Source organism: Salmo trutta, chromosome 35 (assembly GCF_901001165.1).
Source record: "Salmo trutta chromosome 35, fSalTru1.1, whole genome shotgun sequence".
NCBI classification, from domain to species: Eukaryota; Metazoa; Chordata; class Actinopteri; order Salmoniformes; family Salmonidae; genus Salmo; species Salmo trutta.
Genome location: NC_042991.1, coordinates 7,027,129 through 7,171,307, shown reverse-complemented (window position 1 = coordinate 7,171,307; position 144,179 = coordinate 7,027,129). Strand labels below are relative to the sequence as shown.

At 42.6% G+C, this 144,179-nt stretch overlaps 4 protein-coding genes, 1 long non-coding RNA gene and 1 pseudogene across 7 annotated transcripts; 3 read left to right on the top strand and 3 right to left on the bottom strand.

The window, feature by feature from the left end:
- The first annotated feature begins 5,406 nt into the window (after positions 1–5,406).
- LOC115174525 (thyroxine 5-deiodinase-like) lies at positions 5,407–6,866 on the top strand (annotated as a pseudogene).
- Positions 6,867–42,296: 35,430 nt separating this feature from the next.
- Positions 42,297–75,649, bottom strand: LOC115174524 (serine/threonine-protein phosphatase 2A 56 kDa regulatory subunit gamma isoform). 3 transcript variants are annotated; one of them, XM_029733134.1, is made up of 16 exons: positions 75,486–75,649; positions 74,979–75,038; positions 70,696–70,861; positions 52,673–52,872; positions 50,150–50,260; positions 49,938–50,030; positions 49,704–49,834; positions 49,467–49,526; positions 49,266–49,374; positions 49,040–49,093; positions 48,656–48,826; positions 48,427–48,554; positions 48,156–48,257; positions 47,998–48,070; positions 47,537–47,647; positions 42,297–45,276 (listed from the first exon to the last, which is right to left on the bottom strand). In XM_029733134.1, the coding sequence occupies exons 1-16, from the start codon at positions 75,510–75,512 to the stop codon at positions 45,142–45,144; spliced, it is 1,731 nt and encodes a 576-aa protein (XP_029588994.1). In that variant the 5' UTR covers positions 75,513–75,649; the 3' UTR covers positions 42,297–45,141. The 3 variants fall into 3 exon arrangements, with proteins under 3 accessions (XP_029588994.1, XP_029588995.1, XP_029588996.1); XM_029733135.1 differs by having other exon boundaries at positions 70,696–70,858; XM_029733136.1 differs by lacking the exons at positions 70,696–70,861; positions 74,979–75,038; positions 75,486–75,649 and adding an exon at positions 62,783–62,999.
- A 680-nt stretch (positions 75,650–76,329) lies between these two features.
- On the bottom strand, positions 76,330–87,265 carry LOC115174522 (heat shock protein HSP 90-alpha). Its single transcript, XM_029733132.1, has 11 exons — positions 87,099–87,265; positions 84,236–84,385; positions 83,578–83,947; positions 83,283–83,416; positions 82,640–82,969; positions 82,279–82,444; positions 81,986–82,176; positions 77,964–78,111; positions 77,598–77,866; positions 77,047–77,380; positions 76,330–76,804 (listed from the first exon to the last, which is right to left on the bottom strand). Exons 2-11 carry the CDS (start codon positions 84,383–84,385, stop codon positions 76,695–76,697), a joined length of 2,202 nt encoding a protein of 733 aa, XP_029588992.1. The 5' UTR covers positions 87,099–87,265; the 3' UTR covers positions 76,330–76,694.
- A 386-nt stretch (positions 87,266–87,651) lies between these two features.
- LOC115174523 (heat shock protein HSP 90-alpha 1-like) lies at positions 87,652–93,691 on the bottom strand. The gene is made up of 11 exons (XM_029733133.1): positions 93,425–93,691; positions 91,345–91,494; positions 90,771–91,137; positions 90,471–90,604; positions 89,982–90,290; positions 89,693–89,858; positions 89,380–89,570; positions 89,116–89,263; positions 88,738–89,006; positions 88,301–88,634; positions 87,652–88,053 (listed from the first exon to the last, which is right to left on the bottom strand). The coding sequence occupies exons 2-11, from the start codon at positions 91,492–91,494 to the stop codon at positions 87,944–87,946; spliced, it is 2,178 nt and encodes a 725-aa protein (XP_029588993.1). The 5' UTR covers positions 93,425–93,691; the 3' UTR covers positions 87,652–87,943.
- A 1,315-nt stretch (positions 93,692–95,006) lies between these two features.
- Positions 95,007–116,097, top strand: LOC115174521 (WD repeat-containing protein 20). The gene is made up of 4 exons (XM_029733131.1): positions 95,007–95,321; positions 111,395–111,577; positions 111,805–113,262; positions 113,644–116,097. The coding sequence occupies exons 1-4, from the start codon at positions 95,073–95,075 to the stop codon at positions 113,695–113,697; spliced, it is 1,944 nt and encodes a 647-aa protein (XP_029588991.1). The 5' UTR covers positions 95,007–95,072; the 3' UTR covers positions 113,698–116,097.
- Positions 116,098–122,142: 6,045 nt separating this feature from the next.
- On the top strand, positions 122,143–137,615 carry LOC115174520 (uncharacterized). Its single transcript, XR_003871791.1, has 2 exons — positions 122,143–122,655; positions 135,832–137,615. It is a non-coding gene; the product is annotated as an uncharacterized LOC115174520 (long non-coding RNA).
- Positions 137,616–144,179: the final 6,564 nt, after the last annotated feature.

Genomic DNA, 144,179 nt, shown 5'->3' with positions numbered 1-144,179 from the left:
CCCTTCTGAAAAAACCTACACTCGATCCCTCCCATGTCAACAACTACAGACCAGTATCCCTTCTTTCTTTTCTCTCCAAAACTCTTGAACGTGCCATCCTTGGCCAGCTCTCCTGCTATCTCTCTCAGAATGACCTTCTTGATCCTAATCAGTCAGGTTTCAAGACTGGGCATTCAACTGAGACTGCTCTTCTCTGTGTCACGGAGGCTCTCCGCACTGCTAAAGCTAACTCTCTCTCCTCTGCTCTCATCCTTCTAGACCTATCTGCTGCCTTTGATACTGTGAACCATCAGATCCTCCTCTCCACCCTCTCCGAGTTGGGCATCTCCGGCGCGGCCCACGCTTGGATTGCGTCCTACCTGACAGGTCGCTCCTACCAGGTGGCGTGGCGAGAATCTGTCTCCGCACCACGCGCTCTCACCACTGGTGTCCCCCAGGGCTCTGTTCTAGGCCCTCTCCTATTCTCGCTATACACCAAGTCACTTGGCTCTGTCATATCCTCACATGGTCTCTCCTATCATTGCTATGCAGACGACACACAATTAATCTTCTCCTTTCCCCTTTCTGATAACCAGGCGGCGAATCGCATCTCTGCATGTCTGGCAGACATATCAGTGTGGATGACGGATCACCACCTCAAGCTGAACCTCGGCAAGACGGAGCTGCTCTTCCTCCCGGGGAAGGACTGCCCATTCCATGATCTCGCCATCACGGTTGACAACTCCCTTGTGTCCTCCTCCCAGAGTGCTAAGAACCTTGGCGTGATCCTGGACAACACCCTGTCGTTCTCCACTAACATCAAGGCGGTGACCCGATCCTGTAGGTTCATGCTCTACAACATTTGCAGAGTACGACCCTGCCTCACACAGGAAGCGACGCAGGTCCTAATCCAGGCACTTGTCATCTCCCGTCTGGATTACTGCAACTCGCTGTTGGCTGGGCTCCCTGCCTGTGCCATTAAACCCCTACAACTCATCCAGAACGCCGCAGCCCGTCTGGTGTTCAACCTTCCCAAGTTCTCTCACGTCAACCCGCTCCTCCGCTCTCTTTAAGGAATATCTGGGATAGGATAAAGTAATCCTTCTAACCCCCCCCCTTAAAATATTTAGATGCACTATTGTAAAGTGGTTGTTCCACTGGATATCATAAGGTGAATGCACCAATTTGTAAGTCGCTCTGGATAAGAGCGTCTGCTAAATGACTTAAATGTAAAATGTAATGTAAATGTTTAACAACCATTGTGATTAGCAATAAAGCATGTTATCCTGCTTTATTCCATTTTACATCGACACGAATCAGCACATTCTTGCCTATTTGGATTAGTTATTTCACCACAATATAAGTGAGTCTGAATCAGTTCATGGAAATAAAAAGGTCAAAGTATTTTTAAATGTAGGCCTATAGGTTTCCTAAATTATTTGGTCCATTTATTTAACATATTTTGTGACTAGACACGTATGATTGATTAGTTCCTCAGTGCAATAACTGGATTATGGTGTTATTATGATGGATTGTGGTGTTCTTTCTGGCGCCTCGTGACTGCCGTAGCATCACTCAAGTGTGTGCTGTACATTGATACTAGTGAAGAGTAGCTAGCTAGATTCTAATCCAGTGGTTAGTACGGTAGTATGGGGCCCCTTGGGGTAAGACACCCCCCTGCAATTAACACAAAAAACATGAGATGTCCCCCCAAAAAATAATAAATTTAACAGTTCCTCTGGCTGCCACTACAAATTTCCTCTGTTTCAAAAAACATTCTGAATTCATTCCATCAAAACAATTTTGAGGTAAATTGATCAAAGTTTTGGTAATTTACAAAAAGTTGTAGATATAATCCAATGAAGTCAGATCCGTAATTTTCTTTCAATTAAATATACATGTAGGGAAGCCTTAAGACAAAGCCACTTGTTTAGAGAATTGTTTTGTATTGTTTTTGAGTAAAGTAGTAATATGTTAGGTTAGTATCAGTGGAGGCTGCTGAGGGGAGGAAATTCATAATAATGGCTGGAATGGAGTTAATGGAATGGTATCAAACACATGGTTTCATGTGTTTGATACCACTCCATTGACTCCATTCTAGCAATTATTATGAGCCGTCCTCCCCTCAGCTGCCTTCACTGGTTAGGCTGTTGGGGGCAGCCTAACCACTGGTTAGGCTGTTGGGATACAATGATGGTTGATCATTTGTTTCTAGCTGTAGGATATGCACTGGCTAGCCCAATTAGCTAACTAGCAACCTCACTAGCAGAAAGTCTGAGGTCAAATAAATGCTAGCCAACTAGTTAGCATAAGCTAACATCTGCTAGCATAGCTAGCTAGCCCCCAGTTAGCTAGCTAGAAACCTCACTAGTAGAAAGTCTGAGGTAAAATAAATGATTGCCTTTTTGATCCTTTGCACCCCATTATTTCTATTTCTACTTTGCACTTTCTTCCACTACAAATCTACCATTCCAGTGTTTTACTTGCTATATTGTATTTACTTTGCCACCATGGCCTTTTTTGCCTTTACTTCCGTTATCTCACCTCATTTTCTCACATTGTATATAGACTTATTTTTCTACTGTATTATTGACTGTATGTTTGTTTTACTCCATGTGTAACTCTGTGTTGTTGTGTGTCGAACTGCTTTGCTTTATCTTGGCCAGGTCGCAATTGTAAACGAGAACTTGTTCTCAACTTGCCTACCTGGTTAAATAAAGGTGAAATAAAAAAATAAATAAAAAATTGCCAGCGAGTTAGCATAAGATAATGTTTGCTAGCATAGCTAGCTATCCCCCAGTAAGCAGGATTAGGTTTTGGGGTCTGAGTTAGAATAAGGGTTAGAGTCAGAATAGGGGTTGGGTTTAGAATAGGGGTTAGGGTTAGGTTAGGGTCAAAATAGGGGTTACGGTTTAGGGTTAGGTTAGTGTACGAATAGGATTTTTATTATATATATATATATTTTTTTTTTATTGAATGTTTAAAACATACAATATACTTGCAGTGAAGCCGCTCAACAACTACATCACATTAGTCATCTAACAGACTCCCATCCAGAGCGACACACAGAAGCAGCCAGGTTCAATGCCTTGCTCAAGGGCACGTCGACAGATCTCCCACAAGGTCAAAAAACAGGGACCTGAACCAGCGATCCATCAGCCACCGGCCCAAGCTCCCAACTGCCAGCCCTCCAAGATCCCCCCCACAGTTCCCCAAGAGCTGCCCCTCAACCATCCGAGAATCCCGCCCCATAGCCCCCCCCTCAGAAAAAATTACATATTTTTTTAAATAACTACACCCCCCAAGAGACCCCCCCAATGCACCAACGACCAACAAAATGAACAGAAGACAAGAAAAGCGAAAGACAAAGGAAAACAACAACTGAATATGTTTAGGTTTAGAATAGGGTTAGGGTTAGATTAGGGGTCAGTTCTCCACGTTCCTAAAATACTTTTCTTGTTTTTCTTTTCAGAAGAGAGTTTACAAGAAAATATCTGATTGGGGTGGCTATGGCGATGAGGTACTTTGTTGTGCCCTGAATGCTATTGAAAATGTGTGTGTGTGTGTGTGTGTGTGTGTGTTTAATTAATATTTAATCAGTTATATTCTAATAAATGTGTCCAAAACTGTATAAACATTACAAACTATTGAAAACCTTTTGCTCTTGAATTTCATTTTAAAGACTGCTGGGATTTAAAATCTTGCCTTATTCAAATGATGAGTTTAGATGAACTGTACATAATGTGTGTAAGGAAAAGGTCAAAGTAAAAAGAGAATGTATGTGCAAGTGAGGTAAAAATAGGGAACCCCTATGGCACAATCCTCTATTGGGGGTAAATTGACGCCAATAGAGGAGTGGAGGTGGGGTGTTGGCATCTTCTTACCCTGGTAGTTGATCAAAATGCCCCTTTCCTAAAAAAAAAAAAATGTTATTAAACCAAAAAACTGTTAGATGTAGCCATGTACTTTCCTTTATAGTTTGTTACCCTAAGCATGGCCATCATCCACATCCATTGTCAGCAATTAGACGTTACTCTAACTTCATCTGATCTGACTGAGTTCTACTAAGAAGCCACAGACGGCGTGGATGGCTAGACACCGCGATGACAACGTGCTGCCTGCCTGCTACCGACTCTCCCATTTAACCACCTCCTCTGTCCGCTGACCTCAATAAAGCCATTAACTGTCTCAACCTTCAGTCTCTTGACCGTCGACAACTCATGATTAATTATGTTGTTGTTTTAAGTTGCTTGTTTCCTGTTGTTGCTGGTTACTGCTTAGCTTTACAGCGCTTGGGGATGTTTTTATGTAATGAATAGCTAGCTTTATATAAGTTAAATACAATATTTATTATTGTTATTATTAATAATAATAGTAGTATTATTATCCTTTCCCTTGTCTGTAACACCACCTGTCATACCGGATATCATTTCATAACTCAGTTTTATAGGGGTGAGTAATCTATAGCATTGCTCTGAGAAGGAATCAGGTACATAACAGTCGCATTGGGAAAATTGAGAGAGGGGAGGATACTGACCTCAGACGACCGAGGCTTTTTTTGGAGGTGCGCACTGCACATCATTGGTATGCGAGAGCGCCGTCTAGTGTGAAAAGATTGTGTGAACGTAAAACCCCTTGTCTGAAATACACAAAGAAGAAAAAGCGTTCAAGCCTTTTCGTGTTCTTTCAATTCACCCAGGTTCGCGACACAAGTAATCAAAGGGCATAGATACATGTAATGATTGGGCATACATTTAAATGAATCAACAAAAATAATGATTTGCTCTAGACCTATTTCATTCCTATAAGTTTATATTCATTTTGTCCCCGATTCAACAGCATGAACATGGAATATGTATTTCTTCTCAAACTGATCACAACAGTCTAATTTGTTTTAATCACAAAAATGACAGATTCCGTCTTTATCATCGTGTTTGATTTGAAGAGGTGGGTATGTGTTTTTAACCCTAAATGTGTGAGTTTTGATCACATGTATGTCAAGTTTAAATTCACCATAGGCTAATGTTCATTTGACGTCACTTTCTGACCCACAAAGGGGTGTTGTTGTAAATCATGCTATTTCTTCATTTGGAGTTCATTTACCGGTAACCACAATGATTCACCCCAAAAGAAGTGCCAGTTATCGACGTGACAGGTTTGAGTCTGCAAAAAAAAACGAACCCATGGCCGTGATCCCCTCTCTCTCGCTCTCCCTCTCTCTCTCTCACACACACACACTCTCTCTCTCTATCTCTATGTCTCTCTCCCTTCCTCTATCCATCCCTCTCTCTCTCAGTTGACGGGAGGTAATCCCCGCCATGTGAGAGGGCGGCACGAGCTGTGGAGGTGGGTTGTTTTTCATTCAAATCCCGCTGCACCTATAAAAAGCACAACTCTGTGAGACAGAGGCTGAAAACAGATGGGAAAAGGTGACTGATACGATTGTCTCTATCTCCCTGCTTACATTGCCGGCCAGACATCATCGGCAGGGCGAGATGCAGAAGTCTGCAGGTGTCCTGACGGTGCTGGCCCTGAAACACACAGCTCTATGTTTGGTTCTGCTGCCCCGGTTCCTCCTGGCAGCGCTGATGCTGTGTCTCCTGGACGTCCTGTGCATCAGGAGGAAAGTGCTGCTGAAGATGGAGGGCAGCAGCCCCGAAGACCCGCCTGTCTGCGTCTCCGACTCCAACAAGATGTTCACCCTGGAGTCGCTCCGGGCCGTGTGGTACGGACAGAAATTAGACTTTTTCAAATCGGCGCACATTGGACTTATCGCGCCCAACACCGAGGTTGTGCAGCTGCAGGAGCGGCGCAGGGTCCGGGTCCTAGACTATGTGAAAGGGAGGAGACCTCTCATCCTCAACTTCGGCAGTTGCTCCTGACCACCGTTCATGACGCGCCTGGCTGCGTTTCAGCGCGTCGCGAGCCAGTATGCGGACATCGCCGACTCCCTGCTTGTATATATCGAGGAGGCGCATCCCTCGGACGGCTGGGTGAGCTCCGACGCGCCATACCAGATCCCCAAGCACTGCTGTCTGGAGGACAGACTGAAAGCCGCTCAGCTGATGCACTCGGAGGTTCCCTGCTGCAATGTGGTGGTGGATACTATGGACAACTCGTCCAACGCGGCTTACGGAGCCTATTTTGAGAGACTTTATATCCTGAGGGATGAGCGGGTCGTGTATCAGGGGGGCAGGGGACCGGAGGGCTACCGGATATCAGAGCTGAGGAACTGGCTCGAGCAATACCGGAATGATTTGGAGAATTCCAGCAGAACAGTGGTGGTCCACGTTTAACTTAAAGATAACCATTAGACGCGTGAAGTGTCCACACAGTGAAGAAGTATTCAGATGCTGCTACAAACTCTTGACACACTGCACATATGACTAGGCCTATACATGTTGTTTTGGTTCAGAAGCATTATAGCATTATTACACATATTAGTAATGTTTATTATGATGTAAAACGCACGATAGGCTTAGTTGTTCAGTTGTGCTCGTCTTGACACTAATTATTTGTTTGGTTGTTTGTTTTTGTAAGGAGCTGTCTTTGATTTGAACCTGTGCAAAAGTTTTACTTATTTCAGTTTGACCTTCATTTGATTATGATCACTTTATTTTTATACTATATGGTCTCTACCGTGTGTGTGTGTGTGCGTGTGCGTGCGCGTGCGTGCGTGAGTCTAAATGGCTAATACCTTTTACTCTAGTGTTGTTGTGAAGTTCGGTTTTTAAAGGGTTTTAAACCAGAAAACTGATACTGATGTTATTTGATACTAGAGTACTTGGCGACTAGCAATGTCTTCAACGAACAAATTGCCAAACGTTCTGTAAATTGTTTATATTTTATTGAACAAATATTTGTAATAAATGTTAGAACACATTGATCTTATGACTCCTGAAAGCATTTTACTGGCAAGTAGGTCTAGGCCTATTTGTTCATTATCATACGCTGATGTTACGTCATCCTTATCTTTTCAATGCAAATGTTCCACTTCACGTACATGTTCAGAGAGAGAGAAAGACTAATAGCTCTGATGTGTCTCTGGTTATCATTGATTAGGTGGCAATGATTAAATAGGTGTATATTAATCATTCAATTCCTTTTTAATTCAACCAAATCAAAAAATCAGTTCAATTCAAGTGAAAATTGTTGATGTTTTGTGTTTTAATTTATTCAATTTAGTTTAGCTTTATTTTACCAGGTTAGTCTCATTGATATTAAAAATCTTGAGAGAGACCTGACTAAAATAGCAGCACACAAAGTTTTAGACCCATCTACAACATAAAACACAGAGCAGTACAGTTTAAAACATTTTGCAGAGGAGCTCTTAGTCGTGCAATTTTACATCAAACTAATATGTTTGGTCCAGTACTTCTCAAGTGAAAAAATATGCATGTAAACGAGTTGTCTATTGTTGAATGACAACAAACATTTCATTGAAGAATCCCTACTGTTGACCAATGACCATCGAAGGGGCAAAGACTTCGTGTGCACGACCACCCGAAAAAAAACCTTGCCGAAGACCAAAACATCACAAAATGTCTTCATAATATATGCACAAACTGTTCCAAACTGTTTCGGATGGGAAGCATGAGGCTGCCAATAAGGCACAAATTATTTGGGGAGGTGTGATGCATCTAGGGGTCAAAACATTGACAGCCCTCGACTTCATTGTCCCTAGCTTTAAACCAATTTAAGGAGGCGAGCTCCTGCAATTTAATGTCTCTTAATAGCTCATTCAAAGAGGAAGGGCAAGAGAATGCTTTTTTGCCCAGCTCTGCACGGTGATTTTGTGACAAATTGTTCATCATATCTAGTTCATGTCCCGAATTCAAGTGAAATTGATCCTTGGCACCACCTCATTTGTATCCAGATTGTGAACACCAAGTATACACAGCTACAGTATATTGATTTGATGAAGTAAACCATTGTGTAGTATTATATGTCATGTTGATGAATGATTGGGAATCCCCTATAATGGAAGACACTTAATGCTGTGTTTTTGTTTAGCCCCAAGGTGATCTCTTTCTCACAGACACACACACACACACACACACACACACACACACACACACACACACACACACACACACACACACACACACACACACACACACACACACACACACACACACACACACGGATCAGCGACTGAATGATTGGGAATCCCCTATAATGGAGGACACTTAATGCTGTGTTTTTGTTTAGCCCCAAGGTGATCTCTTTCTCTCACATACACACACACACACACACACACACACACACACACACACACACACACACGGATGAGCGACGCGATTAAGATCCAAGGGGCCTGCGCCATCCTTGATTTAATGTTATCAACTCTGTTAGTAGCCACTTAATCTCTATCTGTATTAGCTCTCTCTCTCTGTGTATGTGTTGCTGTGATGCAAAGTCCCTCTTCAATACAGACCATAGTAAGGCCTCGGGCTAGATTAATCAACTAGGAGGCTTTTATATATATACTGCTCAAAAAAATAAAGGGAACACTTAAACAACACATCCTAGATCTGAATGAAATAAATAATCTTATGAAATACTTTTTTCTTTACATAGTTGAATGTGCTGACAACAAAATCACACAAAAATCATCAATTGGAAATCCACTTTATCAACCCATGGAGGTCTGGATTTGGAGTCACACTCAAAATTAAAGTGGAAAACCACACTACAGGCTGATCCAACTTTGATGAAATGTCCTTAAAACAAGTCAAAATGAGGCTCAGTAGTGTGTGTGGCCTCCACGTGTCTGTATGACCTCCCTACAATGCCTGGGCATGCTCCTGATGAGGTGGCAGATAGTCTCCTGAGGGATCTCCTCCCAGACCTGGACTAAAGCATCCGCCAACTCCTGGACAGTCTGTGGTGCAACGTGGCGTTGGTGGATGGAGCGAGACATGATGTCCCAGATGTGCTCAATTGGATTCAGGTCTGGGGAACGGGCGGGCCAGTCCATAGCATCAATGCCTTCCTCTTGCAGGAACTGCTGACACACTCCAGCCACATGAGGTCTAGCATTGTCTTGCATTAGGAGGAACCCAGGGCCAACCGCACCAGCATATGGTCTCACAAGGGGTCTGAGGATCTCATCTCGATACCTAATGGCAGTCAGGCTACCTCTGGCGAGCACATGGAGGGCTGTGCAGCCCCCCAAAGAAATGCCACCCCACGCCATGACTGACCCACCGCCAAACCGGTCATGCTGGAGGATGTTGCAGGCAGCAGAACGTTCTCCACGGCGTCTCCAGACCCTGTCACGTCTGTCACGTGCTCAGTGTGAACCTGCTTTCATCTGTGAAGAGCACAGGGCGCCAGTGGCGAATTTGTCAATCTTGGTGTTCTCTGGCAAATGCCAAACGTCCTGTAAGCACGGCTGTAAGCACAACCCCCACCTGTGGACGTTGGGCCCTCATACCACCCTCATGGAGTCTGTTTCTGACCGTTTGAGCAGACACATGCACATTTGTGGCCTGCTGGAGGTCATTTTGCAGGGCTCTTGCAGTGCTCCTCCTGCTCCTCCTTGCACAAAGGCAGAGGTAGCGGTCCTGCTGCTGGGTTGTTGCCCTCCTACGGCCTCCTCCACGTCTACTAATGTACTGGCCTGTCTCCTGGTAGCGCCTCCATGCTCTGGACACTACGCTGACAGACACAGCAAACCTTCTTGCCACAGCTCGCATTGATGTGCCATCCTGGATGAGCTGCACTACCCGAGCCACTTGTGTGAGTTGTAGACTCCGTCTCATGCTACCACTAGAGTGAAAGCACCGCCAGCATTCAAAAGTGACCAAAACATCAGCCAGGAAGCATTGGAACTGAGAAGTGGTCTGTGGTTACCACCTGCAGAACCACTCCTTTATTGGGGGTGTCTTGCTAATTGCCTATAATTTCCACCTGTTGTCTATTCCATTTGCACAACAGCATGTGACATTTATTGTCAATCAGTGTTGCTTCCTAAGTGGACAGTTTGATTTCACAGAAGTGTGATTGACTTGGAGTTACATTGTGTTGTTTAAGTGTTCCCTTTATTTTTTTGAGCAGTGTATATTTTCATATATATATATATATATATATATATATATATACATACATATATATATATACACATACATATATATTTATACACATACATATATATATACACATATATATATATACACATACATACATATATATACACATATATGTATGTATGTATGTATGTATGTATGTATGTATGTATGTATGTATGTATGTATGTATGTATGTATGTATGTATGTATGTATGTATGTATGTGTATATATATATATATGTATATATATATATATATATATACACACATACATACATACATACATACATACATACATACATACATACATACACACACACACACACACACACACACACACACACACACACACACACACACACACACACACACACACACACACACACACACACACACACACACACACACACACACACGTGCTCCTTCATCCCCATAATCACCTGTACAACACACTCCATCTCCACACCATTCACACAGTGTTTATATTCACCTAATGTTCTTTGTATGTATACCTTATTTGACCTGAACCTTGACCCCCATGGCCAGACCTCATCCTATACTCCTGGGGCTTGTTAACCCTTTCAAAAGGAGACTCTGCTTGACCCATGCAGTTGTAACAACAGAGCTGCGCTTTGTGTTGCCGTGAAGACATCTCAACCAATCAAAGAGAGACGTACCAACAGTAACTGTCATTAAGGAATTCAGAAGAACAGTGGGCTTCTTGGCCCTGGATCTGCCAATACAGACAGAACCAGAAATGACAAAACCAGGAACAACAATACCAGGAACAACAATACCAGGAACAGACAAAAGGAAATGAAATGAATGTCACGATGTGCGCAACTGGTTGAGGGTAAGTCAGGTGCAGGAGAGCAGATAATGAGAGCAGATAATAAAAAACAGCGATAATGCCCAAAGTACACAAACGGTCCAATAAACAAAACACACGGGTCAAACACATACCCGGCGCAAACCAGCGTGAGGCGAACCACACGTAACAAACAATTCCACACACAGACATGGGGGGAACAGAGGGTAACATACATTTAGCCAGATGAGGGAATGTGAACAAGGTATGCGGAAAACCAAGACAAAACAAATGGAAAATGAAAGGTGGAGCGGCGATGGCTAGAAGACCGGTGACATTCACCACCGAACGGCACCCGAACAAGGAGAGGGACCGACTTCGGCGGAAGTCATGACCATGAAAGGATAGAGTGTCCACCCACTCTGCCAGGAATAGGTGAAAACGCGCTTTCCTTATGTTATAAAATGCATTTTATCTGCTAGGATAATGAGGAAGCATTGTAAACACTACCCTATAACTACCAGCTATACTGATGAGGTAACGTTTTATTTAATTTAAAAACGGTATTTCCAAACTGGGGTACGCGCAATGCTGCTGGGGGTACGCCAAATAAAAATGTGATTCACATTTTTAAAAACAGTACATTTATATTTTCCAACGGGGCTATACATTTGGGTGAGTTTTTTTTCCTTGCCTGAGTAGCCTTGTTTCACTGCCAAAAATGAAATTAAACCATTTAGTTTAAGGAAGCCTAGTCAAATAATTAACATCCAATCACATTAACCGTTACTCTCTCGCAGGAACCCTTCACTCTTGCGCAGACATTTAGAAACTAAACATGACAATTTGAAAAATAAGCCACAGGAGTTTTTTGAGCGAGAATAAAGACGACTTTTGAGTATTAAGACATGTATAAAAGCAACAGATACCATAAATAAGAAGGGGCTAGAAGCGTCTTATATGGGGAGCTACTGAGTGTCTAGGATAGGCAAGCCCCATACTATTGTGGGGGACTTAATTCTTCCTGCTGCTGCAGATATGGCTGGGACAATGCTGGGGGAAAAGACCAAAATAACTATACAGACAATGCCTTCATCAAACAACATTGTTTCACGACGCGTCAGTGACATGGCAGGAGATGTTTTGAAACAATTACTGCTTCGCATACTGTAAAAATAATGCCAGTACGAACTCGAACCCAGGCGCAGAGAAACACAGCAAGCAGAGGGAAGGGTAAATCCAGAACTTTTACTTGGAGTCTTAACAGAAACAAGGCAACCACACAAGAGCATACTAATAAAACATGAGACCTAAGCACAGATACAGGCCAACTGAGGAACCTAAATAACAAGGCAACCAGGTGAACAGAGAAGGTAATAAAACCCAGGTGAATCCAATAAATAATAATCAAGGTAACCTGGAAACTAGAAAACAGGGTAAGGGTGCCCTCCAGCAGTAACCTAAGGAAACAACAATCAAATAACACAGAAACTGCAACACATACAAGCCAGTGAATTATATGCGTTCTGGCTCGGAATGTCCCGAGCCAGAACCCAGGATTGCTCCTCAGGACCGTAACCTCCCCAGTATACAAGATACTGAGTCCCACGCCAGAACTGGTGACTGGAGAAGATGCGTCGCACAGTGTAGGCTGGCTGTCCCACTGTCATGCGAGGCGGAGGTGGAGGCCGAGTGGCCGGAACCAGAGGACTGAACACCACAGACTTGAGTCTGGAGATGTGGAAGGTGAGATAAACCTTCATGGACCTGGGAAGATGAAGAAGATAGGCCACTGGATTAATGCGCAGTAGAACCTTGAATGGCCCAACGTACTGGGGTGCCAACTTCCTTGATTCCACGTGCAGAAGCAGATCCCTAGTAGACAACCAGATCATCTGGCCTGGATGCAGGAGAGGACTCGAACGGCAATGATGTTTGGCTTGTTGTTGAACTCGAGCTGAGGACCTCAGGAGCGCTGACCAAGCCCTCTTCCAGGTTCAGCGGCAACGAGAGATGAGACATTGAGCGGTTGGAACCTCCATTTCAATCTCCTGATATGAAAACAGAGGAGACTGGTACCTGTACAAAACCTGGAATGGTGACGGGCTGGTGGAGGAACACTGGAGAGTGTTGTGTGCGTTCTCCACCCAGGGAAGATGTTGACTCCAAGTGGAGAGGTTGGCGGACACGCAGCACCGTAAGGCAGTCTCCAGATCCTGGTTCACCCGCTCCGTTTGACCTTTGGACTGAGGGTGATAGCCCGAGGACAAACTGGCTGACCGGAGATGATGTCCAGAGGAAGTGCATGAAGGCGGAAAACATGCTGAATAACTAGCTGAGCAGTCTCACGGGCAGATGGAAGTTTAGGCAGTGGAATGCAATGTGCCACCTTGTGGTCCACAGGTGGTCCACAATGACCAGGATGACAGTGTGGCCCTCTGAGGACCCCGTGATGAAATCCATAGAGAGATGAGACCAGGGTCGAGAAGGTGTTGGCAGTGGATGAAGAATCCCCAGAGGTTGCTGACGAGGAGCCTTGTTCCAGGCACATGTCGGACAGGCAGCCACAAAGGTCCGAGTGTCCGCCTCCGCCGACGGCCACCAAAACCTCCTCCTCAGAAACTGCTGCCCTCTCTGATGAGAGGTGAGACGTGACGAGTGAGCTCACTGAAGTACCTTCTTCATCCAATGAGCTAAATGACTACCGCCCTGTAGCACTCACTTCCGTCATCATGAAGTGCTTTGAGAGACTAGTCAAGGACCATATCACCTCCACCCTACCTGACACCCTAGACCCACTCCAATTTGCTTACCGACCCAATAGGTCCACAGATGACGCAATCGCCATCCCACTGCACACTGCCCTAACCCATCTGGACAAGAGGAATACCTATGTAAGAATGCTGTTCATCGATTACAGCTCAGCATTTAACACCATAGTACCCTCCAAACTCGTCATTAAGCTCAAGACCCTGGGTCTCGACCCCGCCCTGTGCAACTGGGTCCTGGACTTCCTGACGGGCCGCCCCCAGGTGTTGAGGGTAGGTAACAACATCTCCACCCCGCTGATCCTCAACACTGGGTCCCCACAAGGGTGCGTTCTCAGCCCTCTTCTGTACTCCCTGTTCACCCACGACTGCGTGGCCATGCACGCATCCAACTCAATCATCAAGTTTGCAGACAACACTACAGTGGTAGGCTTGATTACCAATAACGACGAGACGGCCTACAGGGAGGAGGTGAGGGCCCTTGGAGTGTGATGTCAGGAAAATAACCTCGCACTCAATGTCAACAAAACAAAAGAGATGATCGTGGACTTCAGGAAACAGCAGAGGGAGCAGCCCCCTATCTACATTGACGGGACAGTAGTGGAGAGGGTGGAGAGTTTTAAGTTCCTCGGCGTACACATCACGGACAAACTGAAATGGTCCACCCACACAGACAGCGTGTTGAGGAAGGCTCAGCAGCGCCTCTTCAACCTCAGGAGGCTGAAGAAATTCGGCTTGTCACCAAAAACACTCACAAACTTTTACAGATGCACAATCGAGAGCATCCTGTCGGGCTGTATCACCGCCTGGTACGGCAGCTGCTCCGCCCATAACCGGAAGGCTCTCCAGAGGGTAGTGAGGTCTGCACAACGCATCACCGGGTGCAAACTACCTGCCCTCCAGGACACCTACACCACCCGATGTCACAGGAAGGCCAAAAAGATCATCAAGGACAGCAACCACCCAAGCCACTGCCTGTTCACCCCGCTAACATCCAGAAGTCGAGGTCAGTACAGGTGCATCAAAGCTGGAACCGAGAGACGGAAAAACAGCTTCTATCTCAAGGCCATCAGACTGTTAAACAGCCATCACTAACATTGAGTGGCTGCTGCCAACATACTGACTCAACTCAAGCCACTTTAATAATGGGAAAATTGATGTAATCAATGTATCACTTGCCACTTTATATTATTTATATTAGATCATGTTTACATAACCTACATTATTCATCTCATATGTATATACTGTACGCCATACCATCTACTGCATCTTGCCATCTTGATGTAATTAGATGTATCACTAGCCACTTTAAACAATGCCACTTTATATAATGTTTTCGTAACCTACATTACTCATCTCATATGTATATACTGTACTCTATACCATCTACTGCATCTTGCCATCCTGATGTAATGTATCACTAGCCACCTTAAACAATGCTGCTTTATATGTTTTCATACCCTACAATACTCATCTCATATGTATATACTGTACTCCATACCATCTACTACATCTTGCCTAAGCCGTTCGGCCATCACTCATTTATATATTTTTATGTACATATTCGTATTCATTCCATTACACTTGTGTGTACAAGGTAGTTGTTGTGGAATTGGTAGATTACTTGTTAGATATTACTGCATGGTTGGAACTAGAAGCACAAGCATTTCGCTACACTTGCATTAACACCTGCTAACCATGTGTATGTGACAAATACATTTGATTTGATTTGGACCATGCCTCAAGAGGAACAAAAAGTCTGTTTGATGGACAGCCATCAGGAACTGCCTCCCTACCTTGCGTCTCCCTCACTACAGTCTCTATAACCTAGGACACCGGTGTGAGGATAAGCACCCTGGGATGATAGATCCAAGCGGCCGATCCTCACTGGAGCTGGGGAACTGGCGAGAAAGGGCATCCGGCTTCATGTTCTTAGACCCCGGACGGTAAGATAACGTGAGTCTTAACCGAGTGAAGAAAAGAGCCCAACGAGCCTGTTGGGGACTGAGGCGCTTAGTCTCCTGGATGTAGGTCAGGTTCTTGTGGTCAGTCCAAACCGTAAAGGGATGTTCCGAACCCTCCAACCAGTGCCGCCACTCCTCCAAAGCCAGTTTGACCGCAAGAAGATCCCGATTGCCGATATCATAGTTCCTCTCTGCTGGAGTGAGACGCCAGGAGAAGAAGACACAGGGATGAAGCTTTTGGTCTTTAGCCGAGCGCTGAGACAGAAACGCACCCACGCCAACGTCAGAGGCATCCACCTCTACCATGAAGGGAAGAGAAGGATCCGCATGAACTGGAATGGGTGCAGAAGAAAACCGACGTTTCAGGTCCTGGAACGCCTTCTCAGCAGCAGGGGTCCAGCTTACATGCCCAGCCGAGCCCTTGGTGAGCGCTGTCAATGGCGCAGCCACCAAACTAAGGTCTCTCACAAATCTCCGGTAGAAATGAGCAAAACCCCAAAAACCGCTGGACTTGCTTGACTGTCCTGGGCCGCGACCAGTTGACCACTACTTCTACCTTTTGGGAGTCCATCCGTACACAGCCCTGAGACACCCCAGGAAAGAGATCTGAGGAATGTGAAACTCACACTTTTCAGCCTTCACGAACAAGTGGTGAGAGAGGTCTTTGAAGAACCTGGCGAACATATTGAATGTGTTCAACCATGGACCTGGAGAAGATGAGGATGTCATCCAGGTACACAACACGAACTGGTGAAGAAAGTCACGCAGCACATCATTAACCAGGGCCTGGAAAATGGCTGGAGCATTTGTAAGTCCAAACGGCATGACACAGTACTCATAATATCTATTTGGGGTGTTGAATACTGTCTTCCACTCATCTCCTGGTCTGATGCGCACCAGATTGTACGCGTTCCGTAAATCCAATTTTGAGAAAACCGTAGCTCCCTGGAGTCTCTCAAAGGCTGACGACATAAGAGGATAGCGGTTCTTGATGGTAATGTTATTTAAACCCCGGTAATCGATACAGGGACATAATCCACCATCCCTCTTTCCAACAAAGAAAAAACCTGCTCCTGCAGGTGAAGTGGACGGCCGAATAAAACCTGCCGCCAGCGCCTCCATAATATAACTGTTCATGGCTGCAGTCTCTGGACCTGAGAGAGAATACAGCCCTCCACTCGGAGGAGTGGTGCCGGGCAGAAGGTTGATGGCACAATCGTAGAACCTGTGAGGAGGCAGTTCGCTGGCCCTTCATTTGCTGAAGACATGACCCAGATCCCAGTAATCCCGAGGTACGCGGGAAAGATCAGGCTTGTCATCCCCAGCCAGGGGAACAGGAGAATCGGAAGCCTCCAGATGAGCAGGGCCGGAAAGGTGTGGAGAGAGTTGCTGGCAGGTGGACTGGCATGAAGGATTCCATCCGAGAACTCTTCCCAAGGGCCAATCAATTTCAGGATTATGGATAGAAAGCCACGGATGTCCAAGAACAAGGGGAAGCTCAGGAGAGTCCACCAAATGTAACTGGATAAACTCCACATGATAATCCAGAACTTGTAGCTGAATAAGGCATGGTGAGTTGCTTCACCTTCCCAGACCCTAAGGGTTGACCATCCAGCGCAGTGACCAACAATAGAATGTCCAGCTTAGTGAGAGGCAGCCCCTATTGGCAAGCTAATATGCGATCCAGAAAACAGCCGATAGCCCCAGAGTTTATGAAAGCAGGAATGTCCAACTGCCCAAGTCAATGGAGCAATCAGCTACGCTCCAACGGCACTGCTGAAGCGCAATGAGTCTTTGAGCAGCGTCAAATGGACTTTGGTGGTCAAGATGTGTTGGTATCTATACTAATGGTGCAAAAGCCATGACAGGGAGACATAGTGGAGTGGTAATGCGTGTGCAAGCAGTAGCTCCCAACGCCACTTGGGTACAATGCAGCATCCACCGAGAGGCTCTTGCTGCCAAGGGAATGCCTGATAGCTTGAAAGATGTTTTGGACACTACAATGAAAATGGTTAACTTTGTTCTAGCAAGGCCCCTGAACTCTAATGTATTTTCTGCATTATGCAATGATATGGGTAGCGGCCATGTGAAGCTTTTAGAACATACTGTGTGCTGGTTATCAAGGGGCAAAGTATTGACAGATTTTTTTTCATATAGAGACGAGCTTAAACTTTTCCTTACCGTCCATCATTTTCACTTGTCTGACCGCTTGCATGATAACGAGTTTCTATCTGGGTGATGGGTATGTTATTTTTTGCCTGAACGATCTGAATCTAGGATTACACGGACTCTCCGCAACTATATTCAAAGTGCGGGACAAAATTGAGGAAATGATTAAGAAGTTGGAGCTCCTTTCTGTCTGCAATAACAAGGACAACACACAGGTCTTTCCATCGTATGATTTTTTTGTGTGCAAATGAACTCAAGCTTACGGACAATGTCAAATGTGATATAGCGAAGCAGGTACAGTGGGGGAAAAAAGTATTTGATCCCCTGCTGATTTTGTACATTTGCCCACTTACAAAGAAATGATCAGTCTATAATTTTAATAGTAGGTTTATATGAACAGTGAGAGACAGAATAACAACAAAAAAATCCAGAAAAACGCATGTCAAAAACGTTTAATGAGGGAAATAAGTATTTGACCCCTCTGCAAAACATGACTTAGTACTTGGTGGCAAAACCCTTGTTGGCAATCACAGAGGTCAGACATTTCTTATAGTTGGCCACCAGGTTTGCACACATCTCAGGAGGGATTTTGTCCCACTCCTCTTTGCAGATCTTCTCCAAGTCATTAAGGTTTCGAGGCTGACGTTTGGCAACTCGAACCTTCAGATCCCTCCACAGATTTTCTATGGGATTAAGGTCTGGAGACTGGCTAGGCCACTCCAGGACCTTAATGTGCTTCTTCTTGAGCCACTCCTTTGTTGCCTTGGCTGTGTGTTTTGGGTCATTGTCATGCTGGAATATCCATCCACGACCCATTTTCAATGCCCTAGCTGAGGGAAGGAGGTTCTCACCCAAGATTTGACAGTACATGGCCCCGTCAAATGATGCGGTGAAGTTGTCCTGTCCCCTTAGCAAAAAAACACCCCCAAAGCATAATGTTTCCACCTCCATGTTTGACGGTGGAGATGGTGTTCTTGGGCTCATAGGCAGCATTCCTCCTCCTCCAAACACGGCGAGTTGAGTTGAAGCCAAAGAGCTCCATTTTGGTCTCATCTGACCACAACACTTTCACTAGTTGTCCTCTGAATCATTCAGATGTTCATTGGCAAACTTCAGACGGGCATGTATATGTATTCTTGAGCAGGGGGACCTTGCGGGCGCTGCAGGATTTCAGTCCTTCACGGCATAGTGTGTTACCAATTGTTTTCTTGGTGACAATGGTCCCAGCTGCCATGAGATCATTGACAAGATCCTCCCGTGTAGTTCTGCGCTGATACCTCACCGTTCTCATGATCATTGCAACCACACGAGGTGAGATCTTGCATGGAGCCCCAGGGCGAGGGATATTGACAGTTCTTTTGTGTTTCTTCCATTTGCGAATAATCGCACCAACTGTTGTCACCTTCTCACCAAGCTGCTTGGCGATGGTCTTGTAGCCCATTCCAGCCTTGTGTAGGTCTACAATCTTGTCTCTGACATCCTTGGAGAGCTCTTTGGTCTTGGCCATGTTGGAGAGTTTGGAATCTGATTGATTGATTGCTTCTGTGGACATGTATCTTTTTTACAGGTAACAAGCTGCGGTTAGGAGCACTCCCTTTAAGTGTGCTCCTAATCTCAGCTCGTTACCTGTATAAAAGACACCTGGGAGCCAGAAATCTTTCTGATTGAGAGGGGGTCAAATACTTATTTCCCTCATTAAAATGCAAATCAATTTATAACATTTTTGACATGCGTTTTTCTGGATATTTTTGTTGTTATTCTGTCTCTCACTGTTCAAATAAACCTACCATTAAAATTATAGACTGATCCTTTTTTTATCAGTGGGCAAACATACAAAATCAGCAGGGGATCAAATACTTTTTTCCCTCACTGTACATTCCCGAAACAGACGACACAAGCAACTGGATTCGTTATCCCTTTCATGTCCTGCCTCCAGTCCACTTACCGATATCTGAACAAGACAGCCTCATCGAAATTGTTCTGTGAAAATGTAATTTAACCTGTTATGGCTAGGGGGCAGTATTTTCACGGCGGATAAAAAACGTACCCGATTTAATCTGATTATTACTCCTGCCCAGAAACTAGAATATGCATATAATTATTAGCTTTGGATAGAAAACACTCCAAAGTTTCTAAAACTGTTTGAATGGTGTCTGTGAGTATAACAGAACTCATTTGGCAGGCCAAAATCTGAGAAGATTCCGTACAGGAAGTACCCTGTCTGACCATTTCTTGCCCTTCTTGATTATCTCTATCCATTACAGGGGATCTCTGCTGTTACGTGACACTTCCTACGGCTCCCATGGGCTCTCAGAAGGCGGCAAAAAGCTGAATCGTGGCTTTGCAGGCTCTGGCTGAAAAAAAGTAGCGCGTTTGGATAGTGGCCAGTCACAGTACTATGAAACTCAGGCTCGTGCACGAGGGGATCCCATGCTTTTATTTTCTCTCTCTTTGTACGTATACACGCTTTCCCGGTCGGAATATTATCGCTTTTTTACGAGAAAAATGGCATAAAAATTGATTTTAAACAGCGGTTGACATGCTTCGAAGTACGGTAATGGAATATTTAGACATTTGGATATAACAATGGATTATTTGGGACCAAACCAACATTTGTTATTTAAGTAGCAGTCCTGGGAGTGCATTCTGACGAAGAACACCAAAGGTAATCAAACTTTTCTAATAGTAAATCGGAGTTTGGTCAGGGCTAAACTTGGTGGGTGTCTAAATAGCTAGCCGTGATGGCTGGGCTATCTACTCAGAATATTGCAAAATGTGCTTTCACCGAAAAACTATTTTAAAATCGGACATATCGAGTGCATAGAGGAGTTCTGTATCTATAATTCTTAAAATAATTGTTATGTTTTTTGTGAACGTTTATCGTGAGTAATTTAGTAAATTCACTGGAGGTTTGCGGGGGGTATGCTAGTTCTGAACGTCACATGCTAATGTGAAAAGCTGGTTTTTGATATAAATATGAACTTGATTGAACAAAACATGCATGTATTGTTTAACATAATGTCCTAGGTGTGTCATCTGATGAAGATCATCAAAGGTTAGTGCTGCATTTAGCTGTGGTTTTGTTTTTTGTGACATTATATGCTAGCTTGAAAAATGGGTGTCTGATTATTTCTGGCTGGGTACTCTGCTGACATAATCTAATGTTTTGCTTTCGCTGTAAAGCCTTTTTGAAATCGGACAGTGTGGTTAGATTAACGAGAGTCTTGTCTTTAAAATGCTGTAAAATAGTCATATGTTTGAAAAATTGAAGTTTTCGTATTTTTGAGGAATTTGTAATTCGCGCCACGTCCTATCATTGGATATTGGAGCAGGTGTTCCGCTAGCGGAACGTCTAGATGTAAGAGGCCACTGCCAGATTTCTGGATAGGGCTGCGCTCAGAGTTTCTTGCCTTGGCAAATCACGTTGTTAAGACACTGATGCATTTTGCAACCACGTACCTATGTGAGAGTGGATTCTCAGCCCTCACTAGCATGAAAATTAAATACAGGCACAGAAAATGCTTTAACCTGTTATAGATAGGGGGCAGTATTTTCACGGCCGGATAAAAAACGTACCCGATTTAATCTGTTTATTACTCCTGCCCAGAAACTAGAATATGCATATAATTGTTTGATTTGGATAGAAAACACCCTCAAGTTTCTAAAACTGTTTGAATGGTGTCTGTGAGTATAACAGAACTCATATGGCAGGCCAAAACCTGAGAAGATTCCAAACAGGAAGTGCCCTCTCTGACCATTTCTTGGCCTTCTTTAGCCTCTTTATTGAAAACAGAGGATCTCTGCTGTAACGTGACACTTTCTAAGGCTCCCATAGGCTCTCAGAAGGCGCCAGAACGTTGAATGATGACTCAGCAGTCCCTGGCTGAAAAACAGTAGCGCATTTGGATAGTGGTCGATCTGAGAACAATGAGACGGGCGCGCGCATGCACGTGAAGAGTCCATTTTACATTTTCAGTCTTTGAACGAAAACGACGTCTCCCGGTCGGAATATTATCGCTATTTTACGAGAAAAATCGCATAAAAATTGATTTTAAACAGCGTTTGACATGCTTCGAAGTACGGTAATGGAATATTTTGAATTTTTTTGTCACGATATGCGCCAGCGCGTCACCCTTCATTATCCTTCGGATAGTGTCTTGAACGCATGAACAAAACGGCGCTATTTGGATATAACTATGGATTATTTGGAACCAAACCAACATTTGTTGTTGAAGTAGAAGTCCTGGGAGTGCATTCTGACGAAGAACAGCAAAGGTAATCCAATTTTTCTTATAGTAAATCTGAGTTTGGTGAGTGCCAAACTTGGTGGGTGTCTAAATAGCTAGCCTGTGATGGCCGGGCTATCTACTCAGAATATTTCAAAATGTGCTTTCACCGAAAAGCTATTTTAAAATCGGACACCGCGATTACATAAAGGAGTTCTGTATCTATAATTCTTAAAATAATTGTTATGTTTTTTGTGAACGTTTATCGTGAATAATTTAGTAAATTCACCGGAAGTTTGCGGTGGGAATGCTAGTTCTGAACGTCACATGCTAATGTAAAAGCTGTTTTTTTTATATAAATATGAAATTGATTGAACAAAACATGCATGTATTGTATAACATAATGTCCTAGGAGTGTCATCTGATGAAGATCATCAAAGGTTAGTGCTGCATTTAGCTGTGGTTTTGGTTTTTGTGACATTATATGCTAGCTTGAAAAATGGGGGTCTGATTATTTGTGGCTGGATACTCTCCTGACATAATCTAATGTTTTGCTTTCGTTGTAAAGCCTTTTTGAAATCGGACAGTGTGGTTAGATAAAGGAGAGTTGTCTTTAAAATGGTGTAAAATAGTCATATGTTTGAAAAATGGAAGTTTTCGGATTTTCGAGGAATTTGTAATTCGCGCCACGCCCTATCATTGGATATTGGAGCAGTGTTCCGCTAGCAGAACATCTAGATGTAAGAGGTTTTAAGGCTGACACTCTCTCCAATACAACCGAACATTGCAGAGTTATGTGCATCCTTTCAAGCATACCCTTCTCATTAACCTGTGGGGAATTATTCACAATTTTTGATGAACAAATAAGGTTTTATATGTAAGATGGCTAAATAAAGAGCAAAATTATTGATATTATTAATTATTATTATTTGTGCCCTGGTCCTATAAAAGCTCTTTGTCACTTCGCACGAGCCGAATGGTGACAAAAAACTCACACTCATTCTTATGTTTAATAAATCTATCGTATAGTGTGTTTGTGGCAGGCTTACAATGATGGCAAATAACAACATTTGAGACTGTGCTGACCCTGGTGCTAGAGGGGGTACGCAGCTGGAGGTTGAGTGTTTGAAGGGGTACGGGACGATAAAAAGTTTGGGAACCACTGGGTTAAGTCATACAGTCAAAACATGAAAACTGTAGTGCAATGCGTACTGGCGGCAGAGAAGTCAGGCGCAGGAGAGCGAAAACTGATTTACAACGGTGTCGTTTTAATATCCATAAACCACCGTCAACAGAACAATACAATAAATGGGTCAAACAAAATCCGGTAAATACCAGCATACCGTGCAAAAGCACTACAAGAAACAATTACCGACAAGGACATGAGGGGGAACAGAGGGTTAAATACATAACATGTAATTGATGGGATTGGAGCCAGGTGTGATGGAAGACAAGACAAAACCAATGGAAAATGAAAAGTGGATCAGCGATGGCTAGAAGGTCGGTGACTTCGATCCGCCGAACGTCGCCCGAACAAGGAGAGGGACCAACTTCGGCGGAAGTCGTGACAAAAACAATAGCAGTACTTTGGTTGTTTATTAGTTTATCAATCATGCAGTACTTTTGCTGGTTCTTAAAAAAACAAGGAATAATGTCAAACAAAAAAAGCTATGATTAGGTGTATTGATATTAAACAAATATTACATTTATATGAAATTCTATTGATAGAGGGGAACATTTTATTGATAAAAAATCATTCATTTGATAGAAAATGATTCTACATCGTGGACCAGAGTACTATAACAGAGCAGAGACTAAGGAAGACAGTTAATACATGAGGAACCACAGTAGGCTGCATCCCTTTAATAAACTCTGAGCAGATTTCCAGGCTGTTGGGTTCACTCTTTTTCTCTGGTGCCATGGAGAACATGTCTGTCTGCCTGCTGTACTATACCCAACAGACAGAGACCTTCAAACTATTTAGGTATGAGTTAGATGCGCCCAGTGTTGCTGTTTTATTTAGCTCGTGATTACCCCATAATATGTGTCCACACACAGCATCAAAAGTTATGGTCATTGGTTATGGTAAACGTATAAACTCACTTGATGAACATTACATTTAGGTGACTGGTTTACGGGGTTTTCCAGAGAATCCTTTTTAGTGGAGCCCACTGAAAATCTGGCGTGAACCATACAAATACTGTGCACACACACACACACGCACACATGCACACACACACATTAATTCAGATCAAAACATCTAAATCAGATCGTTGACGTCGTAAAATGTGTTTAAAACCTTCGTCACTGCTCCTCCTGCTGAACAGTGGCTCCTTTGACATATCTGTCTCTGAGTTCCTAGAAAACCACATTCCCATGGTCTTAGCTGAGAGGGTGAACTAAAATCAACTCCCTTCATCTCTCCCAACCCCCCCCAACCGCTTACTAAGCCAATCAATGGAGAGGATTCTGGTGCAAAAGGGCCACTGCGCAGTGTGCATCATGCAGGTGGTTGTTACACATAACCACCTGCATGATATAAAGCCATTTGAGTTTGAGAAACAGTGCTCTGTACCTGTATATGCAAATCTTTGTCATTTGGAGAAGCAGGGGATATAAAATGTTCCCCACACCCTGAACCATCAGAGGCAGTGACAGCGTCACCATCTGTGGGTAGAACAGAACCAGGTGACTGGAGTCATAAGAGAGTGTTGGTCACAGATCTGGGGCATCTCAGGGCACGCCAGGCAGTGAGCACGGGACATCTGTGCTGGAATGAGCACAAACCAACTGAGTACAAACCAACTGATTTAAACCCTTTTTCCCCAAAAAATATTACATCACAATCAATTTTATTGTGTGTGTGTGTGTGTGTGTGTGTGTGTGTGTATGTGTGTGTCATGCTTAATGTGTAATTCTCCGGCCCCCATGCGGACCACTGTGAAATTACACTGACATTGTGTGAGTGGTCTGTACATTGCTTGTCATTTCCGACATAAATTGGATCTTATGAAATGGCCTCACATGGAACATGCTCCAATTAAGTGACGCACAGTGGAGGTTTGCTGAATTGTGTAACTCAGAGTTAGTGATTCTTAAGCTCGTTTTTAAGATTACATACTGTATATCTATTTATTTATTATTTGATCAGCTTCAATGTTGCAGATAGATTTTGAGTTCTATCAAACTAATTGTTTGGATCATTTTATTACATACAGTACCAGGGAAATGTTTGGACACACCTACTCATTCATGGGATTTTCTTTATTTTAACTAGTTTCTACACTGCAGAATAACAGTGAAGACGTCAAAACTACGAAATAACACATATGGACTCATGTAGTAACCTAAAAAGTGTTAAACAAATCAAAATATATTTTCTATTTTAGATTCTTCAAAGTAGCCACCCTTTGCCTTGATGACAGCATTGCACACTCTTGGCATTGTCTCAACCAGCTTCACTTGTAATGATTTCCAACAGTCTTGAAGGAGTTCCCACATATGGTGAGCACTTGTTGGCTGCTTTTCCTTCACTCTGCTGTCCAACTCATCCCAAACCATCTCAATTGGGATGAAGTCGGGTGATTGTGGAAGCCAGGTCATCTGATGCAGCACTATATCACTCTCCTTCTTGGTCAAATAGGCCTTACACAGCCTGGAGGTGTGTTGGGTCATTGTCCTGTTGAAAAACAAATGATAGTCCCACTAAGCGCAAACCAGATGGGATGACGTACCGCTGCAGAATGCTGTAGTATCCATGCTGGTTAAGTGTGCCTTGAATTCTAAATAAATCACAGACAGTGTCACCAGCAAAGCACCCCCACACCATCACACCTCCTCCTCCATACTTCACGGTGGGAACCACACATGCGGAGATCATCCATTCACCTACTCTGCGTCTCACAAAGACACGGCGGTTGGAACCAAAAATCACAAATTTGGACTCATCAGACCAAAGGAGGTATTTCCACCAGTCTAATGTCCATTGCTCATGTTTCTTGGCCTAAGCAAGTCTCTTCTTATTATTGGTGTCCTTTTATAGTGGTTTCTTTGCAGCAATTCGACCATGAAGGCCTGATTCACGCAGTCTCCTCTGAACAGTTGATGTTGAGATGTGTCTGTTACTTGAACTCTGTGAAGCATTTATTTGGACTGTAATTTCTGAGGCTGGTAACTCTAATGAACTTATCCTCTGCAGCAGAGGTAACTCTGGGTCTTCCTTTCCTGTGGCGGTCCTCATTATGGTTTTTGCGACTGCACTTGAAGAAACTTTTAACGTTCTTGAAATTTTCCGGATTGACTGACCTTCATGTCTTAAAGTAATGATAGACTGTCATTTCTCTTTGCTTATTTGAGCTGTTCTTAATATGGACTTGGTCTTTTACCAAATATGGGTATCTTCCGTATACCATCCCTACCTTGTCACAACACAACTGATTGCGTGAAATGCATTAAGAAGGAAAGAAATTCCACAAATAAACTTTTAATAAGACACACCTGTTAACTGAAATGCATTCCAGGTGACAACCTCATGAAGCTGGTTGAGAGAATGCCAAGAGTATGCAAAGCTGTCATCAAGGCAAAGGGTGGCTACTTTGAAGAATCTCAAATATAAAATATTTTTAGATTTGTTTAACACTTTTTTGGTTACTACATGATCCATATATGTTATTTCATAGTGTTGATGTCATCACTGTTATTCTACAACGTAGAATAGAGTAAAAATAAAGAAAAACCCTGGAATGAGTAGGTGTGTCCAAAATTTTGACTGGTACTGTACAGTGGTTGCTCAACTAAAGGTTTTGAGATTTTGCTGCAGGATTTAGAGGTAATGTATGGTTTAGTACGTTACCCTGTGTCACTGCTTCATTGCTCCAGACCAGCGCAAGGGGGAGTTAGAGCACTGATTATGCTTTTGGGTCCCAAGGCACTAATGTGTCTCTAACTAACTGGGTCTGGGGTTTCTGGGATAAAGGTGTTGATGTGAGCCGTGACCAGCCTTTCAAAGCACTTCATGGCTACAGACATGAGTGCTACGGGTCGGTAGTCATTTAGGCAGCTTACCTTAGTGTTCTTGGGCACAGGGACACTTACATTTACATTTTAGTCATTTAGCAGACGCTCTTATCCAGAGCGACTTACAGTAGTGAATGCATACATTTCATACATTATTTATTTATTTAATTTTCCCCCGTACTGGCCCCCCGTGGGAATCGAACCCACAACCCTGGCGTTGCAAACACCATGCTCTACCAACTGAGCCACCATGCTGAGCCACCACACTATGGTGGTCTGCTTGAAACATGTTGGTATTACAGACTCAGACAGGGAGAGGTTAAAAATGTCAGTGTAGACACTTGCCAGTTGGTCGGAGTAAACGTCCTGGTAGTCCGTCTGGCTCTGCGGCCTTGTGAATGTTGACCTGTTTAAAGGTCTTAGTCATATCGGCTGCGGAGAGCGTGATCACACAGTCTTCCAGAACAGCTGATGCTCTCAAGCATGATTCAGTGTTATTTGCCTTTATGCGAGCATAGAAGTAGTTTAGCTCGTCTGGTAGGCTCGTGTCACTGGCCAGCTCGCGGCTGTGCTTCCCTTTGAAGTCTGTAATAGTTTGCAAGCCCTGTCACATCCGACGAGCGTCGAAGCCGGTGTAGTACACTTCGATCTTAGTCCTGTATTGATGCTTTGCCTGTTTGATGGTTTTTCAGGGAGGATAGCGGGATTTCCTATAAGCTTCCTGGTTAGATTCCCACTCCTTGAAAGCGGCAGCTCTATCCTTTAGCTCAGTGCGGATGTTGCCTGTAATACATGGCTTCTGGTTGGGGTATGTACGTACAGTCATTGTGGAGATGACATCATCGATGCACTTACTGATGAAGCCAGTGACTGATGTAGTATACTCAGGCAGCACAAGGAGCTCCACCATTACTGGAAAGCATTGGAGTCAACATGGGCCAGCATCCCTGTAGAAACCATGCCCCAACAAATTGAGGATGTTCTGAGGGCAAAAGGGGTAGAACTCAATATTAGAAAGATGTTCCTAATATTTTGTACACTCAGTGTATTCCTATAAATACATATGGCTGCTGTATAAGTAAGTAACTGTCCAGTGTTTCCAGATTTAAATGAAATATATTTAATTACAACGTGTGAGTATACCGGTCATTCACAATATTAATGCGAGTAGACCGCTGACTGACCAGCTCATCCTCCCCAGGAGGAAGACATTATCTTCTCTGAAAAAATAGCAAGCATTTTTGAAACGCTGTTTGAGATACAATTTTGAGTTGGGTTTTTTTAAGTGTTTTTTTTTTCTTCTCCAATTTATGCTTTGGTTGCAAACACCAGTATAGGATGAGTCAACAACATTATTTGTGTATGAGTTAACAGGATATGAACTTTTAAAAGTGAGAATTTCACTGGTCAGTTACTTGAATACATGCTATGTATCATAATGGTAACACGTATGTGCATGTTACAGAACAGGACAGAACATGAGTATACATGACATGTTCAGAACTTGTTGCTCATCCACTCCGCTTGTGGCACAAAGGTATGTACTATATGGCATTCAAACTAATCAGTCAGAACCAGTACATACACACACACACAGACACACATGGCAGACAGACTATGGAGGAGAGAGAGAGAGCGAGAGAGCAAGAAAGGAGCAGATTTCTGGTGGGATGACATTTCCCTCGATAATCTGTTGATCTTTTATGATAATATTTCATTTGATCAAACACTCCTCTCCTCCAGGGTGACTTAAAGAGAGATGAAAGCCTGGGTGGAAGACACATGGACAGGAGAGGTGGCTATAAGTGTTGTTCCAGCCAGTCCCTCAGACTCTGTCTGTAAAACACAGGACCAGTTCTCTGATTGGATACAGGAGCTTATGCTGTTATGAAAGCCGTAAAGCACCTTTAAGTGGATATCTATTCTCTAACCAATCTGGTGAATATAGAATGGTGCGAAAAATATGTCTAAGACAGTTAATGTAAGACACAAGTTGAAGTTTAGGTAATTACACACATGATAATTACACCACAGTCTAAAGTGGATGTAATCTAATAATAGCCTATTAGAGAACTGTCAGGGGATGGTATGAATGTCGCGATGGAGAGATGGAGAACAGAAGAAAAGAAGGAAGCGAAAAGAAGATGAGACGATGTCGTCAGTTTTTTGGGTTATGTAGCATCCAATCACTCGTCAGGTCACCTCAGCGTGGAATCTGTATCCCGGATTGCCATGGCGACGCGGTTGCTATGAGATCAATCCATCTTTAGATCACACAGTGGCTTGTGGATGCCTTTCCTCTCCTCTCCTCTCCACTCAAAACGGACTCAGTTACATGCAGTTAAAACTCTACCTCCAAGCTTTTACACTCTGGCTTGTCACTGAAACAGAATGATATCACTTATTACATGTACAATATATATATATATATATATATATATATATATGTATTTCTAAAGGAAGAATAATCTATAGCCTTAATGGTAATGCTCATGCAGGAAAGAGAAAGAAGGAATGACTGACTGATTCTCCATAAGCATTTATCTTAATGAAGCATCATTTTAGAGTGTGTTAAATCTAACATGGACTGTTATAGATCTCCTAACCACTGTTTCTCCCCTCATCCTCTGGTTCATAATGAGTGAGGTCAGTGACTAACTTCAATATAGAATAGGGCCTACGCTCCACAGTTTCCAGGTAAAAACAATTGGTAGGACTTGTCTTTACAACAGCATCAGTCATACCAAAATAAACAGTGTCAGACTGCGATGCGTAGCTAGTTATGATTAGCAGTCATCTACTACACAACCAAGACCTATCTGTCTGGCCATCTGCAAGTGCCCATTGAGAATAGCATTCCACCCAACACAGACTGTCCCCCTCCCCCGTTTCCTTCCCTCTCTTCCCCCTTCCTTGCGTATCCCAGGGACTCTCCTGCGAATCATGGTGTCCCCGTATGACGCTTGGCCCAGTACCTCTGACGTAGGGTGGTGTTAGAGCCCTGGCTAGCTGTCAACATACAGTACAATCAGTTGAAGTCGGAAGTTTACATACACCTTAGCCAAATACATTTAAACTCAGTTTTTCACAATTCCTAACATTTAATCCTAGTAAAAATTCCCTGTCTTAGGTCAGTCAGTCACCACTTTATTTTAAGAATGTAAAATGTCAGAATAATAGTAGCGAGAATGATTTATTTCAGCTTTTATTTCTTTCACCACATTGCCAGTGGGTCAGAAGTTTACATACACTCAATTAATATTTGGTAGCATTGCCTTTAAATTGTTTAACTTGAGTCAAACATTTTGGGTAGCCTTCCACAAGCTTCCCACAATATGTTGGGTGAATTTTGGCCCATTCCTCCTGACAGAGCTGGTGTAACTGAGTCAGGTTTGTAGGCCTCCTTGCTCACACTTTTTCAGTTCTGCCCACAAATTTTCTATAGGATTGAGGTCAGGGCTTTGTGATGGCCACTCCAATACCTTAACTTTGTTGTCCTTAAGCCATTTTGCCACAACTTTGGAAGTATGCTTGGGGTCATTGTCCATTTGGAAGACCCATTTGCGACCAAGCTTTAACTTCCTGACTGATGTCTTAAGATGTTGCTTCAATATATCCACATAATTTTCCCTCCTCATGATCCCATCCATTTTGTGAAATGCACCAATCCCTCCTGCAGCAAAGCACCCCCACAACATGATGCTGCCACCCCTGTGCTTCACGGTTGGGATGGTGTTCTTCGAGCTTGCAAGCCTCCCCCTTTTTCCTCCAAACATAACAATGGTCATTATGGCCAAATAGTTATATTTTTGTTTCATCAGACCAGAAGACATTTCTCCAAAAAGTACGATCTTTGTCCCCATGTGCAGTTGCAAACCGTAGTCTGGCTTTTTTATGGCGGTTTTGGAGCACTGGCTTCTTCCTTGCTGAGCGGCCTTTCAGGTTATGACGATATAGGACTTGTTTTACTGTGGATAAATATACTTTTGTACCTGTTTCCTCCAGCATCTTCACAAGGTCCTTTGCTGCTGTTCTGGGATTGATTTGCACTTTTCGCACCAAAGTACATTCATCTCTAGGAGACCGAACGCGTCTCCTTCCTGAGCAGTATGACGGCTGTATGGTCCGATGGTGTTTATACTTGGGTACTATTGTTTGTACAGATGAATGTGGTACCTTCAGGCATTTGGAAATTGCTCCCAAGGATGAACCAGACTTGTGGAGGTCTACAATTTTTTTTCTGAGGTCTTGACTGATTTGTTTTGATTTTAAATTGATGTCAAGCAAAAAGGCACTGAGTTTGAAGGTAGGCCTTGATAAACATCCACAGGTACACCTCCAATTGACTCAAATGTTGTCAATTAGCCTATCAGAAGCTTCTAAAGCCATGACATAATGTTTTGGAATATTCTAAGCTGTTTAAAGGCACAGTCAACTTAGTGTATGTTGACTTCTGACCCACTGAAATTGTGATACAGTGAATTATAATTGTCTGTAAACAATTGTTGGAAAAATTACTTGTGTCATGCACAAAGTAGATGTCCTAACCGACTTGCCAGTTTGTTAACAAGAAATGTGTGGAGTGGTTGAAAAACTAGTTTTAATGACTCCAACCTAAGTGTATGTAAAGTTCCAACTTCAACTGTAATACCACCAATCAGCTTGTGTGTGTCTGTGGACGTGTTTAACTATTTTTGTGTGTGCGCGTGCGTGCGCGCGCGTGTGTGTGTGTATGCGTGCATGTGTGAGAGACCAACTGGGGACATTTTGTTAGTCCCCACAAGGTCAAATGCTATTTCTAGGGGGGTATGCTCAAGGTTAGATTTAATGTTAGGGTTAGAATTAGGGTTAGGAACAAGGGTTACTTTTAGGGTTAGGAGCTAGGGTTAGGTTTAGGGTTTAGGTTAGGTTATGGGGTTAGGGTAAATAGGATTTTGAATGGGACTGAATTATGTGTGTCCACAAGGCTAGTTATACAAGACTGTGTGTGTGTGTGTGTGTGTGTGTGTGTGTGTGTGTGTGTGTGTGTGTGTGTGTGTGTGTGTGTGAGAGAGAGAGAGAGAGGGTGTAGGAGGGAGGTGGGGTTGAGAGAGTTTGATTGTCAAGGCTTTGTGCTACGCGTGGGCCTGGCCTCGAGATAGTCTCATGTTACATGAACGTTGCAGCCTCTGGCCTCGTACGACCGACCCTATGTTGTACTAGGAGATATAAATCACAGCCACAGCTGTTGGCAGGGTCTACAATACAATACAATACAATACAGTACAATACAATACAATTCAATATAATACAATTCAATATAATACAATACAATACAATTCAAAATAATGTTATTGTTCACTTGTCACAATTGAAAATTGGTCTTCACATAATGGAAATTGGACACACAATGAAAATTTAAAGCACACACACACACACACGTTTAAGAAGACCTCAGGGTTAGGGTCATGAGTCAAAGGTCAGGGTCAGACACAGAAAGTTCCTCTGGTCCTGGTTATCAACCAAACTCTGGAGGGAAATGGGGAGCACACAAACTGTTTGACTTTTTCAGTAAAGTGACTGAAGTCTACGTAGCTTAATGCAGCCTGTACCATCCCACCTGAATCTGAAGAAGGTTGTTGTCAGAAGTTGGATTGTGAGTGGAATACGGAGGCATAGGATCCATGTCTTCAAGACATTATGCAGGAACTCTGAGTCTCTGGTCGGCTTTTCTCTTTAGAGTTTAAGCCACAGGGAAGTGATAACGCGTCACAACAGAATCAATCTGTGGATATCACAAAATCAATCTGAAACTCACGGTCTCTGTTCCAATAGCCCGCCATGGACCCTAAACTTCTCCTGTCTGGTGTTAATGACATCCAGTGCCTTCAAAAAGTATACATACCCCTTGATTTATTCCACATTTTGTTGTGTTACAGCCTGAACTAAACATTTATTCAATATTTTTTTTCTCACCCATCTACACACCCCTTCATTTTATTTTATTTATTTATTTTATTTAACCTTTATTTAGCCAAGCAAGTCAGTTAAGAACAAATTCTTATTTACAATGATGACCTACTTAATGACAAAATGTTTTTAGAAATGTTAGCAAATGTATTGAAAATCAAATAAATAAATATCTCATATACATAAGTATTCACACCCCTGAGTGAATACATGTTAGAATCACCTTTGGCAGCGACTACAGCTGTGAGTCTTTCTGGGTAAGTCTCTAAGAATTTAGCACACCCGGATTGTACAATATTTGTACGTTATTCTTTTAAAATTTCTCCAAGCCCTGTCAAGTTGGTTATTGATCATTGCTAGACAGCCATTTTCAGGTCTTGCCATAGATTTTCAAGCCGATTCAATAAGTCAAAACTGTAACTAGGCCACTCAGGAACATTGAAGCAACTCCAGTGTATATTTGGCCTTGTGTTTTAGGTTATTGTCCTGCTGAAAGGTGAATTTGTCTCCCAGCGTCTGTTGGAAAGCAGACTGAACCAGGTTTTCCTCTCGGATTTCGCCTGTGCTTATCTGTATTCCGTTTCTTTTTATTAAAAAAATAACTCCCTTGTCCTTACCGATAACATACCCATAACATGATGCACCCACCACCATGCTTGAAAATATGAAGAGTGTTACTCAGTGATGTGTTGTTAGATTTTCCCCAAACATAACTCTTTGTATTCAGGACATAAAGTTCATTTCTTTGCCATATTTTTTGCAGTTTTACTTTAGTGCCTTATTGCAAACAGGATGCATGTTTTGGAATATTTGTATTCTGTACAGGCTTTCTTCTTTTCATTCGGTCATTTAGTTAGTATTGTGGAGAAACTACAATGTTGTTGATCCATCCTCAGTATTCTTTTATCGCAGCCATTAAACCCGGTGATACAACATCTCAATTGAATCCATTTTAAATTCAGGCTGTAACACAACAACACAAAACAAGTCAAGGAGTGTGAAAACTTTCTGAAGGAACTGTAACCATGGCTCACAGCTGAACATCTGAACCTGTTGCCAGAGGTTACACCCCTGATGTCATGTGGCCACTCAATCTTTTGACTGCATCCCCTCAGGAGAAATTGAAAGAGAGAGATGGAGAGATGGCTTGTTGCAATATTAATCCGGAGAATATGTTCTGTTCTGTACAACACGGAAGAAACACCCTGGGATTGACAGATTATTGCAAGTCTGAGGCATCTTGGATTTCATCTGCATTTAATAAATTGATAAATGAACTGACAGAGGGGAGACAAAAATGAATTGCATTGATACTGTACTTCTAAGAACAATGAATGATTCAAAGTAGTTTCACTATGAGCCTGGCAAAATGGTAATTTATCCATTATTTATCCATTAACCTTTATTTAACACATCAAAGACATTCATTATGGAAGATCTGTCAAGTTCATTGTCTGCTCAAACAGCTTAACAATGAAGCTGGTTTTTCAGTTAATTTCAATGTTCTGATGGTATTTCATAAAACATGTATTTGTTGATTCATCATTATAGTGCAGAATTTAATTTAAATTGAACTAAAAATTAAATTAATCTACAGTATGTTACAAGTGTTTTTGATTATTTTTATGTTGAAACTGAGAGTTTAGAAAATTCTACCAATAGTGTGATCATCTTGATCAATTGGATGGTAAAAACTGTGATAAAATGCCTTACTTACTTAATACGTATAGGCTCATAGGGACCATAGGCAATCAATCAACTCCTCTCCATCGCTCCCCGTTCTGGGCTGTCTTCTCAATCTCGTTCCACCCCAATGCCGGATCTTTTGGTGTCTGAAATAAAATGTCATTGTATCAAATTGATAATTAGTTCATCATCATACTGGAAATATCATGTATTTGTCAATGCACCTTAGAGATGTTGCACTTGGCTGTTACAAATACTCACCAGTCTACGTGTAATTCTTCTTACTGAAAAGTACAAATGCTCGATCCAAGCAGACACACACCGGATTCTTCGAATCAACTTATCATAGTCTTTAATCAAGGCTTTGAGTAATATAATCAGGTGTGTTACAGCTTGGCTGGAACAAAAGTCTGGACCCAGACACACACACTGGCAGAGTAAGATTGCCCACTCATGTTCCTGACAGTCAGAGTGTGGTTTTGGCTACCTGTGGTTTTCCAGTGTGGTCTGAATGTATCTTTGGCCCTTATACAGTACAGCAGCAGGGGCAGCAAGACACACACTTACCTGTCCCTCAGACTCTCACACAGAGAGGGTGTTGTTGTTGTTCCCATTTGACTCTGGTAGACAATAGCATAGTCCCTGGGTGTGGGTGTGTGTTATAAAAACATTATCTGAAGATGGCAATTACTCACTACAGGAACAATAAGTCTTGAGGAGAGAGTCTCATTCTGGTCCATGATCATTTTTTTGCAGTGTGTAAAATAGTAACTTTTTTTCTTGTCACAAGCAAACTAATTTTGGCAGGTAAAATTTATTGGAACTCACATTTCACAATCTGACATAAGGGTAGGCAACCTTTCATGCGTTACATTAGAAATGTGCTATTTTTCATGTTTTTTCATCCATTTTAACCCCATTGAGCTTTTTTAGGAGCCAAATTAATGGCTCATTTTGGTGAGTGGAGCCAAAAGATCTGGCTCAACAAAAATACCTGGAATGCCCATCACTCATTATCCCAGTCAGCTCTGATCAGTAAACATTTTCAAGTAAACATTTTGTGTGTGTGTGTGTGCATGTGTGTTCTGCTACTGAGGGTGACAGCGGCAGAGTGTCCTGGTGTAACTCTGTCATATCCTGACAGACAGCGGTCCCAGCGTCCCTGTTGATTGGATTACGGCTGAGGATACCAACACAGCTTTATCCACTTCACAAACACACACACAAAATGCACTGCCTGTCCCGCCTTATCAGTTCAACTCAGATCACGGCATCTCCCCTCCTCTCACCTCGCCTAACCTCAGACAAACTCAAGTTTTATACACACTCCCCCCACCCTCCTGGCTTCCACTCCAGCACAAAATACAGCTCTTGGAACAAATCTTTAAGACAGTTCCTGGGCAAGAGTTCAGCAAGAAAATATCCACCATTCACAGAAGACCTCTCTGCTCCTAGAAGACATGAGTTCGTGGAAGTCACATCTTCTCTTATTAAGAAACAAGAGATTTCCAAACAAAGACAACAAAGTCTCTAATAACTGTACTTTGTCAAAGTTGTATGCCTTATTACTTTGTAATTACAATGTACAAAGTCAACATCCAATGGGTATTACAGAGCAGTTTTAGACAATGAGCCTGTTCTAATACTATAGACATGGTTCTCCCTTCCTTTCTTGGATAGTTAGAGAACACAATTAGATAGCCAAGATGCCACGACATGAATTAACCAGTCAGCTCTGATCAGTAAACATTTCCAAGTAATCACTTCCAAGACTGTGAGGAGGGAAAGATGCCTTCTATTATTTTCAAGAACTAGTCTAGAACATTGTCGAGCCGATTTATATTGTTATGACTAGAGTGAACTCTGAGTGAGTTCAAACGAAGTACATAGAGCACCATCGTAACACTTAACAGCAGGTTTATAAACCAATGAACTGTGCTGGCCTCTCAGAGACCCCAACCCCATGGACCCCAACCCCATGGACTCTCTGCTTTCCATCTATTGTCCTTTCTCTGTGTGGCCTTCACAATGACCTCATTCGCGGCGTGTTAATAGCAATGTAACCCTCCCTTCAGGACAGAACAAAACATCCCCAACTCCATATCTGTTCCTGGTAAAAACCTGTCAGGAGTAACTACACCCACTTTAACATACTGAATTGATACCGTAGCTCACCGAAATGTTTGTTTCTGTTTAACCCTGCTGAAGAAAACACCATAGACCAGCATAGGCTTTCTCTGTTTTGGACACTAGTGACCAGCCTTCACTGTGTCTTCGCTGTGTTTTTGCTGGTGACCAGCCTTCACTGTGTTTTGGACACTGGTCACCAGCATACGCTCGTGTATGCTCGCCACCAGCAAAACCAGCATCGAAGTGCTTAATTATTTAGGACAATACATTACATACAGCCTTACTTTAAAGGCCTTGTTTTTCCATAATACAGTGGCCACATCTGGCCTGCAACTCACATTATAATAAGAAATCATTTAGAGTGCTTATATTTGTCCTATTTTATGTACAAGGGTGCATTATACACATGTGTGAATTGAAAATGTGTTTTTTTGCGTATCCCTTCTCTCCCTGAGGCATCCTCGGAGAGTGAGGTCACGGCCAGGGTCAGCCATTATCAACTGGGACCCAGGAGCAATTAGGGTTAAGTGTCTTGCTCAAGGGCACATCAACAGATTTTTCACCTTGTCGGCTCAGGGATTTCAGTTACTGGCCCAACACGGAGTGGGGATGTCCAACAGCTGGAACTTTTATTCACCCACAATCTGCATTCAGAATGAGTGCCAGGGTTAGACTTCCTAAACCATCTAAACTGGAACAACCATTTCAGTAACAGATGCAATAAGTCCAACTAACAGATTGGATTAGTTTAATCGCTACATATTCGTCGCCAGACCCACTGGCTCCAGGTCATCTATAAGACTATGCTAGGTAAAGCTCCACCTTATCTCAGTTCACTGGTCACAATAACAACACTCACCCGTAGCACACGTTCCAGCAGGTATATCTCACTGATCATCCCCAAAGCCAACACCTCATTTGGCCGCCTTTCATTCCAGTTCTCTGCTGCCAGTGACTGGAACGAATTGCAAAAATCGCTGAAGTTGGAGACTTTTATTTCCCTCACCAACTTTAAACATCAGCTATCTGAGCAGCTAACCGATCACTGCAGCTGTACATTGCCCATCTGTACATTGCCCACCCTATCTACCTCATCCCCTTACTGTTTTCATTTGATTTACTTTTCTGCTCTTTTGCACACCAGTATCTCTACATGCACATCTTCATATGCTCATTTATCACTCCAGTGTTAATCTGCTAAATTGTAATTATTTGCTCCTATGGCCTATTTATTGCCTACCTCCTCATGCCTTTTGCATGAGGATTTAGAGGATTTAGACTTTCTTTTTCTACTGTATCATTGACTTGTTTATTGTGTTATTGGCTTGTTTGTTTACTCCATGTGTAACTCTGTGTCTATGTCACACTGCTTTGCTTTATCTTGGCCAGGTCGCAGTTGTAAATGAGAACTTGTTCTCAACTCGCCTACCTGGTTAAATAAAGGTGAAATAAAAATAATAAATAAATAAAAATGCATGGTATTTATCTTTGTGTATGATAAGATTAATGAATCAATCAATGTACATGCAAAAATAAACAAAACAGACGTTGAAACAAACAATTGTAAAAATCAAACAGCAATAGAGCATGCTGGGAAATATTATGGGTGTGGTTTTGCCAGACCATCTTGACCAGCTAGACCATGCTGGACCAGCATGGTCTAGCATAACAAGCATCACCAGCATGAGCTAGTCACCAGCATCACTAGCTTGAACAGCTGGTCGGCCGGCTAGACCCGCTTGAAATTTAGGTGGGTCTATACCGGGGGTTTCAGCAGGAAATGCATGTATTTGTTAAAGGCGTAGTTCATTGAAATAGGCTACTGAAGTCTCAGTCTGAATAACCCTTTGAAGCCTATTTCCGAATTTACAGCCTCTTTTATTCAATACGGAGACAAAGGAGACTTTGAAGCTATGATAAGGTGTGACTGACTTCAGAGGCTTCAGCAGACATCTTGTGTAATGGTTATCTACATGTAGACTGGACCAAAAGCCAGTCTCGAGGTTGCTATCCTGTTGTGGCCTCGGACAGGGTGAGAGAGGGACGTTAGCTCGACTCCACCCACTCTGTTGAAGCTCATATTAAGTCGATGCTGCCGCTCACTCTCTCTCATTCACTCCCCCTCGCTCCCTCTTTCTTTTCATTGTTTTCTTCAGGGTCAATTAAAAGTGTTTCATGAAGTGGAGGCTACATATATAACCCCTCAGCTGAGACACACACAGGACCTTGTTCCTGCACCAGTAAGGATGATTTTTATTAAAGCAAGAGAGCAACACAGGTAGCAAATCCTAAACTAGATATGCCCCCCTTAAGCCACTCATTTACACTCTCCCTCTCCGGGTAGATCAATTCACACCCCTGTCAGTGTCATAACTGTTCACATCTCGAAGACGTGCATGTTGATTATGGCAGCCCTTCACACCTCTCTGATTCAGAGGGGTTGGGTTAAATGTAGAAGACACATTTCAGTTCAATGTATTCAGTTGTACAACTGACTACGTATCCCCCTTTCCCACACTTTATCGCCTTCTCATTCTTTCCTTTTCCATCCCTCTCTTCCTCCCCCTTTCCTTCCGTCTGTGTGCCCATCTCTCACCCTCCCTGCTCCATGCCACACCACTCCAGTCAGTGTGCTGACCACAGAGAGAGCTGTTTTGGTGGTGGATGACTTAGTGAATGGATCGCATGGTCCCATGATGACTGAGGGAACATACAGAAAGTAAGTAAGGGAAAACAAACACATCCCTCTCTAAGAAGCAGCACAGCTGAAGACAGAGAATTAAACAAGAGGGAGTCACATCACTGCCGTTCCAGACCTACAGGGCAGTGTGAGTCAGTTTCCTGATTCTCAGTAGCTGGCCCCCTCCGTCCCCCTTCCCTATCTCATTCATCCACAGACTGCTGGAGAGGGGTGCTGAGTCATGGAGATGCGGGGGAGGAACACACACACACACACACGGAGCAATTGCAACGAAAGTAATGCTCACTGTCGAATGCTCTTCCTAAAATATGATTGGACGCAATCACAATGGAGTCGACGCTTAAAAGTTCCAAGCCATGTTTCCATGGCAATAGGAGCCGACACCATCCCGTCGTGACAAAATGTCTTTGTATACAGAGACCTGGGGTAGCGCCGCAGCCGTAAGATCTAACACTGGAGGTAGAGGGAGGTATACAGGAGAACAGGCACATAACTAGTTCATGATCCTTTCTGAAAATCTCTGGTAGCCTAAACAAAACGCTACAGCTGTCGGCAAAAACATTCAGCGTCTTAAACGACCTCGTCTGAGAGACAGAGATGAAGAAAGATAGAGAGAGTGAGGGAGGAAAGAGGGAGGGTAACCACAGGGGGGGATGGAGAGAGAGAGCGAGAGAGAGAGAACCATTAGACAGTTTATTTACTTATTTTCTACATCTCAGATTCCTCAGAGAACATATGTTTTGGGATAAATGGGAAGCAATGTGTCGATGATTAAGCTAATTATTTGTTCATAATAAACACCTCCAATAAGGGTCAAAACGGGGGACACTGTTCACTTAGGTAAATGAATGATTATGACACAGATGAATAGTTCTTAGAAGTTGACCACCGATTCCTTTTTCCCTGCTAACCTAAAACGATTTGTTCGCCTATGCCTAATGTTGTTCTTACTGGGAGTGATCCACACTGTCTATAGACGACAGCTCTACACACACACACACACACACACACGAGTCATCACCTCCACAATACCGAGGCCAGAAAACAAAAATGACTGTACGTCAATCATAACCATCACAATTATTATTATCCTCCTGATAATGATCATGGGTTTGAGTGAGCATAATAATTATAGACATGATTCCCGAGTGGCTGAGTGTGTTGGTCTGTTGGATGGTGTGGGAACAGAGCAGGGCTCAGCAGGTGTGCTAGACAGTGTGCGTAGGGGTAGCATCCGCCACACGACAGTCAGCCCTGTCTGCTCTCTAAAGGGCTGGGGAACTGCATGACCCTAGAACAACTAATTAAGTCAGGAGCTGGCACCGTGTAGCCAATTGTCTCCCTGCACCACTACTGAGAGTGCACAGGGACAACACAGCACAGAAATAGCGTACACTTACCTCATCTATGAGGTTATATTGGTCGATAACAGCTAAGAGGTAGAGGTTTTGTCTCAAGGTTATGAAATGGTGTTCTGAAGTTCTGGTCACATATCCACACTAGCCCAAACGCTAAGGAGGCAGACCTGTAGGCAAAAGGTCGCCGGTACAAATCCTGGGCTGGGTGACAAATGTCCATTGTTCACTGTATATCAAATACACAATAAGTGGTATGCTATGGACAATGGAAGGCAGCCTGTTTGACCACATCATACATAATCACCCAATGTGAGTGACCTCTTTAATCTGGACTAATCTCAACAGTATTTGGTTGTACCCAGGTCTGATTCAGTTGTGTAGCCCCCAGACTTTGACTAAGCCCTCTAACAGTCAATAGGTCATCCCATTACGCAACAGGCTAACTGAAATTAGTCTAGTATGTCAAAACAATAACAAGGTCCTCCCTGTCTGCTCCACTGAATCAGTTTTATGCAACTGGCCCCTTGTCTAGTACACCAAATGGCAGACTAGCAAATCGCTTCAGAATGTCCCTGGTTCAGTGAGTTCACTATGATCTAAAGCTTATTTGATTTCCGGAGCTGTGTTAAAGTGACTGTTTTAAACCACAAGATGGTAGCAGAGGGTTAAAGTAGGAATCTCTAGTCTAGCAGCTTGGCTCCGTTTCAATGCTAGGAAAATGCTTGCTTGGTTCCGGAAATTGTAGGTGGTGTAACAAATGTTTTTTAAAAAGTGAGAATAATTGCCTACATTACAATATCCTCGTACCAGTATAGAATACACGCCCAAGCATTTGATTATAAGACACTAAGGGTGTCAAATACTAATAACTGTTGCTGCCATGCTATGTTGTCATCTTAGGTCTCTATGTAGTGTTGTCTCACTTGTCATGAGAGCCAATAAAAACAGGTCTGGTGTTTGACTTGTACATTTTCTCTGAGGGTTGATGTGCTGTGGTATAGAGATGTATTAAAAAGGTCATCTCCAGATTCTGAGTGATGGAGATTTGAGACTGAAACCTTGATAAGTGATCTGTCCACAGATATAGAACTAAATAAGAGGGATAGGAGACGCAATCCGTCAAGGAGTCGTCTCCCGTGGCCATCCTTTCTGATCTCGTCTTGTGGGCTTCCAAGGCTAGTCAAGGAGTAGTCTCCCGTGGCCATCCTTTCTGATCTCGTCTCGTGGGCTTCCAAGGCTAGTCAAGGAGTAGTCTCCCGTGGCCATCCTTTCTGATCTCGTCTTGTGGGCTTCCAAGGCTAGTCAAGGAGTAGTCTCCCGTGGCCATCCTTTCTGATCTCGTCTTGTGGGCTTCCAAGGCTAGTCAAGGAGTAGTCTCCCGTGGCCATCCTTTCTGATCTCGTCTTGTGGGCTTCCAAGGCTAGTCAAGGAGGAATGAGGCAAATCATGAAAGCACTCAATGGCTGTTCTTGGATGAAAATATAAAAAACACATTCTTTATTGACCATATGTTGATGTACACAGCTGTTTTTTTTTATAAAAGCGCTCGCAAAATGCTAATGTAGGATCTCTTCACATTTTTTAAATGCTGTAACAAACGAAATGTTTAATTACAAATCGATAAAAAAATATTATAATTCAAATTCTTAACTGCTCTAAATGCAAAATAGTCACGTATTGTAGTATGTGCCACATCCCAACTGTCTGCAGTAGCTAATAGCCTTTGTTTCCTGTATGTACACAGGAGCATCTACCATTTAATAATACACAGAACATCAAATAAAAGTACATTATATGTACAATAGTAGATTAAGCCATTTAGTACAGGATGTCTACTAAAAGGACACTTGCAATATTATTATTTTGAAATAGAAAAAATGTGCTTATGTAAAATAAAGAGGGCTCCAAAGAAACTATAATATTAAAGCCATTTGATGAAGAACAACAGTCACCAAAGTGAAGTCCTCTGTTCTCAGGACATTGGAACATACAGGGTTGGGATCCATTCTACTTTGTCAATTCAGGAAGTCAACTGAAGAGCCAATTCTCCTCTTTGAGAAGCAATGAATTGGAATTTAAGTTTACTTCCTTAAATTTATGAAATTGTAAGTGAATTGACCACAACCCTGCAGCCATCCAGTTGTTTGTGCCATCTATAAAGCACTCTAGACTTCCTTCTAGTAATTGTACAGCAAAATAGTTGGGAGTGGAAGGGGATGGCATAAATTGGTGAATGTTATTCCTTAAAAAAAGAAACGAAAAAGAAACCGCAAAACGTGATCATGTAGTAACTGTAGTATATTTACAATTTGCACATTCAATTTTTTGCAGGCAAAGGAATAGACCTTGCAAGCATCCCGAAGCAGTGTCTCACACACACATACACAGCAGCACCACCTGGATGGTGAGCTTCTCTACAGGGATACAGCCAGTCCTTGTCTGTCTGGGGGGGCAAACAATGGTACTGCAACAGACACATCAATACTCTTGGTAGCGTCTCAAATGGCACACTACTTCCTATATAGTGCAGTACTTTTGATCAAGGTCTATTGGGCTCTAGGGGAACAAGTATCCATTTGGGACAGATCCTAAATGGAACGAGGAATAAGAGGTTAATTGGGAAGCATCCTTCTATACACGTTATTTATCAGGCACACAGAGGGACTGACAGAACCGACCAGACCACACAGCATGACTGACTCATTTTGGATATTTTTATTATTCAAGTTCTAAAAATCAGGAAGTCCTTCCATGTTAAGTTGTTGGGGCTACTCCACTCCTCTCTAGCTTGACCACCATCATCTGCTTTGTAGAATTAACAAGGCATGCAACTGAAGCTAAACAGCTCATATGCGTTTTACACTCGACATGGATGTAAATAAACACGGAATACTCTGGGGCAGTGTGTGTTTCGACACGTCTCTCTGGTCTGTTGGGAAGCTAATGATGAATTTAACGTTACTCTTCTTTCTCAGTTTAGCCGATGTCCCCCATGTACAATAAAGGCACTATGAAAAGAAAGGCTTGTGTTCAAATTCGACTCGGTTTCTCCGGAAAGAATGGTCTTTATATGACTGAACTAGCCTACTACTTGCTAACACATAACAGCAACGACAGAAAGGAAGGGGTTTTGGTTATGAAGAGTAGAAAAATCAGCGATGAGTATTCCTCTGTGTGTAGCCCAGTTCAGTTCCTCTTGTCCCACTCACACAAACTCAAAATGGGAGTCTGTAAACACTGAACTACAAAATTAGACCTTGGAGTTTTCACATCAATAACATGACAGAAGTTGGATAACAATGATCAATATTAATGAGGAATGAAAGACTGATGGGGATTGTGAAGTGCACAGACAGGGTCTATGTCTTTTGTTTTTACATGGACAGTAAACTCCAATGGATCCAGAAAACCATTGACCATTGTGTGAACAACCCAAACACACTGCAACCTGGGTCAATTTATTGCCTACAATATCATTCAGATAAAAAAAGAAAGTGAAGTTGGCACCAAACTATGTTTGTACAGACCAGCAGATGTCCAGTGGAGGACAGAAGAGCCCCTTCCTGTCCCTCAGCCTCAACCTTCCTCAGGCCAGCACATTTAAATCCCCACAACTTCATTACAACAACGTCTGTTGACCAACAGACAGTCCGCCGACTGTCCCCCCTTGCATCCCCTCCTATCAAATCATAGCAGAACAAAGAAAAATGCACACAGAGAGAGAAGGGTAAAGCTCATGGCAAAAGCAGCTGTAATGGGGCTCTGAGGAAGAAGTACAGAGTTTTCCTTTCTATGCTCAAGTAGAGAGAGATGGGAAGAAAATAAAGTGGTCCTCAACCAAGCTGCTTTTTCCTCCGCCCATTACGTACAGATTGTGCCTATAATACATGTCTGTTCGCCAGTCCAATTGCCAAAGCACATGACATCATTAATAAGAGAAAAAGAACAGAAACAAACCAACAAATAAAAACAAGAAAATAAAACCTGAGAGAAATTACCAAAAGGGGGCACCACTTTTACAAGACAGCGAGAGCAGGACAGAGGGATAGGGAAGTGGGGCGAGGGAAACAATGTCATGTTTGGTCATGCCATAACGTCCTGTGCCGTTGACATCTGTTGCGCAGGGCTGGAGTGGACTGGGCTGGGGATCAATTGTCATAGTTGGACTGGGCTAAGTAGAGTTGTGCTGATTTGGTTTGAGCTCCAGATTTTTTCAGCCAGGTCATTCTGTTCTCTTCTGTGCTGGTCCGTCCGTCGTGTCCTTCCATCCGTATCGGACTGTCAGTGTGAATCGGACTGTACTGCGTGTGGTTTCTAGTGGCCGTCGTGTGGTGTGACCATGTTCTCAGCCCTCCGGTGCGTCTCCAGGGCATTGACGGTGGAAATGTCTTGAGGCAGCTCAGACTTCCTCCTGACCAGCGGACGCTCCTTACGCTCATTCCTCTGGAGCTATCAGGGACAGGCAGGAACAGAGAGAGAACAGTTAAGCATAGTCCAGTCATACCAAAAGCTACAAAATAGTAAGAAATTGCCAAGCGCTCCCATTTTTGGGTGTTAAGTTACTGAATGTATCCTTGTGTCTCCTGCCCCCATTGAAAACAAATTATCTCCAGCAGTTTATCGTTAGAGACGGTGCCTGGTGTAATCAAAGCATTGGACTGGTCACACACCCATACTGGTTCCTCTGCACCAAGAGACAAGGGAACGGCTACACAGAGAGTGAGTTCACCACCTCAAAACGAACGTTCTCTAGTCCTTAACTTCTCTAGGCTAGGGGGCGGTATTTTCACGTCCGGATGAAAAGCGTATCCAAAGTAAACTGCCTGCTACTCAGAAGTTAGGATATGCATATTATTAGATTTGGATAGAAAACACTGAAGTTTCTAAAACTAAAATGATGTCTGTGAGTATAACATAACTTATTTGGCAGGCAAAACCCTTAGGACAAACCATCCAGGAGAATTTTCTTTTTTGAGGTCACTCTTTTCAATGGGAATCTAGAATTCTAAGGCAGTTGCTTGCAGTTCCTATCGCTTCCACTGGATGTCAACAGTCTTTAGAAATTGGTTGATGTTTTTCCCTTTGTGTAATGAAGAAGTAGCCCTGTTCAGAACGAGGGTCAAGTGAAGTGTAATGTTGTGGTTGAGGCGCGTGACCTGAAAGCACGCTCCACTTTGTTTTCCTCCAGTATTGAACACAGTTTATCCCATCTTAAATTGTATCAATTATTTATGTAAAAAAAATACCTAAAGTTGTATTAGGAAAGTTGTTTGAAATGTTTGGGCAAAGATTACAGGTAACTTATGAGATATTTTGTAGTCATGTTGCGTGAGTTGGAACCGGTGTTTTTCTGGATCAAACGCGCCAAATAAATGGACATTTTGGATATATAACGATGGAATTAATCGAACAAAAGGACCATTTGTGATGTTTATGGGACATATTGGAGTGCCAATAGAAGAAGCTCGTCAAAGGCATGAATTATATCTTTATTTCTGAGTTTCGTGTCGTGCCTGGCGGGTTGAATTATGATTTTCATGTGTATGTATGATGGGGTGCTGTCCTCAGATAATCGCATGGTTTGCTTTTGCCGTAAAGCCTTTTTGAAATCTGACACGTTGGCTGGATGAACAACAAGTGTAGCTTTAATTTGGTGTATTGCATGTGTGATTTCATGAAAGTTTAATATTTATAGTAATTTAATTTGAATTTTGCGCTCTGCCATTTCACCGGATGTTGTCAAATCGATCCCGTTAACGGGATTTGAGCCATAAGAAGTTTTAATACTCTTCAGTGCCGCTAAAATTCAAATAGCACGTTTCATTAGGTCCATCACGTCTTGACGAGATCTCAACTCAGCCCAATCCATCAGTGATCACTAAACCCTCCTAGACATGTAGTAGTCTAGTAGGAAGTGTACACTATGCTGTGCGTTGTAGGGCAGCGGTTCTCAAACTTTTCCGGGGACCACCAAATCACTGTCAAAAGCTGTCGAGGACAATCATTTGACGAGTCAACATATATATTTTTACATAAAATATCTTGGCAGGCACATTTTGTAAATATTTGCATTGAATGTAACAAAATAAAGGCCTATTATTGTTATTATAATAATAATAAACAATGTGCATTGTGATAAGTTATGTAAAATTGCTTATAATACTATTAATACTCCAAACATTTTTTTGAAGAAAAACCTTTATTATTATTATTTTTTAATATATAATCATTTGTATACCACTTGCAGTACCCCTGCGGACCACAGGTTGAAAACAACTGCTGTAGGGTGTACACTACAGTACGGTGTTTAATTAATTAATGTCATTAATTCTCTTCGCTGCCTTTGAAATGTGAGCCTGCCTATATCTGATCCTGTCAATAAGTGCAGCACTCACAGCCCTCTCCCTGAACCGGTTCTTCACCTACAACCTAGACTTTGGCCCAAATTGCACACTATTCCCCACGTAGTGAACTACTTTTGACAAGGGCCCATGCTACCCTGCTCCTGTTCATACACAAGTCTGTCTCTCCACCTATTTAAAAACTGCAACAAGGTGTGAGAGGACCCACAAGATTAGTTCTACTAATGTCACACTGGTGCTACATTTCACACAGTGAGGAAGACACTGCTCTGGACATTCACGTGAACACATGACAGCATGGAGGTGGTCAGCGGAAAGGAACACACACAGTCCCACACCCACAGTACCTGTGTGGCCTCTTCCTCTATAGTCTTCTTCAGCATGTTGAAGTCCTCTATCATTGGTCCGTCTGTCTCCATGGGACTACCCAGGCCTGACGGGTCCACGTACACCAGGAACTAAAACAGGGAGAGAGAAAGGGGGAAGAATTATAATGAGACACCAGGAAGTAAACCCAGCAAGAGAAAGAGGTGAAGGACTCCCAGAACCAAAGATAATAAATATACCTTTTCAGATCATTTGGTCAAAATATATGATGGCTGTGTGTCCAGTTCTGCTAGGTGCTTGTTGGACTCTGAGCAATACACAGAGTACAGCCATAGCGTACATCCATTTATCTGTTGCTGCCTGGGCTGTTCTGTCCTGAGATGGGGGACTAGGTGCCGTACTACTGGGCTGAGAGGGGAAGAGACACCGGGGCTGGAGTAACATGCCCGCACAGAGACGAATAGTGACGATGCGTGCTCACCTGAGGGTTGGACTTGGCCAGAGTCTCGATCTTCACCCACGCTTCTTCTCGCTCTTTCCACTTGGCCTTCTCTCTGCGTACACACGACGACAGGGGAACAGTCATTTCAGAGTCATGGGCAACACGTGGGTGGACGTTGTAAGTTTAAGGCTTCTTACTTGTTCTTCTCTGCTCGGAACTGCTGAGTGCAGTCGTCGAATAGCTTCTGGTTCATCTCCATGAAGAGCTTCAGGGCGTTGTAGATCAGACCGTGGATCGTCCTGTACACACGACATGCAGAGAGACACGCACACACAAATTCATATGAACCCAGGAATGCATAACAATAAAACATACGGTTGTTAACTTCCTTATAATAGGGCGGAAAACCGATAGGCAGAAACAGAGACAGCTCCATAGTGGTAGTTAGTTGTTAGCAGAGCGACTCACTTGTTCCAGTGGGTCTTGGAGTTGCGGTAGAGCGAGGGGAACATGATAGGGAGGATTCTGGCGGCATTGTCACTGATCAGACTCATGATGTACTCGTTGTTCCAGTAGTACAGCGCTCTCTCTGCCACCTGACACACAAGGAATGCTTGGTCAGGTAATGTCTTAGCACACATAACCACTAACACACAAGCACGCAACACATAACACCTGAGCAAACAACATAACACACCTGGAAGTGTGGGCTGGACACACACTTGGCCAGCTGTCTGAAGAGGGGCTCCATGACCTTGACAAACTCAGAGGGTTCGATGACGTCCAAAATTTCCTCCAGCTCGTTGAGGAACATCACCTCCTTTGGACTGTGGGTCTTTGGCCAGTACTTCAACAGAGCCATCACTGTCTGTAGGAGAGAAGAGTAGAGCCATACTTTAACACTGCACTAACTAATCACACGCATAGCTGTTGGTCTTTGACCAGTACTTTAACAGAGCCACCACTGCCTATGGAGACGATTTGCACATAAACACTGAACCAGCATTGGAGCAATGTACTAATCTCACACAGTGTACTGGGGACTGGTGATTTTTGCCCAGCGAACTGGAAGATGTCTTACCGGTTCTGTGAGGGTGCTGTCCTTCTCTAGAAACTGCACCACGCAGTACGCCAGCTAGAAAGAGACAGACACAAAAGAGCACATTAACTACAACTATCATGTTAACAACACTGACTACAACTGGAATGAACGTGTATTCCAACCTATAACTGTAGGCCTCTATCAAAAGGTTTTGTTCTAAAGTAGGGCTAGTAGCTTCTTTAACTAATGGGTCTAGATGCTATACCTGCGGGTGATAGACACTAAGGGACTTGACTTTGTGTAAAGGCAGCAACACTTTCAACAGGAATATCTTGTGCTCCTCTTTCAACGGTAAGGCAAACCCATTGATTATGCTGCAAACAGAAAGACAAAAGGGTTGTGATCAGCAAATCTAATACGGAGGAGATCGGCAAAACAACATAGGCACAAAAACTATTTGACATACCTTCCTAATATTTCCAATAACTCTGCTATTCCGTTATGATGTTCCGTTTCATAAATGAAGCTGCAATGAAATGACAGTTCTATCAATTAAAATGACAAAAGACCCAAGCAAAACAGACCAGTGAAATTAATGGTAATTTAAAAACATTGCCACTCGTCATGTCATGCGTCTCCGATAATGGCGCGACTCAACATATAACTACAATCTCACAGTGCTGTATTAGGGCCATTTACTCACCTATAAAATATGTTATTTATCTGTTTCCTGATGTATGCTCTCAGGCCCAGGAACTTGCCGTAGATACGATGCAGAGTGGTCTTTAGAAAGTCCCTTTCCCTGGGGTCTTCACTGTCAAACAAGTCCAATAGCTGTGGAGACAACACAGTGACCTTACAACACCTGTTTACAACACACAGAGACACAGCCAGTCCCACGTTGCTTTACTTCCAGTGAGAAAGGACCAGTGCTTACCTGCATTACAAATTTTTGGTCTATATACTTCTTGGCTACATTTGGTTGAAAGTCTGGAGACTCTAGAAACCGGAGGAAGAACTCGTAGACGAGCTGGAGAAAGAGGAGCAGAGGTGTACACATCAGTGGTATGAAACAGTGTGTGTTCATTCACGTGTGTGTGTGTGTGTGTGTGTGTGTGTGTGTGTGTGTGTGTGTGTGTGTGTGTGTACCTGTAGGTGCGGCCACGCTGCCTCTAGCGTGGGCTCATCCTCCTCCGGGTCAAACTCCGCCCCTGTGGGGTTGGACGATGGAGGCAACGTCCTGAACATGTTCACTGCAAACTGAAGGACAGAGACAGACAAGTCACTACACAGAACGCTACACATTACCACCATCAGAACTAATCACGACAGGGGTCAAAGATTAGCTTTAAAACCAACTCTGGCACTTTCACACCGATGTGAAAACGGACATTTTGATTAATTTGTATCAAACTAAATAGAAGATAACGGTACAGACTTTCATCGGACCTCTTCACCCATCAGCCTGTTTCTTCCTGTTCATTTATGTGCTCATTTTTAGATTTCAAAACATTTTCTGTCAAAGCAGCCAAAAGATGAAGCACAAACCACTACTGCTGCAGACTAGAGAGAGCAGGAAGGAATGACACGACCATCAAAATGACATTTACCTGGCCCCTCTCCAGCTCGGTAAAAAAAACAAGTAGCCTAGATTGGTGAAAAGAAAGCAACTGTCTCTCCATCTCCCACAACGAATAAGCAGCAGACATCTCTCATCACTCCGTCTGTCAGAGTAGACGCAGGCTTCTCTTTATCTCACAGCCTTTTCTCACCTCTCAGAGAACACTACATCCCGCCACACCCCTTGCAGGCCTGAGGTTAGCGTGCACTCACTTGTCAATGTTTACGTTCTGAGAACCCCTTTTATTTTCCCCGAGTGTGTCACTGTCAGTCTAATGGACCACCAAGTCACATGAACAGGGAGCGCTTTACCAATCTGAAGCTGATACGTCTAACAATAGCACACTTATCAAAGAGCCGTCCGTCGTGGCCTATTATAACCATAAAGAACACACCTTTTACAGTGCGCTTCGTCCATCTCTCTCCATACTTTGATGTTTAAAGCAGTGAACACTTCAAAGTGAAGGGGTAAGAAGGGGAGAACTAAAGTAAACCAAGAACATTGTTATGCCGATTTGGCAGCAGCCTTGCATTTTCTGTTGCACTGATCAAATAGAGGCAGGATCAGGAGAATAGGGGGAAATTTGCACCTCGATCATCCTCGGTTTCCTGCGTAGCATTGAGGCCTGCTTTGATAAACATCAAAGGCTTTAATTCAGATCTGGCTGGCTGACAGGCACGCAGGCAGCACTTAACATCTGCAGCCATGTCCACACTGGACTAATTTACATTTAGACTACCACACAGACCCAGTATTTCATTCACTCAGCTACAGCTAGTAGGCGGCCTGGCCTGCTAACCAGGGCTGAACTGAAGGGACGAGGAGGCTATATCTGTTAGAGGTAGGTGAACCCATGATGACGAACACCAATTAAATTTTTTGTCAACTATGTGGACTGAAACAGATTGAGCCCACAGTGGTAGCCCTTGGCTGATAACAGCTAGCAAGTTAATACTGGTAGATAAGAGGCCTACTGCTAACCGATAAGATTTAAGTCCAGTGAGTGTAAAGGCGTCAGTATGCTTCAATTCAGCTGGCGGCTTGCCGAAGTCGACTAGGCAAACCGAACAAGTGTGCTCACATACTCCCTTAAAAGACCTTGGCTTGAGAAACTAGGAAAAAAAGCAGCAAGTACTGTTTGTCCATTCTGAGACGCCGTAGCCAGTATACACTTCCTTAAAATAGTCATTATTAATCTATGACAAAACTCAAGAAATCTGTCATTCATTTTGATGTTTTTGCCAAGTAGATCTTAAATCGCGCAATTTTACATCCGACTAATATGTTACATGGTGCAGTATTTCTCAATTAAAAAATGTGCATGAGAACAAGGTCGTCTCTCGTTGAATGACAACAAAGACTGAAGAATCCCTACTGTTGACCAATCACCGACGAAAGGGCGTAGATGTTGCCACCAAACTTCAGCTTGCGTGCCCGAACGGCCTGAAAAAACCCTCACTGAAGTCCAAAACGTCACCATAATATATGAACGCACTCTTCTGAACTGTTTGGGCTGGGAAGCATGCAGATGCCTTAAAGCAATTGTATTTTGTCATACCCTGGGTTCACATAGTTCATCTGATAGGCACGTCCCATTCCCTATGCCTCAGGAACCAAAATACTGAAATAACCTGCCACAGGCAAAAAATACTGAAATAACCTGCCACAGGCAACCTCAATTTTTAAATAACTTGGAAACTTTGTGGGATTTGAAAGCTTTTGACAGTTGAATTGATTGAAATGGCTTATAGCTTCTGTGATTGTTTGAGGATGGCAGGGTTATGACGTCAATAAAAGCCAGAGAGACAGAACCATGCACAAAATATTTGTTTGTATGAGGGGTTTATAGGTCTACCTACACCCGACCCAGGACAAGACCTCTAGGGGAAATACGGTTGTCTCTGGTGACCATTAATAGCAAGTTTATGAGGACAGAATCAATGTCGTTGTGACTAGTCATATGTTCACCACACAATCAGCATGGAAGGGAAACGGCATGATAGGCATTTGTAAGTGCATGAGGCAAGGCCTTGTCCACTGTGTCTACTGACCACGTGCACCACCTCTGGGTAGATGGGCTCTGTGATGACGTTCCTGTTGTGGGTGATGTACTCCACCATCTCGCTGAGCGCAGCCCGCTTCACCTCCTTCCATTTCAGGTCGCTCAGAGGATCCGACAAAAAGTCAAAGAGGACACAGCACTGACGCAGCTTCTGGACAAACAGCTTCTCCTGCTCCGCCGCAGGGACATCTAGGAGAGAGAGAGAGAGAGAGTGTCAGATTCATACGTTGTCGCCTCACGAGGGGAAATTATTTTTCACTGCTTGACAAAATACGCAGAACAAAGAAATTTGCAGCACAGGCTGTAGGCAAAATAATGAAATGGCGAGGCTGGAGATCCAACTTTTCCTGGACCCTTCTTCCCGATATAGTGATGTTTTTTCAGGAGGGAGTACATGCAGCTATTTAGGTAAGCTAAAAGCAGCATATCAAACACAAGCAAGACAGACAGGTAGTCTAAGTAGCAATGTTATTTTTTCATTGCAAACATGGTCAAAGCAGGGGGGCAGACAAGCAGTCAAAGTAAGTGTTATTTTTCAGCAACTAAGGCTATGGCAGCATAACTTGTACACCTTTTAACTGATTTGAGGAGCAGCAGAAGTGATTCCTGGAACCCAAAAGAACTTCCGGTGTGTAAACAGCTGTTCCATCACAGCCGTAACCAGCTAGCTAACGTAGTCTCGTTGTTTTCAAGGTCAAAATGTGCTTTTGACCATATTATTCACGGGTGGGATCGTCCTTACGAACGGGAAGGAATCTATTTTTCAAAATTAAAAAGTTAATAGATTTCCCAAAGAAGAATGGCAGCGGGATGCAGTGCCTGCATGGATAGTATCGTTAGCAGCAGGAGGTGGCGGCGCAAGGATGACGTGTAGCACACGGTAAGTTTCTAAATGTTTTTTAATTATTGAATATTTAAAACATACTTGCAGTGAAGCCGCTCAACAACTACATCACATTAGTCATCTAACAGACTCACATCCACAGCGAAGCACAGAAGCAACCAGGGTCAACGCCCTGCTCAAGGGCACGCCGACAGATCTCCCCACAAGGTCAAAAGCGAGGACCAGAACCATCAGCCACCGGCCAAAGCTCCCAACCGCCAGGCCACCAGCCCTCCCACACCAGCCCCCCCCCCCCCCCCCCCCCCCCCCCCCCCCCCACACACACAGTTCAAGAGCTGTGTGGGGGAAGGACGAATTGAGAAAGAGCCCAGCACTCACCTGTCAACTAGCTCACTGAATTCCTCCTCCCCAACCTCAGCAGCCAGCGAAGCAGACTGAACTTAGTTAATCTAGCACCAACATAATTTTACGGGTATTTAATTCTGCTACATTGACTCCGATCACAGTCGGTGAATGAGTTACACTGTTAGTGGCTTAGGTGGTGGTGAAAGGTTTGACTGTAGCAGAGGTGAGCTGGTGGAAAAAGTCACTCTCCAGGGTATTTCTCTCTTGGCACTACTATCCATGCTTTACCCTTTTGGTTCCATTGCTTACAGTGAATGAGAGATTATTCATGACCAATGCAGACATATGATGGGATTAGTATTGGCATGTGCAATGCATGTGGCTTGTCATTTCTATATTGAAACAGGATTAATAAATTCTCACATTTCTCAACTAAATGTAAACCGTTTTCTCCATTTAAAATGATATTAGACATAGTAAAAGCACTCACATCTGAGGTAACTTGTGTGTGGGAATCATTTGATGATAACTTCATTAAAAGAAGAAAAGGGCTGATACTGGAAAGATGAGTGTGTGGGTTTTTCATTTTTCATTAGATGAGGCTAACTTTGCAATCACAGGCTATATATACACACATACAGTACCTGTCAAAGGTTTGGACACACACAACTTCTGTGACAACACCTCACGGACAGGTTTGGTTTGCAGACCTTGTGAACAGCAGCCATAATACTTGGACATTCTCCTTTCACTAAAGGATAGTTTAACAAATGGATATCTTCTATTTGGATGGGTGCTAAGATTTCCATAACAGATTTGACTTCGCCCGCTACTGTACATGCAGACATGAAATGTATTAGTACAAGCCCTACCCTAGCTACAGATTGTAACACCAGATAATGTGATTGAACCCCAAAATGTTGGTATCCATTATACTGGGAGTTACAGGTTTGCCTATACAAAACGTCTGAGATTATTCAACTAACCTGGTATTGGCGATATTATCTTTGTTCTCAATTCACGGAAACAGGAGTCTCAATGTCCATGTCCAGTGGGCCCATTTTAACTTAGAAAATGCTCTGTTACTAAAATAAATACATATTTGCACCATGAAGTAATCAAACAATGTGTACGCCACCATCTTGTCTATTTCAAATATTCTCTCATTGTACGAGACGAGTAAGTGTCATGAAATGCGGCACTTTAGGGTGGACCCACTGGTCTCAATCAATGAGAGAGAATTTGAAAGGAACAAGATTGCGGCGTATACATCGTTGGATTACTTCATGGAGCAAAAACAAAATTTAATAACGGGGGCATTTTCTAAATTAAAACGGACCCCCTGCAACTGGACACTGACATTGAGAATCCTGTTTTGGTTAAATCACATTTGGTGTGCAGCTAGCCTTACTCTCGTAATGAAAGTAGGCCTTAAGGATGACACGCACAGGAGAGACATTAGCAAATACCACAATCATGAGGGTGTGTAGAAAGCAATATTTGAAGGTTAATTTGATTTAATTGCAAAATACAAAAATCGCCAAATGTTGCTTGAAATAAAGTTAATATTATGTACCATCCTTGTGTGCAGTTCAAAATGATCACCACAAGGTGTCAGTGCTAGCATCTGTATGGTCTAGCTTTACTGTAAACAAAAGACTGGCTAGATCTCGTAAGGTGGTCGATAATACATGACTAGAGCAAGCTAGCGGTTCATTAAAACTACAGTATGTTTTTTTAACACTACGAAGGCCAAAGGGCTCATTTTGAACCAATATTAATTTAACATTTAAAATGTATTTATGTCCCCACCATCCTTGACTTTTCCCTAAGTCTATTTAACACACGTATGTTAGAATTTCGATATCACAAACAGAATTTGTTATAAGCCGTTAAGAGGACATGTCAATCGAAACATCACATGCAGGTAAAACAGTTACTATATATAAATGTATCAGAAAGGGCATATTCTGAGATTTCCAAAACACTTACCATTGCCAAATAACTCAATATGTTCCATGCGCTCCACAAGTGAGCACACAGCAACAAACAGAGCACAGTAACAAACTAATGAAAATGGTAGTTTAGATGTATTTTTTCTTATGTTACCCAAGACCTTCATAAACACAAGCAAAATATTATTCTCCCCGTAGCATACATGAAATGTATTTATTACTATTAGAATGTTGAGTAAAAATGACTCCTCATTGGCCTCAAGGGGGGGTACAAAGAGACCAGACTTTTCTAGTGTTAATAGAAACTAAAGTGGGAAATACACCTGGGCAAAATAGTTGCATTTTGGAGGAAGCAGACGAAGAGCTGAGTGACAGATTAACGAGGTGTTGATAGCGAGCAGCAGTAAATACCCCAGTAACTTTTGATGTAAACAATGTGGCCGTCACACTAGCTCTGTGGTGTTATTTGCTGTGCTAATCAAATAAAACACCATCGCAACATATCACACCCAAGTATCATGATAATATCGTACCTTGAGGTCCCTGGCATTTCCCAGCCCTAAAGTACAACACGCGTGCTTAAAACAGATTGTTCTGCCACAATGCAATATGTAGACTTCACCTTTCTTGTGCTACTGCAATATCCTTAGTTACAGAGAAGGTTGTAGCTTAAATCCCCCTACAAAACTTATTTATTTTTGGAAGGTCAATTCAAATAGCCGCTGGGTTTTTATTTCTGCTGTTCAGAAATATGAGGCAGAAACATAGGCTACATCATCATGTCGATCAAATTGGTTGAAGGCTCAGAAGACGGTGAGTAAAAGAGAAACGTGAAGGGGAAGGGTGGGCAGCAGCTTCCTAAAAAAAAAGTGTAAAATAACATGCACAGAACAGGAATGAGCAAATGATTGATACTCTAATAGATAGTAGGCAGTCTCAGACCCTGAGGCACTCCTGACAACAGTGCTTGCCGAACGAATACAAAATGTAAAAACGCTTTCAATCATGCTCCAGGAGAACAGAGCGTGACAGCCACCACAGAACCATTAACTCACAAATAGCCACTCGTTATCAGTCTCCTTTTTCTGGATGAACGCTCACCTCATGTAGATAGCTAGCTATTGCACACTCATCATTGCCGAGCAGCAGCCTTCTGTGCACTGTGCATGTGATGACCGATCACTTAAACAGCCGGACAGAACTCAAGGCTTAGAACAAAGCAGCATCATACACTACACAGCCATTCCAATCTGCAGAGGACACAGATGCAGTCTGACATGGGTCTCCTGTGGCCTCAGACAGTGCATTCTGGTAAACCACTCAGAATGTTGCTATTAACCTGTTCAAGTACACAAAAGTTTCCTTTATGAAATGTCTGCCGTTATTTTATTTTTTATTTTTTCAACTTGTCAGCGTAGGTTAGTGCTTTACTGACCCACCTGTATCTGACTACTTCTATCTGTGCATCACCATCACCACTGAGACAGGCAAGAGACCAGGAGTGCTGCTCTAGGATCAGTTGTGCCTTTTAGATCATAAATGTATGGACAGTGGGACCCGATGATAGATCAGCACTTGATACATACGGCCACAGATGACAATTCTAATCCCACAGATAGCAATAACAAGGGAAGTTGTTGTTTTTGGCCAATCTACACTCGCATGATGGGTAGCCTAACCATGCTGGCTAGCTTAGACTTGAAGATGCATTTAAGTTCCCAGAACTAAAACGCCTTGGCTTTAGCTCATAGTAATGCGGTCTTGAGTTCGATATGGTGCCATGACAGTTATCCAAGATGGAATCCTGTTCTGTTCATTAGGCTTCACACACACAGTTAATGGATATCAACGCATCTACACTACCCTACCTATGTATTTGGACAGTGACACTAATATTTAAATATGGCTCTAAACTCCAGAATTTTCATACATCAGTGCTTTACTGTTTAGAAACAAAAGCACTTTATACATCTAGTCCCCCATTTGAAGATGTCATAAGTATTTATTAAAGAAGTCAAAAGTGTAGTATTTGGTCCCATATTCCTTGCACACAATGACTATCAAGCTTGTGACTCTACAAACTTGTTTGGTGCATTTAAAGCTTGTTTTGGTTATGTTTCAGATTATGTTTTGTCCAATAGGAAGTGAATGATAAATGGTGTCATTTTTATAGTATGTAAGCATGAATGTGGTTCCTACCATGAATACGGATAACAAATGACAATCGTGAATGGTGATGAGTGAGAAAGTTACAGAGGGACCCTGGCGGCAGGTAGCCTAGCGGTTAAGAGCATTGGGCCAGTAACCTAAAGGTCAGTACTTATTGCGCAAAACATGCCGCAAAACATGCCCCAAAACAGAATTAAAACAAACTGCGAATGTATCCAACGAGTTTGTGGAGTCACAAACTTGATGTAGTCATTGCGTGCTAGGAATATGGTACACTAACATGCTGACCAGACCGTGCGCACATGTTGATTTTGACCACGCCCAACAGACGCGATCAGGACACACAGGTTGAAATATCAAAACAAACTCTGAACCAACTATATTAATTTGGGGACAGGTCGAAACACATTAAACATTCATGGCAATTTAGCTAGCTAATTTGTCCTGGGATAAACATTGGGTTGTTATTTTACCTGAAATGCACAAGGTCCTCTACTCCGACAATTAATCCACAGTTAAAAGGGTAAACAGTTTTTAGTAATCTCTCCTCCTTCAGGCTTCTTCTTTGAACTTTATATGGTGGTTGGCAACCAACTTTAAGGTGCATTACCACTACCAACTGGACTGGAGTGTGGACCTCAGTTCATCTTTCAATCACCCACTTGGGTATATGCTCCTAAAAACCAATGAGGAGATGGGAGAGGTGGGACTTGCAGCGCATCAAGGGTCAGAAATAGAACCAAGTTATATTTTAGTGTCTGGCTACGCAGACGCACGCGAGCAGTGTGGGTGCAATGATTGAATAACATGTACAGTACCAGTCAAAAGTTTTGGAAAATCATTCGAGGTGAAGCTGGTTGAGAGAATGGCTACTTTGAATTCTCAAATATATTTTGATTTGATTAACACTTTCTTTTGGTTACTACATGATTCCATGTGTTATTTCATTGTTTTGATGTCTTCACTATTCTTCTACAATGTAGAATATAGTAAAGAAATAAAAACCCTGAAATGAGTAGGAGTCCAAACTTTTAACTGGTGTACATTTATTTTGCAACATTCGCGGTGTGGTCAGCATGTATGTGAAATTTGTCCAAACACCTATGACTTCTTTAAAATGGGGGACTAGATATATAAATTGCTGTCATTTGTAAAGAGTAAAGTCAGATATGTATGACAATACCCTTAAATAAAAAGGTGACAATCTGTACCATCACCTCATGAAACATTTTATGTCATTTCCTAAATGCTGGAATAGAGAATAGCATCACTGTCCAAACACATATGTAGGGGAGTGTATACAGATATGCTGGATATAGGCTAAGCCCTAACACTAAAACAAATGAGAGATACTGAGGAGGGAGACTGAACATCCAACAATAATGTCACACCTTATCACAGAGAAGAAGAAGAAGAAAAAATAAAAAACTGCCTAGCAATCTCAGATTTTCCCAGTTCCCACAGCATGACCAAGAGGCAGTGTCCGAAATGGTACCCTTTTCCCTATGGAATGGGATACTTTTTACTAGAGCCCATTTATCTGACGCAACCCCATAAAAAATCCTCATGAAAATGTTGCACAAACAGGGACGGGGGCTGTTGATCATAGAGCACAGCAAATCTCGAGCATAGCAAATCTCGGGCATTTCACTCAAAATGTAATAATTTGCATATGAAATATGAGTAGTGCACCAACCCTAGTGATTGGCCAAACTGGAAAATTCCATAACATAACTAGGCCTAAACCTGTTTTTCACAAAGTAAAAATACACTACCTAACAGCCCTGTTCTAACATGTCCGTGTCAATCTCCTGTTTCCCCAACACTGCTCCTGCTATGGTACATGCCAGTGTCAGGTGTGTTGAGGCATGTGTTGTTGCTCTAACACGCGTGTCCCATGATCCTCCATGCCTACCGTACCCTTGCTTCCCTTACAACAGCACTAGGGTTTTTCAACACGCCTAAAACATTAAGGGACGCGCTGTGGCGTGCGTCACACACAGCTGACAGACAGACACAGCGTGCATGCACGGGCACATGACCTTTATGCCCCCACAGGCAATTACAGTTTAAGAGAACGCATTTGAACATTTGACAGGTGTAAAAAGGCAAGAGATCTAGGATCCACTTCATCAGAACTCCCAGTGAACACAAGCACATCTGAAGGGTGGTTGTTGCACAGATCCAGTCAAGGCACTTGCGGTGGAAAGTCTGTTGAAAACGCTTTTAACTCCAGTAGCAAGCTTAAACTGGGTCTCTGCAACAGCCCCGTAGTGTGGCTAGAGGTGCCTGCTCTCAATACTTTAGGCCAAGCTGAAAGTGTGGAGTGCTCTCCCTAAACAAACTGCTTTGAATGTTCGCACCATTTAAATGCCAAATAACGGCATACATGCATTTCTCATGACTAGGTATAGTAACAAGTCCCCACCTCGAAGCCAAAATGGCAGTGTCAGTGCTGCAGCGTCTCACTAAAGTGTCTCACTATATCATGAGGCAGCAGGTCACAGGTGTCTATGCATAATCTACAGTACTAGTCAAAAATCTGGGCACACCTACTCATTCAAGGGTTTTTATTTTTAATATATTCTACATTGTAGAATAATAGCGAAGACATCAAAACTATGAAATAACATATGGAATTATGTAGCAACCAAAAACAGGTTAAACTAATCAAAATAATTCTCAATTTTAGATTCTTCGAAGTAGCCACCTGTTGCCTTGATAACAGTTTGCACTCTTGGCATTCTCTCAAGCAGCTTCACCTGGAATGCTTTTCCAACAGTCTTGAAGGAGCTCCCACATATGTTGAGCACTTGTTGGCCGCTTTTTCTTCACTTTGCGGTCGAACTCCCAAACCATCTCAATTAGGTCGAGGTCACGTGATTGTGACGTCAGGTCATCTGATGCAGCACGACATCACTCTTCTTCTTGGTCAAATAGGCCTTACACAGCCTGGAGGTGTGTTGGGTCATTGTCCTGTTGAAAAACAAATGATAGTCCCACTAAGCGCAAACCAGATGGCATGGCATACCGCTGCAGAATGCTGTGGTAGCCATGGTGGTTAAGTGTACCTTGAATTCTAAATAAATCACAGACAGCACCACCAGCAAAGCACCCTCACACCTCCATGCTGCACCGTTGTAACCACACATGCCGAGAATATCCGTTCACCTACTCTGCGTCTCAAAGACACAGCGGTTGGAACCAAAAATCACAAATTTGCACTCATCAGACCAAAGGACAGATTTCCACCATTCTAATGTCCATTGCTCGTGTTTCTTGGCCCAAGCAAGTCTCTTATTGGTGTCCTTTAGTAGTGGTTTCTTTGCAGCAATTTGACCACGAAGGCCTGATTCATGCAATCTCCTCTGAACAGTTGATGTTGAGATGTGTCTGTTACTTGAACTCTGAAGCATTTATTTGGGTTGCAATTTCTCAGACTGGCAAATCTAAATGACCTTATCCTCTGCAGCAGAGGTAACTCTGGGTCTTCCTTTCATGTGGCGGTTCGCATGAGACCAATTTCATCATAGCACTTGATCGTTTTTGCAAACGCACTTGAAAAACATTTTAAAGTCTGAAATTTTCCAGATTGCCTGACCATGTCTTAAAGTAATGGACTGTCATTTCTCTTTGCTTATTTGAGCTGTTCTTGACATAATATGGACTTGTCTTTTACCAAATAGGGATATCTACTGTATTCCACCCCTGAAAGAAATTCCACAAATTCCCTTTATGCAAGGCACACCTGTTAATTCAAATGCATTCCAGGAGACTACCTCATGAAGCTGGATGAGAGAATGTCAAGTGTGCAAAGCTGTTATCAAGGCAAAAGGTGGCTATTTTTGTTTTAACACTTTTTTGGTTACTACATGATTCAAAATGTTTTATGACATTGTAGAATAATAGCAAAGACCATCAAAACTATGTAGAAAACAGTAAAAGTAAAGAAGAATCCTTGAATGAGTAGGTGTCCACACTTTTGACTGGTACTGTATGTGCATAATAAAACGAGATTAGTGTAGTGTCCCCGTCAGCACATAGTATGGTTTCTATAAACATTTACTCATATTGCAACGAGGAAACTGTTTCTTCAAAACAGTAAACCAAACATGATTATTACAGGAGACAATGACAGTAGATACAGAAATGAACACTTCAAGTCAGTGTGTTTATGTGTAGTCTACATTTAACAGGGGACAATTTATGTTGATATCTACGCTGTTCTGATACATTCAACCCAGCAGCAAAATAACAAATTAATTCATCTCAAAAGTCACGCACACGATAGTCTGCGTCTGCTACTGTTGTACTCATTTTCCCCTTCAAAGCTATGGTGTAACACTGAGGGGATGTATGAAAAAGAAACCATTTCCACTGCGAGGGGAGGACTGCAAGACAGAACATAGCCAAAGGGCCCTGCCGCTTTAGGGTAACACTACACACACGCAAACGGCTGTGACCTCACTTCCTTTGACGTCAGCAGTCTTGATGGGGGATGGGAGAGGCAGAAGGCAGTAAAACTAGCCCCCCTCCCATCGCTGTCTCTCACTAAGCGATCCTAGTTTTCATAGGACAAACACGCACAACCTTTTCCTGCTCCAAATACACCCCAGTTACGCAGATAACAATAAAAAAAAGACACCCTTCCTCCTAAAGCAGGCTTTACTCTCAAAACTGTTTATCGCCAAAGCACACTAAAAAAGCTACAGATGGTAAATCGCAACATTCTTGTCCACCTCCCCCACACACACAAACAAAAAGCCAGCCAGCTAGCGTTGCTCACCTCTAAAATGCATGAGGGCCACGGGCTGGAAAGGCCCATTTGAGTTTGGTGCATCCAGAACCATCGCACTGGCAGCTCTAGTACATGTCAACATCTAGGGGCTGGGGTAGAAGAGAGGATAGCGATAGCCCAGGCTAAGTCGAGGAGCCAGCCTCCATTTTGCATCAAACACTCAGAGCAGAAAATAAAAGCTCTGCCCTGCTGCTGGAGGGAACAGGCTAGTTAGTGATGTCATCCCTCTAGGAAGGAGTCTGATTGGCCAACCTGGGTCACACGGGGAAAGCTGTCAGAATGCATAACCACGAGGCAGGGGATTGGCTAGTGGGCTGAAGCAGGGGATTGGCTGGTGGGCTGGGGCAGGGCCTTTGCTGCGATTGGAGCAGAGGCAGGAGGTCTGGCTAACTGAGGCACAGCTAACCTTTCCCCTCATTTATTTTTTATTTCCCTCTCAGGCTCACACAAGTCTACCCTACAATAAATTACATTCCCAACAAGCAGAGTTTTTGGCTTATCCTAATACATATCACCTCCCTTATCTTCACTCCAGGAAAAGCACAGAGAGTCCATTGATACATCATAGAAAGTAGGTCAGTTCTATACACACTGACATTTTTAGGCTATATCTTTATCTGTCCTTTCTGGAGCCACAACACCTGGAATTCCCCTCAAACAACATAACACAATGACACAGTGAACAATTAGAGATGTGAAAAATAACACTTGAAGGGAAGCATTGATTATCATTCAGTAAAAGGCTGTTAAACACAGAATTCGCTGATGTGTGTGTGTGGACAGATGGCCCAGGTGTGAGAAACAGGAAGCCACGATTATACAAAAAACAGGAAGCCAGTGAGCGAGTGTGCTCTGCCTCAGCTGCTCTCCCAGAGTGAGCAGTTACAGTGCTTAACACCAATGCAATGTCCCCATCTGCACCACATAGTGCACACACAGCAATGGCTCACATCCGTCTATTGTTCTTAGTCGTGTGTGTGTGTGTGTGTGTGTGTCAGACTTTTCTGCTTTATAAGACTGACACGTGTAGACTGACTAACCACGTTCATTGTAAGAGCAAAGTTTCACGTTTTCAATGTCACATGCACAATTACAGCGAATTGTCTTTCTTGCTCGTGCTCTCCCAACAATGCAGTAATCAATATCTGTAGTACTATAAAAAAAGAAATATTAAAAGTAGAACAAAAGCACATGACACATAGAAATAAGAGCTCAAGAAAGTAAGCTACAGTATATACAGGTTCAGTTCCAATACCATATTTACAATGTGCAGGGATACTGGAGTGATAGAGGTTGATAATGTATGTATGTATGTATGTATGTATGTATGTATGTATGTATGTATGTATGTATGTATGTATGTATGCATGTATGCATGTATGCATGCAAGTGTGTGAGCAAATTAAGTGTGCGTGTTGGGAGTGTCAGTGTGACTATGTGCGAGTGAGTGTGTGCGTATGGAGTGAGTGTGCATAGAGAAAATAAAATAGACGGGTCAATGTATCCCTCCTACTGTGGTTGATGACCTAAATCCTTAGGTAAAGTTAGTCATAGTGAATCCAGTGAACAGGAAACACCAACTCTAAGTGGGACTCCTTGGCTTTGTTTGTAGCAGGTAAAACGGAAATTGACCAGTCATGTTAGCTGCTGAGTGTTTTCAGTCTGAACTTTGTAGGTCCTGGGCTGGGTGGCTACAGGAAGGTGTGAGGAAGCATTGATGTTGCTATTGACTCATTTCTATAAAGTTATTGATAGAGACCTGCAGCCTTGTCCTTCATTAACTACATTTGGAGCTCCATCTGTTCTGCCCAGTCTCACCAAACGTAAAGCAGATGTTGTAGCACTCGCATGCTGTGGACAGATTTGACTCAATTAGAAATCCTCCAAACCAGTCCACTCACTATCATCCCACTGCCTAGTCATGGGGCATTCTCCTGTCTGAAGAGCTGTTGTTCTTCTGATACAGACCAAATGAGCGCACGCCTGCGTGAACAGACACACGAACACACTTTCTCTCCATCGGTCTGCGGTTATCCTCTAAACTCTACTTTGGCACACGCAACCGGGCTCCAGTTATTTAAACTCACGCTAGCCTCTACATCTGTGCAGAACGACGGGGTTGATCTTGTGACTGACTCTGGCTATTAACGTTAACAAAGTCTGTTTTGTAGTGATTTCAAAGAGGAGTCAACGACAGGAATTGAAGACAAACTGCTGACCCTGAGGTTCTATTGACCTCGATTACTGAACTTGAAGCGATTTATCATCCAGCCAAGTCACAGAGTGAACTTTATCCACTATGAGACCACAGTTCCCATTCCCCCCAACAGAGGGAGACAGAGCGTGAGAAACTGTATCCCTCCCAGGACAGTTCCTCTTTTCACACTATCACCAGCTGTTTGTTCGTTCACTACCTTTTGGCAAACACTTGCAGCTGGAGAGTTGCGGTGAAAAAAAAATGGAAAAAAAGGCACCCGTCTGAAACGGTGTGGTGTTGCTGTCCCCCAAAATAACATGTTTGTCATGCTTATCAATTATCCTGCGACTGTGGCACAGCTCTTTTCAGGCATTAAATCACCACATGAACACGGCGCATACTGCATCTTCCACTCAGCAATAATGTGAGGTGGTATCAGGCATCTTTTCCTGCCTATAGACTGCTGTCCAAAAGAGGCACTTACTAAAAGAACTAACTTTCCAAAAGCAGCACTCTATTACTTTATGTAGCCCAAGTCTCCAGAGTGCGCACTTTGGTAAAGCTCTGAAAACCAGCCTTGCCTGACTGCCTGTCAGGACAGGACCACTGATAACATCCATGGCCCATGGGACAATACTTGGAGAAACCGTCGTTGCTGGACGTGCCCAGCTGTTATCACGAATCAAAGCTTATGGAATGTGTTGTAAAGACATAGTAAAACCAAGATAAAAGGTCTCACATGATCAGAGAACAGTCCTTTGTGTCTGACAATGTAGGCTGTCCAGTGTTTCCCCTGTATTAAAATTTAGCAGCAGTGGCTCTAACGAGACAGGCTTTTAAATGGATAGTCGTTAGCTCAAATGACTTGAAGTCTATAAGAACAGCTAGCATGTCAATGCACTAACACTAGCAGCAATTCACTAACCCTAGCAGCCATGCACCCCCCATACCATTGCCACCGCTGCCGAAAAGAATCCCAGGGGGAAGCACTGCGGTCTGACAGAAGACAGAAAAGAATGAGAGGTGAATACAGGTCATGACACCATATCACTGCTGAGGTAGCTGGCTTGGTTGGTAACTGTAACAAGGCAACTGTGGTGTGTGTGTGTGTGTGTGTGTGTGTTCGGCTGGATTGTCGGCAAAGCTCCAGTCTAGACTGAGTTGAAGCCAGCGGCTCTCCACTTTGCCCTAGAGAGGTTTGGTGGTTCAGGTCATGGTAGATTAGCATAGAGAGGAACCACACAGTGGACCAAACACAGCTACATTAAAACTCTAGAAGCTCCTAAACACTAACATTATTATGGACTCTGCAAGACTGCATCATGTCTTCTGTAAAATCCGCTGGATTTTCACACTGTGCAGTTCCACATCTTTAAAAGTTTGGCCATGGAGAGCCAACTTAATGCCAGTCACTCAAAGTAGTAACATGATAGCATTGGATATGCATCTGCCAGTGCTGATATTTTCCATGAGAGAAGCAGGGGATGAGAGGTGGGTTGCAGTTGTACACTGTAGCTCCCTGCCAGCCACCCGCTTATCTAGGCACTGGCAGCATCCTGAAACACAAGGCCCCGCAGCATTAAAGCCTTATCTCTGGATTATTCCCTAAATATAGACACTTGGGTTAAATCAAGCAGTCAGTCACTTACATTCAATGTTACCATGGCGTTGCGTTTTATAGCAGGGCAGTGTGGATATTCACACACACACACACACACACACAGAAAGAGAGTGTGATTTACGTCAGACTTTTGGAGATGGCAGGCAGCTATGCTAAGGCTTACCAAGGCTGAACTTAAAGGCTAAGCCAAGGCCAGGGGACATGCATCAATCAGTAGGGTGGGCTGGGAAACCAAACCTTACCAAGCCTATACATGGTTCTGTCCTGAGAGACTAGAGTCAATCAAAAGTGGTTCAAAAGGGTTGGGCAATCTTATGATAGTATCGGATATTGAAGATGGCGACGACATCGTGATGTGACAGACGATGTACAGCCCACTTCAACTTGACCAACACCACGCAGTAAGGAGCTGACCGGGCAGCGCACAGCAGGGCCATGCCAAGTGGCCTATTCCTTTGCTATAGCCTGCATAACCTACTATTTTAAGATGTTAAACAATTTAAAGAATGCAAGAGAACAATGTAGACAGATGTAAGATTTACACCAAAGCAGTGCAAAATGTCCAGTCATAATTCTCCCCCCCACTCCCTCCATGTTGGAAGATCTGGGTCATATAGCCAAAGAGCCTAATTTGGTATTTTCTCTCCATTTGATATGAATATGACTTCGGTTTTTATGCATGCTGGCTTTCTCCCGCCGCGCTACCTTATGATCAAACAATGAATTATCTAAAAGGCGTTCTAGGCTATATAAGAAAGTTAAGTTGTTTTTGAACAACATAAAAACATGATAGGCCTAAAGTAATAATGAGAGGTAGAACAAACAAGAGCAAGATAGAAAAATAGAAAGATAGTTTGAACAAACCTTACAGTTGAAAGCCTAGTCTATTATAAAATAAATTATTCATGCACCCCTCATTGCTGTTGTGAACCAAATGGCCAAAAGCCAAATCCTACTAATTAAAAACAGCCCATCAAAAGCATTAAGTTAGTTATGAAAAGTAATTCTCAAATAAACTATTCTACTAAAGTGTTTAATGTCCTAAAGTTGCAGCTTTCAAAATGGGAACAATTGTGAAAGTCAGAGTCTACAGGTGATTCTCTGTCACAGCTTTATTTTGAATGACAAATATTACAGGCAACAAGAAGTGAAATTGAGCAAACAAGATCAAGATGGAAAAATCTAATGAGAAGTCAAAAGATACAGCTGAGTAAAGCTTATGAAAAGACATGTGTAGAGTAGACCTATTTCCATTGCCTATTGTTAGCAATGTAGGCTACAACATATAGAAGCCCAGGCATAATAATAATGTAAAATTAGTCAGCGATGTGAATTATTTAATAATTATCCAGTTCTGGGGACAGCAGAGTTGCGTGCTCTGCAGCTGGGAACCTTGATGATTTTAGCTGCCTTTCCCCCACCTCCTCTCTAATTTAAATGATATGCAACTATTAAAAAGATTTTAGTGAGTTACAATTAATAAAAGGACATTCATTAGGCCCTAATCTATGGATGTCACAAGACTGGGAACACAGATACGCATCGGTTGGTCACAAAAAAAAAAAGTAGGTGCGTGGATCAGAAACCAGTCAGTATCTGGTATGTCCACCATTTGCCTCATGCAGTGTGAAACATCTCCTTCACAGAGTTGATCAAGCTGTTGATTGTGGCCTGTGGGATGTTGTCACACTCCTCTTCAAAAAGGTTGTGTGAAGTTGCTGGATATTGGCAGGAACTGGAACACACTGTCGTACACGTCAATCCAGAGCATCCCAAACATGCTCAATGTGTGAAATGTCTGGTGAGTGTGCAGGCCATGGAAGAACAGGGACATTTTCAGCTTACAGGAATTGTGTACAGATCCTTGTGACATGGGGCTGTACATTATTATGCTGAAACATTCAATGCCGGTGGTTGAATGGGCCCTCAGGATCTCATCACATTATCTCTGAGCATTCAAACGGCCATCGATAAAATGCAATTGTGTTCGTTGTTCGTAGCTTATGCCTGCCCATAAACCCACCATGGGGCACTCTGTTCACAATAGCAAACCGCTCTCCCACACAACACCATACAAGTGGTCTGCGGTTGAGGCCGGTTGGACGTACTGCCAAATTCTCTAAAATGACGTTGGAGGCGGCATATGGTAGAGGAATGAACATACCATTCTCTGGCAACAGCTCTGGTGGACATTCCTGCAGTCAGCATACCAATTGCATGCTCGCTCAAAACCTGAGATATCTGTGACATTGTGTTGTGTGACAAAACAGCACATTTTAGAATAGCCTTTTATTGTCCCCATCACAAGGTGCACCTGTGTAATGATCATTCTGTTTAATCAGCTATGCCACAACTGTCAGGTGGATGGATTACCTTGGCAAAGGAGAAATGCTCACTAACAGGGACGTCAACAAATTTGTGCACAAAACTTGAGAAATAAGCTTATGTGCATCTGTAACATTTCAGCAATCTTGTATTTCAGCTCATAAAACATGGGACCAACACTTAGCGTTTATATTTTTGTTCAGTGCAGATAATCTGCTTCTACCTATAGAGTGAACAGAGTGACACAAAATAGGTCTTTGAATAAACTGTTTAGAGCTAGGCGATACGGCCTAAAAATAATCTAGATATTTTTTTTTTAACTTTCAGACGATTCACAATATCTCAACTTGAATGTTCTCTAAATAAGCTTTGCTGTACAATTAAAATGTCAAATACACTGCATTTCAACAGTCAGCAATAATCTAAATTAATTCAGGGCCTGTGAAATGATACCCAAGCTAAATATAAGCCTTCCACAACCATAATACCTTGCAATAATTTTAGCAAAATAGTTTAACCTGTCTTTTTTGCAATAGTCACTGATCTGGCTTTCAAGTCAGTCTATGAAAATTTTTGTTATAAATTTAACCAAAACTATGCATAATGCACATTCACTAATAATGACTAACTTGTTGTTGCAGGTGTTTTAGAAAACTAACACAGGTCTCAAACAATCTAAAGGTCATGTGCTAGTGAGTAGCCAGCTAATCTGTATATGTCAAGTTTAGACAATAATTTTGATCTATTTGCTAGCTAACAAGGCAGAGCAGTTGAATTGTTATGAACACACTTGTGTGTCTCCCCAACTGTTTAAACAGCATATTAGCCTGTCCACTTTGTTCAGATGTTGAAATGAAGGGGCCTAGTTTATTTCTAAGAACGAGTTGCCAATTCCTTATAAAAAAATAGTGTTTTATGTTTATTGCACATTTATTAAACAGAATAGACAGCTAGTATAACAGTCATTGGCTAAAATGCAGCTAGTGGTACCACAACACTGCACGCAACAAACCGCACATTCATTTTCCAGAAGCAATGTTCATTGATGCTCCCGTTTAAGTAGTTTCTGCTGAGCGAATTTCAGTAGTTAAAAAATAAAAGGGTCTCGTGAGAGAGGTTCACTTCTCCTCTATTACAGTAAAATATTGTCTCCATTTGTTTCGGTGTCTATATGACCAATTATGTTGGACTAAACCTCAAAATGCAAATAGCGAGTTGAAACCGCTTGTCAGAGGAAGAAGTGATCTCCCATCTTTGTTGCTGTGAGTGGCAGGTTAGAGGCTTGGTGTGTGTGTGTAAACAAAGAGGAAGAGGCGAAGCGAGAGGTTTCAATCTCACCAAAATCTGCACAAAATAAGCCCAATGCACTTCTATGGGCTTATTTTGGACCTAAGCTTGCCGCCACCCTTCGCGCCTTTGGGACAACAACGTCCATTGTTAGGGCGGAGACATGAGCATCTCGTCATTATATACAGATCTCTGGCGTAAATGGGAAGGTGCACACCACAGAAGGAACGAAGGAGGCGAGACCAAAAACATGTGAACAAGCGGCTCATAAACAAATGTAAAAACTTGATTCTTGCAATACAGGCATTTGAAATATCATCAAAAACTCATTATTTATTTAACTCGATATATCCCCCAGCCCCAACTAGCCTAAGCTAGTAGTGGCGTACTATGCAGTCATACTTTTGAAGGCAGAAGAATGGGCTGCATTACGGCAAGGCAAGGAATAGACTAGATTAGGTCCAGTCATACCTTTGAAGGCAGGCAGCTTTTGCAGCTCTCTGTTGTTGCTGAGGCTGAAGCGGGACGAGCTCTGCCTCTTGTCCTTCTTGACAGGCATCTGGGAACCCAGCTGCTTGCCCTTCAGCAGCTGAGTGGTAGGAGGGACACTGTTACTGCCTTTTCTGTTGGAGCCCTGCTGTATGAAGGGAGAGAAAGAGTAGAGGGGTGGATCAGAGCATGCACCTGGGTTTGTTCATGAGACACCAAACAACATTTTAAAAAAAGGACAAAGAGAGGGACTATTCATTTCAAAAGGTTTTAGCACAACCCAGTGTTGTCAGTAATCTCCCCTAGATTGGATATGTAATCTGGTGAATGTGGGCAGTTTCTCCTGTCTTGTCCAATCTGCCTGCTGGGATCCATTCATCCCCACAAACACACACAAGGGGGGTGGGATTTGTCAAATGAACTTAGAAACTCTACTAATTTTGCCCTTCACACCACAAGACAGGGGTTTAGGGTTTTAGGCCTTCTTAGTGAGCCGCCGGCTGGCTGACTGTCTGTCTGGGAGACTAAAGCTGCTGGACCCCGTGATGGGCCTGGATTACTGACGCATGTGACCCAACCGAAGGTCTTTTCTCCTGCTGATTCATTTACCCAATGTGTGCCAGCTTCTTACTGTGCCAGCTTCTTATTAGCTTCATATAACAGCTTTAGCTTCATAAATGTGTGGGCTTCATAGCTTCATATACTATTCGCTTCATACTGTGGCTCGTTAGGCCCTTGGGTTAGAGATCGAGGTGTGGTTCATACATCCAAAACACACGAGAGGGATAGAAAATAGGTTTAGCTATATCAACCAGAGAGGCAGAAATGTCTGTTCAGAAAAAAGCAGACTACATATAAACAGACCTCTGCTTACATTTAGTGCCCTTTTTAACCTTGCTCAAACAATGAGAAGATCATGCCAGCTCACAGACCATTAGCGCTTAAACAAAGGAAATTACCGAGCCTGAACCAGCCTGACTCCCATGTTTTTGTCGTTGTCCCATTGACGTCGAAAGCTTAGAGCCCTAGTGCCCGCAAGCATCCGAGAAGAGAGTGGAGCCTGGCTGTACGCAGGGAAGGGGTGGGGGAGTAATACAGCAACAGCTTGTTGTCCATCGATTTAAATTTGACACAAGGTTGGCGCATTAGCAGATCTGCCTCATGGCTGATGACACACAGTAGATAGATAACCCCGGATTATAGCCCCAGAGAGGGGCAGACAACACAGAATAATGAAATGCATTACTGGGTGTTAACAAGGGACATCTTCCATTCTATGAGCTTTTTTCATTACCGATTGGTGTGTGTGTGTGTTTCTGTGGGTTCAAGGCCACATCTTCGTTTTGGTCTTCAGTATATTTTCTGATTTGAACTGACATAGCTAACCATCACAAGTGGTCTCAGAGCACAATGATAGTAGCTAATGTTTCGCAAACATTACTTTTACCATCCATTCTGACCAAGTGAAGGGATAGTGGCTACCTAGTCTGTGTATTACAGCCTGATTTAATCAATGTAATAGTCTGAAACTGGCTGCAAAATCATGTAAATGTTCATTACAAGCCAGAATGTTATATAAAATTACATTTAAACCTACTCTACCGGTTGTCTGTGCGGTTTGTCTTTCAGCTGTGAAAACGAGCTTTGGCGATAAAATTTTACTTCCTTCTGTTATAAAATACATTTTACCAAGACAAATATGATTATTCATGTTCTGAATCATTCAGTGGGGTCTTTAACATAACATTATATCAAAAAACATTTCACAGAGATACGCTTGTTTTTGTTAGAAATCATCCATCTTTGGGGGGGAATTTCAAATTAATATGAAAAGTGTATACTAATAATAGACTGGTTGGTTGTTTAACAGAAACCGACACGTTCGCAACTAGGGGGCAAAACAGACAGTTGGCTTAGACTGTTGACAACATGCAAACAATATTTAGTTTCCAAATATTTATTGAAAACAAATACATTTGCACAATGAGCACTTGTCTCAAATACAGTTGTTGGCTAGTTAACAAATAATTGCCATATTAGCATAGACATGACATCAGTCAACACCTCAAAACAAGACATGGTATCCATAAGACACGAGCCACCTACAATTCCCCACATGGCAGCTTCTTGTCATTGTTGCTAGTGATCTGACCATTTAGAATCATAACGCATGCCTTCCAGCCACATCGATGCGGACATCATTTGTGTTGTCAGCCAACCAGTCCATAAAACAAACACTACATGTCATCTCTCAAAATTTCCAACTAACCTCTATTGTTTTATGTCCTGCAGATATGATATGACGAATTCAATGGGAAAGTGAGCCTGTCAGGTAGACAGTAGCCTTAAAGCTGAAATATATAACTTTTTGGGGAACCTGACTAAATTCACATAGAAGTGCATGTTATAGATCTGTCACTCATTGAAAGCAAGTCTAAAAAGCAATAGATATGTTATATGTGCGCTATTTCTATGCTTCCCGTTCTTAAGTTTAGTTTTGCAGGGCCTCCCGAGTGGCGCAGTGGTCTGAGGCACAGCATCGCAGTGGTAGCTGTGCCACTAGAGATTCTGGGATCGAGTCCAGGCTCTGGCGCAGCCGGCCGCGACCTGGAGACCCATGGGGCGGCGCACTATTGGCCCAGCGTCGTCCGGGTTAGGGGAGGGTTTGACCGGCAGGGGTGTCCTTGTCCCATCGCGCACTAGCGACTCCTGTGGTTGGGTTGTGTTTCGGAGGATGCACGGCTCTCTAATTCGTCGCCTCTCCTGAGTCCGTACGGGAGTTGCAGCGATGTGACAAGACTAACTATCAATTGGATACCACAAAATTGGGGTGAAAAAAAAAATACATGTTTTTTTATAAAATAAAAAAAGTTTAGTTTCTGCGTCTTACATTTTTGGTTTCGTACACCAGCTTCAAACAGCTGAAAACAATATCTTTGATTATGAAAAATATATTTCAGAAGGTACATTGATTCCCTACACTTGCTTGTTTTGTCACAAACTGAAACAAGGCAAACTTTTAGAATTTTTGCAACCTACGAAATGGCAAAGAAATTTCTGCATAAATCCATCTTTAATTCTTGCACAGAACCCAGCCTAGCTGACACGAAGTAATTTCCCTGATTTTGTACCACTTTTTTCTCTGGCCTCCATTAGTCACCCTAATAATGGCCATCCTACAAGAGTAAACGCGCATAACTTTTGAACAAATTGTTAGAAAAAGTTTGGACCATTAGTTTTCTTAGGGGAGTATCTACACAATAAACATTATTTTACCTATTGGACAAAATAGATGCATTTTTGATTGGACATGCATATGAGACAAAATATCCACAGGAAAGTATTGTAGTGGCTACCATGTTTTTGAAAGTGACTTAAACACTTACAGCTAGTGTCGTCTCCATGTGATTCAGGTTGAAAACAGCTACTTGGATAGACCAAATGGCATCCAAATTGAAATGCTTGCATTCAAAACCAAAGTTCATTCATATTTAGTTGGTGATATAACGTTAGCTAACATGCTAACGTTATAGCACATGCCACGTGCGCTGCAAATAAAATGTACACATACATGTTATTCAATCATTGCGTGTGTCAACGAGCGTCTGCATAGCCAGGCGCAAAAACATAACTTGGTTCCATTTGTGACACATGATGCGCTGCAAGTCCCGCCTCTCCCATCTCCTCAGTGGTTTTTGAGAGGATACACCCACATGGGTGATTGAAAGATGAACTGAGGTCCACACTCCAGTTGGTGGTGGTAATGCAGCTTAAAGTTGTTTGCCAACCGCCATATAAAGTCAGAAGAAGCCTGAAGGAAGAGAGATTACTAAAAACGAACTCTTTACCCATGGATTAATTGTCTGAGTAGGGGACCTTGTGCATTTCAGGTAAATTAACAACCAATGTTTATATCCAAGGACAAATTTGCTAGCAGTAGCATGCTCGCTAGCTACATTTCCATACATTTTTAATGCTTTTTGACCTGCCCCCAAATTAATATAGTTGGTTCAGTTTGTATCACAGATCCAGCTGTGATTGGGAGTCCCACAGGGCAGCGCACAATTGGCCAAGCGTCGTTTGGGTTTGGCCAGTGTAGGCCATTGTAAATAATACATTTGTTCTTACATGACTTGCCTAGTTAAATAAAGGTTAAATTGAACGTTTTATTTTTAAATCGAGTCTGTTGCTGGTGGACAAAATCAACATGCGAGCGTTGCGCACACGCAAGCGGTGTGGTCAGCATGCATGTGTTATAACGTTACCTCAATGTCCGAGTTCTCTTGTCCTCCAGTTTTGCCAACTTTTCCATATTTAGGAGACTCCTGTAAAAAAATGTTAGATGCATTATTCACTAGTCAGCTCATGTGAAGGGACAGAGGCAAGTTTTGACTAACGTTAAATTAGCTAGCACTTCGTTAACTTTTCCGCTAACTAAACTAATGTTTCTGACAGTTGTGGTTAATTAAACAAGTTGTCACTTTAAAAAGTGAAATTAGTGAACGTTAGCTAGCGTTTTCATGTACCACAAAACGTACATACGGTAACGTTAGGTATTAACGTTACTCGTTAAACTATAGCTAGCTTCACTATAACACTCAGGTAACGTTAGCTAGCAAGCCTAGTTAGCTAGCTGATGATGCATTGATGGGACATTACAAATATCGCGTCGATGGGTGTCTGTTCGTAGTTTTAAAACATTAAAAAACTAGCTAGTTTTGTTAGTACACTGCACTAGTATCAACTGTTCTGCAAGCAAACTCCTAACTCACCTTCTCTTTTTTCGCTTTATTCGGCATTGCACAAAAATAACCGCCGTCGTTCCCGTTTTGACACACTGAAGCTAAATCCTGACAACTCTCCACAGTACCAGCCGTTCGCCTATCCTCTCGGATATGATAGGCTGATGTCTGTCAGGTGACTCAACGTGCTCTGAAAGTGAGTGCATCGGAGGGAGTTCTTTATACCTTCGTGATGGAAGGACACTGCCAGCGAGACAAATTACAGCATAAGTAAAGTATACAGTCATTGGGTGGGTCTTGTTCCCTCGCCAACGTGGCAGGTAGCAGTTTTTCTTAATGTGTGGGGCTAACTTTTTTTTTTAATCAATCTGCTGGAGACCTTTTTGAATTATGTCAGTTATCTATACATTATTTGTATTTATGTCTGACTACGACACATATCAATTTCACAAAGAAATAACGATGCACATGAGCAAATATGTGTATGTAGCTATTACTAGTTGCTACTGTAGTTAGTGCCTTATACATCATGTTCAATATGCCGACTTCTTTCAGTCACTGTGTGGGGTAGTCATGGACGCAGATGCCATCTGGTGGCCAAACTCTCTGATGCAAGACTGTAGGTTTCGCTGACTGCTGTGCATATTTATTCAGATTATGGAGTTCTTCCTCTTCCATTCGTGGTGTGCATGCACAGGATATGCAACTGTAATTATGTACTGTGCAATTGTTCTAGACTAAATTATTGTAATGCAAAGTGACCAAATAAGCTGTATCTCATCACCTCAAACTTGAGTATTTGTACAGTATCTAACTAAACCTCTAAAAGAGCTAATTTCATTCAACAACAAATAGCGAAAATGAAGCAATGGAATTGGTTAACATGGTCAACTTTATTTTGGGGTCCCACCATTTCAAGTTACAGTATCAATTTCAGAAAATATTTACAGTCAAGTCAACACACAAAAGAAAGTTGGAATGTCAATAAAAAAATCATTGATACAACTCAAGATACAAAAACAGGCTCTTGTTTTCCTTCAAAAGAAAAAGGTAAACACTTATGGGAATGAATCTATACTGTATGTGATCAATGCGGGTCAAGGGATTTTTTTGATCGAGAAGGGGGGAAATTCCAGGTTCATGAACAAACATCAAAGTCATCCTGTCTTAATTTACAACACTTCCAGTGTAAAAGCAAACTGGCGTAGTTACAGTAACACTGCAGCTGAGTCAGTTGGTCTAGTCAACCTCCTCCATCCTGGATGTGTCCTCGTCTCCCTCCAGGGGAGGCATGTCCTCCACAGGGGCTGAGGTTGGCTCCTCGGGGGTCAGGTCATCCTCGTCAATACCTGGACAGGGGAAGGGAGGGAATAGTGTCTGTCAGTTACTGAACCTTTAACAATGTTCTCTCATATCTAGACCACTTAATGCTGAGAAAATGAAGGAGGGCTAGATGGAGCCATTATGACCATATTGATTACACCAACATGGGTCCTTCAGATCAGCAAACACAAAAAAAGTACAGACGAGGGGCTAGCATTGATCATATATTGACAGCAAACATGGTCCTTGTTTGAGCAAACTAACTCACCCAGTCCTAGCTTGATCATTCTGTAGATGCGGTTGGAGTGTGTCTGAGGGTCATCCAAGGTGAACCCAGAGGACAACAGAGCCGTCTCAAACAGCAGAAGGACCAGGTCCTTCACTGACTTATCATTCTTATCAGCCTCTGCCTTCTGCCTCAGGGTCTCCACGATGGGGTGGTCTGGGTTGATCTCCAGGTGCTTCTTGGCAGCCATGTAGCCCATGGTGGAATTGTCCCTCAGGGCCTGGGCCTTCATTATCCTCTCCATGTTGGCCGTCCAGCCATAGGTGCTGGTCACGATGCAGCAGGGAGAGGAGACCAGGCGGTTGGACACTGTCACCTATAAAGGGGGGGGAGAAGATAGGAGAGGTTGGTTATTAGGGAGATGACCAGAACATTGAATCAGGCAATCGTTGTACTGGCAGTGAGCATGTAAATACAGTGGCAAATATTGGTGGCATTTTTATGGTAATGTCAAGCCTCCTGACATTTGTCTTAACATAAAGGACCCCTTCAGCAACATGATATATGTAAGCAATGTGATTAAGCGTTCTTACCTTCTCCACTTTCTTCTCCAAGATGTCCTTCATGATCTTGCAGAGGTTCTCAAACTGAGATTTCTGCTCTTCATGCCTCTTCTTCATGTCCTCGTCCTCAGGCAGCTCCAGACCCTCCTTGGTCACAGAGACAAGGGTCTTGCCGTCATACTCCTTCAGCTGCTGGACACAGTACTCATCAATGGGCTCAATCATGTAGATTACTTCCAGGCCGGCCTTTCGAAGGCGTTCCACGAATGCAGAGTTAGCCACCTGGTCTCTGGTCTCGCCTGAAACATGCAGTAGTTATAGCAACTTGAGAAACCAGGTTCTTATCATGTGACAACCTATGAACTGGACTGTACAGAGAGGAGTGTGTTTCCTCACCAGTGATGTAGTAGATATGTTTCTGGGTTTCCTTCATGCGTGTGACGTAGTCTTTGAGGGAGACCATCTCGTCCCCTGAGGCTGAGGTGTAGTAGCGCAGCATGTCTGACAGCCTCTTACGGTTCTGAGAGTCCTCATGGATCCCCAGCTGTGAGAGAGAAAACACAGGAGAGGTTATGTAGCCCTTTCCTGCAGTCAATGACAAAAACCACCCTCTTTGGCCTCATAGGTGGAATTGTATTAATATTTTTCATAATTAATAAAAGATAAAACTATGAAAATCTGGTGTTTCTATGTCAAACAGTTTTGTTATTTCAGTCTAATGTGATGTATATAAAGTGTAATATTGGGACGATGTAACGTGTACGCTAGGAGTCGAGAAGCAAGTACAGGGAGTGAATATTTCATATATAAACAAACATGGCACAATACAAGCAACACGAGTAGCGTACAGACATGGAACACAGAGTCAATAACGCCTGGGGAAAGAACCAAAGGGAGTGACAGATAAAGGGAAGGTAATCAGGAAGTTGATGGAGTCCAGGTGAGTCTCATGAAGCGCAGGTGCATGTAATGATGGTGGCAGGTGTGCGTGGTAATGAATAAACTGGCGACAACGAGCACCAGAGAGGGGGAGTGGGAGTAGATGTGACAGTGCCCCCCCTCCCTGACAAGTGGCTCCATCCACAGGACGTTGACCAGAGAGACGGTCCAGGGGACCAGGAGCGGGCCGGTTGCCTCTGCTGAGGCGCGGGAACCCGTAGAACCAGCTGAGGCGTGGGAGCCCGACGAGACGGCTGTTCTATGTTCATTTATTTATAAAATACACTCCCTGTACTTGCTTCCCAGCGTACACGTTATAGAATATCACCTCACCAAAGGGGCGCATCAGGGAGTGTTTTTGTAGGTGACGCTGGGACCGGGTGCCGCTATTGGAGCAACCAGGATGCCACAGCTGGCTTGTCAGGCTTCCGTGCCTCAGCGGGCTCGTCAGGTTTACAGGACTCGGTTGGCCCGTTAAGCGACAGTAGCCGAGTCTACCGAGGATGCCTCAGCTAGCTCGTCAGGCTCCCATGCCTCAGCTGGCTTGACAGGTTCACAAGACTCGGTTGGCTCGGTGGGCTCCCACGCCTCAGCCGGCTCAACAGGTTCCCGCGCCTCTGCAGAAGCGATCGGCTCGCTCATGGTCCCGGGACCATCCCTCTGGTCGGTGGCCTGTGGCTTGGGCCGCGCATCAGGGAGGGGGTACTCTCACGTATACTATCTCTCCAACGCTTGAGGTCGCCAGTCTGCTTATTATTACCCACACCTGTCACATCATTACACGCACCAGCGTCTCAGACTCAGATTAGACTACTTTCCGGCAACCTGGGTAAAGCACTGAATAAACCTCAGTTAGTGCTAAACACGGCTGCTAGAATCTTTACTAGAACCAAAACATTTGATCATATTATGCCAGTGCTAGCCTCTCTACACCGGCTTCCTGTTAAGGCTAAGGCTGATTTTCAAGGTTTTACTGCTAACATACAAAGCATTACATGGGCTTGCTCCTACCCATCTCTCCGATTTGGTCCTGCCGTACATACCTACACGTACGCTACAGTCACAAGACGTAGGCCTCCTTATTGTTCCTAGAATTTCCAAGCAAACAGCTGGAGGCAGGGCTTTCTCCTATAGAGCTTCATTTTTATGGAATGGTCTGCCTATCCATGTGAGAGACGCAGACTCGATCTCAACCTTTAAGTCTTTATTGAAGACTCATCTCTTCAGTAGGTCTTATGATTGAGTGTAGTCTGGCCCAGGGTGTGAAGGTGAACGGAAAGACACTGGAGCGACGAACCTCCCTTGCTGTCTCTGCCTGGCCGGTTCCCCTCTCTCCACTGGGATTCTCTGCCTCCAACTTTATTACGGGGCTGAGTCACTGGCGCTCTTCCATGCCGTCCCTGGGAGGGGTGCGTCACTTGAGTGAGTTGAGTCACTGATGTGATCTTCCTGTCTGGGTTGGCGCCCCCCTCGGTTTTGTGCCGTGGGGGAGATCTTCGTGGGCTATACTCAGCCTTGTCTCAGGGTATTACGTTGGTGGTTTGAAGATATCCCTCTAGTGGTGTGGGGACTGTGCTTTGGCAAAGTGGGTGAAGGTTATCCTGCCTGGTTGGCCCTGTCCGGGATATTGTCGGGAGGGGCCACAGTGTCTCCCGACCCCTCCTGTCTCAGCCTCCAGTATTTATGCTGCAATAGTTTGTGTTTTATATCGGAAGTATTTTTCCTGTCTTATCCAGTGTCCTGTGTGAATTTAAGTATGCTCCCTCTAATTCTCCCTCTCCCTCCCGGAGTACCTGAGCCCATGCCTCAGGACTATCTGGCCTGATGACTCCTTGCTGTCCCCAGACACCAGGTCGTGCTGCTGCTCCAGTTTCAACTGGCCTGCATCTATGGAACCCTGACCTGTTCACCGGACGTGCTCTCTCTCTCTCTCACTACTGCACCTGCTGTCTCTAACTCTGAATGCTTGGCTATGAAAAGCCAACTGACATTTACTCATGTTGCACCCTCTACAATTGTGATTATTATTATTTGAACCTGCTGGTCATCTATGAATGTTTGAACATCTTGGCCATGTACTGTTATAATCTCCATCCAGCACAGCCAGAAGATGACTGGCCACCCCTCAGAGCCTGGTTCCTCTCTAGGTTTCTTCCTAGGTTCCTGCCTTTCTAGGCAGTTTTTCCTAGCCATGGTGCTTCTCTACATCTGCATTGCTTGCTGTTTGGGGTTTTAGGCTGGGTTTCTGTATAGCACTTTGTGACATCGGCTGATGTAAAAAGGGCTTTATAAATACATTTGATTGATTGACCTGGACTCCATCACCTTCCTGATTACCTTCCCTATATATGTCACACCCTTTGGTTCTTTCCCTAGGCGTTACTGACTGATATGTGTTCCATATCTGTACGCTACTTGTGTTTCTTGTTTTGTTCTATGTTCATTTATTAATTAAATACACTCCCTATACTTGCTTCCCGAATCCCAGCGTACACGTTACAGATACAAACTCAAAATTGAATACATTTCAACTCTAAATATTTTTTTTAAGCCCATAACCATGTGTGTGATGTTTATACTCTTGTTTCAAAGTAGATTTGTTTAAGACTACCAATAATCAATCTGTAAGACCCTGATTTATCCCACTGCAGTAAAAGGTTAAATAACAACTCTTCCCAAAAATATCTTGATGTGTTACAAGACTTTGACATTTTCCAGGAAGTAACCCAAGTTCTGTAAATATGTTACCAACAAGGGGCGTGTTGTTGACTTGTCAGTAAGGTTTTTCTGACTATGTAATTAGTGTACTTATGTAAAAAATATATAAAGGGGTAAACGTGCCCTTTAAGATTAAAACCAGACAGATTTCACATAATTTCAGCAGACATGAGAAAGGTGCACCCCCTGCAGATTGTTTCTACATGGAATCCAAGGTTTACCTTAAGACATATGCAATAACTGTAACGATATGCCATAGTCTGTCTAGTCATTTAAACACACTCCAGAAAGCCAGAAGATGGTGGTAAGGAACTCTGTAAAGGACTGGGCCCTAAGCCGCTTATATCAGGTTTAGAGGAGACAAGATGGCGAGGGGATCAGTCGGGTGGTGACCAGTTAAAGGTTAGTGGAACATTCAACAACTACACCATTCAGAATGTTCCCCAAAGATTCTTAAAAGAATAGGTGATGATAAGGGTCATCAAAGTGTCCACCTAGATCATGTCTACCACTAAATACAATGCATCCTAAGTTCAGTTTAGGTTGACCTTTAAGGCAATGTTACGTAATGATGAAAGCTGAAGTGTGGTGAGCCTGCTAGCACAAAATGGCTGCCCTGTATCACCCATGTGGTGGGTGCTGCTGCAACATCAATTATAAGAAAGAACTGGTGAGAATCTCTGTATAAATAATGCAATCCATTATTACTATGTTCTATACTGTTACGTTAAAAAGTATGAAACTGAGAGTATGAAACTGACCTTGATGTTCTTGGAGAACTGCTCGTAGTACTTCTTGTAGTTTTCTTTGTCCTCTGAGAGCTCAGTGAAGAGCTCTATACACTTCTTGACCAGGTTCTTGCGGATCACCTTGAGGATCTTGCTCTGCTGCAGCATCTCTCTGGAGATGTTCAGGGGGAGATCCTCAGAGTCCACCACACCCTTGATGAAGTCTGGAGAGAACGACAGAGACAATTGGTCAGACATCTTCTCAATTAGATTATAGCTCCTTCCCAGATCTATGTGAGCATCTACTTCAGTTCTGTCTGACTCACTGAGGTACTCAGGGATAAGATCATCACAGTTGTCCATGATGAAGACCCTCCTGACGTACAGCTTGATATTGTTCTTCTTCTTCTTGTTTTCAAAGAGGTCAAAGGGTGCACGGCGAGGCACAAAGAGCAGGGCACGGAACTCCAGCTGGCCCTCCACTGAGAAGTGCTGTGTAAGTAAACAAACAGAAGGCCAACTGCTGAAACCTTAATGTACATGTATATTTGTCATTATGAAATGACCTCACCCATTATCAACAGACTAATACTGGTACTATCTATGACTTCACAGATCGAGGGAAACTTAGTAAATAAACAGTGTGGGAACTTATTCTGTTGGCCAATATGAATAGAATATCCTCACCTTGACAGCCAGGTGTTCTTCCCAGTCGTTGGTCAGACTCTTGTAGAACTCTCCATACTCCTCGTTGGTGATGTCATCAGGGTTACGGGTCCACAGGGGTTTGGTCTTGTTCAGCTCCTCCTGGTCAATGTATTTCTCCTTGATCTTCTTCTTCTTCTTCTTCTTGTCACCGCATGCGCTGTCATGGTCATGGTCATCCTCCTCGTCTGAGCCTACGTCCTCGATCTCGGGTTTGTCAACCTCTCTCTTCTCTCCTTCTTCCCCATCCTTCTTCTCCTCTTCCTCCTCTGCCTCATCGTCACTCACTTCCTTGTCACGCTCCTTCTCCACCTGAACAGAGAGGATCATGAGAATGTTAGGGGACACATTCATTGTGTTGATGTACTGTAGCTGACTTTAGGTGGGTAGTTGTCTGAAATATTTCATTCACTGTGCCTGTTTTTCATTCAATATAAAAATGCTAAAAGTGAAATATCAGCATCAATTTATCATCCAGTCATTTACTTGTCCAATCTGAAATCAACTCCTAACCCCTCCCTTGACACCTCTTTTATGCAAACCTGAAAGGATGTTTCAGATGGAGTACAACAATTTGGTAATCACTCAGTGGAGTTTCCACTATCTCATGCCTGCTAGCTCTTACAAAGAGTGTGATGGGATATCCGATGAACTGGGAGTGCTTCTTCACGATCTCTTTGACCCGTTTCTCCTCACAGTATTCTGTCTGGTCTTCCTTCAGGTACAGAATTACCTTGGTCCCACGACCAATAGACTCAGCTATAGTAGAGTGACATGGGAGTATAGTCAGTGTTTAGAACAGACCACAACAGGGGAACAACAGTCTGTAACTGTAGGCCTACATTCCTCTTCAGTTCACACAATTTATATAACATGTAAGCTCTGGTTAAGTTACGTGTAAAACTATAATCTGTCCTTACCTGACGTGTCGACTTTGACGGTGAAGGATCCGCCAGCGGATGATTCCCAGATGTACTGCTCATCATCATTGTGCTTGGTGATGACAGTCACCCTCTCAGCCACCAGGTAGGCAGAGTAGAAACCCACACCGAACTGCCCGATCATGGAGATGTCAGCTCCAGCCTGCAGGGCCTCCATGAAGGCCTTGGTGCCAGACTTTGCAATGGTTCCCAGGTTGTTGATTAGGTCGGCCTTGGTCATGCCGATGCCGGTGTCAACCAGGGTCAGGGTACGCTCCTCCTTGTTTGGAATGACCTCGATCTTCAGGTCCTTGCCAGAGTCCATCTTGGATGGGTCTGTGAGGCTCTCATAGCGGATTTTGTCTAGAGCCTAGTTGAATGAAAATACATAGGTCTAAATAAATCTGTCTTTTGACATCACTAGATTAACAAAACTCTTAATTATATGTAAATGTATTCTGCAGGCTAAGTCAATGTTTTATGTAATAAAATATGAATAGCTCCTAAAACTATCTATAGATATGTAATAAAATATGAATAGTGGTGTAATAAACAAGTAATTAAAGTAATATGCCTGTGTGTGTATTTTGTAAATCATCAAATAATACTAAACTACCAAGTAGTCTAAACAAACGCCTGTGGTGCCTGAAGTACTCACATCTGAGGAGTTGGAGATGAGCTCCCTAAGGAAAATCTCTTTGTTTGAGTAGAAAGTGTTGATGATCAGGGACATCAGCTGGGCGATCTCAGCCTGGAAGGCAAAGGTCTCTGCCTCTTCCTCCATCGGGGTGTCATGGGCTTCCGGCATCTGTGGAGACACAACACACACACACAAACACACTGAATGAATATACTGTAAACACACTGTGGAGACAAGGGGGCCCAAAGTGGCTTACAGCCGGTCCCCGTCTTAGGTTCTCAGCTGATGGTATGGAGAACAGCTGGTTCCATGTGAACTACAATCCCAAAGCTCTGTTTTAACATTTAGAAACTAATAATCCTTGCTTGTAGTACAGTTTTGGAACCATTTGGAACTTAACTTTCATAACAGCAATAAATAATATTTCAAAAACAAAAGATGCACTTACTGTAAGCAGTTCAGCAAAGTTGCATCCTGGTTGCACCCTGCAGAATTGTTTAAAACAGCCCCAAGCCGAGATACGAAACTTCCTCCCCAGATACACTCCATAGGAGAAGTTTGAAGCAAAAATTGGAGGGGAGGAAGTGTAGTCTCGGTTGGAGGCAGTGTTCTTGAAAATACAGCCAGGTGCAACTTTCCTAAACTGCGTACAGTAAGTGTATCTTTCGTATTTTTACTATTATTTCTCGCTTAATGAAAGCTAAGTTCCAAATGTATCGAGTGCAAGGCATTGGAGCAGCGTCGGAGCATTTCTCTCACAAGGCTGACAGATCGTTTTAACTAGCACTTATATTTCGCCTCGCCACACTCAGCTAAGACAGTACAGCATGAATATAGGCAAAAACTGCTTCTCCAATCAAAATCCCTCCTTGTAGGCATTGTCATGGTGACGTTGGCTCGCAAAGCTCACGCGCAAAATATGTAATCGGGTCCTCAAATCAAAGGTACTCCTTCAATATAAAGTTGTTTTTGACGAAAATGAAACGTGTCAGTTTGTCACATTCACAGATTGCTTGGAGTAAAAACATGTTCAACTACTTAAGACATTGGTTCGAATCTACGTTGGGCCTTTTGATTTCGAGGTAATTAACAACCGAGGAAGAATTTTACGCTTCTCTCATTGATTTCCCAAACCTCGGCCTAGTCTGTTTGGTCTGTTTCGCAAGCGTTCCTGGAAGTCTTGCGATGTTACGCCTCTGGGTTTAGAAACGAGCGTGCCGGAATGTCGTGGAGTATTTGCATAATGTTCAGCTCTCCCCAACTTGGAGAGTATCTTGGTGCCGCTCAGTTCACGTTCCTCGCCCATGCTCGCATCGCCCCAAAGGTCCTCCACCCACTTTGCTTCTCTTCCATTGGAAATGAATGGCTTTCCGTAGTTTTATCGCCCACCTCGTCTGCAGTTTAAAGAGGCACTGTAAAGGGGGCGTCCAATAGGTCAATGTAATACAATGGTATTGGAGTCATGAATAAGGGTTAAGCGTAAGCACATACTGAGGAGGCACAACACTACACAACACCCTGGCACTGCATTGTCTTCTGACAGCTTGCATCACTCCTTTGGCTGTGCTATCTGACTTAAAGCAAACAGCCCCTTGCAACCATCAAAAATTCCATCCCCAAATAAACGACTGTTTATCAGCATGTTAGTCACAGTATGGTTATGATAGTCCACCAGCCTACTTCAGGTCAACGGGAATCAGTGAGACTCACTACACTCTCAGAAAAAAAAAGGTTCCGAAAGTGTACTTCTGCTGTCCCCATAAGAGAACCCTTGTTGGTTCCAGGTGGAACCTTTTTGGTTCCATGTAGAACCCTTTCCACAGAGGGTTCTACTTAGAACCCAAAAGGGTTCTACCTGGAACCAAAAAGGGTTCTTCAAAGGGCTCTCCTATAGGGACAGTGGAAAAACCCTTTCAGGTTGTAGATAGAAAAAAAGGTGCTAAGAGTGTAGTAGAGATGTCACCGGCACAATAATAGCTCTCAAAATCATTGGACAATGCCGGAACTGCCATTCGGACAGTGAGTTTCAGTCTTAAAACTATGACAAACAGGTGGTGTAACAGACTGTCCTCATTATCACTGCTGAATTTACTTAATTACTGTAATCCACCCAGTGCAAACCAACAGAAGAGAAGCCATAGGTCCTTGCCATGTGGTGAGTTTACTGCTTCTATTTTTTAGGAACATTTTCTCCAATAAACTGAAATAAATTCATTGTAAGGAAATTGATAGGCACATCATAAACTGATAATTTTGTACTCTGGACAGGCACACTAGAATATAAGAAAAATAATCAAATAATATACATTCCACATTGCTTTCATTCATTATTCCATATCTCAGTGTAAACTGACCAAGCGCAACGGCCAAACATACTCCCCCTGCCGGTTCGCGCGGCTAATAACATGATTCTAGAAACTACCAGAACGATCGATCATACGTTTCCATCCTTTCTCAATCTCGAGACCGGGTACCATAACGAGTTTTAATGTGAATCTTTAGGAATTTCCTATTTGAATAAATATTAGCCAAAATGTGATGGATAGTTGTCATGTCGACAGTGAAGTGACGTGAATGAAAATAATTATCTGAAAAGGATTATCAAAGCATGTGTGGCAGTCAAGACCCAAATGTGGATGTATTGGCATAGGTTTTACAGGTCAACTTTAATAGAGAATGTGGTAGCCTATTCTGAAATAACGTCGTTAGACCTACAAATTAGGAAACAAAATGTAAAATATTTTTTTTAGTGGAATATTCTGATAGTTAAAATGTTATTTTATTAAATTATATTGATATTTTAAACTTCCATTGACTATATTAATTGGATAATGACACTCGCATCATCGTGTTGGAACATAAATGTTCTTTCATGTCTTACCTTGCTGTGGAAATATCCCTGAATTCTTCTTCGGAAGTTGGTCGCCAAAGAAACGAAACCTAGCCAGCTATCGGAGAAGATGGAGAGAGGATAACTGGCTAGGTTTTATAGACGCTGAGAGTGTTCGAGAAATCAGCTTCCAGAACAGTCTGGAATCTTCCTAACGCCTCTACTGTGTGTAGGATGAGCGTGTACACTGAGAGGAGCGATGGAATATCAATCAAACCCTACAGTTTCTCTGTCCACGCCCCTCCTTCATTTACCTCTATGGTGAAGGCGGCTCTATGGGCGTGGCGATATCAAATTTGTACAGTGGGTGCATAATGTACCTGGGATATTCATCATCACTCATGACCCTCACAAGATTTCATGATTAAGATAAACTTTTCACCTAAAAGTCTACTCTAAAAAGATCTGAAATATAGGGAGCTCTTATGGGGGTAAGGTGATTGCAAAAGTATGAATGAAGATGCAAAATAGATAGTCCAGTATTGAATTATAAACATGCCATCACAATAATCCAGACTATTTGATAAAGAGAAAACATGTGAAATATGTTTCAAAATATTTTTTTATTATAAACCTTGTCGTTTTTCATAGAAAATAGCTTACAGAAATAGAAAAAGACACAAGTGAAATCCCTGTTGACTTTTACAGTTGAATAGGGTTGAAAGCAGCAGATATACTATATGATTATGGTATTCATTAATTATGATAAATTAATTACAATACTTTCCCCACGACTCGACAGTCATGTAAAATGTAAAGTCTATTTGGGACACAATGAAGCAACTTAAAAAATTAAATGTTAAAAATGGAAAAAATGATGTTCTTCTGATATATCTTTAGTCAACTTCCTCCATTCTTGATGTGTCATCATCTCCCTCCAAGACAGGCATGTCATCCTCACTGGGCTGGAGGATTTCCTCCACTGCTGAGTCATCACCATCGATGCCTGTAGAGGGGAAGAAATAGCCCACATTAGAAAAACATATTCACATCGTGTACAATCGGCTATTCAGACAGCCAAAGTATGGGAAAAACAAAAGCCATATTCCTAACCATTGTACTACCATGATAGTTCTGTAAGTTACTTGGTGTTTGCAGACCTGTACTGTAAATTGCTCTAGGAGGAGCCTTTAAACCCCATCAACCAAGATAAAGGTTGAGGGCAAATAATGCATTAAGGAAAAGCAACTCACCCAGGCCAAGCTTAATCATCCTGTAAATGCGGTTTGCATGGGTCTGAGGGTCGTCCAGCGTGAACCCAGAAGACAATAGAGCAGTCTCGAACAGTAAGATGACCAAGTCCTTTACAGCTTTGTCGTTCTTGTCAGCCTCAGCTTTCTCTCTCAAAGTCTCGACAATAGGGTGGGTTGGGTTGATCTCCAGGTGCTTCTTGGCTGTCATGTAGCCCATGGTGGAGTTGTCTCTGAGAGCTTGAGATTTCATGATTCTCTCCATGTTGGCCGTCCAGCCGTATGTACTGGTGACGATGCAGCAGGGGGAGGAGACCAGGCGGTTGGAAACTGAAACCTGTGATTAGTAGACATATTGACAGTTGTGTATGAAGTGGTATGTTATTAAAAGGCGTAAACACATTGCAGAGGGATTGGGTTCAGGTAAGTTGTGCTTCTACCTTCTCAATCTTCTTGTCCAGGATGTCCTTCATTGTCTTGCAGAGGTTCTCAAATTTAGTGTTCAGCTCCTCTTGCTTCTTCTTCTCATCCTCATCCTCAGGCAGCTCCAGACCCTCCTTGGTCACGGAGACCAGGTTCTTGCCATCATACTCCTTCAGCTGCTGGACACAGTACTCATCAATGGGCTCAATCATGTAGATCACTTCCAAGCCGGCCTTGCGGAGGCGCTCCACAAAGGAAGAGTTGGCGACCTGTTCCTTGGTCTCACCTAGAAGAGGATACACAGTTATTAACAGAGATTTCCCTGGTTTTATGATGTCTTTTTATGTCACATGGATTTGACAAAGGAAGGAGAGTGAAAATGGATAGCAGCTCACCAGTTATGTAGTAGATGTGTTTCTGGGTGTCCTTCATGCGAGAAACATACTCCTTCAGGGAGACCATTTCGTCAGCGGAGTTGGAGGTGTAGTAGCGCAGCATGTCTGACAGCTTCTTGCGGTTCTGAGCATCTTCATGGATTCCCAGCTAATGGAAATATGGAAAATGTTCAAGATAAAGGTCCCTCAAAAAGAGAAGGAGAAGTTCTGGTGGAAGAGTTGCACGAACTTGGAAAATCCATTTCAAAGGGAGGAAGACCTTACCTTGATGTTCTTGGAGAACTGCTCATAGAACTTCTTGTAGTTGTCCTTGTCTTCTGAGAGCTCGATGAAAAGATCCATACACTTTTTGACCAGGTTCTTGCGGATCACCTTGAGGATCTTGCTCTGCTGCAGCATCTCTCTGGAGATGTTCAGGGGGAGATCCTCAGAGTCCACCACACCCTTGATGAAGTCTGGAGATAAGACAATGGCAACTGGTCAGACATCTTACTTACAGCTTTACTCAATGTCATGCTTGAGTGAGGTGCTGAGGAGGTATCCATGAAAGGCTAAAGGTTCAAGGTACAGTACTCACTGAGATACTCTGGCATCAGCTCGTCACAGTTGTCCATGATGAACACCCTGCGCACATACAGCTTGATGTTGTTCTTCTTTTTCTTGTTCTCGAAGAGGTCGAAGGAAGCCCTCCTGGGCACAAAAAGCAGAGCGCGGAACTCCAGCTGGCCCTCCACTGAGAAGTGCTGTGGGAATAATGAGAAATGTTGACTCATACAGTCATACTAATATATTAATTCATAGGTTGGATCAAGACAAACCCATAATGCTTGAGTTTTGATTTTCAGTTTGCCATCATAGAGACTCACCTTGATAGCCAGGTGATCCTCCCAGTCGTTGGTCAGACTCTTGTAGAACTCTCCGTACTCCTCATTGGTGATGTCATCAGGGTTACGGGTCCAGATAGGCTTGGTCTTGTTCAGCTCCTCTGCGTCAATGTACTTTTCCTTGACCTTCTTCTTCCTCTTGTTCTTGGAATCCTTGGTGTCCTCATCCTCATCAGAACCGACATCTTCGATCTTGGGCTTGTCTTGGTCCTCAGCTGCAGAATCTTTATCAGCCTCCTCATCCTTTTCTCCCTCCTCAAGGTCCACCTCCTTCTCTCTAGACTTCTCCACCTGGACGAAAATGTTTGTTATTAAAAAGTTGTAGGATTTGTCCAGTATGGGGAGCAATGTTTGGATCCACGTTTATTAACAGGTTACTTTCCTAGTTTATACAGCAGATTTCAGTCAATCTCCCCATTATGCTGTTACATTGTTACAACCAAAGAAATATAAAGTTATATTTGAACTTACAAAGAGTGTGATGGGATAGCCAATGAACTGGGAGTGCTTCTTCACAACCTCCTTGACGCGCTTCTCCTCACAGTATTCAAACTGGTCCTCCTTCATGTGCAGGATCACTCTGGTGCCACGGCCAATGGACTCACCTTCGGATCAGAAAAATCAGACTTAGTCATTGGATCTAAGCTTACTTCCTTTTGAATGACATTGTTGAAAAGAAGATTCAACTGATCCAGGATGTAGGTTGATGGTGTTGTATTGGAGAAAAGTAATTGAAGCAGCATATTAATCAATACTGTTGAAGAGGCTTACCAGTGTCAACTTTGACAGTGAAAGAGCCACCAGCTGCAGACTCCCAGATGTACTGCTCATCATCATTGTGCTTGGTGATGACAGTCACCCTCTCAGCCACCAGGTAGGCAGAGTAGAAACCCACACCGAACTGCCCGATCATGGAAATGTCAGCTCCAGCCTGCAGGGCCTCCATGAAGGCCTTGGTGCCAGACTTTGCAATGGTTCCCAGGTTGTTGATCAGGTCGGCCTTGGTCATGCCGATGCCGGTGTCAACCAGGGTCAGGGTACGAGTGCGCAGGTCAGGGGTGATCTCGATCTTCAGCTCCTTGCAGGAATCCAATTTGGTGGGGTCTGTCAAGCTCTCGTATCTGATCTTGTCCAAAGCCTGTCAGATCATGGCAAAAAGAGGTCACAAGGGCAAAAGAAAAGTGTCATGGTTGATACCTTGAGCGAATTTAACAAAGTGGTTAGCAGGCTAACTCTGGGATATAGCTTGTTTTACTATACTGGCTCAGAGAGCAGTGTATAAGTGGTTGCTTATTAAGGTAAAATGTTACATGGGTCAATTCAGCATTATGATTAATCTACTCACATCTGAAGAGTTGGAGATGAGCTCCCTAAGGAAAATCTCTTTGTTTGAGTAGAAAGTGTTGATGATCAGAGACATCAGCTGGGCGATCTCAGCCTGGAAGGCAAAGGTCTCCACTTCCTCCTCCATGGTGTGGCTGGCTTTCTCTGGCATCTGGAAGGAGAAACAAAATAGCAAAGTGTGTACTTCAGACTGATGGAGACTTTGATGCCTCAACACTTAGATTTTAATTGTTCTTCTATTATCCTAAAAATGGATGAATATTGTATTAATTCAGAAGACATGTTTTTGAAAAGCACATAAGGCTTTTTTCTGCATTTTGCAATCAACTTGCTTCAGCTAAATTAAAAATAATACAACTTATAGTAGCTTGCAAATGGTCATTGTCTGAAATGTGGACTGTTATATTTTATAGCTTTTAAAGCCTGAAACACCTGCTTTTTTGTAGACAGCCTCTAGTCTAGTCAGACCACAACACAATGAGGCAATAAGGGATTGAAGTATTGAGGAATAGAGGCACCTGTTACAGGCCTCCGTCAGAGGCTCCTATTGCACAGGCCACATCTGTCAATCAAGGCCTCTGCCATTTGAAAACGTGTCGGAGTTTCCAGACCTTTTCACACCCTCTTGCCAACAGCTGCAGTCATGACATGTGATACCCTTTCTTTGAAATGGAGGATTAAGATGAAGCAAGACTTTTGGCTTGAATAGAGTAATGTAGAGTTGTATTAATAGAGCTTCTTCACACTACACTACTTAAATGACACAAACTGCGTCCAGGAGACACACTTGTCTAGTGTAAAGAGACGGATCTATATTCAAATCTCTCTTTTTAAGAGATTTCGCCCACGCTACCTCTGCAGGTAGTGTGCAAGACATCTACACAACATATCCTCCTCGGAGTTGTACAGTGTAAAGACAATGGCTCTCCCACACCACATATCCCTGCAAGAATGACCTTAATACCAGCAGAGAGCATATTTGCTCTGTTAGCCAAATTGAAAATGAAAGGTTTTTAAGATATCTGCACATTTGTGAATCATTGCATTAATAAAGTGTGCAATATGTACACTGTGCAATATTGTTTAGATGAGAAGCTCCTGTATAGTTTGAATTGCTACCCTTATTTTGTTTGTCTATATACTATGGTTTTCACGGTATGTTAATTAATAGCTGCAGTCACACTTTAAGCAAGAATGTGGATTTGGCCACACCACATCCAAGGCTAGTGTAAACAGAACAGTTACAAATCTGGTGTTGAAGAGAGATAGATCTCACTAGACATATTTTACTAATGTAAATCCACCCATAGAGTGTCTTCAGCATTGCATTTTTCTCTCAAGTACAGGGTTTTATGTTATTCACTTTCAGCAAAAATATTAGAGTTGCTCTTAAAAGTTATGATTGTTTAAAAGCACTCATATACTGAGAAGTATTCATCAAATGATGTTAACACTCTTCCCCATGAAATATACTTTTTTCTAAAGCAGCTGCTTATCAATAAAAAACATCAAAGGCTTGATCATAAAGCACATTTTTCCAGTTCAATGAATGAATAAAGGAATCCATCCTTGTCCTTGGCCTCAAATTGACTACATGAACCAGTAAATTTCTGGTCTGAGACACTTTCAGGTCTGATAATTGCATAATTTACTAACTTGGTATAGATAACTTGATGGTAATAATTATTTGTGCTGGCTGCCAGGACTCTCTTCTCTTCCTTCTCTTCAACTGCCATGTCCCTCGCTCCTTCTAACCAGGGTCATATTCCATGCCATGTGCTCCTCTCTTGCCATGCACTCGCAAAGGGTTTTACCAGATCCAGGGTAACTGTCTATTAAAGTCTCCTCACTGATTTAATGCCATTTCAGATTAATACAGTGCAATTCATCCCCATGATACATTATTCAATTTAGATTACCAACATACTGTAGGCTGCTTACTTCCTGCTGGTGTTTCACCTTTATAATATCAATGCATAATGTATTTCCAGAATATTGGCTATTGATCTTCCTTGTGCCCCTGAATTGCAAGTAGCTACATATTTGGTTTACCTTTCTCCCTGATACCCTCTCTCTCTTACCTTGAATAGATAAGAATGAGCTCCAGTGCTTCACTTCTCGTTTGCTGATCGCTGTAGATTGAATCTCTGAGCGTCTCTTCTGTTCCTCTGCAGATTAATGTAGTCTTTAAATCTCTGTATTTCACTGCTCCTAATCCTCTATGGCTTCAGGTGAATGTCTTCTCACTTTCTGTATCTGAGGACCACTGGGCCTACTCCATTCTTTTTATACAAGGGGCAGCTTTCTCGAAGCCCCCATTCAGAAGCTTCCAGAAGGAATGTCCAGTCCTACTACAGTACAGGGTAAGAGAGAAATAACCAGTAGGGTGGGGGTGATAGTGAAAGCTGTGAGGGGTCCGCGCCATAAACCACATGTGTCCTTATAGGGCAGCACAGTCATAAGGGGTGCCTGCCATTCGGGGGCCCGAGGCGTCCTGATAGTGTCAGGCCTGGCCCACTTGGCCCCAACTGTCAGCAATGTCACAGCTGTGCGCAGCCTTTCCAACCACCTGCTCTCATTGAACCATCCGGACAGACAGACGCAGGACAGAAGGCCTCTGAAAAGATAACAGGCCGGCCACAAGTATTTTTTGGGGGCCTGTGCGATTGGGAAATAGATGTGTTAAAGTAATGGTTCAGTTCTAGCCACAGAAACTGTGTTGACAAATTGGATCAAGAGTTTACTTCTACATTCTTTAATCCCGCCAACCCATAATACACATGTAGGCCTATAGAAATAAACTGGTTTTGTCCCAACAAGAGGGCATGTTTTGTGTCTGAATGGTGACACTACTGCTCATTTAGTTATAATGATGATGTTAACATGATATGCAATATGTTGATTTTATGTGAGGAGTTTAACATGAGTAGGCTAACACATCTACAATACACATCTTGATCATAAACAAGAAATGAGAAAATCTTTAATGTCAAATCATAGAAAATACCAGAATTCTCAGGCATGGGTGTACTGCACAGTGCTTGACCGCAGACTGACCAGAGGATGGCACTATTAGCAACAGACGAGTTATTAAAACATATCTAGTTGTTTCGAGAAGTTACTGTATCTCCCCTAGTGGATGTAAACATCGAGAGGAGACAGAATAATTACATTTTGACTATGGTCATACTACAGAGAACGTTAGGACAGAACAAATTATGAACAAGAAGGAATACATTGAATTGCTTGCAACTCTGATGATTGGACTGGATGACTGGAGTATGCAATTTCCAATGTCATTAATTTATGTAATTAATCCAATCAAATATTCATCATATATTCATATTCACAAAATTAATATACATGTCATGTAAAGGGATTGTATTCAAATTGAAAGATCACTTTTTTTCTTTACGACATTCTCGAGCGCGTTCAGGATGATATTATATTCCAAAGGTCCACCATGATTCAAGGACCCACAGAGACCGCATTCTCCACAAGAAGAAATTACACATCCATGCAATTCCACAAGAGCGTTTAAACTAGATTAAACTCTGACATTTATTTTGTCGAGGGTTTAGAAGTGAATACCTCACTACTTTCGCTAAACTGGAGCGTCACTTCTCACTTCATTGACGCTTTTAGCGCATGGGTTCTAGAATCAACTGCCGAGCGCATGCTCTGTGGGTAAGATCCGGGTTTTGGACAGGATGAACGCCAATTTCCAAGATGGCGGCGGAGGGAGGAGGGAAGGAGATGAACGAAATTAAAACTCAATTCACCACTCGGGAAGGTGTCTATAAACTCCTCACTCACTCCGAATATAGCCGCCCTAACAGGGTGCCTTTCAATTCACAGGGCTCGAATCCGGTGAAAGTCTCCTTCGTGAACGTCAACGACCAGTCCGGCAACGGCGACAGAATCTGTTTCAATGTGGGCCGGGAACTGTATTTTTATATCTACAAAGGCGTAAGAAAGGTACACAGCACTCAGGTGACAATGCCTGTATTATCAAGAAGTGAATGTGTGTGTTCAAACGCATAGCAAATTGCTGTCCGGTATGGTATTTTCACTGACGTGCGCAGATAGCCAGACTAGGCCACTTAGCTATGGTGGCTAGCTAGCTAGCTAGCTAGCATCGCCACAGTTTGTTTTGCCCGCACCTTGTGGAGATATGCTGGTTTACATGTCACCCACCCACCTACTTAGCTATTTAGCTGGCCAGTTAACCAGTTCAATTCAAGTGAAGGGCCCTCCTTCTGTTATGGTGGACAGTTTACTCATAGGCATGAGATTACTCTTGTGTGATGCCTATTTGCTCTATATGGATATGTACGATTTAACCTTGGAGTGTGGGCAAAGGCTCGGTCCCGTCTTCAGTTCTGACATGTTGATTGACATCTGCAGTTTCAGAGTATGTTAAATAAGACACGTTTCCTCGTTGACATAGTGTATTTTGACGTTAGTGATAATTAACTAGTTGTGTTTTTAGTGCTCTTGTTTAATTGATTCTGCACAGGTTCTTTGCAATCATAGAATAGTTGACCATTGCATAGCAAGCTAGTTATGTGTGCTATGCTGCTGGTACTTAAAGGCCCCAAAGCCAGCGTTGTACAGTATCGTGGATGTGTGTTAGGTTGGAAGTAAGCTGTGTTTGTTGATTCGGGATGATGATGTCATGCAAGTGATCTGTCTGGTTCTGACAGTGGTGGTGATGCAACATTTGGGGATGGCACTGCATCGAGCTGTATGCTTGTTTTCGGTATCTAGTGACGATGATGATCATATGTCTGATCCACACATTTCTAAACTTGTTCAAAACATAAAACAAGTTAAAGTTATACCATTATCAGACACCAGTAAATAATCCATTAGCTCCTAGAGGCTTTCTATTGTTATGATGAGGAAGATGTTTTACCACTTCCAGGACTTACTGTGTTGGGCTAGTTGGTTTTAAAGGTCCAATGCAGCTGTTTTTATCACAATATCAAATCATTTCTGGCTAACAATTTAAGTATCTTACTGTGATTGTTTTCAATTAAAATTGTCAAAAAGAAACAAGTAGCTTTTTGAAAAAAGCATTTTCTCACGCAAGAAATTTGCATGAGTAGTCTTCAGTGAGGGACCTAATTGGAGGAGCTTAATGGGAGGGATATGTAACTAGAAAATGAGCTGTTATTGGGAACTCTTTGTTATTGGTCTATTAACTTCAACTGCCTGGTGATGTTGCCAGGCAGACCAAAACAATAATAAATTCCCCCTCCCTCAAGCTTCCCATTGGTTCCTGCATGAACGCCCCCCTTTCAAGCACGGCATCTTCATGCTTGTGTGACACTAATGGTATTCTGTATTTTCCCTGATTGTCCTTGCTACTAAAATGTGGCTTAAAAGGAAAATAACAGCGTCTGCTGTGTACCAGTCTTCCTAGCTAGCAAAGTGTCTGTCCTTCGCTCCAGCCTGCTGAACACCTGCCCCTTGCCGTCGTTAACAGAACTGTAGGAAAGCAGTGCCTGACGGGTGGGGGCGAAGGACACTGTCTACCATTGTCCTAGCTAGCCTCTTCTGTGGGGTTTAGGTTTCCAACCTCCTAGTGCAAATATACACTGAACAAAAATATAAATGCAACATGTAAAGTGTTGGTTTCATGAGATGAAATAAAAGATAACAGAAATGTTCCATATGCAGAAAAAGCTTATTTTTCTGCACAAATTTGTTTACATCCCTGCTAGTAAGCATTTCTCCTTTGCCATGATAATCCTCCCACCTGAGGAATATGATTTTATTTAATTACCTTTATTTAACTAGGCAAGTCACTTAAAGAACAAATTTTAATTTCCAATGACAGCCTAGGAACAGTGGGTTAACTGCCTTGTTCAGGGGCAGAACGACAGATTTTTACCTTGTCAGCTCAGGTATTCGATCTAGCAACCTTTCATTTACTGGCCCAACGCTCTAACCACTAGGCTACCTGCCGCTCCATGAAGGAGCTGATTAAACGGCATGATCATTACACAAGTGTACCTTATGCTGGGGACAATAAAGACCACTCTAAAATGTGCTGTTTTGTCACACAACGCCACAGATGTCTCAAGTTTTGAGGGAGTGTGAAAATTACATGCTGACTGCAGGAATGTCCACCAGAGCTGTTGCCAGATGATTGAATGTTCATTTCACTACCATAAGCCGCCTCCAATGTCGTTTTAGAGAATTTGGCAGTACGTCCAACCGGCCTTACCATCGCAGACCACGTGTATGGCTTCGTGTGGGAAAGTGGTTTGCTGATGTCAACATTATGATCAGAGTGCCCCATGGTGGCAGTGGGATTATTGTATGGGCAGGCAGAAGCTACGGAAAATGAACACAATTGCCTCACAAAGAGATCCTGAGGCCCATTGTCGTGCCATTCCACCGCCATTACCTCATGTTTAATCCCCATATCGCAAGGATTTCTACACAATTCCTGAAACCTGAAAATGTCCCAGTTCTTCCATTGCCTGCATACGCAAACATGTCACCCACTGACCATGTTTGGTATGCTCTGGATCGACGTGTACGACAGAGTGTTCCAGTTCCCGCCAATATCCAGCAAGTTCGCACAGCCATTGAAAATGAGTGGGACAACATTCTATAGGCCACAATCAATAGCCTGACCAACTCGATGCAAAGGAGATGTTTCATGCGGCATGAGACAAAAGGTGGTCACACCAGATACTGACTGGTTTTCTGATCCATGCCTCTACTTTTTTTTTTTTTTAAAGGTATCTGTGACCAACAAATGCATATCTGTATTCCCAGTCATGCGAAATCCATAGATAAGGGCCTAATGAATTTTTCTAAATTTGAAAAACAATGAAATAACACATGGAATCATGTAGTAACCAAAAAGCTGTTAAACAAATCAAAATATGTTGCTTTAGATTATTCAAAGTAGCCACCCTTTGCCTTTGACAGCTTTGCACACTCTTGCCATTCTCTCAACCAACTTCACCTGGAACTTCCCACATATGTTGAGCACTTGTTTGCTGCTTTTTCTTCACTCTGCAGTCCAACTCATCCCAAACCCTCTCAATTAGGTTGAGGTCAGGTGATTGTGGAGGCCAGGTCATCTGATACAGCACTACATCACTCTCCTCCTTGGTCAAGGAGGTGTGTTGGGTCTTTTTTTATTTTTTATTAACTAGGCAAGTCCGTTAACAATTTCTTATTTACAATGATGGCCTAGGAACAGTGGGTTTAACTGCCTTGTTCAGGGGCAGAACGACAGATTTTTACCTCGTCAACTCAGGGATTTGATCTGTCAACTTTTCAGTTACTGACCCTACGCTCTAACCACTAGGCTACCTGCCACTCCTCATTGTCCTGTTGAATAACAAATTATAGTCCCACTAAGCGCAAACCAGATGGCATGGCGTATCGCTGCAGAATGCTGGTTAAGTGTGCCTTGAATTCTAAATAAATCGCAGACAATGTCACCAGCAAAGCACCATCACACCTCCGCCATTCTTCACGGTGGGAACCACACATGCTGAGATCATCCGTTCACCTACTCTGCGTCTCACAAAGACACTGCGATTGGAACCAAAAATCTCACATTTGGACTCATCAGACCAAAGGACAGGTTTCCATCGGTCTAATGTCCATCGCTCGTGTTTCTTGGCCCAAGCAAGTCTCTTCTTCTTATTGGTGTCCTTTTTAGTAGTGGTTTCTTTGTACCAATTGGACCATGAAGGCCTGATTTCACGCAGTCTCCTGTGACTGGCAGAACGGGTGTTGTATGTGGAGGATGAGGGCTGCAGTAGATATCTCAGATAGGGGGAAGTGAGGCCTAAGAGGGTTTCATAAATAAGCAACAACCAGTGGCAGGGCTCTACGCTGAGATTTTTTACGAGGAGTTGAAAAATGTAGGAGCACATGAAAAAATCTCCTGAAGAGGCTATCCCTTTTCATTTATTTTTGTTGCACTAAATGTTATCCAAGTACTGTAGGGGCACTGGCGCTCCCAAATAAAAATGTCAGGTTGCACAGCAAAATATTTAGGAGCAGATGTGACCAAAATGATAGCACCATAGAGCCCTGAGTGGGTCTTGCGACGGGTATACAGAGATGACTAGTTTACAGAAGAGTATAGGCTTTTGCGAATGCATTTGAAGAAACTTTCAAAGTTGTTGAAATTTTCCGCATTGACTGACCTTGACGTCTTAAAGTAATGATGGACTGTCATTTCTCTTTGCTTATTTGAGCTGTTCTTGCAATAATATGGACTTGGTGTTATACCAAATAGGGCAATCTTCGGTATACCACACCTACCATGTCACAGCACAAATTATTGGCTCAAATTCATTAAGAAAGAAATTCCACAAATTCACTTTTAACAAGGCACACCTGTTAACTGAAATGGATTCCAGGGGACTCCAAGTACAGAGAGATCCTTGATGAAAACCTGCTCCAGAGCACTCAGGACATCAGACTGGGGCGAAGGTTCACCTTCCAACAGGACAACGTCCCACACAACCAATACAACACAGGAGTGGCTTCGGGACAAGTCTCTGAATGTCCTTGAGTGGCCCAGCCAGAAACCGGACTTGAACCCGACCGAACATCTCTGGAGAGAGCTGAAAATAGCAGTGTAGCAACGCTCCCCATTCAACCTGACAGAGCTTGAGTGAATCTGCAGAGAAAATGGGAGATACTCCCCAAATACATGTGTTCCAAGCATGTAGCTTCATATCCAAGAATAATCAAGGCTGTAGTCACTGCCAAAGGTGCTTCAACAAAGTACAGAGTAAAGTGTCTGAATACTTATGTAAATGTGATATCAGTTTTTTTTAAATATAAATTAGCAAAACAAAATAGCCTGCTTTTGCTTTGTCATTATGGGGTATTGTGTGTGTAAATTTGGAGGGTGGGAAAACTATCATCAATTTTAGAATACGGCTGTAACATAACAAAATGTGGAAAAGTCAGGGGGTCTGAATAGTTTTCAAAGGCACTGTAAAACACAGGAAAATAATGTTTTTGACTGCACTGCCCATTTAACTTCTTGGATGGAGTAGATCTGTGTGGGAGATTGTAAGATATTTTAACACTTGTCACCAAGTTTTGCAAGTGTTCCGACTAATAAATGGTCTACTGACCTTGACACAATTTATACAAAAGGTTTTGTGCCAGAGGGCCTGGATGTTGCTTTGGAGGCCTCTGTGCCCTGTCTGGAAAATAATTTAAGGGACAGACCGGTTTAATGCATCATAAAGACCTACTTCTTCACTGAGTTCACTCCTGTCACCTTGTCATTTCCTGTAAACAGTGCTCTCTTTAGCCCAGGTTGGTAAGATTGGCAAACCTGCCCTCCCCAGGACTGGACTCAGCAGGTCTCTATGTAGTCCTTCCTGTAGTCAGTGAAGCATACCAGAAGGCTATACCACAAGCCAGCTAACTTGCCTAAATCTTCTGATATAACTTTTAATTTTTGAGAGAGAAGCTTGAAATGTGTGTGGTCTAATTGATTAAACACACTATAACACATCTAAGTTTAGCTTTTTTTAATTAACAAGAAAATCAATAGTTATTTCTGCAGTCTTATTAGAGTTAGGTGGCTCACTCATTGATCTTGTTTTGTAGAATACCCCTAGGTATAGGGCTGCAGAGCTACCGCCTGTTGGTTGGATTTGAGGGTGCTGTTTGGTTTCATTGGATTGGTTTAAAGCAGGAGATGCATTTCTGTTTCCCTGTGACAAGTCATCTTATAGCAGGGAGTAGGTCTACAGTCCCTCGCTCATTACCAGAGAGTTAGGACATAGTCTGTTAATCTCGAAATGAGTTTAATAGTGGTTTTGGATTATATTTTAGCAGTGTCTGTGTGGACATTTCTCAGTTAAAGACAAGGAGGCAGAAGGCTAAGCACCCTCCAGTCTAATTGGCTAAACTGATTTTTGTTGTCACTAGATAGTTTTCCTTCCATTTGGAGACAGATTTACATGTGAATATTCTAAAATCCTAAAAACAATATCTGCATTTTCCCACCAGAGATGTTTCCATGCAATTGACTTGTTGTGGATAAAATGCATGATTACATAGTGTATATAAAAATAACTTCCACGGTTAAATTCCTATGTACAAGTTAAACCATCAGTAGAGTTGAAAATCCATTTATCACAAATTGTGCGTTTTATTTATTTATTTATATATATATAGATAGATAGATAGTGAATGTTCCCACTCTGGTCTTGGCATGTGCGCTCTAGCCAACCACTCGCAGACAGTGCGGTATAGCCGATTTTAAGATTATTATGGACAAAAGAGCGAGATTCTTTTTATTTGTTAAACGCCAGCCAAGCATTGATGATCATGTCACCAGAATAAGATCCCTGATATTTATTGGAAAGGAGCATGAAGCTCATCACCGTGCATTTTTACCACCCTGTGAAGTTCATAACTTATTTCAGCTGTAGCGTAATTAACTGCATCAATTCCCAAGTTGTAGTGGGAAGACCACACAACACATTGTGTGACTCCAAGTTTACTTCGATATGATGGTTATTATATCAATATTTGCCCATAAAGGCATTTGTACCACCATTTCTCACATTATTCATTTTACAAAGATCCCACCTTGTCTCGTGTGTTTTTTGTTTTGTCGACATTTGAAAAGTTTACTGACAGATTTTCTGTTTCCGTCAGGCCTGTCGTGACTACTTTTTTCATCCAACATGTACTTTTACTTTACTTGCATAAACAGGTTGGATGGAAACTAGGTATGTGACAATTTTTTTTTCTTAACGTTTAAGCGGCAAATTTTTTTTCTTCATTAAAACAATAACATTTTCTAAAATTCACACTAATTCACGCTGCACTGCTGCCAGCAACGGGTTGGGTCTCACGGTGCGTCCCTTTTCAAATGCAACTGTACTACCATCACTGTACCTCAGTTCCATCTCGCAAAGTTAGCATTCCCTTCTCATTTAACTTCTGAAAGCCATACAGGAATTCGCTGCTGTCGCTTGCCTTTCTCTGCCATTTGTCCAACTGTTAACGACGGTGACGTAGTGGTAGAAAGTTCGACTCCAAAATAATTTATTCCTCTAATCATTGCACGTCTACTCCCATTTCTGAGTGTCAGGATTCGATTCCGCTACAAATCGACTCTTAAGTATTTTTAGAAAGGAGGAGACTGATTAGTTGCTGTATTTCCGAGAACACAAACACAACTTTCATAGCGAGCAATGAGGGACTGACATTCTGACCACACCGCTTGCTTCGCAAAATTAAATGTACACATATTATTCAATCATTGCACCCACACTGCTCACGCGCGCCAACAAGCGTCTGCATTGCCAAACGCTAAAATAGAAGTCAGTTCTATTTGTGACACTGAACATGGTGCAAGACCTGCCTCTCCCATCTCCTCATTGGTTCATAGAAGTATATACCCACGTGCCATCTCCTCATTAGTTATACCCACGTGGGTGATTGAAAAATGAACTGAGGTCGGTCGGTCGGTTGTGGTAATACACCTATTATGAAAGTTAGATGCCAATCGCCATGTTAAGTCCAAAGAAGGAAAAAGCCTGGAAGGAGGAGAGATGACTAGAAACAAATCGGTTGACTGTTTTATTTGTGGATTAATTGTCGGAGTAGAGGACCTTGTGCATTTTCAGGTAAAATGACTCAACATTTATATCCCAGGACAAATTAGCTAGCAACAGCAAGCTAACTAAGACAAATTAGCTAGCAACTGCAAGCTAGCTAGCTAAATTGCCATAAATGTTTAATGCTTTCAACCTGTCCCCAAATTAAGATAATTGGTTCAGAGTTTGTTTTGATATTTCAATCTGCGTGTTGTGATCGCATTTGGTGTGGGGGGGACAAAATCTATTTGCTCCGAATGGCGGACGCGTTTGGGCATGGTGTGAGAGTAAGGGGAGGGGCACAACATAGGCAGGTCGGCCACCAGGCAGGCAGACAGGCCTAGTGCGCGGTTCTATCTATCAGCAATCAAAGCTGTATCTCGCAATGGAATGATGTATCTCACAATTTCTTTGCTTGCAATTTCAGTAAAGCAGGGCCTATCAATGAATAGGCTAGGATATTCTACACGCAACAGACCGAAGAGTGAACACACACTCGTATCATTAGCGAAGAGAAAGAGCAGGGGTATAATTATTAGTCCTAACCAGTGGTCACCAATCAGTCGATCGCCAAACATTTCTATAAAAAAAAATATTAAAAACGGATTAGGTATTATTAGTTTTACGGTAGGTGTACTGGATTCAGCTGCCATGCATGCTGGGTAGTACGTGTTCCCATTTTTAGCTATTTAATCTGTCTGACTGTAGAAACTCCTCCTACCCGGAAGGCCGGGAGAGAAAATCAAGTGCCCCTATAGGCCTACTGCTGGCTAATCAGATCACCATGTCTGCAGCTTCCACTTTGATTGGCTTATGTTATTAGCGGCTTGTCCTTTTTAATATTGAGGAATATTTCATGTTCTCTGGTGATAGGAGTAAGAACATGAATTCATGCATGAGGCAGAAATAATGAAATGTGGTGCAAGACGGTGGCCCCTTTTTGGTCAGCCTCAGCGGAGGAAACGAGAGCTGAGGAACGGTGAGAGGCAGACCATCAGATGCAGGCACAATCAGTCCAGTAAAATTAAAAGGAATTATTTCAGTTTTTGCTCACTCAGCTGTGCCTCACAAGTAATACAACAAATTATATATTACCAGTGTATTCGTATACCACAAGTTTTGAAATGTAATTTTTAAATGGTCTGAGAAGAACAACACTGGCAAGGCAATTCAAGCATAGTCAAAATGCAGTGATAATGTATTGGGCCTATAGCCTGCACAAACCTCATTGCTACAGAACGGTTTTTAATAGGTTATTAAAGGTGCAATATACAGAACTTGCTCCGCCATTTCCTGGTTGCTTAAATTCTAATAGTTTACCCAATTTGGGTTTGTGACAAAACAAGCAGTGTGTAGAGAATCATTGTACCATCTAAACCCCTGTGAAATATTATTTTCAATAATCAGCTTTTTGAAGCTGGTACACACAACCGAAAGTAAAATATGCAAAAAACAAACTTAAGAACCTGAAACATAGAAATTGCACATAGAACATATTTGCCGCTTCTTAGACTTGCTATTAATGAGTGACAGATCTATAGCTCACATTTCTATGTGCATTTGGTTGGATCACCCAAAAAGTTACATATTGAGCGGTAGATCTCGGCCTCCATTTTGAAAAGTGATCTCGGTTCAAAACATTTTGCAACTAAAAGGAGAATTTCTATTGGATAAATGCTGGTAGGTTGCTCCTTGTTTGCTTCCGTTTAAGAAACGGTTTGCAACAGAATCGGCATAATGAATACGCCCCAGGCGAGCTGGTGCTTGGAAGGGGCAGGCAGAAAAGGCTGTGATGTGAATATGTCTTGATAATCTGTCTAGCATGCCTTGCAAATGTACCAAAGTGGCCTAAAGTTATATTTCAATTACACAATTTTCCCCGGGCCTTACAGCATATCGTCTAGTTAGGCTATAATACGGAAAATCATGTTTTGTGATAACTGCACTATTTACATTTTTCTTTCATGTTAAAGATCACAATTTTGTTTCAAAGTTTTTAACTTTAAAATGTTCACACCCCTAATAGAAACCTGGTTATTGACATTCATTTTCAATCACTCACTGTCATCACTCATGCCGGAGCTCGTAGTTAGCAGGTATGACAGAGCATTTATGTGCTCCCTGTTGTGGCTCTTGGTGTGTGTGATTGAATTTGTCATGGTGTCTTTCATCTGAGGGTACACAGATCTGCAAGATCTGATCCTGAGTGGAACTCTGAATATTCCTCTCAGACAGGCTTGGCCTAATCAATTGCCTGTCTTATGTGTTTTGAATGAGTTTCACATGACATGAGTTAAAGTTTAAAGTGCCATGGATAGAATAGGCCTATGGTCATTGGTTTGTCGAGGGCTTTGGAGCAGCATGGATTCTTGGCATATCAAAGTGTGCTGGCCGTGCTCTGACAGATCTGTCAGCAGTCTTATGACAGCCATATAATCTCCCTTGCTGCCTCGATGATCCTCCACTCAGTTGCATCACCAGGGTCTCAGACTGACTCCTACAGTATCATCCCTTGGGCCAGGAGTTTTTCTGAATTTCCTCAGAAAAGCTTTAGGTAAAACTATGGCCAGGTGTTTTTCCTGGTCAGTTCACATGGACAGGAAAAACTCTTGGCCCTAATCGTCACCAATATAGCTACTTATCTTACAAGTGATAACCTAGCCTATACTTTCGGGGGGCCTCAAATCCAGCTGCAGTGACCTACTGTACCACTCACTGCCTAGTACCGACCAGCTGTCCACAAACCCTTACTCTTAGATGTTTTACATCCATGAATTTGACAACCGCTGTTAATCTGTTGGGGATAGGGGGCAGTATTTGCACGGCCGGATAAAAAACGTACCCGATTTAATCTGGTTACTACTCCTGTCCAGTAACTAGAATATGCATATAGTTGTTTGATTTGGATAGAAAACACCCTAAAGTTTCTAAAACAGTTTGAATGGTGTCTGTGAGTATAACAGAACTAATTTGGCAGGCCAAAACCTGAGAAGATTCCAAACAGGAAGCGCTCTCTCTGACTATTTCTTGGCCTTCTTGATCATCTCTAACCAAAACAGGGGATCTCTGGCATAACGTGACATTTTCTAACGCTCCCATAGGCTCTCAGAAGGCGCCAGAACGATGAATGGTGACTGCAGGCCATGGCTGAAAAACAGTAGCGCATTTGGATAGTGGTCGATCTGAGGACAATGAGACTGGAGGCGCGTGCACGAGCCGACACCATGTTTACTTTCTCTCTCTTTGAACGAAAACAACAACTCCCGGTCGGAATATTATCGCTTTTTTACGAGAAAAATCGCATAAAAATTGATTTTAAACAGCGTTTGACATGCTTCGAAGTACGGTAATGGAATATTTTGACATTTTTTGTCACTAAACGCGTCTGGTGCGTCACCCTTCTTTACCCTTCGGATAGTGTCTTGAACGCACGAACAAAACGCCGCTATTTGGATATAACTATGGATTATTTGGAACCAAACCAACATTTGTTATTGAAGTAGAAGTCCTGGGAGTGCATTCTGACGAAGAACAGCAAAGGTAATCAAACTTTTCTAATAGTAAATCAGAGTTTGGTGAGTACCACACTTGGTGGGTGTCAAAATAGCTAGCCTGTGATGGCCGGGCTATCTACTCAGAATATTGCAAAATGTGCTTTCACCGAAAAGCTATTTTAAAATCGGACATAGCGAGTGCATAAAGGAGTTCTGTATCTATAATTCTTAAAATAATTATGTTTTTTGTGAACGTTTATCGTGAGTAATTTAGTAAATTCACCGGAAGTGTTCGGTGGGAATGCTAGTCACATGCTAATGTAAAAATACATATGAACTTGATTGAACAAAACATGCATGTATTGTATAACATAATGTCCTAGGAGTGTCATCTGATGAAGATCATCAAAGGTTAGTGCTGCATTTAGCTGTGGTTTTGGTTTATGTGACATTATATGCTAGCTTGAAAAATGGGTGTCTGATTATTTCTGGCTGGGTACTCTGCTGACATAATCTAATGTTTTGCTTTCGTTGTAAAGCCTTTTTGAAATCGGACAGTGTGGTTAGATTAACGAGAGTCTTGTCTTTAAAATGGTGTAAAATAGTCATATGTTTGAGAAATTGAAGTAATAGCATTTCTAAGGTATTTGAATATCGCGCCACGGGATTACACTGGCTGTTGAGTAGGTGGGACGCAAGCGTCCCACTGGCCCATAGAGGTTAAATTACAACCGACATTACAAATGACCCCTCTTATAGTGTTTATACGGCAGCATCTCTCTGATTTAGAGTCAAGTTGTCACCCCTGAGGTGCATCTCTTTCCTAGCCACCTGTTGGTAGACATTGGCACTGCAGCTCTTTCTGTCTCTGTTTCTGCCTCTCTCTCTCTGGGCTAATGATTGTTCAGGCATCAGGAAGGCAGTAGGGCCAGCGTCTTGTGCCTCTGGAGATAGCCTAATAATGAATTTACAGACATGTGACACCTAATGCCCTTCATATGATTGTCCTTGGGCAACTTTGACAATGTTACTACTTGCTAGGTTAATGATTTTTTTAACTGTGTGTGTGTGTGTGTGTGAGGGATGGTGGATCTGACTATGCATCCACATACCAGTATGTATTGTAAAAATACCGTCTATAACGATATGTGATAAAGTGCTAAAGAAATGAAAAATTTGATAAATTGGAATACTTCAAAAAATGCAGCTTATCACGCTATATCACAATAAACATAAGTTCAAATGCTGAGACCATTGATTGCTTTTGACCAAGAAGTGATAGGTTGGCACTCTGTCAGCAGCATGTACAGCACCCTACACACTAAAGCAAGGCCGTTGAAAACTTAGGCTGGCTGGCTAAGGAAGTAATTTTATCATTCCATACCCTAGGTTTTTGCTGAAATGACACCACTGGCTATACCACAAAGATTTTTTGAAAAATCAAACAGCTAGATTGTTTATTACCTTTTCAAAAGATCCTCTGTGGAACTTCCTGAATAATCAATCATTCCATTCTCAATCTTCTTGTAAGATCCCCCTCAAATGCCAGTTGGGTTAGTTTTAGTTTTCCTTGGGTGTAGCATGCTTCTTCTGTGCTGACTGAACACATTTGTCAAAGTGGAAAAGGAGTTCTCGCATGAAGCTGTGGATGCCCCAAAAGTCAATCCATGTGCAGTAAGCACGATCGGCATAGCGGAGAGAGGCCCAGAGATTCGTTTGCAGGATATCAAGTGGGTCCATTTGTCCTCATTGGCGCAAAAACTGGCAAGTGACACTAAACTCAGCTTCCACCAAATCTGTTTTGCTTAGATCCAGCAGTGGTTTCACCTTTTTCACATCTGGAAAGTCATGGCTCTCTAGGTCAAGGGCACACAGGGCCTCCACCAGTTGGCTGTTGCGTTCGCTGAATCATTCTGACATTTCACCAATGAACGCGTCCAAGAACAGTCTTTTTACACTCAATCTTTTCTCTGTCCTCGTGGCCTACTGTACTGTCCACCATGTATTGCTGGAGATTTGTACTTGCATAACGTTGTCGTTTGCTTGGAGCTGGTGGTGAGTCAGTGCAACTGGCATGGAACTGTGCCCAAATGGTTTCAAACTCGCTGTCACACCTCAGCTTCAGCACACTCCAACGCACTTTGGCTCCAGTGTAAAGATCTGTTGCTTTTGCATGGAGTAATTTGTTTGAAGGATCGATTAGACTGATTCTGTGACCATGGTGGCTGTAAATTTAAAGCCAGGGTCCGTCACTGCCTTCAGCAGCCTTGTAGCCTCGAGGCTTACTTCCTGTGTTGTACAAACATGGACATTTGATGTCAGAGAGGAACTTCACAATGCTGTCAACTTTTTAACAACTACTGACACAGTTGCCATGTGTCCCCTTCTCCTTTGTCTTTGTTTGAGTACTTTAGCGAAGCCAATTTCTGATATCCATCGTGGCAAATTAGCTGATTCGAGCTAGCTAAATAGGCTAAGGCTAACACTAACACTTTTTACAGCTAGCTAAGAAGCTAGCTAAACTCTGTAGTGGTGGGGCATGAGGCCGAGTTGAGAGAAGCAGCTTCAATGGTGAACTTGACCCCCGCCCTTAAATCTAAATCGAATATTACAGGTGGAGGCGTGTCATGTTATTCACTTAGCCTACCACAGATGAGAAGTGTTCTCTCCCCCCCCCCCCCCCCTGCTTTTTATGGAAACTCAAAGGAGTCATACCTAACCCACCCCAGTGGCTTTCCATAGTCCCCCTATACACACCGTGGCGCGCTCTGTCGATTGTGCTGACGCAGCGGAGATACAGATTCTGCGCCAACTTGTCACTCAATCATTAGAACTTTTTAGCTTTTTTTATTATTTTGGCATATAAAACTTCACTGAGGGGGCTAAGCCCCCGTTTGTCCTCTCGGAATTCGCGCCAGCATATATACTGATTGTTTCAAGCAAAACTACCAAACCTATTGGTGATGGAAAATTTGAGCAATCAAATAAAATCTAATGTAAGCCCTGATCAGTATGTAGCCTACATATAGTCAGATGAGTTGTCACCGCTGGTAGCTTAGGCTATTTTTACTCCGGTAAAACACAATTTAACACACATTTGATAAAAATAAACTATCAAATGACATTGGGTTGTCATTCGACTAATAAAGCCTAATGTTCCCCAAGCCATTTTACAAACATTTTAATGCTGAAGGTGACGCGCAGATGTGCCAGATCAGGAATAGGCCTACCTCCTCATTGGTCAGCTCTCGACGCAGCGCATTTTGACTAGGCTACTGATACTGCCTGGGGTTGTTCAACATGAAAAATGACTTGTAGATCAATGACTGTCAACATAATGATATACTTAGCTCGACACTGAAAGAGTGGTCGCAGGCCGACGAAGTCGTATCTTAAACATTTGAACTGGGGACGTTGCTTATTGGTGGTGAATCGTTGCATCTCTACTAATATTGTTGCTATAGGGCAATTCCACGATATGGGAATTGTGCTGAGATTCAGATTTTTGACTTAATAAAATGTTGATTTCAAAGTTTAACAAACCATACAACTATGCACAAGGAATGCTTTTAACAATTTACACAACACATTTTACACAAACATTTACTGGAAGAACTGTGCAGATGCTAAGTTTGGTAACATAATATTGGTCAAATCTCTTTTTTATGTGTCTTGCACAAACCAATAACCATAGGTCTATTCTATTCATGGTACTTTCCACAAACTCTGCTAAATATCTACTCTGAATGAAGATTCAATGTCTGCAGAAAGAATGGGGTGTCAGCTATGTCATGACACATTGACTTTGAAAAATCTATTTTGGTTATTGAACTACAGTAAGTGAAGTGGATTTACAACCACTAACGGAATTTCATTATAGGTCCCTGATCTGTACTACACAGAGATGCATAATTATTGATATGAATGTCACTTCATGGTGATGTATCCTAAATAGGTACACAAAGGTATAAATATGCAATTTCCTCCTTTGCATGTTTTGGGTATTAGTCTACACTATTTTAATGAGCTCTGCCCCCAAACGAGGCCAAATTTGTTTTGTCCGGCCTGCATCAAATCTTCACCAATCATAGATGTCTGTTTCACAAGTTTGGACATCAAAGTACAGCACAGTAGAGTACAGTACATTATAGTATACTCAACTCTAGTGTGCGCTGTGTACTTTAGTGAGCTGTACTCTACTTTACTGTACTGTCCAAACTTGTGATCTCTACTGTGGTTTGTGACTACTATGATTTACCATTGTAGCCAATTCAATTGCAGAAATTCTGTTACCGATTTTGTTTAGAGAATTACATTACTGATCTTGTAACGGAATTTAGTTTTAATCGCTTAACAATTAATAAACACATTTGCTATCAGTAAAAACACTTACCTAATTGAAAGGTCTACCTTGTTACTTCTGTGAACTTTCATTATTCTCCCTCATGAGGGAGAGCGATTTGAAAATGTCTTAAAGATATGTGGGTTTTTGGTAACGGAATTAAGGCACAAGGCAATGCATCTTAAATGCTAGAGAAAAAAATGAATTTCTAATACCTTTTTTAAGACTTTTTCTGGTAGATGTTTTCTAAGACCCGTTTTCCATCTGTTTGACCAGAAATCAAAGCCTTTGATTATTCCAAGTTTTTAGGTTGGAAAATGGTTGAACAATTTATATGTCCCTTAATTCCTCAACATTATAGGCTCATTGCTTTCATTTGACACCGAATTTGACATTCTCCTATGAACTTCACATGTTGGTGATCATGGGTCCTTTTACATGGAAATGATACCATTTCTCATTAGGTCAATGATTATCTGCAAGTGTTATATAGACAGGAAGAATGGCTTTGTAAAATAACTGAGGTGTATGTTCAAGATAATTGCTGTACCTGTGAGTCAGACTTTGTGTCCTGTGTTTCCACGTTTCTAGGCGGCTGACCTGAGCAAGCCCATAGACAAGAGGATATACAAAGGAACGCAGCCCACGTGTCATGACTTCAACCCCCTCACAGCCACAGCGGAGAGCGTCTCCCTGCTCGTGGGTTTCTCGGCCGGCCAGGTGCAGCTCATTGACCCAATCAAGAAGGAGACCAGCAAGCTCTTCAATGAGGAGGTAGGTTTAACAGTTTACTTTAGCCAAGCTGGCTAAGGTGGTTGACTGCCTACTGGGAGGAAACTGTTTTCTAATGCAAAATGAGAGTAAAGGTTCTGTTCCAATATCCAATGTATTAGGCATGCATTTAAGTTTAACGCTTGTGTTTATCTTGTTTGAATGCATGTCTGACACTTGAGTTACTTGTCTCTCGCTGACAAGCCACTGTCTCCCCCTCTCTCCCTCAGAGACTGATAGACAAGTCTCGTGTGACATGTGTACGGTGGGTTCCTGGCTCAGAGAGCCTCTTCCTAGTGGCCCACTCCAGCGGCAGCCTGTACCTGTACAACGTAGAGCACACCTGTGGCACCACGCCACCCCACTACCAGCTCCTCAAACAGGGCGATGGCTACGCCGTGCACACCTGCAAGAGCAAGTCGGCCCGCAACCCCCTACTGCGCTGGACAGTAGGCGAGGGGGCGCTGAACGAGTTTGCCTTCTCCCCCGATGGGAAGTTCCTTGCGTGCGCCAGCCAGGACGGCTTCCTGCGCGTGTTTGGCTTCGACGCAGCCGAGCTGCACGGCACAATGAAGAGCTACTTCGGCGGGTTGTTGTGCGTGTGCTGGAGCCCGGACGGACGATACATAGTGGCCGGGGGGGAGGATGACCTAGTGACAGTCTGGTCCTTCTCAGACTGCAGGGTGATTGCCAGGGGCCACGGCCACAAGTCGTGGGTGAGCGTGGTGGCGTTTGATCACTGTACGACCAGCGTGGAGGACAGCGACCCACCCGCCGAGTTCAGCGGGAGCGACGAGGAGTTCCACGAGCAGATCCACTTTGGAGGGGGGCGGGACCGGGCCAATAGCTCCCAATCACATCTCTCCAAGAGGAACTCTACAGACGGCAGGCCAGTCAGCGTGACCTATCGCTTCGGCTCGGTGGGCCAGGACACCCAGCTGTGTCTGTGGGACCTGACTGAGGACATCCTGTTTCCCCACCTGCCCCTGTCACGTACCAGAACTCACACTAACGTCATGAGTGCCACCAGCCCCCCGGCTCCTGGGGCGGCCACTACTAATACTACTACTGCTGCTAATACTGCTACTACTACTACTACTACTACTACTACTACTACTACTACTACTCCTACTACTACTCCTACTACTAACCTACCCGGTACCAATGGCAACAACACAGTGAGCAGTAGTAGTGGTAACAGTGGCACCCCCGCTAACTCACTCCCCGCACCCCTGCCGCGCTCCAACAGCCTGCCACACTCCTCCGGCCCCGCAGGGGGCAGCACCACGCCTAACTGCCACACGAGCAGCAGCAAAGGAAGCAGCATCATCGACAGCACCTTCATCGCCACGGGCGTCAGCAAATTCGCTACACTGTCGCTGCATGACACACGCAAGGAGCGCCACGAGAAGGACCACAAACGCAACCACAGCATGGGCCACATCAGCAGCAAGAGCAGCGACAAGCTCAACCAACTGAGCTCTGCGGCGCGGACGGCCAAGGCGGACGCCGCTAAGACTCTGGGCACGCTGCTGTGCCCGCGCATGGAGGAGGTTCCTCTGCTGGAGCCGCTGGTGTGTAAGAAGATTGCTCACGAAAGACTCACTGTGTTAATCTTCCTGGAGGACTGTCTGGTCACAGCCTGCCAGGAGGGCTTCATTTGCACATGGGCCAGGCCCGGTAAAGTGGTGAGTCTGTTACAACCCCAAACCCTAACCCCTAGACATATGGGCCAGGCCTTGGAAAGTGGTGTCTTAACCCCAAGCCACTTTCAACCCCAGACACTTCAGTTTGACATCTAACACCTAGACTAGACACTTCTCATAAGTCTCTGAAAATGATTGAGTGAGTTGGGGTTTGCGACGCAGCATTCTCTTTTGCCTACTGTGATTCACTTACCATGGTGATTATCAATCCAGGATCTTAATTTGATTTTCTTTATGATGATGAAAACGTACTTTTTTCCCTCAATTACCTACGTTTGAATTCAAATAGCTTTACCGTTCTGAGTGTCCAAAACACCATCTCTTCTCCTCTAACTCATTCCCCTCTGCTCTCTTCCTCCACAGGGCTTACTATCATCTCAGAACCCGGCCAACTCTCCTAGTGGGACTGTTGTATAGCCCTGGTGCTAGTGCTGCTAAACTAAACCAAGCTCCACCAGACCACAGACAGACACGACGGGACAGGATGACCTGGCCACACCTCGCCACAGCCTTGCAGTGCTGTTCTCTCTCTCTCTCTCTCTCGCTCTCTCTCTCTCTCTCTCTCTCACACCTTCATCACCACTACTGAAGCTCTTTTTGTTCTGTTAATCTTTAGATAGAAAGATGGATAGCTAACGTGGGCCATTGAGGGTAGATGGGTTGGGCCACAGTCTGAAAAGAGTGTAAAGGATCATGTGAAAGGTGCAGAATGCTTGAAATCGTCCAGGAGGATTTAAAGTGTTGTTCAGAGAGGGAGGCTGGCTGCGATGTGTTGACTTTGTTTTCACCTCCCTTCCTCTCTCAACATTCTCTTTCCCGATCCAAAAACAATCCCTGTAAAAGCTAGCTTGTTTTCAGACTGGGCTTGTCTCTAATAGCTTGGCCTCCTCCAGAAACCACCCCTAGCCCACTACTACCCCCTAGGCACTTCATGTAGATCTGAAAGACCTTGGATAGGTTTAATCAATATGGTAGTAGGCACATTTCTCCACTATTCAGTCCTCTCAGATCTAGCCTAGGTTTTAGGGGCTAGGTGTTGTCTTGGGACAGGTGCTATCTCTTTTAGCTAGTTCCTCATCCATGACTAACCCTGGTGGAGTTGGATCACATGTTCATAGCAAAGGGAGACCGGAGCAGTTTGCTTCCTATAACTACAATAAAAAATATTTTTGAATTTAAATCAGAATATCACAGCTTGAGTACGTTGCACTGATTTTATTGTTTATGTTAATTTTTATTCATAATTATGATCGGACAAAAACAAGATGGTTGAAGACAGCCTTTGGATGCACTTGGGTTGTGGCGAGTAATCTGTCTGGACGCTGCAATCAGTTTTTTTTTTTTTTTTTTTTTAAAGAAGAAAAAAAAAAGAATTGTTTGCACTTAATAGTTTGTTAGAAGAGAATGGCTTTACAATTTTGGAGTGTGCAAGGACTCCCCCGACAAGGTTGTTAAAAATATAAATAGAATTAAAAACCTTTATCTATTGAACATTTATTTTAATATTGTTTCAGATTTAAAAAATGGGCTCTGTATTATATGTAAATATTGTACTTCAATGATTTGGTGAAATTATCATTGTTACACTAGTTTGAAGTTCTTCATTTCAGAAAATAGTGATATTTCTAATTCAGAAAAATATACATAATAATATTAAAAATGAATCTTGAATATGCAGGTTCATGTTTTTTCCTTTCTGTTGTACATAAAGAGAATTCAGGTGTATTTTTCATAATGAAATGTTTGTTATAGGAGATGTCTCTGTGGAATCCTCTATCGAGTAGGTAGTGCTGAAAGCTAGCCTGTCGCTGCAGACTCCTCTATGTAGAAAGGTTTTCCCAGTCCCAAACTCGCTCCTGCACCCTATGCACTTGTGAAGTCCTGAGAGCATGGCCGCAGGAAGATGTTTTGGGTTGGGGGTGCTGTCGACGAGGTTCTGAGTAATATTTTTCTCTGTGCTATGCTGAGAGGATTATATAGGTATACGCAATGGGGAAATTGAAAGACTAGATATAATCTTTACAATATTGCTTATATACCTATCCAATCTTCTTAGATCTCCACAAGTGTCACAGGGCTTAGGTGATAGTGGTTGTTTTGGGACTGGGCCGTAGGCTAAGGTAGGAGCCGTCTAATTCAGCCATCACTCAGAGCTCAGGTAAACCACGGAAGACTAACGCTAACGTAATTCTCTTACCCATTATTAGGCCCCAGTACATAAAACATCTGTGAATTCACCTACCTATCTAGTATACAAATATGACTAAACCGGTGTTATAGGTGTGTGTGGACTATGGCCGCTACATGAGTAATGACAATGGGACTGTGTGTCAAACCAGAAATGTGTGTGAACCACATTTCTAGTCAACTGACACTGTTGATAAACGTCACTACTTGATGGCGGTATGAGTGCTGGGCCTTGTTTACGGGGGTGCAACATTATGAAACGTTCACATAGAAATGTATTGTCTAGAAAAGATATGGGAATATCTGTCGTGTAGATGGGGACTAGAGTTAGCTCTATTCATGACATTTCTAGGTGCCCATTTCAGCTGAGCGTTTTCCGAAAGCTTCATAGCACTGAGATCATCTTACAACCATTGCCTACAATGGACTTCTATAACGATTATTTTAGCGCTGTGAAGCGTCCAGGAAACTCACACCCGAGTGTTTCACCTCCCTGAACCCACCCCAGGAGATGAGGGAGTTTTGTGAAGCACCCAGGTAGGCAGTGTGAGGATTCTCCAAGGTCTAACAGTGGGAGTATTTTTATTATTTTTTCCTCCATGTGACACCTATTAAACAACTTTGACAGACCTCGTTGTCTCCGACCTCCAGTCTTTACTAGTAGGCCTACGGGCTGAATGAGTATGAATGGACAGTCAGTCAAGAGTTTCCTCTCAATTCTGTTTTATTCACACTTGAATTAAACAATTATGATTGTAGCTGTAACACTCTGTTTTGGTAGTATTGAGTGGACAAATGACACTTCAATTTAATTTGAACAGACTACTGTCTCAAATCACTAAACATAATGTTTTGTTTGACCAACTGTTCAATAGTGTTATGACTAAAAGAGCGGAAATGGTTTCTTGGAACAGATTAAACCACCGCATTGTGTCTCCACCTACCCCACCCTAAACATTATGGGCCTAGGAGTAGTGAAGCTATTAGTGTTTTGGGTCTTTGTGGACCCCTCCACAGGTGCAGCCCAGGGGGGCGATGGGACTCCTCTCTGGGCTAGAGGGACAAGTAGACAGAGCCTATAATCATCTTTATCGGAGTAGGGTAGAATATAACTTGTCCGTACAGAGATGGAAATGTACTGTGTTTGTCATGGCATTCTTAGTGCCACCATGGTGGATGCAATGGAGTTCTCTGCTAAACTCAATAGATCTATGTCTGAGGGAGTCGGTCTCTCCTTGATCAGAATGTTCTCTGGTTTCACATCCCGGTGGAAGAGCCCACGACTGTGAGGAGAATCTACACGTCACAGAAATCAACTGAAATTGCCCTTGATGCAGTATCAGAAGTGAGCCTGCTCTCCTATGCTCATCTGTGTTTACCGGTACATGTGGTCCAGAGACTTGCAGAGCTGGTACATGTAGTTGTGGAGCCTGCTCTCTGGCATGGAGTACTGTCGGGCTAACTCAGAGGTCAGGGGTTATGGTAGAAATTAAGCACAGTTTTTACACCTCACCCCTGATAAAAATTACTAGTTTACTGCTGAAAGCATTTTAAATTCCAAAAAGGCAAAGGCTGTGTTTCATTCCCGACAGTTGTGAATGTTCCTTCCCTTTTGCCCTCTTTCGCTCTGATGGGGTTGGATATGTGGAAGAAATATGGCGGGAAACTAGATGGAAAAACTGGTTATGGCCACCAGTCTGAGAACTATGAAGAGGAATGAATGAGGGAAGAAGGAAGGGAACAATGTTTTGAAATTAAATGCAGCCATATACTAAGTGTAGGCTAAGACTACATTAACCTTCACTGACCTTTAATCAGCTCATAGACGTTCATCTCCATCAGCTCACATACAGTTGAAGTCGGAAGTTTACATACACTTAGGTTGGAGTCATTAAAACTCGTTTTTCAACCACTCCACAAATTTCTTGTTAACAAACTATAGTTTTGGCAAGTCGGTTAGGACATCTACTTTGTGCATGACAAGTAATTTTTCCAACAATTGTTTACAGACAGATTATTTCACTTATAATTCATTGTTTCACAATTCCAGTGGGTCAGAAGTTTACATACACTAAGTTGACTGTGCCTTTAAACAGCTTGGAACATTTCAGAAAATGATGTCATGGCTTTAGAAGCTTCTGATAGGCTAATTGACATAATTTGAGTCAATTGGCGGTGTACCTGTGGATGTATTTCAAGGTCTACTTTCAAACTCAGTGCCTCTTTGCTTGACATCATGGGAAAATCAAAAGAAATCAGCCAAGACCTCAGAAGAAAAATTGTAGACTACCACAAGTCTGGTTCATCCTTGGGAGCAATTTCCAAACGCCTGAATGTACCACGTTCATCTGTACAAGCACTAGTACACAAGTATAAACACCATGGGACCACGCAACCGTCATACCGCTCAGGAAGGAGACGCATTCTGTCTCCTAGAGATGAATGTACTTTGGTGCGAAAAGTGCAAATCAATCCCAGAACAACAGCAAAGGGCCTTGTGAAGATGCTGGAGGAAACAGGTACAAAAGTATCTATATCCACAGTAAAACGAGTCCTATATCGACATAACCTGAAAGGCCGCTCAGCAAGGAAGAAGCCACTGCTCCAAAACCACCATAAAAAAGCCAGCCAGTTCTTTTTGGAGAAATGTCCTCTGGTCTGATGAAACAAAAATAGAACTGTTTGGTCATAATGACCATCGTTATGTTTGGAGGAAAGAGGGGGAGGCTTGCAAGCCGAAGAACACAAACCCAACTGTGAAGCACGGGGGTGGCAGCATCATGTTGTGGGGGTGCTTTGCTGCAGGAGGGAGTGGTGCACTTCACAAAATAGATGGCATCATGAGCAAGGAAAATGATGTGGATATATTGAAGCAACATCTCAAGACATCAGTCAGGAAGTTAAAGCTTGGTCGCAAATGGGTCTTCCAAATGGACAATGACCCCAAGCATACTTCCAAAGTTGTGTCAAATGGCTTAAGGACAACAAAGTCAAGGTATTGGAGTGGCCATCACAAAGCCCTGACCTCAATCCTATAGAAAATCTGTGGGCAGAACTGAAAAAGCGTGTGCGAGCAAGGAGGCCTACAAACCTGACTCAGTTACAGCAGCTCTGTCAGGAGGAATGGGCCAAAATTCAGCCAATTTATTGTGGGAAGCTTGTGGAAGGCTACCTGAAACGTTTGACCCAAGTTAAACAATTTAAAGGCAATGCTACCAAATACTAATTGAGTATATGTAAACTTCTGACCCACTGGGAATGTGATGAAAGAAATAAAAGCTGTAATAAATCATTCTCTCTACTATTATTCTGACATTTCACATTAAAATAAAGTGGTCATCCTAACACCTAAAACAGCGAATTTTTACTAGGATTAAATGTCAGGAATTGTGAAAAACTGAGTTTAAATGTATTTGGCTAAGGTGTATGTAAACTTCTGACTTCAACTGTATCTCTATGGCACCACTGTTCTCATCACTGACAGGACACATCAGACAGAAGAAGAGTGTGGCAATGGGAAAGAAACTAGCATGTGTGCCTTGATATTAAATGTTTATCCTCAGTGTGATGACTTCAGAAAGGAATTCATGGTAAGTAGCACAGAAGAGTGATTCTGGTTAAGAACCGAACATAACTAGTCAGTTAACAGATTCTTATTTGAAGTGACTTGCATTCAAAATAGGAGCTGAGACATCCATGTAGAATTAATGTAACTACCGGAATTTCCGGACTATTAAGCGCACCTGAATATAAGCCGCACCCACTGAATTTTTTATTTATTTTTATTTTGAACATAAATAAGCCGCACATGTCTATAAGCCGCAGGTGCCTACCGTTACATTGAAACAAATGAACTTTACACAGGCTTTAACGAAACACGGCTTGTAACAAAAATAAATAGGCTTTAACGAAACACGGCTTGTAACAAAAATAAATAGGCTTTATGAAAAACGGCTTGTAACAAAAAATATAAAATTAGCAGTAAGCTTTAGTTGTCTTTTTGCACTGAGTCAATTCCTCATGCTGCCGTTTCCAACGTCTTATCATCGACTCATTAAGACCAAGCTCCCGTGCAGCAGCTCCATTTCCTTTTCCAACAGCCAGATCAATCGCCTTCAACTTGAAAGCTGCATCATATGCATTTCTCCGTGTCTTTGCCATGATGAGGGTGACAAAATGACTACCGTAATCAGAATGATGGGAAGTTTGAGAGCGCTCGATTTAATCTAAACAGTAAACAAAAAAGTTGTTTGACCTTAACCCGTTCGGCAATTTCATTGGTCTAATGAAAGCTTCATGCCGCCAAAAAACTGAGCACATCACAGAATGTGTTTTTTTGGGGAAAAAAATTTGAAAGCGGGAAAAATCCATATATTAGCCGCGTCATTGTTTAAGCTGCGGGGTTCAAAGCCTGGGAAAAAAGTTGCGGCTTATAGTCCGGAATTTACGGTAAACCGCTATCCAAAAATAAAATGTTAGTAACAATTCCCAACGCCTGAGACTGAGGCTTGTCCCCTCTGATGGCCTATGGAATGGACAGACACATTCAGTGTTACTCACAAGATGATCTGATGTAGCTGTAGGATGTTGGGATGAGAACTCAGTCTCCTGTTAGCCTGGACTTCCCTCAGGTTACAGATATGCCCTGATCTTAACCACAACACAGTCACTAACAAACATCTACATACACTATATATTACAAAAGTATGTGGACACCCCTTCAAATTAGTGTATTCGGCTATTTCAGCCACACCTGTTGCTGACAGGTGAATAAAATCAAACACACAGCCATGCAATCTCCATATACAAAAATTGGCAGTACAATGGCCTTACTGAAGACCTCAGTGACTTTCAACGTGGCACCGTCATAGGATGCCACCTTTCCAACAAGTCCATTCGTCACATTTTTGCCCTGCTAGAGCTGCCCCGTTCAACTGTAAGTGCTGTTATTGTGAAGTGGAAATGTCAGTTACAAACTGCCTCTGAAAGCAACGTCAGCACAATAACTGCTTCCATGGCTGAGCAGCCGCACACAAGCCTAAGATCACCATGCGCAATGCCAAGCGTCGGCTGGAGTGGTGTAAAGCTCCCCGCCATTGGACTCTGGAGCAGTGGAAACGCGTTCTCTGGAGTGATGAATCACGCTTCACCATCTGGCAGTCCGATGGATGAATCTGGGTTTGGCGGATTCCAGGAGAACTCTACCTGCCCCAATGCATAGTGCCAACTGTAAAGTTTGGTGGAGGAGGAATAATGGTCTGGGGCTGTTTTTCATGGTTTGGGCTAGGCCCTTAGTTCCAATGAAGAGAAATCTTAACACTATAGCATACAATGACTTCTAGACAATTCTGCGCTTCCAACTTCGTGGCAAAACTTTGGGGAAGGCCCTTTCCTGTTTCAGCATGACAATGTCCCTGTGCACAAAGCAAGGTCCATACCGAAATGGTTTGTCGAGATCTGTGTGGAAAAACATGACTGGCCTGCAGAGAGCTCTGACCTCAACCCTATCGAACACCTTTGGGATGAATTGGAACAACGACTGCGAGCCAGGCCTAATCGCCCAACATCAGTGCCCGACCTCACTAATGCTCTTGTGGCTGAATGTAAGCAAGTCCCCGCAGCAATATTTCCAACATCTAGTAGAAAGCCTTCCCAGAAGAGTGGAGGCTGTTATAGCAGCAAAGGGGGGACCAAGTCCATATTAATGCCCATGATTTTGGAATTAGATGTTTGACGAACAGCTTTTAATCACTTTTAACTTTTAATCACAATGTCAAATAATGTTGTGTGTGAGAGAGTGTGTATACATATCTGTATTACAAGGTGCACATCTCTGCTGGTCTGTGAGCTGAATTACCTTTCTAAAGGCTGCGTTATTTTCTTACAGGCATAGTAGTCCTACTTTCCATCCATTAGACATTTGGTCTTTACAACATCTGCAAATGTCCCTTTTCCAATTTTCTTGATGATCCTGTATTTTACAAGAAAAAAGCAGAAGACAAGAAAAATGCAAGACATGAAACTCAACGTTTGTTGACAAATTATTGTTGAATAGACATTCTTCGAAAAAAAACAGTTACGTGATTATAAATGTAAAAGTAAAAAAAAGGTTATATCGCATCCATATATAAGGTATTGGATTTCAGAAATAGTCATCTAGATTAAAATATGAACCACAAAACCTCATTATCCATCCTCCTCCCGACTGCATCATAAAGACTGAATAACTATTTTATCATCGTGAGTGTGTGTTGCTGTGTCTATGAGATGTGAAGAATGGTAGCAGACAGTAACCTAAACAAACAATCGCTTGGAAATCGGGGATTCAGTACCACGGACAGCTGTGATAGCAATCCCCACGATCTGACTTCAGTATGGGGTCAATGTCACGCCATATGTATAATAAAGTTGAGAATGTAAACATATTTTCGAGGACGGGTGAAATGATGGATGTTGAAATCAAAAACCAAACAATTGAAAGCAAAATGTATAGAATTGTAAACAAAAACAAGACATCAAAAGCAATACCCAAAAACGTGTAAGCAAATACTTTTAAAGCGAGAGCAAAACTCTATGACAAATGAATACATTTTGCCTACGCTCTTGCCTACATGTACTACCTTTTGGCTACCCTACTCGTATCTTTGCTTTCACTGCCAGTTTTTTGGACTTGGAAGAGCCATAGCGGCCATTTTCCTCAGCAAAATCAACGTCATCAGCCAAATCACGGAAGTCAGAGTGGGAATGTGCGCTTCCTTGCACTCCCATCCTTTCTGAATTACCCGAGAGGACTACTCCGCCCATTGTGAGATGTTCAGTCATCGACGTGAGTGAATCGACTAAGGCAGAACATTGGTGTGTGGTGCCAGGAAATCCATGTCTGCTATAGCAGATACCATCATGAAGGAGGTATATCCAGAGGAAGAAGGGCAGGTTACATCTCACCGTGATCTCACAGCTGGGATAGCTAAACTGGAGGAGCTCATATCTCAGGGGAGGATTGGTGCTCTCCCGTGATCTTACTCACCAAGTCAACCGTGTCATTTCTGACAGCAACTTGACCCCTCTGGTTTTGACAGTGGCGGCTGGAAAGGGTGCATCCGATACAGTCCTTACTGAGATGAAGAGGAAGGACAAGAAGGCGGGGATGCCCATAGTTTACGAGCTGGTTCAGCTGTTTGCAGATGAGTATGTGAAGCGCCTCCTGCCTTCTTTAGCTTCAATGAGTTTGGCTCAGGGAGTCAGTTGTTTTTTTGTTTTTTACCCCTCCTCAATCTACACATAATACCCCATAATGACAGAGAAAAAACAGGATTTTAGTTTTCTTTGCAAATGTATTTTTAAAAAATTAACCTATTCATACTTTTTTTCATAAATGTTTTACAAATGTTAGACATTTTCTTCCACTTTGACTTTGACGTTATTTTGTGTAGATCGTTGACAAAAAATGTAATTCATTTTAATTCCACTTTGTAACCCAACAATTTGGAAAAAGTCAGGGGGTGTGAATACTTTCTGAAGGCACTGTAATTGAAGTGTGCTGAACATACTTGGGCTTTGGGCTTTCAAATATAATCTAAAGACATTACCGAGATGACAGCCTGTAACAAGCAATTTCTTTTCAAGTACCTTTTTCCCCCATGTTTGCTGGTTATTATACTATCAGAAAAGGAGCAGAAAGAGTCATGTCTTCTCCCCTTATGGAAATTTATTTAATGTCCAGTGGGTGTCGCTACAGCACCAGCAAATTTTGAGATGCAGCAACTCCCTCAGTATTGATGCTATCATGCCCTTATTTTATGCCACATGTTAAATTGTTCAGATGTTACTATTCGATGTTTCTTTGCTGATGATATTTTGCACCCGGAACTTTTTAAATAACAAAATACGGCTTGCTAGCTGCTAGCCATGTAAAAACGAATCGCTCATCTTCAGTGCCGCCGCCTTGGTTTTGAATTTGTCGTGAGAGGCGAGGCGACCCGGGTCGTTCCAAACCACTCATTGTTGAATTTGCAATTTCCAACTTGTTGTGTAATGTTTATGTCCAATGGCTGATGAGCACCAATACGTTTTATCTATAATTTCTCTTCATTATTTATCTTCATATGACAAGGATTAAAAAGGATTTGCCAGTAGATTGTCGACTTGATTCATGATGATGACCGCTAGCTAAGATTTTGAAAGTATGACGTTGACATGATCAGTCCAATCAAAACTACTGTACATATAATTAATTTTATTTAACTTAGCAAGTCAGTGAAGAACAAATTCTAACTTACAATGACTGCCTACCCCAGCATCGCTGGGCCAATTGTGTGCCGCCCTTTGGGACACCCAATCACTTCCGGTTCTAAAAAAGCCTGGAATCGAACCAGGGTCTGTAGTGACTCCTCTAGTACTGAGATGCAATGCCTTAGACTGCTGCGCCACTTAGGAGCCCGAGTGATTTCAAGTCATTTTATCTGTGGCTAATGACCTTGAACCTTCTTGGATGGGCACTTCTAATGTAACTCTATGGCAGCACCCAAGGGGCTAGAATTTTGTAGCTCTACTCTTAGACTTGGCGGTGACGTAGTGTCCTCATGAGTGACAGAACACTGAGCCAATCAAGGTGCAACGCTCCGTATTTTCTGACGCTTGCCCCACCATCACAGAATGCACTGAAACACCTGCATTTTAGAGCTGCCTTACTCAAGAAAACCAAAAAGAGACCATGTTTGTATGAGCCTTTATTAACTCAATGATATATATATTTTTTTATGTACATTATTTGCTAACTGATATGTGACACGTATTAATGCCAAAAGAAACATGCAGAACAGGCACCCCCCCCCCCCCCAAAAAAAAACAATTGTGGGGCTCAAAACAGGTGGGGCAGAATATGATGGGTCGCCACTGTGAAAACCCATTGGCTAATCAGGATTGACATACCTTGGGAACTACATTTCGAAAACCAATGCATGCTATTTACATTTTTTCACCAGTTCATATTTTTAAAAAAACTGGCGAAAATAAGTTAGATAATAAACATCAAGCCAACACTGTAAGACATTTCTGTAATTTAAATACCTTAAATGTGTTTACAGCATTGATGCTGTAGATTGCACTGCATTCTGGGTAAAATTCTTTACAGTAATACCTGAACGCTTCTGTAGTTGGCAGCGCCAAACGGACTGTGGTGTGAGAGAGAGAGAGAGAGAGAGAGAGAGAGAGAGAGAGAGAGAGAGAGAGAGAGAGAGAGAGAGAGAGAGAGAGAGAGAGAGAGAGAGAGAGAGAGAGAGAGAGAGAGAGAGAGAGAGAGAGAGAGAGAGAGAGAGAGAGAGAGAGAGAGAGAGAGAGCGAGAGCGAGCTGTATTGCTTAGTTGAAACCAAGACTGTTCTCAGGGCAGGTCTGCTGGTTTTGACTAGCAGAAGTGAGTTTTCGTAGCAGATTATGAGAATTAACGCAGCATGCTAGGGTAATTAACGTGGCAGGTTAGGATAATTAGGTAAAGCTAAAATGCAAAAATGGTCCCCGATGCAAACGATCTGTGAGGGAAGACGCATGAGAAAATAAGCTTTCTGTTCTGCTCGAGCTATTTTATCTTTTCTTTGGGGGAAAAGTCGCCTAAATATTTTTGAGCAGCTGCTAGGTATGTACTAATTCCATATACAAAACACTTCCATATACCTACTGCAGGTTTTCTTAACTAAGTGACTAGCTAGCAAGCTACGTTAGTTAGCTAGCTTGCTTGGATTGTGTTAGCAAGCCAAGTTGACATGTCGGTCTGTTGCGTTGATCGTTTCTGATGGTAGAATGATCAGGGATATTGTAGCTATAGAGCAAATCGTTTTACTATTAACAACATGCAGAAATCCTAATGTGTGTTTCTTTGGATAGGCTACTTAACCGGTGGGTGCATGACACAGGTGGCATGGTGTTAGGGACAGCGGAACGCCTCACCAATATCCAATGGTATAGCGTGGCGCGAATTACAAATACCTCAAAAATGCAAAAACTTCAATTTTTCAAACATATGACTATTTTACACCATTTTAAAGACAAGACTCCTTTATCTAACCACATTGTCCGATTTCAAAAAGGCTTTACAACGAAAGCAAAACATTAGATTATGTCAGGAGAGTACCCAGCCAGAAATAATCACACACCCATTTTTCAAGCTAGCATATATGTCACAAAAACCAAAACCACAGCTAAATGCAGCACTAACCTTTGATGATCTAATCTCACTGCAACTCCCCTCCAAGTCTCCGACCACTACCTTGTATCCTTTTCCCTCTCGCTCTCCTCCAACACTACTCACTCTGCCCCTACTCAGATGGTACTGCGCAGTCGCAACCTTCGCTCTCTCTCTCCTGCTACTCTCTCCTCTTCCATCCTATCATCTTTTCCCTCTGCTCAATCCTTCTCCAACCAATCTCCTGATTCTGCCTCCTCAACCCTCCTCTCCTCCCTTTCTGCATCCTTTGACTCTCTATGTCCCCTATCCTCCCGGCCGGCTCGGTCCTCCCCTCCTGCTCCGTGGCTTGACGACTCATTGCGAGCTCAAAGAACAGGGCTCCGCGCAGCCGAGCGGAAATGGAGGAAAACTAGCCTCTCTGCGGACCTGGCATATTTTCACTCCCTCCTCTCCACATTTTCTTCCTCTGTTTCTGCTGCTAAAGCCACTTTCTACCACTCTAAATTCCAAGCATCTGCCTCTAACCCTAGGAAGCTCTTTGCCACCTTCTCCTCCCTCCTGAATCCTCCTCCCCCCCCTGCCCCCTCCTCCCTCTCTGCGGATGACTTTGTCAACCATTTTGAAAAGGTTGACGACATCCGATCCTCGTTTGTTAACCTCTCTGGGCCTAGTCAACAGACAGTGGAATCCCGTGGCGCGAAATACAAATACCTCAAAAATGCTATAACTTCAATTTCTCAAACATATGACTATTTTACACCTTTTTAAAGACAAGACTCTCGTTAATCTAACCACACTGTCTGATTTCAAAAAGGCTTTACAACGAAAGCAAAACATTAGATTATGTCAGAAGAGTACCCAGCCAGAAATAATCAGACACCCATTTTTCAAGCTAGCATATAATGTCACAAAAACCAAAACCACAGCTAAATGCACCACTAACCTTTGATGATCTTCATCAGATGACACTCCTAGGACATTATGTTATACAATACATGCATGTTTTGTTCAATCAAGTTCATATTTATCAAAAACCAGCTTTTTACATTAGCATGTTTTGTTCAGAACTAGCATACCCACCGAAAACTTCCGGTGAATTTACTAAATTACTCACGATAAACATTGACAAAAAAACATAACAATTATTTTAAGAATTATAGATACAGAACTCCTTTATGCAATCGCGGTGTCCGATTTTAAAATAGCTTTTTGGTGAAAGCACATTTTGCAATATTCTGAGTAGATAGCCCGGCCATCACGGCTAGCTATTTTGACACCCACCAAGTTTGGCACTCACCAAACTCAGATTTACTATAAGAAAAATTGGATTACCTTTGCTGTTCTTCGTCAGAATGCACTCCCAGGACTTCTACTTCAACACCCAATGTTGTTTTGGTTCCAAATAATCAATAGTTATATCCAAATAGCTCCGTTTTGTTCGTGCGTTCAAATCACTATCTGAAGGGTGACGCGCCGGCGCGTTTCGTGACAAAAAATGTCAAAATATTCCATTACCGTACTTCGAAGCATGTCAAACGCTGTTTAAAATCAATTTTTATATTCCAACCGGGAGACGTTGTATCCGTTCAAACACTGAAAGAAGAAAATGGAGTCGTCACATGCACGCGCACACCACTGCCATTGTTCTCAGAAGTACCACTCTCCAAAACCCCTACTGTTTTTCGCCCAGAGACTGCAGAGTTATCATTCAAAGTTCTGGCGCCTTCTGAGAGCCAATGAAAGCCGTAGAAAATGTCACGTTACAGCAGAGTCCTGTATTTTCGATAAAGAGGCTACAGAAGGCCAAGAAATGGTCAGACAGGGCACTTCCCATATAGAATCTTCTCAGGTTTTGGCCTGCCATATGAGTTCTGTTATACTCACAGACACCATTCAAACAGTTTTAGAAACTTTAGGGTGTTTTCTATCGAAATCTACTAATTATATGCATATTCTAGTTTCTGGGCAGGAGTAATAAACAGATGAAATCGGGTACGTTTTTTATCAGGCCATGAAAATACTGCCCCCTATCCCAAACAGGTTAACGTTGGTATTGTCAGAGACTCCAGTCACCTAAGTCATAGACTGTTTTTCTCTGCTACCGCATGACAAGCGGTACCAGAGCGCCAAGTCTAGGACCAAAAGGCTCCTTAACAGCTTCTAGTCCCAAGCCATAAGACTGCTGGACAATTAATCAAACGGCCACCGGACTATTTACATTGACCCCCCTCCATTTGTTTTTACACTGCTGCTACTCGCTGTTTATTATCTATGCATAGTCACTTCACCCCTACCTACATGTACAAATTACCTCGACTACTAGTAACCTGTACCCCCACAAATTGACTCCGGTACCCCCTGTATATTGTCTCGTTATTTTATTGTGTTACTTTACTTTTTAATATTTTTTTACTTTAGTTAATTTGGTAAATATTTTCTTAACTCTTTCTTGAACTGCACTGTTGGTTAAGGGCTTGTAAGTAAGCATTTCACGGTATGGTCTCCACCTGTTGTATTTGGCGCATGTGACAAATAAAGTTTGATTTGATATTACTGGCAAAAGTGGTCGTACTAGGCTACACAAAAAGACTATCCCGCTAGGGAGGGAGCGAGAGTTTAGCTAGGTCGAATGCACCTTTAGTTTGTCAGCAGGCACGGACTGACATTTTGCCTTTGGGATTTATAGTTTTTGGGGGATTCTGTAGTTGGAATGATAGGCCTCTCAGATGAAAGGAGAACAGTGCCATCTTTCTTTAAATATCTCTGGTTACTGTAGCTATATTCAGTCTGGGGGTGCTTGTGACAGCAGAAGTGTAGTGGAATATTCCCCCTGCTCGTGTTATTCTTCTTAATCCATTACATTAATTAATTCAGCACAGCACATACTGATATTTTGCCCATGCAGGATATTAAAGTTATCTTTTATTTTCATTTTCTTCAGATTGTGTGGTTAGCAAGCAGCATTATTTAAGGCCATGGTCGTGGCATTTTCCCACAGGAGTAGAATTTTCTCTCATGCTTTTGCTAATCTTTCAGAAATGTTTTTTGAGATTGTATGGTTGGCATGAGTAACTGTAGCTTGATAGCGCTTCAGCTGTGTGCATGCAGTTTGGTGGGTGGGGGTAGTGTAATTTTAATATTGCAGGCTGGCTGGTAGCTGGAAGTAGCGTTATTGGTAATGTACAGGTGTAAATCCTGCAATTCCTGTTGCCTAAATATTAAAGCATTCATTACTCATGCAAAAAAAGCAACATTTTGCTTGTGGGGTAGAGGAATGCCCTTGCATTTTAAAGAACTTCTCTGCTTTTTCATCCCATGTATATAGGCGTTTATAAAAAGATAAAACCTCAGAATGAAGTGACTCAACAAGGGGAATTTCCACAGACCTGCCAGGTTCAGGGATGCTCATTTCAGAACCCTATTTTTTTCAGTTTTGTGTGCTCATTTGAGATGGCATATCAGAGATGGGGGAAAAAGTCTTGTCCCATAGAGGCTGCTTCAGATATTTCTGTGTCAGGTAATCTTTAACTGCCATCTGAGCAGAAAACATAAGGAGCCGGTTGCAGATCAGTCATGTCAGACAAAAGGCAGGTAACACAGTAGAGGATGAGAATGTAACACTCGCAGATGCACATATAGATGATGAAGTTGACTAAGGGTCATTCTTGAGCAACTTAGCCTTGTTTTACTTAAAGATGCAAGCCAAAATACTGTTGCCAGCCAACCCAATACAGTCCATAATAGAGGAGTTCCAGGAGGTCCACAACTGTGGAATGAAATGTGTACTTTAAAAACTCCAAGAGAAGTTGTCTATGCTTAACTTGCAGGACAGTGAGGTAAAGCAAATCATTGTTGAAGTATCACAAGAAGATCTGCTTACAGTACATAATGAAGGATTCTTAAGGTCAGGCAAAACACGAAAGATTTACCTTGGTTCTGATGCTAGTGGCAAGGAACGTTTCTGTCAATATATCAAAGAGACAGTGAAATCTCTCCTGGGACAGTCAGCTATGAAAGACCAATACAAACAGGCAAAAATGCATGTCTCTGTTGCCAATGTTTTAGAGCAGGTATTCCCAAACTGGGGTACGCGCAATGCCATAGGGGGTACGCCAAATAAAACTGTGATTCACATGAAACATTTTCAAACAGTCCATTTAGATTTTCCAATGATTTGACATTTGGGTAAGGTTTTTTTCTTGCCTGTGTAACCTTGTTTCACTGCCAAAACTAAAATGAAACCATATAGTGTTAAGCAAAATAACAACACTATGTCAAATACAGGTAGCCTAGACAAATAATTAACATCCAATCACATTAACCATTACTCTCTTGCGGGAATTCCACTAACGGTCCGCATGTATCCAAACGTAGCTGCTGCTCATTCCGTTTGCTCTAAAATTGATTAATGGTTAAAAAAAGTAAGGCCTCGTCCATAGAGTCACATACCAGCTCTACTGGTAGTACTGTTACTACCAGCAGTACTACACCTGCACCTGATGACGACACAAGTTGTTCTGCTTCCACGAGCACATCCAATGCTAGCATCAGTAATTCTACATTTGTTGTTAGCCCAGCTAGCATGGACACTGACAGTTGTGAATCTGATGCAGCCGTAGAGCTATTGCCCCCTTACCCGGGAAAGCACTGAACAACAGACAGGGACGTTGGACCATCGAAGAGGCGAAAATATGATGTGAACTACATTGATTTGGGGTTCACTTATATTGGGAGTAGTGCCTTTCCTCAGCCACAATGTGTTATATGTGCAAAAGTACTATCTCACAACTCGATGAAACCTTCACTCTTGCGCAGACATTTAGAAACAAAACATGCCAATTAGAAAAATAAGCCACTGGAGTTTTTTGAGTGAGAATTTAAGACGACTTTTGAGTAGTAACACATGTATAAAAGCAACAGATACCATTAATAAGAATGGACTAGAAGCGTCTTATATGGTGAGCTACCAAGTGGCTAGGACAGGCAAGCCCATACTATTGTGGATGACTTAATTCTTCCTGCTGCCGCGGATGTAGCTGGGACAATGCTGGGGGAAAGGCCAAAAGAACTATACAGACAACGCCTTCACCCCCCCACCCCCCCCCCCCCCCCCCCCGGAAAGATTTAGATGCACTATTGTAAAGTGGTTGTTCCACTGGATATCTTAAGGTGAATGCACCAATTTGTAAGTCGCTCTGGATAAGAGCGTCTGCTAAATGACTTAAATGTAATGTAAATGTAAATCATACAACATTGTTTTACGACGCATTAGTGACATGGCAGAAGATGTTTTGAAACAATTACTGCTTCGCATACAAGCCAGTAAATTCTATGCGTTACAGCTGGATGAGTCAACAGACGTGGCTGGCCTGGCACAGCTCCTGGTATATGTCCGTTACGTTTATGGGGGGTCAATTAAGGAAGACATCCTCTTCTGCAAACCACTGGAAACCAGGACAACAGGAGAGGATATTTTTAAAGTACTGGACAGCTTTGTGACATTAAATGGACTTTGGTGGTCAAGATGTGTTGGTATCTGTACTGATGGTGCAAAAGCCATGACAGGGAGACAGAGTGGAGTGGTAACGCGCGTGCAAGCAGTTGCTCCCGACGCTACTTGGGTACACTGCAGCATCCACCGAGAGACTCTTGCTGCCAAGGGAATGCCTGACAGCTTGAAAGACGTTTTGGACACTACAGCGAAAATGGTTAACTTTGTTAAAGCAAGGTTCCTGAACTCTCGTGTATTTTCTACATTATGCAATGATATGGGCAGCGACCATGTAACACTTTTACAACATACAGAAGTGCACTGGTTATCAAGGGGCAAAGTGTTGACATGTTTTCTTTAATTGAGAGACGAGCTTAAAGTTTTCTTTACTGACCACATGCATGATGATGAGTTTCTCACACGACTGGCCTATCTGGGTGATGTTTTTTCTCGCCTGAATGATCTGAATCTAGGATTACACGGACTCTCTGCAACTATATTCAATGTGCCGGACAAAATTGAGGCAGTGATTAAGAAGTTGGAGCTCTTCTCTGTCTGCATTAACAAGGACAACACACGGGTCTTTTCATCATTGTATGATTGTTTGTGTACAAATGAACTCAAGCTTACGGACAATGTAAAATGTGATATAGCGAAACACCTGAGTGTGATGGGTGCGCAATTACGCAGGTACTTTCCCGAAACAGATGACACAAACTAGGGTTACACATTTTGGGGAATATTCAGAGGTGGAAAATTTCCATGGGAATGAACGGGAATATATGGGAATTAACGGAAACATATGCAAATTAATATTAATACCATTTAAATGTAGATGTTTTTTTGCATTGGATATATTTACCATATCATATGGAGACAGAAACATAAGCACTTTACCTTATCATAAGAAGACATAATTGCAAATGATTAAATCCTTCCAATAGAAAAAAACATTAATTAATGAGTTGACTCTTCACATGGGGTGATTTCACTGGATAACAAAAGGGAATATTGAATGATCCCCAATGATTCATCGCATCGTTGTCTTCCTCTCAGGCTTCCATGTCTTCGCCCTGGACCTCCTCAATGTCCACCTCTTGAACATCAGACTCTGAGGCCTCATCTTCACTGTCACTTTCCAACCTTGTTGAGGATGGCTCGTTGTCAGGCTCAAAAAGTCTCAAATTTGCCCGGATGGCCACCAATTTTTCAACCCTTGTATTGGTCAGCCTGTTGTGTGCTTTGGTGTGTGTTCCCAGACAAGGACCAGTTAAGCTTTGAGGCGGTTGATGTTGGTGGAATTTGGAGGATGATGGAGGCAACAGGGGAAAGAGCCTCAGATCCACAAAGTCCCTTCCACCAGGTGGCTGATGAGATATGTTGGTACGACTGCCATATTGCATCTCCATCCCAAAGCCCTTGTTTGGAAGTGTACTTCGCCAGACTGACAAGAACCTTGCCCTCATCCAGGCCAAGGTGACGAGACACAGTAGTGATGACACCATAGGCCTTGTTGATCTCTGCACCAGACAGGATGCTCTTGCCAGCATACTTGGGGTCCAACATGTACGCAGCGGCATGTGGGGGTTTCAGGCAGAAGTCCTCACGCTTTTTGATGTATTTCAGAACTGCCGATTCCTCTGCTTCGAGCAACGGGGAAGTGGGCAGGGCAGTACAAATTTTTCTCTTACATCTGCTAGCAGAGTCTGAATATCAGACAGGATGGCATTGTCTCCCTCAATCCGTGCAATGGCTACTGCCATAGGTTTCAGGAGTTTCAGGCTGCTTACCACTCTCCCAAAATACATCATCCAGGAGGATCCTCTTGATGGGGCTGTTCATATCGACAGACTGTGATATGGCCATTTCTTGGAGACTCCTTCCCCTCCAAGAGACTGTCAAACATGATGACAACACCACCCCAACGGGTGTTGCTGAGCAGCTTCAATGTGGTGCTCTTATTCTTCCCACTTTGCTTGGTGAGGTAGATTGCTGCTATAACTTGATGACCCTTCACATACAGTGAGGGGGAAAATTATTTGATCCCCTGCTGATTTTCTACGTCTGCCCACTGACAAAGAAATGATCAGTCTATAATTTTAATGGTAGGTTTATTTGAACAGTGAGAGACAGAATAACAACAAAAAAATCCAGAAAAACGCATGTTAAAAATGTTATAAATTGATTTGCATTTTAATGAGGGAAATAAGTATTTGACCCTCTCTCAATCAGAAAGATTTCTGGCTCCCAGGTGTCTTTTATACAGGTAACGAGCTGAGATTAGGAGCACACTCTTAAAGGGAGTGCTCCTAATCTCAGTTTGTTACCTGTATAAAAGACACCTGTCCACAGAAGCAATCAATCAATCAGATTCCAAACTCTCCACCATGGCCAAGACCAAAGAGCTCACCAAGGATGTCATGGACAAGATTGCAGACCAACACAAGGCTGGAATAGGCTACAAGACCATCGCCAAGCAGCTTGGTGAGAAGGTGACAACAGTTGGTGCGATTATCCGCAAATGGAAGAAACACAAAATAAATGTCAATCTCCATCAAGCCTGGGGCTCCATGCAAGATCTCACCTCATGGAGTTGCAATGATCATGAGAACGGTGCGGAATCAGCCCAGAACTACACGGGAGGATCTTGTCAATGATCTCAAGGCAGCTGGGACCATAGTCACAATTGGTAACACACTAAGCCGTGAAGGACTGAAATCCTGCAGCGCCCGCAAGGTCCCCCTGCTCAAGAAAGCACATATACATGCCCGTCTGAAGTTTGCCAATGAACACCTGAATGATTCAGAGGACAACTGGGTAAAAGTGTTGTGGTCAGATGAGACCAAAATGGAGCTCTTTGGCATCAACTCAACTCGCCGTGTTTGCAGGAGGAGGAACGCTGCCTATGACCCCAAGAACACCATCCCCACCGTCAAACATGGAGGTCGAAACATTATGCTTTGGGGGTGTTTTTCTGCTAAGGGGACAGGACAACTTCACCGCATCAAAGGGACGATGGACGGGGCCATGTACCGTCAAATCTTGGGTGAGAACCTCCTTCCCTCAGCCAGGGCATTGAAAATTGGTCGTGGATGGGTATTCCAGCATGACAATGGCCCAAAACACACGGCCAAGGCAACAAAGGAGTGGCTCAAGAAGAAGCACAGTAAGGTCCTGGAGTGGCCTAGCCAGTCTCCAGACCTTAATCCCATAGAAAATCTGTGGAGGGAGCTGAAGGTTCGAGTTGCCAAACATCAGCCTCGAAACCTTAATGACTTGGAGAAGATCTGCAAAGAGGAGTGGGACAAAATCCCTCCTGAGATGTGCGCAAACCTGGTGGCCAACTACAAGAAATGTCTGACCTCTGTGATTGTCAACAAGGGTTTTGCCACCAAGTACTAAGTCATGTTTTGCAGAGGGGTCAAATACTTATTTCCCTCATTAAAATGCAAATCAATTTATAACATTTTTGACATGCGTTTTTTTTATATGTTTTTGTTGTTATTCTGTCTCTCACTGTTCAAATAAACCTACCATTAAAATTATAGACTGATCATTTCTTTGTCAGTGGGCAAACGTACAAAATCAGCAGGGGATCAAATGCTTTTTTCCCTCACTGTACCTAAGCATTTCCTTGGCTCTCTTGTAGAGTGTCATGATGTCCTTGAGGAGCAGATTCAATGCATGAGCAGCACAGCCAATGGGTGTGATGTGAGGGTAGGACTCCTCCACTTTAGACCAAGCAGCTTTCATGTTCGCAGCATTGTCTGTCACCAGTGCAAAAACCTTCTGTGGTCCAAGGTCATTGATGACTGCCTTCAGCTCATCTGCACTGTAGAGACTGGTGTGTCTGTTGTCCCTTGTGTCTGTGCTCTTGTAGAATAATGGTTGAGGGGTGGAGATGATGTAGTTAATTATTCCTTGCCCACAAACATTTGAGGTTGAGCAGTGTGAAGAAGGAGAGGGTGTTGCCTTTGACTAAGGGTAGGCTGTCTTAAGTCTATTTTACTATGACCATATGGGTACAACTGTTTTTCTTTATAGAGTTATTAAGGGTAGTGATTCTAATTCTATTTTGTTATTTTAAATGATTTTGTTTCATTTTTAACCAGTAGTAGTGTTTCTTTTACACATTACTCACATTGGGAGTCGTGTCAAAATGGGGGAGGTAACAGTCTTCTGAGGTTTTGAATTGAAGTTTGCACGCCTTGAGTGATATGTAGGAGTGTATTGAGTGATATGTGAAGGAATTTATTGTTGTGTTGTTTGTTCTGTTCTGTTTTGATACAAGTCTCACCAGATTAGGTCTGCTGGATTGTTGGGATTTCTCCCGATGGGTTATAGGTCTAACTTCCTGAACCTGTGACTCTGAGATGAAGTTGGCAGTGTGATGGGGAGTATAAGCCAACTTGAAAAAAATAGTTTCAATAGAATGTGTTGTTATTCTCTTTGACAAATGTTTAGACATTGGTATTAAGAATAATTGGTAAAAGTAATAATTTATCATATAGTCAATGCCTGTCTGGTTTTCCTGAATAAAAAATGAACTGAACGAAACTGTTGTTCTGATCTGTCCTCTCTTGAGGTTATCATGAAAGGTGACGTCAGTCGGTGTCTTAATGCATGGAAGAGATAATTGGACCAAACAGTGCAATCTAAGCTGTTTTTTTTATCCCATGTCTTTTCTCTCAGGAGTGTGACAGGAGTCCATGTGGAGTGAGCATGGGGAGAGATCTGTTCCAAACTTCTCTTATGTTGCTGGTATACTGGTTAATGAATGGACAAGACATCATGGGTGGTAAAGGTGGTGGCGGCTCACAGGTCAACTGTGGCCAAAATTGATTTAGACTTGTCTAAAATTGTTTATTTTGGGGTATCAGGTTGATTGTAAACGTCTACACAATGCTACAATTATAGTAATTTAGATTAAGAATGCATTAGGATAGTGATTTGTAATTATAATCATGATAATAAAGTTAATACCAGAATTATAGGATAATTTTACTGTATGTTAATATAAATGTACATTCTGCCAATGTCGATGTGTGTTAAATTGAGGTGATTGGTCCTATCACTGAGCAATGTCATTCTAAATTTTGGTTGGATAATTAATTGGGTTTTGATGATTTGGAAACTGAATGATTTTTAAAACTGAAGGATTGATTTGAGTTTAGTATGTTCATAACTATATGAGTGAAGCAATTCATGTATTATGGATTGGTTGGTGAATGAAACTGATACTAATCTATTTGACTTGTTTCCATTACCAAATTACGTTTTTGATGATAGTGATAATACTCAGGAACTAGAGCAGGTATGGTGTTAATGGCACATAGACTATAGGAGTTGCCTTACAAATAGTGGAATAATTATGTTTGTCTTGGGTCATGTTCATTAGGCACCAATGGAATACATTTTACTTAAACCAGGAGAAACTACCTGGATTTGTCCAACAAGATATGCTAATTTTAGTTTCTGGGATGGAAATAGTTAGTCCCACCATGCTGATCCATTGGAGTGTGATAGATAACTAAAGCTTATTTTATTCATCTCCATTGTTGCATGCACTGCATTATGCATTAAATATTTGATATTCACTGTCTATGAAGATCTAGCCTTGAATCATATAAACTGTATGCATCTTTTGTTTTTCTTCATGGGTTTGTGCAGGTGACTGTGTATCATGACCTCCTCAGACAAATTGGTAGAACGGTGAGAATACGTGTTGGAGGATGAAATGGGAGACGGTGCTAAGTTTCTTGGGAAGAGGCTGAGCCAGTGCTATAGCAGCCGGTCACGTGCAGGAACACATGCAATGAATTATTGCTTTCATGCTTCTTGTTTTATGAAGAATGAATGCATTTTTTTTACATGTGAATTAATGTTTTAAAATCTTGTAAGTTTCTTTTAAATTGAGAGGACTCTCAAAATGGGGGAATGTCAGAACATAAATGACAGGATTGTTATAATACTGTGATTTGTCAAATGGTTGTTTTATGCAAGATAATTTTTTTTTTTTTTTAGAACACTGTGTGTGGACTGAAAGTGGGCGTCTGGGAGATTTAACACTGACAGTGGATTTATGATGGATTGGTGATGAAGACAACATTCCATTCCATGATTAGTGTCTGTGTGCCTGTCTGTCGGTAACAGGGAGAACCAATCTCCAGTTTCTTTAAAAAAAGGATTTAGCATTCTAGGTTACATTACAATTTTTGTACAAGCAAGCAGTAAATGAACTAGAGACAGATATTTGGCACCATGTAAATCTTGATGTCTGTTGCATGAGAGCAAAATGTGCCTTTGTATAAATTCTCTCATCTGTGATTTGTCATGAGCATCCAGGAAGATGGACTTTGCAATAAAATTATGTTGCTCAAATCCGCTCGTTGAGTTCTCAGTGATCATCTCCAGGGGTAATTACCGACAAGCTCCATTACTGCAGTAATTAATAAAGTTCAATTGTTTTGAAGAAATCTAAAAGTCTCTCTCCTTTTCATTACAATAATTCCAAAACGCCAAATCAATAGATAGGCATATCAAATGTCTTTAGTGATGGAGAATGTAATTTGCCTAGTTTGAGAGCTCTTGCCAAGAGTGATGTTTGGTGTCTGTGATCGTGCAGGAGCACAAGTTGTAGGAAGTGCCAATGATGTGGCAGCAGTGTCTCTGAATGCCGTCCAAGTCCCTGGAGAGACAAGAGACTTGATTCCACTCACTGATATGTTCTGTTGACATGTAGAATATGTCACTTGACTTATTTCTGTCCTGTACACTACTTAAAGAAAAGTAAAATGTACACAGAATTAGAGGAAGGAAGGAATACCATGTCTGGTTAACCAATCAAATGAATATGACCATAGTAGCCTTTTCTGCTGTCAAATGATGCAGTCATGGGTGGAATATTATTATTATTTGTCATATTTCATAATTAATAAACATAATTTAAAAAAGACTGCAGAAAAATTGGTGTTTCTATTTCAAACGGTTGAGTCATATTTCAATATTCTGTGATGTATATCACGTGTAATATTGGGATGCAAACTCATAATTGAATACATTTCAACTCTATATCTGACATGGTACATGTGCCTTCTTTTTTTAAGCCCATAACCATGTGTGTGAGGTGTATACTTTGGTTTCAAAGTAGATGTGTTTAGGACTACCAAGAAACACTTTGTGTGACCCTGATTTAGCTCACTGCAGTAAAAGGTTGTTAAGGCAAAATCACTACAAACTAACTATAAACTCTTAGCACTAGATGGCGCAAATAGATCAAGGCTAGTACATAGCTCACTGAACTGTTGTGAAATAATGGGCAGTGGTGCAAAGTACTTAAATAAAATACTTTAAAGTACTAATTAAGTTGTTTTTGGGGTATCTGTACTTTAGTTACTATTTGTATTTTTTACAACTTTTACTTCACTACATTCCTAAAGAAAATAATGTACTTTTTACTCCATACGTTTTCCCTGACACCAAAAAGTTCTCGGTGCATTTTCAATGCTTAGCAGGACAGAAAAATGGTCCAAATGGGTGTCACTGAGTAGGCTGATACCCCATTTCATCGGTGCACAATCCATAGGTAAGGCTGAGTGCAATATGGATTTCCGATACGCACAATAGGCTGAATAGTCAGGTGATTTCCCACAGTCAAAGTCCTGCAATAAGCGCAGAGACACTAATATTTCTGTAAACCATTGAAAATGGTGTTCTGTGGGGGTCACTGAGTATACTGATACTCCATTTCATGGGTGTACATTCCATAGCACGGTGGCAGGTAGCCTAGTGGCTAGACTGTTGGACTAGTAACTGAATGGTTGCAAGATCAAATCTCTGAGCTGACAAAGTAAAAGATCTGTCACTCCACCCCTGAATAAAGCCCACCCACTGTTCATAGGCTTTCACTGAAAATAAGTTTTTTTTCTTAACTGACCTGCCTAGTTAAATAAAGGTAAAATAAAAAATTGTTAAGGCTGTACAGTGCATACAAGTATGCCCAATGCAATTATGCAGTCTAAAATATCCACAGTGTGATTTCAATTGTTTTCTGTTTTTTTGTCAAAAATATTAATAATTGTATTTTAAATGATGTAACAACATTCCAACCTTGTATAACTTAATCTAGTACAAACATATGACATGATTCCACTTTTTGCATTCGTTTGCATCACCTTCAATGAGGGACTTTTAATTTGAAGGTGAATCTCAAATTCCACCAATTTGACTAATCATTATTGTGGCTCATTTCACACAGGTAAATGAACCTATGTGATTTGCCGATGGTGATGGGAGAGCTGGCCTCAGTTTCATGCTAAGCATCGCGCTAGCACTTACTACTCCCTCAACGGTCCGTGCTGCATTATGTTACCGGTATTCACACATTTCGTCAGTAGTAGACAGTGTAATTCTCGAATATCAGAAGGTATAACGGTAATTGTTTTTGGAAAGCTGCAAAATAATTGTCGACTTTTCATGGTCTGACAAACATTTCGAACTGGCAATTCGTGAAGCAGATAAAAGTACGTTTTTAAAAAATGAAAAGGTTAGGTCACGATGTCTTGCCAAGGCTGCACTGCAGCATCTACTCACAGGTATTATCCCACTACTGGACAGCACGGGGGATTTGACCTGCTTCGTTTCCGACCTGGGCCGGTGCACCCCTCCTTACATTTTTTTGTCATTTAGCAGACACTCTTATCCAGAGGGATTTACAGTAGTGAATACATACATTTCGTGCATTTTTATTTTGTGGGAATCGAAGGCACAACACTGGCGTTGCCACCATGCTCTACCAACTGAGCCACAGGGAAGGCCCTTAGACAACCTGGTGGTCCCGGGCTCCCCCAGGATCACCATATCGATACCGAACTTAGCGTGGACACCCGTTCGACATAGCGTGCTGCAGCCCAGAGCTCCTCAGCTCACTTGATCCACCAACCTCAGCCTCCCAATGACTTGGATTACAGGCACATGCCACCGCGCCCGGCGAGAAACTCAGCTGCTGGTAAAGATGATAGAGGTAGGAGTCTGTGAGGTAATTACGAAGGACGGCTGTAGGCTATAGTCCTTTACATGGGAAAAACTAAGAAGTGCTGCTGACTAGGTTGTAAGAAATAAAATACGGATCATGCTTTACTATACATCGTGGAAGTGTAGATTTAAGTAAAAAAACACAACAAACCAAAAAACACACCTGCGACTGACAATGAGTCTGACATATTACATTTTGATTAATGTATTTAAAAACTTTCAGAAATTCTATAAAATGTTTAGAAAATCATTGTGCTAATTTGAAAATCTGATTAGGCCAAAAGAAAATGATGATAAACAAATCCCCCCCAAAATAATGATAAACAAAACCAGAAAAATAATCTATGCTGACTTCATTCACAATGGACACCTGAAGAAAAACATACAGCATCATTCACACCTCAACAGCACTTTGCTTAATTGATGTCTGCACCCCTACTGCATGCAAGAACAAAACAAAAAGGTGTATAAAAAGATGTTAAAAGATTCTGCTAAAAGATGAGAATACTCATGAATCAATACATCTTCCAGTGCCCTAGGCACTATTAAAAACATTTTAAAACATTGTAAAACATTTATAATCCTCTCTTACTCAAACAGTAAAGCTACAGACAATTCAACGTCTTGGTCCAGCACAGGGAAAATTAGAGAGGAACAAGGGGTCATTTCTCCAGGACCTGAAGCTCAATACCAGAGCCATCTTCTTCTATATAGAGAACAAAACAACAACATACACATCAGACATGTCAGACCATTCATTCTACAGCAGACCGTAAAGATGGAATAGTTAATATGCTGTTGCTGTGGTAAAATGAAAAGACAACCCATGACCATGACCGCTTTCTCTCGCTCTCTCTGCTCAACCTCAGGAAAATGGAAGTTGTCTCATCTTAAGGACAACCACAGAGAAAAGGACTAGTTGCAGTCATAGACATACCTATTTCTTCTTCTTCTTTTTATATTCATCTATCCCCATTTTAGCTACAAACACAGTTAAATGTGCTGCTTCTATAAGCTAGTGCATACACTGTCATTGGATGTCCAGTTGGGCCCTTGATAGGTTTAGGTGATATTTGAAGATATTGGTACATATGCAGAAACACACATGAAATGTGATGTCATGCAAAAACAGGTAAAAATATATATTCTGCCTAAATATATCATCAAAGGTGTATCATCAAAAGTTGTACACAACAAATAGGCAAAACACCAAATCAATAGATAAGCATATCAAATCAAATCAAATGTATTTATATAGCCCTTCTTACATCAGCTGATATCACAAGGTGCTGTACAGAAACCCAGCCTAAAACCCCAAACAGCAAGCAATGCAGGTGTAGAAGCACGGTGGCTAGGAAAAACTCCCTAGAAAGGCCAAAACCTAGGAAGAAACCTAGAGAGGAACCAGGCTATGAGGGGTGGCCAGTCCTCTTCTGGCTGTGCCGGGTGGAGATTATAACAGCACATGGCCTAGATGTTCTAATGTTCATAAATGACCAGCATTGTCAAATAATAATAATCATAGTAGTTGTCGAGGGTGCAACAAGTCAGTAACACAAGAGTAAGTGTCAGTTGGCTTTTTCATAGCCGATCTTTGAGAGTATCTCTACCGCTCCTGCTGTCTCTAGAGAGTTGAAAACAGCAGGTCTGGGACAGGTAGCACGTCCGGTGAATAGGTCAGAGTTCCAGCAGGTCTGGGACAACAGGTCTGGGACAGGTAGCACGTCCGGTGAACAGGTCAGGGTTCCATAGCTGCAGGCAGAACAGTTGGAACTGGAGCAGCAGCACAGCCAGGTGAACTGGGGACAGCAAGGAGTCATCAAGCCAGGTAGTCCTGAGGCATGGTCCTAGGGCTCAGGTCCTCCGAGAGAGAGAGAGAAAGAAAGAAAGAGAAAGAGAGAATTAGAGAGGGCATATTTAAATTCACACAAGACACCGGAAAAGACAAGAGAAATACTCCAGATGTGACAGACTGACCCTAGCCCCCCGACACATAAACTACCGCAGCATAAATACTGGAGGCTGAGACAGGAGGGGTCAGGAGACACTGTGGCCCCATCCGATGAAACCCCCGGACAGGGCCAAACAGGTAGGATATAACCCCACCCACTTTGCCAAAGCACAGCCTCCACACCACTGGAGGGATATCTCCAACCACCAACATACCATCCCGGGACAAGGCCGAGTATAGCCCACAAAGATCTCCGCCACGGCACAGCCCAAGGGGGGGCGCCAACCCAGACAGGAAGACCACGTCAGTGACTCAACCGACTCAACCCACTCAAGTGACGCACCCCTCCCAGGGACGGCATGGAAGAACACCAGTAAGCCAGTGACTCAGCCCCCGTAATAGGGGTAGAGGCAGAGAATAGAATAGTTTACCTTTGTTGTACCACAATTATAGAATATTCTATTTGTTTATACCTAATGGGATACTCATGGGAATCAAGTGGTTTCCACTTGAACTACGAGGGTGGGAGACACCGATGTAGCTTTTTATAGTATTCGAGGTATAGAATTTCAATTTCTTGATATTTCTTGATGATTCTACATCACTAAAGGTAAATGCCTTTAGTGATGGAGAATGTAATTGGCCTAGTTTGTGAGCTCTTGCCAAGAATGGTCTTTGGTGTCTGGTAGTGCGGCTTGTTGCCTTGAACTCGTGAGAGCATACTGTTGCTGTGTACGTGTTAGACATTTGTGCAGAGCACTTGTGTGATCGTGCAGGAGCACAAGTTGTAGGAAGTGCTAATGATGTGGCAGCAGCGTCTCTGAATGCCGTCCAAGTGCCTGGAGAGACAAGAGACTTGATTCCACTCACTGATATGTTCTGTTGACATGTAGACTATGTCACTTGACTTATTTCTGTCCTGTACACTACTTAAAGAAAAGTAAAATGTACACAGAATTAGAGGAAGGAAGGAATACCATGTCTGGTTAACCAATCAAATGAATATGACCATAGTAGCCTTTTCTGCTGTCAAATGATGCAGTCATGGGTGGAATATTATTATTATTTGTCATATTTCTAATTTTAAAAAGACTGCAGAAAAATTGGTGTTTCTATTTCAAACGGTTGAGTCATATTTCAATATTCTGTGATGTATATAACGTGTAATATTGGGATGCAAACTCATAATTGAATACATTTCAACTCTATATCTGACATGGTACATGTGCCTTCTTTTTTTAAGCCCATAACCATGTGTGTGAGGTGTATACTTTGGTTTCAAAGTAGATGTGTTTAGGACTACCAAGAAACACTTTGTGTGACCCTGATTTAGCTCACTGCAGTAAAAGGTTGTTAAGGCAAAATCACTACAAACTAACTATAAACTCTTAGCACTAGATGGCGCAAATAGATCAAGGCTAGTACATAGCTCACTGAACTGTTGTGAAATAATGGGCAGTGGTGCAAAGTACTTAAATAAAATACTTTAAAGTACTAATTAAGTTGTTTTTGGGGGTATGTGTACTTTAGTTACTATTTGTATTTTTTACAACTTTTACTTCACTACATTCCTAAAGAAAATAATGTACTTTTTACTCCATACGTTTTCCCTGACACCAAAAAGTTCTCGGTACATTTTCAATGCTTAGCAGGACAGAAAAATGGTCCAAATGGGTGTCACTGAGTAGGCTGATACCCCATTTAATCAGTGCACAATCCATAGGTAAGGCTGAGTGCAATATGGATTTCCGATACGCACAATAGGCTGAATAGTCAGGTGATTTCCCACAGTCAAAGTCCTGCAATAAGTGCAGATACACTAATATTTCTGTAAACCATTGAAAATGGTGTTCTGTGGGGGTCACTGAGTATACTGATACTCCATTTCATGGGTGTATATTCCATAGCACGGTGGCAGGTAGCCTAGTGGCTAGACTGTTGGACTAGTAACTGAATGGTTGCAAGATCAAATCTCTGAGCTGACAAAGTAAAAAATCTGTCACTCTACCCCTGAATAAAGCCCACCCACTGTTCATAGGCTGTCACTGAAAATACG

Excerpts from the sequence above, each read along its gene's own strand:
- LOC115174523 (XM_029733133.1), bottom strand. The coding sequence starts at position 91,494 with ATGCCAGAGAAAGCCAGCCACACCATGGAGGAGGAAGTGGAGACCTTT. Across the intron at positions 90,605-90,770 it reads CACTGTCAAAGTTGACACTG|GTGAGTCCATTGGCCGTGGC; the intron begins GTAAGCCTCTTC and ends TCTGATCCGAAG. Across the intron at positions 89,007-89,115 it reads ACACATCTACTACATAACTG|GTGAGACCAAGGAACAGGTC; the intron begins GTGAGCTGCTAT and ends ATCCTCTTCTAG.
- LOC115174521 (XM_029733131.1), top strand. The coding sequence starts at position 95,073 with ATGGCGGCGGAGGGAGGAGGGAAGGAGATGAACGAAATTAAAACTCAA. Across the intron at positions 95,322-111,394 it reads TCTACAAAGGCGTAAGAAAG|GCGGCTGACCTGAGCAAGCC; the intron begins GTACACAGCACT and ends CCACGTTTCTAG. Across the intron at positions 111,578-111,804 it reads GCAAGCTCTTCAATGAGGAG|AGACTGATAGACAAGTCTCG; the intron begins GTAGGTTTAACA and ends TCTCTCCCTCAG.
- LOC115174522 (XM_029733132.1), bottom strand. The coding sequence starts at position 84,385 with ATGCCGGAAGCCCATGACACCCCGATGGAGGAAGAGGCAGAGACCTTT. Across the intron at positions 78,112-81,985 it reads AGTTCTCCAAGAACATCAAG|CTGGGGATCCATGAGGACTC; the intron begins GTCAGTTTCATA and ends TCTCTCTCACAG. Across the intron at positions 77,867-77,963 it reads ACATATCTACTACATCACTG|GCGAGACCAGAGACCAGGTG; the intron begins GTGAGGAAACAC and ends TGCATGTTTCAG.
- LOC115174524 (XM_029733134.1), bottom strand. The coding sequence starts at position 75,512 with ATGCCGAATAAAGCGAAAAAAGAGAAG. Across the intron at positions 50,031-50,149 it reads CAGCGTGGCCGCACCTACAG|CTCGTCTACGAGTTCTTCCT; the intron begins GTACACACACAC and ends CTCTTTCTCCAG. Across the intron at positions 49,375-49,466 it reads TTATTGGAAATATTAGGAAG|CATAATCAATGGGTTTGCCT; the intron begins GTATGTCAAATA and ends TTCTGTTTGCAG.